This window comes from Mastacembelus armatus, chromosome 13 (assembly GCF_900324485.2).
Source record: "Mastacembelus armatus chromosome 13, fMasArm1.2, whole genome shotgun sequence".
Lineage (NCBI taxonomy): Eukaryota > Metazoa > Chordata > Actinopteri > Synbranchiformes > Mastacembelidae > Mastacembelus > Mastacembelus armatus.
In genome coordinates, this window is record NC_046645.1 from 23,225,812 (window position 1) to 23,369,990 (window position 144,179).

At 41.2% G+C, this 144,179-nt stretch overlaps 4 protein-coding genes and 1 non-coding gene across 6 annotated transcripts; 4 read left to right on the top strand and 1 right to left on the bottom strand.

Annotated features, from left to right (window-relative positions):
* The first annotated feature begins 7,276 nt into the window (after positions 1–7,276).
* Positions 7,277–7,348, top strand: trnaw-cca (transfer RNA tryptophan (anticodon CCA)). Its single transcript has one exon. It is a non-coding gene; the product is annotated as a tRNA-Trp (tRNA).
* A 9,454-nt stretch (positions 7,349–16,802) lies between these two features.
* Positions 16,803–89,179, top strand: nova2 (NOVA alternative splicing regulator 2). 2 transcript variants are annotated; one of them, XM_026333211.1, is made up of 5 exons: positions 16,803–17,673; positions 20,219–20,287; positions 33,346–33,489; positions 62,561–62,727; positions 79,141–89,179. In XM_026333211.1, exons 1-5 carry the CDS (start codon positions 17,517–17,519, stop codon positions 80,161–80,163), a joined length of 1,560 nt encoding a protein of 519 aa, XP_026188996.1. In that variant the 5' UTR covers positions 16,803–17,516; the 3' UTR covers positions 80,164–89,179. The 2 variants fall into 2 exon arrangements, with proteins under 2 accessions (XP_026188996.1, XP_026189005.1); XM_026333220.1 differs by lacking the exon at positions 20,219–20,287.
* A 26,941-nt stretch (positions 89,180–116,120) lies between these two features.
* polr1g (RNA polymerase I subunit G) lies at positions 116,121–119,191 on the bottom strand. Its single transcript, XM_026331635.2, has 3 exons — positions 118,900–119,191; positions 118,266–118,410; positions 116,121–117,541 (listed from the first exon to the last, which is right to left on the bottom strand). Exons 1-3 carry the CDS (start codon positions 118,982–118,984, stop codon positions 116,758–116,760), a joined length of 1,014 nt encoding a protein of 337 aa, XP_026187420.1. The 5' UTR covers positions 118,985–119,191; the 3' UTR covers positions 116,121–116,757.
* Positions 119,192–119,220: 29 nt separating this feature from the next.
* Positions 119,221–124,073, top strand: irf2bp1 (interferon regulatory factor 2 binding protein 1). The gene is made up of 3 exons (XM_026331627.1): positions 119,221–120,509; positions 120,773–121,113; positions 121,456–124,073. The coding sequence occupies exons 1-2, from the start codon at positions 119,494–119,496 to the stop codon at positions 121,071–121,073; spliced, it is 1,317 nt and encodes a 438-aa protein (XP_026187412.1). The 5' UTR covers positions 119,221–119,493; the 3' UTR covers positions 121,074–121,113; positions 121,456–124,073.
* Positions 124,074–126,538: 2,465 nt separating this feature from the next.
* foxa3 (forkhead box A3) lies at positions 126,539–131,720 on the top strand. Its single transcript, XM_026299384.2, has 2 exons — positions 126,539–127,693; positions 128,892–131,720. The coding sequence occupies exons 1-2, from the start codon at positions 127,619–127,621 to the stop codon at positions 130,221–130,223; spliced, it is 1,407 nt and encodes a 468-aa protein (XP_026155169.1). The 5' UTR covers positions 126,539–127,618; the 3' UTR covers positions 130,224–131,720.
* Positions 131,721–144,179: the final 12,459 nt, after the last annotated feature.

Below are 144,179 nucleotides of genomic sequence, written 5' to 3' on the forward strand. Positions count from 1 at the left end.
AGGGGAGCTCAGTGCACCAATGGGCCTCGGGCAGTCTAGGCCTATAGCAGCATAACTAAGGGATGGTTCAGGGTTGCCTGAACTATAACTATAACTATACGCTTTGTCAAAGAGGAAGGTTTTAAGTCTAGCCTTAAATCTGTGCATCTGTGTATCTCTGTGCATAAACTTAACCAAACTGTTATAGTTTCATAGAAGAGTGAAGGTGTGAACAGCACTTTATCCTCTCTTTTAAATTTTTGCTCACAACGACCTTTACTCCAGGATACACCACCTGTGTGAGTGCTTATCCCCATTTAACAGCACACCAATTGCAGCCTTTTTGCGTTGCCTTCAAGTGCGGTAATTCAGACCAGTTATCAACACTTCCGGCTTCAGATGCATAGGAAGACACATTGTGTTCATCCGTTTGAAGCTTAAACATAATCTAACCTTTACCAGCAGGTGAGCAGGTCAGAAAAGGTTTAGTTATTACAGTTAGAAGTCTTGATAAGTAGTTCATGTGCACAGTGAGTGAAGTGAAACGGCTACAAGTGCTCTTCATGTTCCTGCAAGTAACAATAACAGAATCACAGGGAGCATGTCTGGGATGCTGCCAACACAAAGTCACCTTCTTCACTCATCACTGCGTCCCGGTCTAGACTCTCAGAGCGTACAGCTAATGAAAGACATGAAGGACGTACTGTAGAATCTGTGCATGTGGTCCAGTGAGTGTACTATGTGTGCTTGTGAATCTACTTCTGTCAATGTGTGGTCTGTCCTTCCTATTGTTACGCTGTACATTGGAGGGAACCCTAAATTTAGACACATTCACACTGTGTTGTACAAGACAGCTTGGACAGGGTACAGTTTGTGAGAGAAAATGTAGATAGAACAGAGCAAGAAACAAAAAGAATGAATTCATATAACACACAGGTATGAGCATGTCTATAGGTATACTGTGTTTGTGTGTGTGTGCATGTGAAGGAAAAAGCAATGCAAAGATAAGCAAATAAGGGTGAGCACACACACCTTTATGTTCCTGAGAGGAGAGAAAGGAGATCAAGCATGCTCTCACTATGAGAACATTGTCTCTCGCCCTCTACGCTTCACTGGTCACCTCTGCTATAGGTCTATATATAGACGCTCACCAGAGGCCATGCAGTCATTACCCTTGGCTCACCTGATTATCATGGATACAGAAATACCTATGGGACATAACGGATGGTTGTGCTGTTATTTTCATAATATATTCAAATTTATTTCTGACCTAAAACTGGAGCATTCAATTTGACTTTGTAAAGGTAATAGTAACAAAATGGAGTGATGTGCTCTCGATCCTCACAGCTAATTCACTTTAAACGGTGCACTGAGGGTAAATATACTTTTCTTTAACCCGTTTTAACTGAATCTTTGGCCACATGAGCAGCAGAGACAAGTTGTAAGCACATATATTATATATCACAACTATATATCACCTTTTTAACTGATACGGCAAAGATGCCAACAAACATTCGCTTATTTACACCATGATTTATACAACACATACTGAGAGGCATTAGCATTCAACCGGAATCATGTTTGCTAACCTGAATTATCTGGTAAATCTTAGCAGGTATTTTTCACTGTTTTCTGATGTTTTGTAGACAAAACAATTGCACAACCCTCGGAAAGGTTAGGGTTATGGTTTTATCTTCGTTGCATTATTTACAGGAATCTAAGTACAATGCAGAAAACCACACCACGTCACACAAAAGCTTTCTTATTTCTGTGCTTTACTATGTGGCTTGTACTAAATATTTTTTAACCTTAAAGACATCCTTCATTCCTACAAAATACTTATGCTAACTGTGCGTAATATTTGGTGAGCTGTTTATTCTTCCTGTGACTGTAACCAATGTGACCCAGAATCCATTTTTGAGATGGATGTTATAATCTAATTACTGACTCATTGAGCTGCATTTCCATCCTGGCAGAGGAAGCAGGTCACCAGCTCCTGAACAACCCAAACAAACACACAATACGGTAAAAATAGACCTGCTTTTGGATGCAAACCATGTATTGCTAACTGTGTCTTAGGACATATTCTCCCATTTAGAGAGGTGTTCAGGGTCCTCATGGGTTTATCCAAGTCTTTTTACATATAAAGTCCACAGAAACATGACCTTATAACTATGTAAACTATTAGTTTGTTTAGAAACAGTGGTGACACTTACAGTTAAAAGTATTTATAGAACTACACAAACAAGAAGTTGAGGTAATGTCTATACAGACAGATGGATGATATGTTATGGTGAGTTAAACCTGGTCTTGACTGTTCCCCATTTTTTAATTTTAAAAGTTCGTTTTCCCTACCCCGTGCTCTAAATATACAAATTCTGTTACTGACAATATAAACTGTCACTTGGCTGCATGCATAGTTTATCACTCATCCCTCTTCTTTTCCTTAGTTAAACACTGTATTTGATAAATCCGGACTAGAGATGGGTGTGGTTAGATAAAGATTTGGTGTAGTTAAGGTTGATAATGCACTGAACTGGTTTTAGGTGAGGTGGAGCTGCTTGTACACATCAGGTTCTTTCAAATTGTCCACCAGCTTCTTAATAAACCACACTACATTTCTACTTAATTAACCCAGCTATATACAAATAGCCCAAAGCCTTATTATTCATATCAACTGCTCATTTAAAATACAAATTTATGGTGAGTGAATCATACAGAGCCTTTGTGTTTGGGATTTGGAGTCATAGTGAAAGGAAAGAAGTCAAAGATAGATCTGCAAACGAGTGTCCATAATTCATGTGCTCTGTGACCTGGTTGTGCTCTTCAGCTTTTAAGACCAGTACATTTGCATAAATGTGGGAATCTACAGGCGAGTTTACAAAACACATTAACATTTGTGACTTGAGTTCACTATGTGTTTATTTAGCTTTTAGCTGTTATTTAACATTAGATAACACGCTAACCCAGAGCAACCTAAACCAAATACTCTTAGCTATTAGAGTTAAACTCTTAATTGTTGACGTTGTGCAGGCTTTTCCATACTCATGTTCTACTCATACTTTAATGATTTCATATGTTTCCCAGACTCACTCTGAGCAAACTCAGCTGTCAAACACAGTTTCTGACAAAAGAACCAAAACAGAGAGCAGGAAGCAGCTGGCTACTTATGATGGTTCGTTAACTGCCTACCAATGAGGGCAAGACCCCTCAGTCCCCAGTGCACCAGTGACTGGCTGCTTGGACAAATCAGGAGTTTTAGACATACATCATTATTTACTTGTCAGACTTTAGTTTATATGTGATACTTTAGTAATCCAGTGTGTTATCCACAGTATATATGATGCATTTGAGTAGCAACATTACAAACGTGTACAAAGCTAAAGAGCAAGTTTCACTAACTTTTTGAGAACAGCACAATAGAAACAACACAATCACCCTGCATCTGCAGAAAAGGCAGAACTATTTTTAAAGGGTGACTGCTCCAACAGAAAAGTCCAAAGCCGCCATATATTCCTGCTGTTTGCAGCTATAATCAGACCAGTGTTCACATAAGGTTAAAATTGCTTCTGAGATTTACAGTTTTCCCTCTAAGCACTGAGCAGTGAGTCGCCAAGCAGCTACAGTGAAAGAGTTACCGCAGGAGGAAGATTGTCTGTGTGTGTGTTTGAACGTCTACCTTTGTGAGGACCAAGCATTTGACTTTCTTTGTGAGGTCATTTGGTGCAGTCCTCAGTTTTTCAGAGGCCTGTTTGGGGGTTGTGACTAAATTAGATTTAGGTTTAGGTTAAGATTATTTAAGGGTTGTGTTAAATCCCACTGGAGTGTACCTATAGTGTAGTTTTAGATTTATAATTGAATGTCAGATTTAAGAGGCTACATGGCTACAAATAAACATGGTGGATTGCGACCAAGGCTGGCATAGTGTCAATCTCAATTTTTTATGGAAGTGGGGTTACCCCTAACCCTAATCCCAACTGTGAACCCAACCATCAACCTGCCAAAGTTAACAAATTCCAGCTAATACCGCCAACTTTCCACCAACTTCAGCAGTCCACTATCTTGTCGAAATGTCCAGCTGCATAACTATTACACAGACATAATGAAGACAAAGTATGACGTGTTAGGGTTAGGATTAGGGTTAGGGGTGTTTTTTAGGGGTGTGGTTTGCACTGTCTGTAAGGCTGCAGCTGGACCCTTCTCATCTTGTCGCAAGTCCTCATGGATTTGACCCACAGAAATCATCTCTGCGACACTATAGACACATGTTGTATGATGTATCATGCATTATTTTGCCCACATGATTTAGATTCTTTCATGTACTTTGTGATACAGAATGATGAAAGCACTAAAGGTAATTTATTAAACTAGAGTTTACTTCCAGGTAACTTTTTGCTGTGTCTTGATACTGCATAAAGGACTACGTTGTAAGAAGAACGTTTGCAGTGTGATCAAAAAGGCAAAAACTACTGGGCATCTAACTTTTATAATGCTGTGTTAATCTTAGCAAACATATGTGGAAACGTACACCCAGGTTATTGTGTTTGGTTATTTGATAAGAAGTGAAGGAAAATGAAACAATAGCTGTTTCTGCTTTAGCTCATGAAGTCATAATGTTCTGAAGTCTGACTCACATCAGGCATCTCAAAAGCTAGTGAGCCAAAGAGAGGGTGAGAAATCAAGAAATGCACAAATTCTACAGATCTGGATTCCCATCCTGCCATTATCTACTGCTTATCCTAGTATATCCAGGGTCCCGGGGTGGGGTGGGATGGCTGGGGCTGGAGCCAGTCCCAGCTGACACTGGGCAAGAGGTGAGGTACACCCTGGACAGATTACCAGTCTATCACAGGGCGGACACATAGAGACAGACAAAAGTCACATTCACACCTATTTAGAGTCACTAATTAGCCTAACCTCAAACTGTGGCAACACAACAGAAGTACATGGAAACTCTCCACAGAAAAGCGTGTGTATGTGGTGTGTGTGTGTGTGTGTGTGTTATTGTTTATATTGTGGAATTATAGTCTTATGGCCGTGGACACAAAAGACTTCCTGAATCTCTCAGTCTTGGCTTTAGGAGGAATTAGTCTGTGGCTGAATGAACTTCCCATTCACCACAGTTCCTCATGAAGTGAGTGGGCAGGATTGTCCAGTATAGGGCTGATTTTGTCCACCATCCTCCTCTCTGCCACAGCCTCCAGACTGTCCAGTTCCAGTCCAACAACAGATTTTGCCTTCCTGATCAATTAGTTTAGTCTGTTGGCCTCACCAGCCTCGATCCCACCTCCCCAGCACACAACTGCAAAGAACAGTGCACTCGCTACTACAGACTGATAGAACATCTTCAGTAGCTTGTTGCACACACCAAAGGAACAGAGTCTCCTGAGGAAGAACAGTCTGCTCTGTCCTTTCTTGAAGTGTGCATCTGTATTGTTTGACCAGTCCAGTTTGTTGTTAATGTTGGACTCCAAGGTATTTGTAGGAGTCCACAATCTCTACTTCGTCTCCAAGGATGGAGACAGGGACTGAGGTCTTCCTGCTCCTCCTAAAGTCCACCACCAGTTCTCTGGTTTTCTTGATATTGAGCTTTAGACAGTTGTTGTTACATCAATCAACAAAGCTTTTTATCAAGTGTCTGTATTCCTGTAAGCACTTGAAAAATCAAGAACATGACTCTCACAGTGTTACCCTGCCTCTCCAGATGGGAGTGTGCTCTGTGCATTAAGAAGATGATGGCATCTTCCACTCCAATGTGTTCCTGATATGCAAACTGCAAGGGGTCCAGAAATTCAGACACTTGAGACCTCAGGTGTTGCAGGACCAATCTCTGAAACACTTTCATGACATGTGATGTTAGCGCTACTGGTCTGAAGTCACTAAGGGAACTGGGACGGCCTCTTTTTGGTAACGGGACAATACAGGATGTTTTCCATAACTTTGGCACCTTTTTGAGCCTCAGAGAGAGGTTGAAGAGTTGCTGAAAAACCTCTGCAAGCTGTCCAGCACACACCTTAAGTACTCTGGGACTGATCTCATCTGGCAAAGGCTGGGCCTGTGTATTGTGTTGATGAGGAGTCAGATGGTGAGGGCAGGGGAGGAGGTATTGCAGGTGAGGTATACTTCAATGTTGTATGGCTGCTGATAGAGGAGATGGCATCAGTGGGCAATGGAGAGGCGGAATTGGCAGATGTTGGGTGGAGGGATGTGAAGAGACCCCAAGACATCAGCTAAGGTGGTGTAGGGAGGAGGGATGGTGTGTGAGGACACTGGGTCAGAGTAAGGAGCAGAGGTGGTGTCAAATCTATTAAAGAACAGGTTAAGTTCATTAGCAAACTCTGAGTCTCCTTCCACAGCAGTGTGTGCCTTCTTATATCCAGTCATAGTTTTCATCCCGTTCCACACCTCTTTGATATTATTCTGTCTCAACTTGTGCTCTACTCTGTCTCCACAGAGCTGCTTTGCCTGCCTCAGCTTCCTCTTGAGTTCCTTCTGCACCGCCTGGAGTTTTTCCCTGTCTCTAGCCATGAATGCCTTCTTCTTCTTGTTGAGGAGGCCTTTAATGTCCTTATTTATCCATGGCTTATTATTGGAGAAACAAACTTTTTTGGATGGAACAATATTGTCCTCACAGAAGTGGATATAATCTGTGATGCAGTGGGAGATACCTTTGATGTCCTCACCATGAGCGTCCATGAATAGGTCCCAGTTTGTAACCCTGAGGCACTACTTTACCAATTACCTAAATTACCTATCAATTACCTAAATATCAAATAACCTAACTTAAAATGTTGTCAATTCTGGAGTAGTTGTGTTTGTAATTTACTTAAGAGTAAAACAATTCACACTCAAACCTCTTAGTTTTTCAATCTGAATTCTACCTGCTCCACACAGGGAATGTCGAACCACATTGAACAAAAGTTTCATGTGTGACTAATTTAAACTGCAGAGAAAAACCTGGAGAGGTTTTTGGTAAAAGACAGGAAGAAAAAAATCCAACCTGTCTTTGTTTGAGTGAGAATGAATTCATTGTTTCTTAATGTTTGTGCTGCAGTTTCTCGTGACATTGTTAAGTCATTATCTCATGACCCTGTGACCTGGAAAACATATTCAAGGTCACATGATACATCACCACTCATTCTCTGTTCAATGGGAGAACCAGAGAAATTCACTTATGAAATGCAATGAAAGTGGCATTTCTGATGTTGTATAAGTGGAATTCAATGTATGTATGTCACTTTGGGTCGCATAGTAAGTCGTTTGAGCCCATTCTGTACTATTCGTAGGTGAGCGGCAAGACCTCGTGGCGCAACGGTAGCGCGTCTGACTCCAGATCAGAAGGTTGCGTGTTCAAATCACGTCGGGGTCATTTCTTTGGTTAAATGATCAAAAAATTCAAATGTTGAAGGACGTCATGACCGTCCATAGAAGCCTTCAGACAAGTTATTCTTGTGTTTATAGGAGTCAAATTGACCATCCTGAGCTCAGGTATCTCTTCCTTCGTGAAGAGCTGTAGGTGCAGTGAAAAGGTCTAGTTTTCATTGAAAGTTAAGACTTTCACATGGGGGTTAGTCATTGTCGTTGTTTATTTTTCATCTTTTTTTCATTTACCTGCTTAAAGCAGGGATTGAGGTAATAACCACTTTAAGAACACGCCCACCTCACGTCTAATAAACAGCGTACAAATAAAATGGCGCGCGCTGCTCACCTGGGGGTAGTGCTACCTGTTTACCTGAGTTTTCAAATCCCCGCACCGACGGATGCGTCTACATTTGTAGTCGGTTTCGTCGTCATTCATCCTCACTGATGGAGAAACTAACATGAGGTAACACAGACACAGTCAGAGCCGGTTTATTCATGAGATGGTGACTTGGGGGCGTCCTGGTTGAACTGAAGTAAGATGAAAGTTTCTCCTGCACACTCGTGTCCTTCATGTCTGAGTTGTGCATAATGCTGCTTAAAGGTTTTCCAGTCTTCAGCTCAGATGATAATTGGTGCTAGTTTAGCTTTGTTGCAGATTGCTGCATGTGTTACTGACCCTGTTAGTTCATTAATTATTTATTAAAACACTTGTCTTATTTTTATATTTTTCACCCATGTGTCTAACACATCATGCAACACTTTGTAATATGCTCCGTAACTGGTGATTATTTGTTTTTAGAAATGATGGACAAAACCTAAAAACTTCCAGTGAATGTTTTTCTCAAGGCTCTTCTAATTCACTGATGACCCTTTCTTCAATTAACAAATCAGCTTCTCTGCCCTTTGGGCCATGGCTTATCTTAACATCGCACTAAACTGTTTATTTCTCAGATTTATCAAAACTTTCATCCCTTCGTGGACTTTGAACAGTGATCTGTTGCAATGGTGCATAAACACATTAACTAAAGGTTTTTATTGATATGTACAGTACCAGTTAGAGGTTTGGACACACTTTCTCATTCAATTCAGTGGTAAAGTGTGTCCAAACCTTTGACTGGTAGTGTAATGTAACAGACTACTAAAGAAAAACTTTAAAAAAGTGAATTACAAGTCTCCATCCTCTGTCTGTCGGTCATAACAGTAGTAGGCTTGACTCAGTAGCTGTAGTTGTATTGAGTTTTCTTAAAATGTGGCTGACACCCAGTCACATCTGCAGATGTTTCCTGACACTTCATTAAGCCAGTGTGTGAATCCTGCTCTGATTGGCTGGCTTCAAGGGGAAGTAAAAAATGTGCCCTGAAGCATAAAGCCAGACTAATACTTGTAACGGATAGTCCCTGTGGTGGTGACAGAGCGAGTCCAGCTGTGTGAGCGTTGGGTCTATGAACTGAGATCAGAGTCTGGAACAGGGAAAAGCACTGGGGATGAGGTCTGAGGTCTAAGGACTGAGAGGAGACATATGCCCGTGAAGTAAATTGGTAATAAAACGGAAATTCAAAACAGAGGCAGAGGTCCTGGGGTAGAGGAGCAGAAGCTGGGACTAAGCCTGGGACTGCAGCCCTGTCTAATCAATGGGAATGTTATTTGATCTGGAATTGAGAGTGGGGTTTTCTACATCTTATATTGAGTAGAAACTGGCATTTAGAAAAGGGAGAACAGGACTGGGTTAGAGACCAGGACTGAGATAGGAACTGGGTTTTCAAACAACAGGGAGGATGTTTGGTTTTGTTGTGTTTGTAGGTTTAGATAAAACATGCAATAAGCTGGAATAAGTTCATTGATTAATATGAGAATTTTGAGCAGCCTATGAAGCTTCAAATCTGCATGTTCTGACATGTTTGTTAAACACGCTGAGAAATGCAGAAATGTTTTCAGGAGAATGATTCGTCTGTACCATGCAGATGTTAAATGAACATAAACACCTCATACTGCTCATCTGCAAATGACAGTTAACACTTAAATGAAAATGGTAGAAACAGGGAGACAAGCTACAGATGTTAGGGGCCAAAATCAACTGAAATTTTATTTATATTAACTATTTGTCTCAAAGAACTTAATCTGCCTTTGTCCCCGGATGTTCAAATGGGATAAAAAATAGTTGGGGTACAGTGAGTGGAGGGAACCCCCCAGATGTTTTACCTCTGCAGAGTTGCGATTTTTGTTTATGAGCCAAGTTTAGAACAGTGTAAACCAGTAGGCAGAGAGGAGAGCATCCAAAGACAACAGCATCAGCTTTAGAAAACAAACAGTCTCAATTGTCTGCAAAAATTCACTGTTTACTAACAAAAATTCGCTTTTCTCGTGTTTCTTTGCAGACAGGGCTCCAGCTATTTGCTGATCTGTCATTCTGCTTTGGTTTGTTTTCTGTACTGAGTTATCTAATCCTTAAACCAATAACCAGGCTTATTATCTGCAAGAGATGAAGTTATACTGTTTGGCCAGTGATGCTTTACAGTCTTGTGTTTCTGGAAGTGGAGGCGCTGTCAGGAATATTTTGCTCAGTGCAGCAGCACATTTCTATCCTCTCATACTTATTGTGAAGAGCTCAAGCCTGCACTTCCTGTCAGTATTCTTTATTCTTAGCTTCCAGAATGGTTGGAGATGATTAGGTTTGGCTTCTTCCCTTCTTATGATTTACAAAGTTAACATTGTACCAGACCATAATATATTTCTAATTAGGGAGCTTTGTGATCAATCAAATTATTGATTGCTGGTTATTTAATTGATTAACCTGCTTTGCCAAAGATGAAGTGTACTGTACCTGATAAAATACTATTTGCTGTAGTATTTGGTTACACCACTAGATGGTGCCTTCTTCTGTTTAATGAGATGACTGTATGTCACTATACATCACCTGTAGAGGCCACACAAAATATAAATCAAACGCACCTTTGAGCCAAGACAGAAATGGTAGAGTGGTGTTGATGAACAGTGTTTGCTGGTTTGGATACCTGTCTGCTAATGTTGAGGACAAGCAGTGTTCTAGTTAAACATGCTTCAAACAGCACGAAAGTGATGAGCTGTCTCAGGGACGACCCCCTGCTCTGAGTATAGATGTGGTTTAAATGTGGCAGTAAATGTTCAGAAATTTCCTGGACTGATAAAGTTGGAGAGATGGTTTTTGTATTAGTTGTCCCTGTGACATCTGTCCCAGCTGAGCAGGTGTTTCCAGCAGCATCAGCTACATCTTCGATATCGTTAATTTAACAGAGACGGTGCATGTTATCATGACTTTAAATGTGCTAGAATGAACCAAAAACCTTGTTTCCATCTGTGATCCCTTCTTGTACCTCGTAGATAAGGTTGCGTATTGTCTCCTAAAAACAGACAAAGTGGAGTCTGCTGTGGGGAGACACTTTCAGTCTAACTCCAGTGAGAGCTGAAAGTGTTGCAGCACTGTTTGCTTGTTTAAGGCTTTGGAGTTTATGTGGCCAGCTCTCGAATAGCAACAGAAAGAAGCAGAAGCTCCACAAATGTAAACAAATGTATTTATTTAAAATTATTTAGTGTTGTTTATTTTCTGTGGAGAAGCTTTCTAACCGTCCAAGCAAGTGCATCACCAGCACTGTAAACTTTCAGAAATCCATCATTTAATAGCTCTGAAGTCTTTGGAGACATTTTTACATGTTTGAATTTGGAGGTTTGCTCGTGACATGAACTGTAGTATGGTATAATATATAATTTATCAATTTAGATTAACATGCAACAAATTTAGAAAGCTTGCATGTTAGTGCCCTGTGAGTAGAAGCATATCTCGGCACAGGACAAATATGGGTTTTGTCTTTTCTTCATCAAAGAACCAATGAGAAGGAACTTTGAAACGGAACCCAGACTGGACCGATGCTGAACAAACAAACTGGTGTGCTGAAAGAATATCCTCTACCGGGTCTCCATGTTTATTTTCGCTCCCAACATGGCTGACAGGCTGCGTTCCTGCACTGCATGAGCAGCATTTTTGTAAAGACAGTACAAGGCCTAACTTATAACAGACTTGATTGAATGAAATTGTTCCATTTACTCTGCTATTTTTTAGGGGAGAGAGAAAAAGAGTCAGTGAAAAGGGGATTAATCAGACTGTAGAGGCTGATTTAAAAACTCAAACTATTGCAGAAGATCCAGTTTGCTTTTTTAATTTGTCATTTAAAATAAGAATACTCAAAAAATAGCCCTCTAAAAATATGACCCTGAAACAGTGTAATACAAAGTTGTGTGCTGAGGAATAAATCTGCATTTTTAAACAGCTACACACCACATTAACCCAGAAAACACTTCTGTTGTCGTAAAGCAGTGAGTCAGAGCATGTTTGATTAAAAATGAGACTCCAATGAAATGACTCCATAAATTTTCATACTGTTGTTTTTCTTTTACTTCTGCTGCTGATATTTCCGTAGTGCTTTAAATTCCACAATAATAAACAGCTCTGCTGGGACAAGAAGGTGATAGAATTTATGACTGAGGTTGCATGTTCTATTGAAAGTTAGTCTACACTATCTAATGTCAAAAATGAAAGATGTGTATTTGTTGGGATATTTTTTTAGGAAAACCTTTAGGTGGTATGTCTTGATGCTGCATTGTTGTACTCAGTTGTGAAGCTTGAAATGAAACTTGGACAAGAACGCCATCCAGTGTATGCAGAAAAAAAGACACCTCAATATTACGTGACCTTAACTTTGTGTTCAGTCAGATGACACTTTAAGCCCTAGTAGAGGTACAGTGTCCTTTAAAAAATGTAAATATCTTGGATTTATTGTTGTTTTTCTATCTCGACCATGGATTAACTCAAGCTGAAGAATTGCACTTGCACCGAGCTGGGTTAAAGCATCTATGTTTGGGTTTCCTAGTGTAACACACTGCACAGTATCTATTACTCTACCTTTTGTTTCAAGGGTTTTGTTTTCCTCTGCCCAGATTTTTTTCTTCTGGTTCAGACTTCAAACGGTTTCTGTCTTTTCACAGCTAATAGATGCACTGCAGTTTTAAACAATATGTATAATCTTTCAGCATCAAATTAACAAATAACAGGAGGCTCTAATCTTGGCATTAATTCCCGTCATAATGGACTGTCCTGATCTCCTCTCAGTGAACCAAATCTGTTTACTCCATAAAGACACTGATGTTTTGTCCACAGCCAATTCCCTAATGGATTTCTAATATGGTGTGCCTTCTGTGGTTGCTGAGATTTATGATGTAACTATAAAGCTTCTATGAAAATTTGAACTTGAAAGCAGCTCTAACATCCCAGTCTAACACAAAGGCCTAATTTTAGTGTCACTGAACAAAGGGAATAATATGAATCATCTAGGAGACACAGGATCATTCTTGAACAGATGTGCGGCACTCTGTCACATCAGCCTGCTGCAGCACGACAATGAAAGTGATGGCATCTGGGCACCAGCCAGACACATGACCTCCCCCTCTTCATCAGCCCCTCTCAGGAGGGGAGAAGGAAAAGTCATATTTTTATATGGAAACGTGTCCTGTTCTTTCCAGTTGTTAAAGACTGGCTGTTTCACCTGTCTCTCAGCTTCCTACCATAATTAATCAAGTGAAACAACCCAAATACTTTTGTTTTCACATTTCACTGCCCAGTGTGTGTTCATTTCTATTAGGTAGTCACAAGGAGACAGAAATTCATATTGGAGTTGAAAACCCAAAGGATGTAGAAGCAGGGAATGATTTATTCTTCTTTCTCTTTTTCCAGCCCTATTATTGCTCCCTTTTCTCTCTTACCCACTCACATACACTCGAACACTGCAGTTTTCAACAACAACTACAGTGAAGTGTACTGACACTTCACCAAACTGGCTGAAATGTGCTGCAGTTCAGCATACTGGCCATTACAACCTCACATCAATGTTTTAGTAGGGATAAAGTGTAGATCTGTCTATCTGAATCCTAAGAATCATCATGTTAGGCAGAGTAACTCAAAGTGGAGAACCACGTATGTGCAGGCATACTGTTGCACACAGAGCAGCACTTTAAAGACAGCGTGGAGAAATGGTGTGGTGGATTTATGGGAAAGCTCATAAACCTCCTCCAGAGGTGGTGGAATGATGAGTTTTCACCCAGCTGACCTCCCACCATCTGTCCAAAACAACACATGCACTTACACTGACACTTCAACAGTAATGTGTTTTCCCAATTTTCTATGTTATAGAAGATAAGATATACTTGGACCGTTTCTGGAAAATAAAAATGTTGCAGATTAATTTTTCAAATGTTAAGTTTGAGCATCAGAGTCAATTTCAATTTGATGGAGCGAGTGACTATAACACTGAAGAGGAACACATGACATTTGTCTGTTTCCAATCTCACAGAGTGGCCGAGCCTCCTCCTCTGCATCGACTTTACTATTGATTTTTGGGGTAAATGTTAATAAGTGGTGGGTGGGAGGACAATTATGCAGCAGTGAAAGTGGTAGGGGGACAGAGTGGCCTCGAAACAGGTCGTTCACTTACACTGTCAGTGGTGGCTGATGATCATTTTTGAAACTAATTCAGCAGTAAACCCTAATTTTCTTACATAAAGATGTAAAACGTTTTAAAACTGATTCCTAACCAAATTTTTCTAATATTGGCTGATATTAATCATATAACCACCTTTTTTTAGCAGAGATCTTTTCAAATTTGTTGATTATTTGGCAGGGTGTTTTACAGTTGAATGTTAAATTTAATTGTCAAAGTAGTAGGTATGTGGCTTTACTAACTGGAAAAACATATTTGCAATAAAATATATTACATTTTAATTATGGAAAATAAGCATAAAATGGTTTCTGTATTGCAATTACTGTATGTTGTTTTATGCTTTTTATTCCAACATATACACTGATGACAAATACTTGATCGTCGTGATCTAATCTGCTAAAAAACAAAAAATAATAATGAGGAAAACATTTGGCTGCTTCATCCATAAAATCAAGAAGGTTTATTTAAACTGAAATAGTGAAAACAAACAGCAGTGAACTGGTAAACAATAACCTGAGGAATCGGCTCGACTGTGCTGCTCTTCCAGCAGGCTCCCAGCAGGGGGAACCAGAGGCCCAACATCTGTTAGAAACAGAGCTGATGTTGTATCCTGAACATCTGCCTTGACCCAGTGTCAGAGAAATACCTGAACGATACTGCACTAAACTCTGCAGTGAAACAGGTATGAGCGGGTCACGCCTGCAGGTGAGGAGAAAACTCCTTTCACAAGACGTGAATGTACATAGTCTCATTTATATTGTTGGAGGATAGATTAATAGTAAGAAATTATAGGACTGGGAATGATATTACAGTTTGCACACTAGGTCAAATCTAAGAAGCTTGCAGAGGTTTGAGATTTGGCCCCACAGTTGGCTCGTGTCTCAGCTCTTTTTCCATTTTGCTTTTGAGTCACAACCAGACATTTTTGTCACATAACTGGGAAATTCAGAATTAGACTCCAAAATGAAAAAATCCTTCTCTGGAAAATGTCTTCTTCTTTTCTGATTCTATGAGAAGAAAACTCTGAGCAACATGCTTACAAATTTGAAAACAGCTTTAAGTGAACCAAATTTCTGAAAACCATTTCACTAACATCTGCTGAAAAGCCCAGCCTTATAAAACCCTGAGAATGCTGCTAGTTTGTGTGCTTTACTGCTTATAGGGCTACTTCATTTTTTCCATATGCTGCAGCAGCAGTGTGGATGGTCAGGGACCCTCGCAATTTGGATTGCAACAGATTTTGTCACTGCTCCTCCAGCTTGAAACTGCACTACACTCTAGAGACTGTGCAGAGTAGGTGCCGGCATTCAGGCCTTTTGTGCCTCTGAGCAGCTCCTGCTATTTGTGGTGCAGAATCTGTTTCAGTCTGCAGTTTGGGATCCATCTGCCTCAGATTTGCCACGTATTTCTAGAGCAGGAGACTGGCTCGCCGGTGCGTTTCTCATGGCAATGTGAAATTGTGCAAGATAGCTGCTCTGTGCGACTGTGCATGAGTGTGTGCATGTGTGTGTGTATGTGTAGCACAATGTCACCTTGACTACAATCTACAGGAGGCATTGAGGGCGCACCACATCTGCACGACACCGGACAGAAGGAGAGAGGGAGTAGAAGGTATTTGTGTGTCTCACAGTGTGTGTGAGAATATGCCAAATGTGTGAGTGTGTGTGTGTGTGAGAGAGAGAGAGCGAATAGGACCGAGGCGGGTATAGCTCTCTCAGACAGCTCACAGTGCTGGAGGATCCCTCTACAGATCCAGGCAGAGCGACGCAGAGATGTCAGGCGCAGCACACACAGGTGGGTCACACAGCAGTGGAGGAGACAGGTGAGGCAGGCCGGGTTCTCAGGTTTCATTTTCCCTCTCCTACAGGGCTGTTTTCAGAGGGATAATTGCGTTATGGTAATGCCTGTCTACTTGGCATATTAGGAGTTTTCTGGTGCAGGTAGAAGCTGGGCAGGCCTACAGTCTGGCCTCAGGGCCATAACAGTTGGTCAAGTGCTTTAGAAAAAAAAAATGCAATGGTAAAGATCACAAAGAGGGACACAACTACAGTTCTAAACAAAATGACTTTTAAAATTCACACAGATTTCTTCCTTATTTTACTTTTGTGAAAATATCATCATTAAACATTGGCCAGTTTAATTCATTTGTGGTGTCTAATCTTTAAATTTAAGCAGAAAACTCTCTTCCTGCAGATTTGCAAGTGTGTTGGGGCTGCGTTGGCCTGCTGACAGACAAATCTACGGGCCTTCAAACAGCCGCAGCGGGACCTTCAGGCTCCTGTTCAGCCATAATTGCATTTGCCGAGGCTATAACGGAGTAAAAACCCGCCGCCGCATCTTTTCCTCCCCGTCATGTGACACCATCGGGCGAATATATCTGTCGTTTTCGTTTTGCTGGAGAAATGCAGCCTCGGCCAATCGCGTCTCGATAATCGTCTCTCTCCCTTTTTATTTTCTCGCGTTCTCTCTAATGATGACTTCAGGTGTCGTCGGACATAACACAATCGCGAGTAAGCAACCCCAGTATGGTGAAGCCGAGTGCATCTTTTGGTCTTGCGATATATCTATCTAATAGAAAGTCTGCACGCTGCCACATGTTATTTGCTTTACTTTGCACATAAACTTGCGGACTGTTGGAATATGAGATGAAGAGAACCAATTACACAGGGAGATGTAATGCAACAACAGGCGTCCCTGCTTTCTGAACCAGCCATTGGTGTATTAAGCAAAAGGAGAAAACGTATTAAGGATTTTTGACTTTATTTCATAACAAAACTAAATGTAACACAAGATACACTTTACATTACAACTTGGGGAATCCGAGTTTGACTATGGTCAGTGAAGGCGTCGTGAGGCCCTGTGACGTCAGCCGCTCCCCTGCGCTCCCTCCTGCAGCCAGTCAGAGAAGGGATGCTCTGAACACAAGACTGCAGCATCTTCACCGAGAGAACGAGCAGGAAAAAACGTCTCTTTCTCCGTGTGTTCCTCCAGCTCCGCGTCTCCGGACCCTCCTCACCCACCCCGTCACCCCTGGGTGTCTTCATGATCGGAGCCAGGACACGATAAGAAGAAAGAATTTCTAATAGCGTACCAGAAACACATCAGCTTTTTTGTATTCTTCTTCTTGCTTCACTGAGCGTTTTTTTAATTCTTTCCTCGGTTGAGTCCACATCTTGGTCTTTTGGTTGGGGTTTGTGTTTTGTTTTATTTATTGTTCCGTTTCGCTGGCTGTTGCAGAGGAGCGCCACCATACTGCACTGCCTGACATGAGTACGCTCTTTTATCCGGTTGCAGCGGAATGACACACATATCCTAGCCCGCATATCTGAAGGTTGATGGAACATCGACGCTCCACTGGCACATTTTATTAGGCTAGAAGATACTCCATCTGCAGAGGTTTCGGATTTTTCCCTCTCTCAGCCGATCGTCCGCCGCTTTCTGTCCCTGCGCAGCATCTCTCTGCACGCACGGCGCTCCACGGAGAAACGCGCAGCTAACCTCCCCCGTCCGTAAGAAACAGGCGTATTTTCCAATTCCTTAATCACTTTCGCCTTCTCCAAGAACTCATCTGCACGGCTACGCTGCGTAAAATAACGGAAAGGGAGGATTTAAACGCAAACGCAGCCCAAGCATCCAAGAGCAAGCTCGAAAATGATGGCCGGCGGAGCAGTACAGCAAAACGGGATTTTCACAAATCCTCACCATCACAATCAACAACCACACATGGAGTCCGACCCTCCGGACTCTCGTAAAAGACCCCTGGAGACTCCAACTGAGGCCAGCAGCACCAAACGCACAAACACGGGAGGTAAGAGCAGCGATGGGGATGCGGGGAGCTGTTCGGGGTTCGGTGAATGTTGCTTCGTCCTGAGGCAGGCAGAGAAAGGGGAGCAGGTTGATCTGATTCCAGACGTACACAGTGGCATGCTACAGCACCAGATTCAGAGATGTGTGCTTCAACAGCGCAGTGGTATAAATTTAGAGAGCACGGTATTTTTATCCGCTGTCTAATGAGCGACAGTCATTTTCCATCAACGTTCAAATAATCAGGGGCCGCCGCTGTGAAGGAAAGAAAACAATGAGGGGGATTTGGAGGGAAGCCGCCGGTCCCCTCGCACACATCTTGAATGTTTTAGGTCAGCCGAATTGGGTGATTTTATTGCGACTTAAGATTTACGCACAGCCACAGCGGCTATGCCAGAGTCAAAATAAGGATGTAAACAAGTGAAAGCCAGATCGAGCTGGTGCGTGATCGCAGGCTCTCATCCCGTCGACGGATGACCTTGTGATAATCTCACACATCAGCCACCATCGCTGCTTTGTGTACAATTACACAAGCGGATAAACAAGCGGATTCGTATTAACAGCAGGCCTGTGGCGAGCCAGAAACAACAAGGGGCAGCTCAGAATGCGACAGTGGCTGTTATTGCAGTATGTCAGTGCCTGTGTAATGTTCTCATGCTTTGTTTTCCTGATTTTAATAACCTGCAGCTCGGAAGGAGAGTTTTTTTCTCTAAATTGTCCAATCATGTTTCTTCATTATTCTCTGGTTGGATGAAATATGAATATGTCACCATGGCAATCACCATATTTGGTTTTTGTTTACATGCTGTCATGCGCCAAGCATTCCCATCACCCGGCATTACAACCATCAGTAGCCTGTCCTGGCCATGCACCCCATCATGGACATTTGGACATACAATACACCTTTAATTGTGTTACTTACACAGCGACGTGCTGCGTGAAGATTCAGGGTGATATTTTAAATGCAGCTACAGATTTTAAGTGCAAAAGACATCCTTAAAATGTTCTACTTTAATTATTTCAGCTGATCGAAGCTCCTGAGCGCAGACGGACCAGTCTGCCTGTCACTGTGAACGTGTCATACAATGCTATTTTTGGACGCCTGTTCCTTTAGGAGACAAAGAGAAATGTGTCATTAGCTGCACTGAAAAATATCCCATCCTGGCAGAGACATTTAGAGAGCTAACCCACAAAGTCCTGTTTGCCATGGGATGGTGTTCGAGATCATACAAATAAAACCAATGCGTTTTAGGTGACCAATTGAATGAAGTTACAAACAGCTGTCATCTCAAACAGAATTAGTTGAATTTTCTCTATTTTAACTTCAACATGAATTTAATTTTACCCGGATATTTTTCTTGTCAGGCCTGAAAAGCCTTCAAATTGTGTTTTAACCTTAAGTGGACACGAAAACTCTCTATTGACACAGAGACTGATCCAATGTGTTTTTGCGTTGACATATCCTGCTTGGTGAAATTTAAGTGAAATCTCAGATCATTTAAAAAAAAAAAGAATGACTAAAAATGACTAATCATTTTTGAAATGTTATGAGCATCTAAAGTAATTTAGGAGTTTGTCCCTTTTAGCGCACTGTGACAGGTGGCACAGCTTAACAATCTATAGCCACCAGAGTCCTGAGGATCAGTAAGCTGTTAGTCATCTGTGGGTAACTTGGCCCTTTTTAGCACTGACAGAAATGATCAGGACTGACCATTTTCACAGTTTCTTCAACTCCCAACAGGAGACATGACAGGCCGCCGTCCTCAGGAGAAACAATTAAGAGTGTCCAGCAGGAGGGGAGCTGCAGGTTAGCCAGCGTTGTTTAACTGCAAATCGATGCAGCACTAAAGGCTCCTCCTCGCTGTATGTATAAACCCAGGTCTCCCTCCCCAGGGGACCATCCTACTGCCTGTGCAACACTAAGGCAGCTCGTCCATTTAGACAAATGAAAAGGTTGGGGCGATGATGATGATGATGAGCTTGGCCGAGCAGGCTTTTACTCAGCTAGAGGACGACCGCGCTGCTGCCTCCGCCGGCAGCACCGTGCTCATGATCGGATGGCATTTGTTTGAAAATGAACAAGTCGCACCCCCCTCCCCACACACACACACACACACACACACATCAACACGGCCCCTTATCACAAAGTGGAATCAGAGCTTGGTTGCGGGTCTGTGGTGAAAATTTGGCACTGACAGTTTATTCTGTTTTAAAATGTCTGCTCAAATTATATGAATGAATAATTTGGACTTACCTCTATTGTGACTGATATTTACAGCTTGAGGCATCAGTCTAAATGATTCTTTTATTTTACAAATATTAAGAAACGCTTCACTGTGAAGTGGCTCATTTTTACCCAAAATGCTTTTCAACAGAACCTGTATATTTTCACTGAGAATATGTTTTTATATTCTTTTAATCAGCACCAAAGCTGCAATTTGAAGCATACAGAAATTAAAGTACTGCTAAGAGATCATGATAATGGTTGTTTCTCTGTATGATTAGTTTACGCCACACACTCCCCACCCCTGTGCTTCCTCTCTCTGTAGTGGCCTTCCTGCAGCCCCTATTTGAAACTGAAGGCATTGTATTCCCACACCAAGAAACTGAGACTCATGGTAAGAGAGACTTTGATTTTGATCTTCTACCTGTTTTATAATCTTTACTGTAACCTTCTTTAATGCAGGATTGATTCAGCAGTGATAACGCGCACATTCTGTCTTCTTCAAGGGCAAATTCTGCACAACGAAAACTAAATTTCAGGGCTTTTCACTGCGCTGGTCTGACTGCTGCAGGGCCTGACATTTAGATAGGCTTTAAAGTAACATGTAACACCCTCACGTTCTGCTCATGATTCAGGATAATGCATGCTGATATTGTTTATATTGTGTGTTTCAGTTCCATAACATCCATTTTCATGCTTTTTAAACAATTTCAGTGTTTCTTTTGTCATGGTGCTCAACATTTCTGCACAGATGAGTCCTGATGACCTTTGACCTCATGCTAGCCATGTCATCTAAGCATTTGGTTTTATGACTTCTGATGTAGTGCTGAAATATGCATTCACTCTTTACTGTGGGATATATGGTGGCCACCGAATCCACTGTGAAGCTGCTGCTGAGTAAAAGTAACATGACTGTAATGTTTTTACTTCTTCACAGGCAGATTGAAACTCTGTGTAGAGCTCTAAGCGGCTAAATCATCAGAAATATCTGTCTTCAGAGCAGAAACTGTTTGTTCGTGTTTTTTACCCAACACCTGATGCTTAAAAATATATCCAGATGTACAGAGTAATACCTGGCCTTTCCATCCATGTCAATCAAATCTGCTGCGTAAATGAGGAGTGAGGGTAGACATTTAAGTCAAAGAAGACCAGAGAAGATGCTTTGTGTGTATGGGCGTGAGGAAAATGGGCAGCGACACTGGGGAGAGTGAGCTGCTCAGCTGTCAGACAGTAGATACGGGATGACGTGTGATCGCTATAGGTCATAAATCACAGAAACATCTCATAAAAAGCCCAAGGTCTTAAAGTTGAAAAGATCAACCAGTAGCTGCAGTAGCTCCTGTTTACAGCCCCCTCTCCAGCATACCCTCTAATCCTTCAGGCCAGACCCATTCTTATCTCTGCACCCCCTCGGCCCCTCACCCTAGCCCAGCACGGCTCTCCCTGGTATTAAAGGAATTCAGGTTTCCCTCTAATCATGTACCTATATGATCAGAGACATTTAATGAGCTCTTTGTTAATATTTGATTTCAGTAGCAAACCTGGATTATTTTCAAAGCTTGACCCTGATTGACTAAATGAATAAATAACCTAATTATTTAAACATCTGCTGCTGTCGGCCAATCAGTTTGCTCTCTTTACTGTGTGGACTCTAATTTTAATTAGGATCAAATTATTTCTACAAAAAATTAAAATTTCCCAGCAAAAAAAAAAAATCATTTATATTTATGTGTAGTATATGTAAACTGGCACATGCTCATAAGGCATTTACAAGTCTGCTTAACATGACTTGTACATAGCATGTCTTAGACCTGTGCCTCTTCCAGTGTGTTGCAATATTTTGTAATGATACAATATTTAGATTTTTGAGTTTCTGTCTAAATGACAGAAAAAAAAATCTCAATTTCCACAACTTCCAAAAACAGCATCCATGCTACAAGAGGCTAAAAGTCAATACGTGACCTGCCGTTTAGATAGAAAGGACTCAGACTCAAATCAAAAGCAGCCTTCAGAGGAAAGGCTGCTTAAAACAACCATTAAATTGTCGTGTGCAGCCGCAAATTGGATGCTTGTTTTTCTCAGTTTCCATGTCCAGTTTCAGAAAATGAACATGTTGGTTTATGCACCTTCAGCTTTAACAGTGAGGAAAGTTTGCTGACCTGGACGGACAGACCTTTCAGTCCTTTCATCACTTTATAGTACAGTTCTCCTCTCCTGTCTGTAAGATATAATACATTCATTTAGTAAATGGGCTGACTGGCAAGTCTGTTGGGAAGGAGGAGGGGGGCCTTGAAATACCCTTGCCAAGTGACATCAGGGGATAACTGAATGCTGTAAGATTTGTGTTTGTTGCAGACCTATGGTATCTTTTTGTTTTTCTGTCTGACTTCTGTGGCAAAAATCAGAGATGAAATTTGATGACGGAGATGAAGCGGCGTGTGATTGATGCTGTGTTGAGCCTTGGCTGTAGGAGACAGGGCCTTTGATGCTATTGATCTTCTGTTTTCTGTGGCTCCTGGAGCTGAGCGAAGTATGTTTTTTTTTTTTTGGGAGATCCATACAAAGGAGAGCTGCCTTCCTTACATCGATCGTCTGTCCAGCTTAGGAGGAGGAAGCGCCATGTTTAGCCTTGAACACTCAAAAATAGACATAGATGCAGGATTCAGTCCTGAATACAACTCAAATTGCAGAAACGTGAATCCATGGAATGAAGAGATTTCTTTTTTCCCCAATTAAAGCTATTAAAGCTGTTCAGACGTTTTCTTACAAAATATACAGAATAGTAGTTTTCACACACTGAGTTGAATAGGTCGCCTTTTTGTAGCTCACATTCGTCCTTGGTGTCTTGCAGAACATGATGTTCTCTGCGACACGCCTGTTTTCGTTGCTTGTGAGCCTGAGCATTTCTTGGCTGCTCCCACTCCTCTTTACCTCTTTCATTCTCTCCATCTTCCTCTTGTCTTCAGCCTCCTGCTAACGAGCCTCTACTTCAGACCGTCATGACTGCGCCGTCCGCCTGTCCTCCTTCACCCTTGTCCTCCCATCATTTCTTCTTCCATCCACACCCTACATCAATCGCACACTGCCATCGATGACGGTTGCTCGACAACCATTTCCCAGGCTGTTGATCGATTCGCAGCTACTGTCGGCAGGACCCTGCCACTCTCCTTTTCCTCCACCCTCCGCTCTTCCTCCTTTTTTTTTTTAAGCCACTGCGTCAAAGTACAGAAAAAAAAGAGAAAACAGAAGCCATTGTACAGGGTGGGGTGAAGGCGCCAAGAGATGGGAATATTCTCATAAAGGGAGGAGTGCGATTGGTCGAGCGAGATGTCAGTCACAGCTAGCAGATCAGCAATAGGTGAGGAAAGAGAGCCAGCGATGAATATGGATGAGGGAGCGATGAAAGGGCTGATGCAGCGAGGACAGCCCCCTCCTATGAACCAGTCTCGGTCCATGAACAATACACATCGGTTTTCACACAGCACACAGAGGAGGCGGCTGCTTCAGTTATCTTTCTTAGCATAGCCACCATGTCGGCTTGGTTTCTACACAGGCACCGTGATGGCAGGCTTCATTTCAGGACGGAGCCATTTGATTGGTTCTCCCTACACCTCTATTCAAACTGAATGTCTGTCGAAGTTTGTTGTTCTAACAGATTGTTCTGTTTGTGGTTGTCATGAGCACAAGGAAACATTCCCTCATCTCACCTCCACTATGCCTTTTCCGTTTCACTTTTCTGTAGTTGTAGCAGGTCACCCAGTGTGTAAGTTATGTTTTCTTAGCAGGTTTGGGAATTCCATAAGTTATCCAGATCTTTGGCTGCAGAATTTTCAAACATCAGGCGTTAAAAACTGAGTGTCATTTTTACATTGAAATGTCATTGAGTTTATAGAAGGACAGCCAGTGAGAAAGAAAATGAGTGCTGGCACAAAAACAGAACACAGCTTTAGATGCTGTTGCTGTTGTGAATCATTTTGAAACCTCTACGAGAGAAACGTTGCACATTCACTGATGATTTTTCTAATGCTGACTTAAGAGTCTTGGTGGAAAAACACTCATATGTAATAAAATTATAAATTAGGCTTAATTAAACCCCTTTTGTCATTTCTTCTCCAAATATTTGATTATTTATCCAGTCAGAGGAATTTTAGAAGCAGCTGGCAGCTTCTGAATGTAGTGATTGAGACACTGGAGCTGCTTCTGCACACCAGAACACTTTGCCTAAAATGTCAAATCTAAATTAAAGAGATGATGTAAGAAAAGTGAAGCACTGAGGTACTGGACAGACAGAGGAGAAAGATAAAGCTCAAGAGATTTCCTCCTACTCACTTTCCTCTGCAAGCTCACTGTTTGTGATGGCGGCCATCTTTCAGACCCTAGACAGCTGGTCAGAGCCTCACTGTTGGAGAGCTTTGTGTGTGTATGTGTGTGTGTGCGTGTGTGTGTGTGTGTGTGTGTGTGTGTGTGTGTGTGTATGTATGCGTGTGTGTGTGTGTATGTGAAAGCTACCCCCAACAAAAGCGCAGAGGACTGGTAGGGTGTAGACAAAGCCTGCCCCCCTTAACTCTCCCTGCTTAGGGGAGATGAATATTTTCCAAGTCCCCAGAGCTCTGAGCCTCCATACCAGAGCCCCCCTTCATCAGACAAGACGCATTCACACTGCTGCACTTCAGACTTTCCCTCTCTTCTGGGACTCACATTTGATGTTTCTGCACAAAGCTGCACAGGATTCACTGAAATTCAGATGATCCATTATCCTGATGTTTGCGTAAGCTCTGGTCCAATGCTTCATACACAGCACCAGGCTGATTTTGATTAATAAGGATAAAATCTGTGTCGTCCAATTTAAGTTTCATGATTAAAACATGTCAAAGTAAAAGCAGGTAACAGAAAAAGAGTCAGTGGCAGAGTAGTGATGGAGAATAGTCTTCCTGTCAAAACGACAGTGTGATTCTGGAATTAATCATTGTAATAGATACATTGCATACAGTCTTGATCTCTTCACGTTGTGACGCCAAAGGAGTTATTTATGTAACTACGATTCTATGAATTATGGATGGCTGCCACACGGGGTGTGCAATACCTTGATTTCCACCATCTGTGGTCAAGAATAGTAGAGCTCTACACACACACACCGCCAAAAGTTATTTCTGTTTATATGTGTTGTCCAGATTGGCATAAACATGACAGTGCTGAGTGGAGTACAAGACAATGTCACAAATTTTTCAGAGATTTTGGATTCACTTGATTTTCTTTAAAACATTATAGATTGGGCTTAGGTGCTCCAATATGACTTACAAAACTTTTTCAAACTCTTTAAAAACTGCAATGAAAAGGTAACTTTGGTTTTGTTTGTTAGAGCGAAGCATGTAAGAAAAGCAACAGTAGCCTACATGGGAGGATTTGTGATCTTCAGCTCTCCCCCCACCCCTGCAGGCTTGTGGACACCAGATCCCAGGATTTGAGCCTCCAATCCCCCAGTGTGGAGAGCCTATTCTGGGCCTGGCGGGTCCGCAGGGGCCTTAGCAACAGATTGGACTGTTTACTCATTCAGTTATGTTGTGGTGGAGGACGATTTATTATTTATTGTAAATGACCCCTATACTCCTGCTCCCATTGATTCTGTTGCCTTCTTTTTGACATTTGGAGAACGAAACATAACCGTCCGTACAGTTTTTGCACGGTTTGATTAACTTTTAAGATATTGGTTTTTCTAACATACAACCATGCACATGGCAGGGTGGAGCAGCACACCGGGCACATGTAGGCCACTCTCTGACCTTGCTGTTCATGTCGTTTCCGAGTTAGGTTTTCTGTGTGTTGGATCGGCCCCACTTTCATTACATTACACACACACACCCGTCACAAAATGGACACACAGAAAAAGACGGAAGTTCTTTGTTAACTCCTTTTGACTTGGAAAAGAAAATGTGTGTCCTTCCTGTGTGTGTCGTAACTGCAGGGATTTGTCTGCAAGTGTGTTGGAAACAAAGACCCTCATCACAGCAACCAGCAGGGAACCCTGTAGTTACTCAGCTGCATACACCATAGCAGCACACAAACACCATTACGTTCTCTGTACTGTAGTAGCCGGTGGTTTGAAGTTGAAATCCCTGCAGCCTCTAGCCCAGATGTTTAATTTCTTTATTTTTTGTTTCTCTGTCTCAGTGTGTTTGTGGTTAGTGTTGTGGGACTGTTAGGGTTTGATAAAACCACTGGAAGCTTGCCAGTTTACATCAGCTGGGAAAACTAAGACAGTGAAAGTGCTCAGTGTAATGCCTCACCCAAAAGTATAACAAAAAATAAATTGCAATACAACAAACCTGAAATGAAAGCATCTGTTTTAAGGCAGTGTGTCAGTGCGGAGTTGACACAGAGGACAATGTCATAAATTAGGGTCTTTGAAGACATAATGTTGAAAGTCTCCAGTTCTGGGGTAAACTCTGAGCAGCTGATTGTGGGTCTGAAGCTTAACTAACTTTATGCATTATGCTTGTCTGACTTTGTTGAGCACAGTCTTTTTGATCGAGTGAAGCAGAAATTAGAGCCTGCCATGCTATCATTTGTAAACTAGCTAACATTGTCCATGCACCAACAGCTCTCCAATAATTCAGTTTTGACAGTGAATCATATAGATGAGTGTATAAGTGCACTTTTAAACAGTTCCTCCTCCAAGGCATTTACGATTGTGTACTCAGTACACAGTTACAGTAAATGAGACGGTGTGAAGGATAAAAAAAGTTAAACAGAAAAGTTCAGACACTTTTGAAATCCATGCCTCTGCACACTGGACCAATTAGTGCGTAACATGGCTCTCTCTCTTTTCGGAAAGTGACATACACTTTCTGTTGACTTCAGTGTTAGAAAGGGGGCTCTAGGTAGACAATCCCAAAGTCAACCATTTGAAGTGTACTGAGGCCTCTAATTTACACAGCTACATGTGAACTTATGCATGGCTTGTGTAATGGTCTGCAGCGCTCTATATGATATTAAGCTCAGTGTTGTATCCTAAAGTATCTTGCGTCTCCTGGGAACCCCACAAAGTACTCCCTCCATACTTTCTGACAGCTAAAACAGTAAGAACTAATCAGTAACAATCACCACAGCTGTAATTATGGTGTTTTTCTTGTTCTTATTTGGACTGAAAGTTTACATGCTCATTATGCTGTCAGCATGAAAGAGTCGCTGCACACGAGGGGGGGGGCTGTGATGCTGGATCTTTGACGATGCTTCATATCAACAAGTGCAGAAAATAGTAGCAGATAACAATGAGTCTGACATCATGCTGAGACATCAGGTTATCTCAGAGGCTCCACCAACCAGCAGCGCTTTGTTTGTTAAGCGCCTGAGACTTCTACAGATTACATTATGTTTTGACATCCATGTTTCCTGATTGACCTTGGTCACACACCCACTGTGAAGACTCATCACTGAACTAATGAGCATTTGTTTCTGGATACCTGTAAAAACTGAACTGTACTTTTCTGAAAGCATCACCAGAACCTTTTCCCTGGTCTTTAACAGATTTTTTCCCAAGGAAGGTTTTTCACCATCACGTTTTAACATTACCAAGCTGTGATAGGAAATAACGTGCTAAGCATGTCGTGAACTCTGGACTTTGAGGTTAGTGTTGACACTGATGGTTCAGACGTGGCAAGCAGTGCCCCCGGCTGCTGATTATGCATGGTTAGATTGGCATGCAGGAGTGTCACCTGCACCCCTGAGAGGTGGGATGACACGCCGAAAGGAGCACTGGATATAATTTAAATATATATATGTATATATATATATATATACATATATATTTAAATTATATATATGTATATATATATATATACACACACACACACACACACACATATATATATATATATATATATATATATATATATATATATATATATATATATATATATATATATATATATATATATATATATATATATATATATATATATGATTTCACATTATTAGAATAATAATCAGATAACTCTGAAAAGTAGATAAATGAAGCTTTTTTTTCCAAAATATGAACAAACTGTGCTCTTTGCAAGTGAGGTTCACACTCCATCAGGATGACATGAGTGACAATAAAATCATAAAATTGAGATTTATCTCAGATAAGCTGCAATAACATTAATGTCCAAAAAACACTGTAATGTTTGCAAAAGTTATAAAAGCATCTATTCTATTTGATTTTTTAAAACTGTTTAAGCCTGTTTGGTAACTCTTAAGCGTGACCACTAAACAGTAACTAAATATAATATGTTTTAATTCAAGTTATCATGCAATTCTAAACTCGCACTTAATGGGAAAGATTACTTTCGGAAGCATTTTTAGTGAACTGATTTGCACCACAGTGCTCTGTAAAGCACATTCAGGCTTCAGACATTTTATCCTTAAATGCAGAGCTGAGCTTAGGGGAGTTTCTCCTAATGTTTCTTAGACGTTCAAGTGGTTCTGTAATGTTGCATGCTGAGGGCTTTTACTTTGAAACCACAAAGATCTTTACAAAGAACTTAGCATAAAGATGCATCACCTTTAAAGTTTTTGGGGACTGTTATGTGTCAGAAGCTTATAAATAAAAGGCCAGATAGATGTGATAAAGCTTGAGGAATGCTGATAAAAAAGCATCCCTGTAAACAGTTTCATCCAGCGTGATGCAGTGTGGGAGGAAGAGGCAGATAGTGCTGCACACTTTTTCAAACTTTGTTATCTAAAAGTAAGTTTGTATTTATTAAATCTGTAGTTATATAACCTGTGTATCACAGGGTCTTCATCACTTCAGCTCTGGAGTGCTGTTTGATGATACAGATGAGTTGTTGACTGGGTGGGTATAGAACCTCACACTCTTGTTGCACATAAACATCTGCACTAAGTTTAAAATTTAATGCCTTTCCAGTGTACAAAATGGCTGTTTTAGAGCTCATCAGAGTTCCCAAATGATTTCCTGTGTAAGAAAGTAATCAATAATTAGGATATAAACAGTTAAAGATGCAGTCCATTCAAGTATGTGTGCAGGATGTAACTTTTGTTTTGTTTTTTATTTTTTATTTTTTATTTTTTTTGGTTGATGTCATGTTCCAGGACAGGATCAAGATCACATATATATATATAGATAAAATTTTCAATGCTTACCATGGTAACACATTCAAGTGCATGCAACAGAGTGACAACATGAGTCACTCATTACATCCTCTTATATACATGAGTCATGTTGCCAAGGTGTGTAGGCTTGTTTATGAGCTGTCGGAAATGGTCTGTTTGTGGAGGAGGTGTTTTTGAGTGTGTGCAGACATGCTTTTGTATTTGTGTGCTCAGGCGTGTGTGTATGTGTGTTTTGTATTTACCAATTCCCTTGCCTTATTAATACAGGCTGGTTATAATTAGCTAGCCTCTATCTAAAGCAGGTCAGTCCAAGGCTTCAAACTCAAACTGGGTCACTGCAGCACAGCGAGGACAGGAGGAGAGAATGAAGAAAATGGAAGAAACAGTTTTAATTATCAGACGCGACACACTGTGATTCCAAAGATGCTGCAGGTTGTTGAATAAGATGCTAATTACTTTTTGTATTATCATCCTGTTTTTATTTGATATTATGATGCAATACATTATGTCATAACTCCTATTTTTAAAATTGACCATTTTATTTAGTTTTTGTACATTTTTGTCATGAAAGTAGCCTATCAACAAATATTATCCATGATCATTTTTATTCAGATTTGCTCATGTGATGAAAATGTGTGTAAATTTGTCATAACTTCCATGAAATCACACCAAAATGTGACGTTGTCCCACCTGTGTTTAGCTAATAACAAGATGACTGGGCTTCATAATATTAGAAACAGCTCTCCACTGTGCTCTGCTACAGATTTTGACAGAGGCTACTTCTCATACAGTTCTGAAAACAGTTCAGGTAGCTATTCAATCATGAATAATCATAGAAAATGTGCACTGCCACAAGCTGCTCCACTTCTGAAACACTCCCTGTGGGGTATGAAGCTGTGCAGAGGGCAGAACAAAACATCACACATTTGCACTAGATGGACGTAAAGGGATGGTATGCAAACTGAGAGATGCCATCTACTCAGATTTAATAATAATAATTTGTATGTCTCAAGCTCTTTCTAGAATAAAACCTCAGTCTGAACAGACAAGTAGCTACAGGATATAATGATGAATGGAGGATGGTAGGACCTAGAAAGGAAGAGGAGTGAGGATTGTAGAGAAGATGATTATCATGTAGGTGTTTTCATTTTGAGGGAATGTAGTTGGGGCTTCGGTTTGTAAGCGTGGTTTGTGGAAGTACCTTTAATTTGACATTAAATCAGACTTTCTGCAAACACCTTGCCTAATAATGCACATTGCGGAATTCAGGTTAACACAAGCTTTTAAGAGAAACCTTATTGGAAGAATCAAAAAGTAGGCAACGTCTCTACATCCATGTTTGAGCTCCCTGCAGTTTGTATTTCATCACTAGCAGATCAGGGCAGCGAGTGTCAGGTTTCCTCTGTGTGCGCTCATGCTTTGACTCGGCTGAACAGAGAAGAGAACAGGGCCCAGCCAATACATATGGCTCTGAACACCGAATTACCGCTATTGTCTGTGTACAGAAGTGGAGAGTCTGCAGCACAGGGTGAAAAATTGGGTAGAAGTCAAAAGTGAGAGAAGAGGTTTTCCTTTCATCTAGTTTTTTTTTAATTTCTAAATGATGTTCATGTTCAACTGAAAGTCATAGTTAGGAATAATCATCCCATACAGTTTTCAGAAGAGGTAAAACAAAGTAAACAAAATGTTTGACTGCAGTGACAGGGAGCTTTAACATCAAGATGGAGCAAGCCTGAAGAAAATCTGAAGAGTCTGACACATACTTTGGTCAAAAACAGGAATTCACCACAAGTTTTAAGAGAGCTTTGGAAGCCACTGTGTGTCTGAGATATTTAGAGCCTGTACACAGCCAAATTCCACTCATCAGGTGTTTTCACTTGTCAGACATATTCGCCAAACTCAGTTAAAAAAAATATAATACTTCCCTACTCTTCTGGTAGTTCTATTGTACCTTTCAATAGGGACACTGTCTTTATGCGTCTTTTAGGCATAGTGACTCTAACACCTTAGAAAGCTTCCAGCATTTCTTTGCCAAAAAAATGTCCTTATGAACCTGATCCAGCTTGATTAGCCAAAGTAGCTCAAAGCACCTGAGTGGGTTTGCAGGACTTTTCACTAATTAAACATATTTATAGCGAAGTGTCACAGACACCTCTGTTCCACTGTTGTTTTGGCAGTGTAAGTGTTAAAGGGATTAAATCATAAATCTTCTGTCTGGTCGTGGCCACACCTCATAGTCAAAGCAGATTATTCTGTTATTTTAAACGCATGTGGATTTCCACAGCGCAGCATCGCCAGTTGTTCGGCCAAGGAACCAGACAGAGAACAGCGGTTTTACAAGGTGCCTCGCCCTTATGAGAAAGTGTGGCCCTGTAATAATAATCCTATTTTAATCTTCCTCCTGAGGTTTCATGTCCTGGATTATCAAATATGATGAAAGCTGCTGCTGCTGCTCAGGAGGGAAGCTCTGAGACCCAGTGAGTCAGCGGCAGTTTAAAGAGACCTAACTCTGCAAAACCACGTTAGAAACTATAAGTAGAGCAGATGCTGTGAGTTTCACAGATTTTTCTTTAGAGCATTATAAAAAATATTATTTTTCAGTATTATTTCTGACATTAAGACCAAAGAGATTATGGATTTCATTTTGAGTTGTGGGTCCTCTTGAGCTCACTCAAAGCACTGTCAATTTTCATTTGATTTTTATTTATTTTTGATGATTCAAAATGTGATTTTAAGCAATAACTGATTTTTATATAGTGAAAAAATAATAAAAGAAATGATTTTGTTCCAGGCTTAAAAGGCTTTAAATGGTCACTTCAACAGAACAGTAGTGTGGGATCTTACCATGTCGATAGTTTTCCATTTGATTTGTTGAGAGAATGTTTTTTTTCCAACAACAGAGATCTTGTCAGAGCAGATCTTCATTTTGACCTTAAGATTCATCAATATTGTCTGTCTTCAGTAAACTGCAGCTCCAAGAAGCCACTCAGTATTTATGACATAAGATCCACTCACATTATCTTAGAGATTTTTTAAAGACCGTAATGATAAGATGATAAACTTACAAGGTGCCAGAACCTGCAGTTGTCACCAGCATTTATGCTGCCATGTAGCTCATAATAAACCATGATATCAACAAAACTGGGAAAACCATGAATCACTTACCTGTCAGTTTATATGCCTGGATGCTTACACCTTTTGCTTGTAATGCTCTATGACAGTTTCTACAGGTGTGAAAGTTTAATGTCAAATATTTTTTGACTACAAAGCCAAAGCATGACACTTGTGAAACTATTCTGACAGAGGTGAAAACCGTTTTTGACTCCACAAAGTTGTTTTGGCCAAAAGAGATGGAATTTAATGACTTTTTGAAGGGAGAATGACTGGTTTCTTCTTTTGTGTCCTTCTTCTCATTCAGACTCATACAGTAAACGGTTTTTCCATAAAAATCTAACCGCAGCTTTAACTTGTAAAGAGCCATCTTTGGTAACGGCTGAGCTCAGAGCTGGTCAACACAAGACCGCATTAAACAGTTGACATCTTCCTCTCATATGCATAGTTTGCATCTAAAACATCTAAATCTGTATTCGTCTGCTTTCTGTTTGCATATGTCCGTTTAAGTGTGTGTGTGTGTCATGGCGGGCATGTGGTGCTATGCATTCACGAGGTGTCACATCAACAAGCTCTGGCTGAATGTGATTAGCTTTAATAACAAAACCAATGAGCAGCGTATTCCTCAGCTTCCTCCCCTCATGCCAAGGTGGTGATGAGGACCAGATTCCTCTGGCCCCACGCTGAAATTAGATCAGATCAATTTGGAGGGAGTATTTAGAGGCTCGTGCAATGGACTTGCAAAGAAAGGGGTGAGCGAACGCCGGCAGGGAATCATCAGATTATGGAAATAATTAGTTGTCATGGCTATCAGTCATTGTTTGAAGTGATTGGGTAGATTTATGCAGCTCTGTGAAGTCTTAGGTGGTTGGCTGTGAGGGGTTGGAGGGGGGGTTACAGATAGAGAGACAAATTATTCTGCTTTGGTTTAGTGATGCGGCACCAGCTCGCATCTGCTCTGTCAGACTGTGATTACTGACAAACACTTTGTTTCCACTTCACAGTTTACACACAGGCAAACAAAATGATTCCAGTATTGGGTGTGAACTATTTCTTCAGCAGTTTGCTAATTCTCACAAAAAAAGGCAGGCATGAGGACAAAGGTTTAAACTGAGATAATAGTACAAAATGAAGCCTTTTCTAATGTGTTTCTTTTTCAGCTTCATTTGAATTAAAAACAACATAAGCTGCAGTAGCTCTGCTTGACTTCCTGTTTCCTTTTTCCTGCTGCAGAGGAAGGCGAGTACTTCCTGAAGGTTTTGATTCCCAGCTATGCGGCGGGTTCAATCATTGGGAAAGGAGGTCAGACCATCGTCCAGCTGCAGAAAGAGACTGGAGCCACCATCAAACTGTCCAAATCCAAAGACTTCTATCCTGGTAAGATAACACCACAACCACTCCTGCTGAGGCATGCATGAATATAGTATGGATTAAAACACAGGCCGAAATGTTGCTCTGTAAAAAATGTACAAATTGACAGAAAAAAGAAAAACTAACCCTTCGTCTACAGTTTACCAATGCTAGAAGATACACACTAAACCTAGCAATAAGTACTAGAATACCTGAACTACGTGCCTCACCAACACTTCTTTAAATAGTGGTCACGTGTAATTGAAGTTTTGGATTGTTGGATAAGAAATACTGAAAATGAACCATAAACTTTAAAGAACATGGACTGGGTGGGTGCATGCTGTTTTGATGCTGTGGGTTAGATTTATGGATTTGTAAGGGCTCTGTTCTCCATGTGTGTATAGCCCTAATTTTGTGTTGTCCAAATTTGTGAGTCCTTGGGGACAGAGGGGCCTTGACTGGGTTCACGTTGTACCAACACACACAAGCACACAGTCCGCCAGAGATTGGGATTACAGGATCAGAGGTGACACTGTATTTGTCTAATGCTTAATTCTGCCCTGACATGACATGTGAGTGGAACAGCGAGGAGGGGGAGGCTATGATCTGTGTGCATTTGTTTATATATACTGTGCTGCTGTGAGTCTAAGTCTTGGACTGTTTGTTTGAGCTGTGGAAGAGATGAAATAGATATCAGCATGTGTGTTGTCTCTAACTAAACATATGGGAAAGTGCTGCAGTGTGGAAGTGGGTGCAGATGCACCATTTCACAATTCACATTTGCTACCTTTTTTTTCTGCAATCAAGGATGATTGCATGATGGATTTGGGTTAAGATATTAAAACTCATGTTAAGGTTTGAGGAAGTGGCGGTTTGGTTAAATGCTGGAAAGTGTCCCATGTTATGCTTCAAGTCAGTGTTGACTTTTTCAGTATTTAACCGAGGCCACAATCTTTTCCTAACCAGCCACTTACAGTGGTTAACACAGTTTCATGTGAGCAGTCGATAATGTTGTAAGATAAGTTAAACACATTGACCAGGAAGGTTTTGCAGTTTTTTCCATTCAGGAACTTGTTGACAAACTGTATTTCTAAAACCAAGAAGAATGTTATGGGATAAATTTAAAAGAACCTCAAACCAAGGTTGTGTCAACATCCTCTCATGCATCCAGTTCAGCTAGGCGCACTCAGTGGTGGGCTGGCCATTGGCACAATGATTCATGTATTTATATGACCCAAATCTCTTACTATGATGCACGCTCTTCTCTGTGAAAAATTATTCTCAACCTCCAGGGCTCCTGGAAGAAGTAAAATAAAAGATAAAATTACAGTCACATGCTCACACACAAACAAAGCGTCAGGAGTCGTACTGAACAGTCCCACCTCCAGTTAAACTCCCAGAGACTTCCCGGTGTTCTCTGATGCAATCACTGTCCCTGAGCCAATCCCAGCATGAGGTTTCTCCAGCTCTGCTAGGGGCTTATCAGACACACACACGCACACACACACGCACACACACACACACTTTATTGTTTCATAGCTTCAGACTGGAATACATGTTTCATATTCATGTGCACAGAGCATGCAGAGCTATTGCTCTGTGTAACATAACTGTGCTTCAGTCTTGTCCAGGACTCTCTATAGCCTCAACCAGCCTTGTTAAATGAAAATCAAATCACTTTTAATTTTTTGCGACTGTAAAAAAAAAAAAAACAACTTTTTTTCTGCTATAACAGCAAATAAAAGTAAATACAGGCCAAGATTTAGTTCTGGTGCCTCACTTTTATTTAAAATGAAATGAAGCATACTAAGAGTTTGGCTGCCTGAAACATGACTTCCAGTATGAAGCATTTTGGAAATTACATCAACAAAATATGAAATCTGTTAATAATTTCCCAGTAAAGCTTCATTTCACATCCTCCTGTACTCTGTTCTTTTTCCTTCACTACTCCAGAGTCTCCAAGTATTTATTTGATTTGAAAAATCAGCTCTTGCTTTTGTTGTCTTTGTGTGTGTGTGAGAGAGAAAGAGAGACAGACAGAGACCAAGAGAATGTGTGTATAAGTTCCGTGTTGGGGTCTGCAAACAAGCTGCCGTTGTCTGACATCGGCACACGAGACTCATGAAAGCTCTGCCAGCAAGAACAGATGCAAGGTCCACGAGCGTCCAAGATGCAGATACACACACACGAATGGAAAGTCATTTTAGTCAAATGACTAAAACAAAAATGCAAACGTATACAAGTGAAAATCTTACATGAGCACATAAATCCAAAGAAAGTTTGCACACTTGCACAGAGTGTATATAAACCTACAAAAACCTTAATGCACACACACACACACACACACACACACACACACACACCCTCACACACGCACGCACACACACACACACACACGTCTAAATTGGTGCAGAGCTGAGTAGAACTGACTAGAAGACTAAATGGCAACTAAGAGATAAGTGAAGGAAAAAAAAGAAAGAGAGGGTTGTATGGGCCCCAGTCTGGAGGGGGGGACTAAAGGAGCTGTGTGTGTGTGGGTGTGGGTGTGTGTGTGTCCACCCTTCCTCTGTACTCAAGGGGGCATCTGTATGCAAATGAGACACGTTTCTTCCTGGGTGACAAATCAAAAGGCCCACCTGCTGCAAGGGCCCATCTGTGTGTGTTGGGAATAACAGAGCCAGTCTAATGAACAGAGGAGAGAGTTACTGCTGTGTCTTGGCCAAAGCATGTCATTCCTCTCCTCTCACTCCTCAGAAGACATTAGGTTTCCTCTTTTCTTCCCCCCATTTCTCCCACACATGCACACACACTCTCCTCCCAGCTGTCTTGGAAGTCGTGGCAGAGGTTATTGCAGTTTTGGGAATTTTATCTTATTGTCTTGGGAAATGTTAAAAAACGATTCTTCTGCTACTCCTCTTTTCAAAATAAAAGCTGCTTATTGATTGTGTATTTCTAAGAATAATAACAACCTGGTTAAAGTGTCTGAAAAGTAATGTGTGAGCGTGAGCAGAGTAGAAAGCACTTGACCTTGTCTTATACATTTTTCATTTCCCTTGCCCACATTCCTTTACTGCACTGGTCTCTTTCTTTTGGATCTTTCTTTCCTTTTTACTCATGTATTCTTTGATCCAGCTCCGTCTGGATGGATGACATCAGTTGTTTCTCCCTCCCTCTTTCCTTGCATTATTCCTTCACCTCCTCCCTCTCTTTGCTTCCTCTCCCCCTCCTTCCCTCAGCCTCTCCCTGCATCCCATCTATCTGGAGAATAGTGAAGCAGCAGCAGCAGCACTTAAGCTGACGACCAATTAGCAAAGAGCAGCAGTACTGGGGACAAGACAGGCCACCATTCATCCTCTCACACACACACACACACACACACACACACACATGCACGCACAGAGCACTGTACGACCCACCATTCACAAGTATGGCACAACAGAATTATTACATAGCCATACAGTACAAGGCAGTGCTGCTTCCGAATATAGCTTCTGTTAGTCTCACTCTCATATTCTACTTTTTTAAACTAGTTTTGTCTTTTTTACTTGGAAAAATTAAACATGAGCCTTTATCTACTTTGATGTATTTATCCTAAATATTACGTTTGTCCAGGGAGTTTGAAGGTGCCTAAAGAGTTTTACATTTATATTTCTGCAGCCGAGGTCTCCATTGAGCATAACTTTGAATCACTCGAGGTGATCGGTTTCATATGGTGTATGATGTACTTTGTGAGGATTGGCACATGTGCACACTGCTCTGTGGGTTTTGTGGTGACATTCATCTTAAATTTTCTCTAATTTTTACTTCTACTTTTAATATTTCCAAAACAAGTTAGTTTAATCAGTGCAGCACTCACTCAGCAATGCAGTACAAATAAAATTTGTGCAACAAACTAATACAGCTGCAGTGTTCCACATAAAATATTCATTTACAACACCCGTTTTATAATTAGAATCGACCCGTTTCCTCCTCCTCTTCTCCTCTCTGCTGAGATATTGACCTCTGGTCACACAGAGGGAAAGCCATAAAGACAAACTAAAAGCTGGAAATGAATTAGTATTGATGCCATCAAAGTTTCCTCCTTCTGCCCAGTTGTAGTTATGTGCTATAGGTAAGTGTCTCACTGATTTCATGTTCACAGCACTGCAGAGAGGACAGAGCCAGTGTTTTCTCACTATCAGCTGAGAAACACTGTGGTTCCATTGAGTCACGTGTGAAAAAGCTAGAACTTGATAGTCATTATTACATGTGGTGCAAAAGTATTTGGAATTACAACTGTTGAATTAATAGAAATGTACCCACATATTTTTGGTCATATAAGTAAAGAAAACATCAGCTGAGGCTAAACATGGACTCTGGATAATTATGGACTGTCACTTCTGTTTGCATCTTTGTGCCAAAGTCGGCCTTCATCACTCTCTCTCCCCAGCCAACTTCTTTTATGTCTTTTGTTTCTGCACAGTCTGTCTCCTCTGTGTCCTCTGCCACACATCGTCACCCTTTCAGAGCTTTGTCTTTAATCCAACGCTGTGATTGCAGTTTTCAGCATTTAATATCCCGTCTGCAAACACACACAAAACCAGCACACATCTGTCACAAGGTCACATGAACTAACATCATAACACACCTGACTTCCACGCACACATACACAAGCAGCCCTGAGCCTTTATCAACATCAGCATCAACACCACTCTAAGCCTCTTATGCAGCTCTAAGCTCTCAGACTGAGAGATGGAAAACTGCAAAATTACATATCACACACACACACACAAACACACACATGCAACTGTAATGAATTTCCTGTTTGTTAGCCATTTCCCCATTCATTAAGCGACTTATTCATTACAAATGCCTGCTGTTTATCAGTTATAACGAGATGATTTCCATGAAATTAGATTCCTACTTTGGTTTCGTCTGAATTTGTCAAATTATTTCAGCAAATTGATGCCAGTTAAATTGTCTGCAGTGTGTCTCAACTCGCGCATCACAGCTGATTACAGCTCAGGCAAAATTCAAACCCTTTACTTTAATGCCATTTCCTGGAGAGAACACATTCCATAAAAAAATGGAGGGATCTTTTACCTTACTGCTGAGGACATAAAATGCTGAGCCAAAGCTGAAGAAACAGTGATGAAACATGGACAACACCAGTGGTTTTGTATTTGGTTGTGTGTGTGATGTCAGCCAGCAGGCAGACAGGCTGAGCTTTGCCTCAGTACCAGTCAGTGGCACGCAGGCTGACAGACAGGCGATCATATCCCAACACTCAGAGAGACAGACTGCAGCTGCAGCACTTCCATCATCTTCACAGGCCTCTTTATATGAGGCACTAATGCAATAGATTTGTGAAGCAGCAGCAGCTTCTCTAAAGGAATTTAAACTGTTGATCTGCAGTGAGATATGTTTGAAAAGGATGACAGACACTTTCAGAAATTTAAAAAAATGAACATCTTGAGAGAATAACTATTAAGTTGTATTTCAAAAGAAACTAAGCAGTCAGTTGCTGATGTTATCTGTTGCATGAACAGGGTGTATCATCAGTTTTTTTCCCCCTGTGATCTTTAGTTGATATAGCAATGAAATATGAGAACATGCCTCCTGTTCATTAGATTCATTTAAAGGTTGTTTTGAATAAGGAAAGCTTTGTCGAATCAAATCAGATGTGGCGTTGTTTGCTGCAAGTCACACAGACTTTAAATGACTTCAGTTGAAACTAGTGTATTTGCTACATATGAGAAATATCAAATTTCAGACTGATGAATTTGTTTTTCCTCAAATAAACACTTGGGAGTAGATCTCTTGAAGCTGAATCCTGAACCCTGAACACTGGTAAAATTTTTGATGTTACTCAGGAACATCATAAGCTTCAAGATTATTTGTTATGGTGCACTTACACTAGATTGCACTGCATTGTACTGTCTTTCTCTTCGCTCAGTCTGTACATCCTGAAGTTCAAAGATTGATAATTACATTTGCCCATTAGTTTACGGGTTTCACTTCCAGTTTGTTTTAGAGACTGAGTCTAATTTCATGGACAGGATATCCACAACTTTTACCTCTGATTCAGTGACATACGTCAGACCTGATAGGTGTAATGTGACCGTCAGAATGAAAACAGTTCCTCTGAGTGGTCTTACTCCTCCCACAGGGGCTTCCCACCTCTGCAGCTCTCCGGTCACATCAGTCAGTCCCTGCTGCCTGCAGACAAGCATGGCTAATCGATCTGTGCACCACATCTGCCACATAGAGGACTGAGACAGGGAACCCTCATGCTATGGTGGAACCAGAATTTGCCCTTTCTTTTTTCTGTAACTCCCCAGTCTTACATTTCACTTTCTGTCTACCTTTTCTACCTCTGCCTAACATGTATGATTCAAAACAGCAAAAATAACAATTAGAAATGAGTACATTGGATTTCTCTCATCTCTGTGCTCTGTCTCTCTCTTTCTCCATTTGCTGCAGTTGTCTTTAAACTTAATAAGGGAGTGTTGAGGGTCCCAGTGAGGCCAACTGTAAATAAAACAGCATGAATATGGCCGGCCAGCCCACAGATCAATGCTGCTCTTAATGTGTATGTGCAAGGCTCTTAACTCTTGCTTACTTGCTTGTCTGTGAGTGAGTGGCTATTCCTGTTCATTTGATGTTCAGTCGATGTGTGTGTGTGTGTGTGTGTGTGTGTGTGTGCGTGTGTGTGTCTGTGTCCTTGGAAAGTCTTGACGTACTGCAGTCAGGGAATTACTCATCACATGCACTGCTTTCATCACTTTCACAGTGTACACATGCTCATAAATGGAATGTCACCACTGATGATAACTGCAGGTGTGTGTGTGTGTGTGTGTGTGTGTGTGTGTGTGTGTGCGTGTGTGTGCGTGTGTGTGTGTGTGTGTGTTTGTCCATGAGCAAGTATGTACTTAATTGTATCAATATATTGAAGAAATGCTTTTGATCTATTTATTTTTTTCTTCTCACTACATTAATCATTGTACTGGTCCTCCAGGCTGAGAGCTTTTGTGATGAATGGGATTCACTTGGATTCACATCTATAAGCCTTAACCATTCAGTTTAGGCTGCCAGCTCTCTGCAGCTCATCTCCAAACAGGTCATTTGTTTTCTTCATGACAGAACAAACCTGACCAAAATGTGGATTTCATATGTCCATATGTGAGCAAACCCAACAAAACAATGATGGACTGAATGGTGGACTGAAGAGCATCAGGTTTAGTATGTTCCTGCACGGTGCAGCCTGCCTGTGCAGCACTGACTTGAGAATCCACCACTGTGTGTGAGACTGAATTAAAGAGATTCCACCTGCTACTCTCAGCATCATGGCGCCCTGCACCTACTCAAACTGCAGTGTCATCGTAGAGGCTGTTTCTGTCTCTGCCATGACCAGCTGAGGTGTGTGTTTCTCTGGATGAGGGACCTGCTGCTGTGCCCAGGCTCCACTGAGGCCTTGACAGGACACAGCTCAGAGGCAGCTGTCCTCCTGTACGAAGCTGTTAAATACATCCTGCAGCGATGCACGTGATCCACCTCCAGATCTGTTAGGATGTGGAAAAGTCATTTCTAGCAAGAGGGATTCTGATAGCTAATCTGCAGAGTTGGTCATAGTTTGTTTCCATGCATCCACTTTCTGTGTTGTAGGTTGCAGCCAAATCTCTTTGCTGGAGCATATGAATGCATCTGATGTATTATTTTTTTCAAGCTGTGCACTTCAAAGGTCACCAGATGTCTTGATGTCATATTAAAAAGCACAGAGTAAGACAAAGTGTATATGTAGTTATTTCTACATTAAAATCGAACTGGGCTGTCAGAGCTGCATATAAGTACGTTCCTGATGTGTGAGAACTGCACTTTGGTAAGTTTTTTTTTTTTTTTAGCTTAATTGATCTCATTTTCAAACCTCTTGGTCTTGTCTCTCTTTTGTTAAGTCTATAGTCTTACTTCATTCAACCATTATGATGTCCTGTAACAACCCGGTTTTCCCACAAGGTTCATGAATGATCATGTGAGCTGATCTTGTAATCTGACTGAATGACTGCAGCATCAGAAAGAACCATAGGTTCAATTCAAACTCCAAACATAAAGTCTTAAAAGTGACTAAGTGGTCTAGTAAACAAAGTAAAGCACCTCTGATGATGTAGTTGAAGTTTTTTTCTTTCCTGTGTGTGTCTGCCTGGGTCCAGCTATGTCAGTATGTGTGACAGATTGAAGCGCCCAGTCAGCACGTAGAGGGGGGAGGCAGGATGGGTGAAGGAGCAAGCGAAAGGGAGAGTGAAATAAAGAGGAGAAAGGACAGGGTAATAGGAGGAGGGGCAGTTTAATGTGCAGAGGTTTGTATGAGCTCTGAGGGTTTCCAACTGTCACAGACAATAGGTGAAGGCAAGGCGCTCTGTATGACAATAGGCTCTTTGACCCAGGTCAAGCAAGCAGGGGGTGCACAGGGAAGAGCGGGTGTCCCCATCTGCCTCAGAAAAGAGGGAGAGAGCGTCTGCAAATATATATCTGTACATCTGTGTGTCGTTGTTAACGCTATCCACCAGTGTGTATGTGGTGCATGTGTTATATTACACACACACTAAAAACCAGAGTTGCTGCCTCCCCTCTTAAAGGTACACACAACTAAAATATCATTTGATATATTTATGCATATCTATATGCCAGTATTTTATCACAAACCTCACAGTCTGCATCCATGAGTATTTGGGTTTGTGCTTCATCTCAGCCTTGGACTGACTTCAGTTCTTTCTGATATTTTCCAGCAGTTTCTATCCTCCTTCCACATGTCTCTGCACATTCTTACTATTGTCACTACTGTTGTGCAGCAGTGACACAACCTTTACAGATGTTGCGACTGTGATTTTTTAAATTTTACTCTATTAGAACTTGAGAATTACTAAAGAATAAAGACACTTTCTTTGATTAAAAGCAGCACTTACATTTAGAAGCCACACTGGGGATTGTCAGGAAGTCATTTGGCTGGGAGACTGGGACTGTTAATATTATTTTTATTGTGACCCCTTGACGACCCATCAAAATCGTTCACGACCCACTGGTGGCTTTGTGACCCAGACTTTGAAACACAATGCCTCAGGCTGAGTGTAAGTCAGCAGACTTTAACTGATGGACGTCTACCATAACTCCCTCGCTCTCTCTCTCTCTCTCTCTCTCTCTCTCTTGTCACCCAGCTACTTGTATCTGTCAGTTCTTATGACAAAGCTCCTCTCTGTGAGGAGCTTGGCTAAGCAATGTGGCTCAGCCTTCTTCATAAAACATCTTTATCATGCACACACATGCACACACAGTGCAGTTTCAGCTGCTTTGGCTGCAGAATATTGCCTGTTCTCTCTTTTTACCATAAATAGCAGACATAGCTAGATTTGTCTCAGTGTCACCATGGTGATTTTCTGCTTTCACAACCTGCTTCGCTGTGTGTGTGTGTGTGTGTGTGTGTGTGTGTGTGTGTGTGTGTGTGTGCGTGCGTGCGCGTGCGCGTGTGCGTGTGTGTGTGTGTGTGTGCGCGCGCGCGTGTGCGTGTGTGTGTGCGTGCGTGCATGCGTGTGTGTGTGGCAGGTTTGTAGAGGTACAGCCTGGCAGCTACCACACACACTCATTTACCCCCACCCCCATCGGACAAAGCAAAGGATTGTGGGACTGCACACTCGTTGCCTTGGTGATGAGAATCAAAGTGACAGCTCTCCTAAAGAAGGAGTCCCCTCCTCCTCCTCATCCTCCTTCCCCTACTCCCTCTCTCCTCCAGAGCAGGTGTAAGAGAGCGAGAGAGACAGAGAGATGTCTTTCTTCCCGTCTTGGTCGGCTTCCAGATCCTCTCGCCTTCTGTCCTTGAGAGTCGCTGAAATAAGCAGCACTCGTAGGAAGTTGAGGCTGTAATTTGTATTTTAATAACATCATAAATTGAGTGTGCAATGGAATGATGCTTTTCTGGAAGAGATGCTCACAAGGCATCAGGAGACATTATTTAAGCAAACTACAAGACCACATCAGAAGATTAAACAATAAAAACACAATATGCACATTTTTTAATGGGGCATCTGTAGACAAACTGATATAAAGTCACATAAAACTCCATTACTTTTTCACTTGGGTGTTAATCTATTAGTAAACAGTCTGAAGTCTAATCTAATGCTTGTTCATCAAACACACTTTCACACATGTGCACACAGCGACGTATGTGCTTCATTCTGATTGGCTGTTTACACAACAATGACACTTAGCGTTGGTGGTAGTCATGGTAACATTCCTCTCGTTGCACAAAGGGGTCAGATCTAAAAGGTCTAAATCTGCTTGTGCCGCCGAGTACATCACACACACAGTGACTTGTGTGTGTGTGCGTGCACATGCTCTTAAAGGTGCAGTTTGCTTCATTAAAGAGTCCTGTTTTGTGTAGGAGTGGCATTCCCTTTAAGGAGGAGGAAGGTGAGTGTAGCAAACAAAGAGCCTCATTGATGAGAGGGGAAGAAAGAGAGAGAGAGACACTAAAGAGACAGAGAGAGAGAGTCACTTGTGAAATAGCTTTTTTGTCTCTACAGACCCCCCAATCTCTGGCAAGGGGACAAAGGTAGCCCTCTGGGACCCCTTAACTGCTCTCTCTCACACACACACTCTCTCCCTCACAAAAGAGCTGGTTCCACAGCTGCCCCAAGTCCCCTGTCCCTTCCCGCTTCCATTATTTTTAATCCCCCAGTTAAAGCTCCCTTCCCCCGATTTTTCCCCCTTTCCCAACACCCACGCCCCCTATAGGCCTCGCCTTCCACCCCTACAACACGTATGGAGCACCATCACCCCCCTTTCTCCCTGATGATTAATTCCCCCCCCCCCCCCCCCCAAAAAAGCTGAGGTCCCACAAAGCCGTCAGCTGTTCTATCGTCTCTCTGACACACCGGCTGGACTCTCACTTAAATTATGAAGCTTTGAGCCTGATTGCTTTGTGTGTGTGTGTGTGTTTTGAAATGTCCGCATTCAACTGTGTAGACAATCAGGGTTCAATATTGGTCACGTGATTAGTGAAGTCCCCCAAAGGTGGTGCTGATTGGCTGGGGTTGTTGACCTTTGACCCAACAGTGATGGCAGGTTGATGTTTACCGTCTACCGTCTAATGGCCTGTTCCTTCCTCTTTTTGTCTTTCTTTTTTGTTTCTGTCTTTAATTGCATTTTTAACCATTTAGTGTCTTCGTTGTTGTTGAACTTTTGCTTTAGTATTTGCCCCTTTTTTAAGTTTCAGTTCAGTCTTTATCAGCATGAATTTTGTAAAATGAATTTATTCATTTACAGTATTGTCAATCTGCAGTCCTATTTCAATACATAAGCTCACAATAAAAGAGAAGATATATAATTATGCCTAACTATAGACACTTCCAGCTAACAGTAGCTTAGTATTTTAACAGAATGTTGTTATGAAGAGTGTTGCATAAGAATGTTAATCTGATCATGCAACATCTCACTTTGTTCCTGCAGAGTTTTCAAGAATGCCACTCACATTCTTCTTTTGTCTGTTCACAGCCTGGGTATTTTCCAGTAGTCATCAATAATTTCATGTGTCAGCTCATCAATAGACTTGAGCCACATTCTGCAAAACTCTGCTTTCATCTTCCTCCAGCCTGCAGCCGTGCATTGTTTTCCACGGCGTGCAGTAAATCATACAATCATGTTCCATATGGTTGTCATTAATAAAGATGAGATCACACTTCCAGTCAGACCCCACCCTCCACGCTCACATGCACGTGCACACTCGCACGTTACAGTACACACACACACGAGAAAGTGCATGGTGCACACATGCAAACGTGCAGACACAAACTCACACACATTCAGATCCACAATGATACTTAGTAGAGAGCAGGGCTTATAGATAGTAGTAGAGAGGGAGCTAATTAGTGTTTTAGCCGATTGCTAATTGCCACTTTCTTCCACCTACTTACACATAATATTGAGAGGGAGAGAGAAAGTAGAGGCATCGTCTAATACTCTTCTAATACAATCAGAATCTCTGTCACTTACTTACGTACATTGTTTGTGTTTTTATCAAATTTGCACCCTCACAGTCATATACGTTTACGTCTTCGAGTCTGACCTCCCCTTCAAAGCTTTTTTATTGAGCTCTTTTAAAAAGAAACCTTTATTTAAAATGTAGATCTGTGTCCAACCAGCAGCAGAAACAGTCAGCTCTGTAGGTCTCACAGTTGCTGTTGCACTGTAACTGTGTGCAACATGAGAAGAGGCTGTAAAATCCTGAATTTTCATGTTCTTCTCAGCTGTCAGAGGCTGCACACACTGACCTGGCAGTGTTTCCCAAGGTTTTGTGTTGCTGTTAAAAGGAAGGAGGGGGCTTTAAATCAGCAACATCTGACTTTTCCTCTGGAAGAATAAAGTTGAGGTTTGCAGTATTTACTCCAACTGAGGAATTCTGACTAATTAATGTTGAAATGTGTTGTTTTATTGAGCTGCACAACAATTTAAAATGAGTATTTAATGATGTGCATGGGAATCAGATCATGATAGGATGCTGCCCACATAATAAGAAAACAATCAAGCTGTTAGGATACTTGCCATATTACAGGAAGCCCGCAGTTAACTGATGATTAGAGCAGGTGACACTACTTTAGCTTCTCTATTTTTGCAATTTGACCTAAAGAAAATGAAACTGAAACTAGTTTAAATGAACAGTAGCTTTTAAGCCCAGAATCACTTCCATTTTGCTCTTTCTGGTTAAAACAATTATTGGTGACATGAGACACATTAGGAAGAAGTTAAGAAACAGCTTTTCTTGGCTGGCGGTCGCTGATGGACCAAACTTTGGCTGAGATTCTTCTGTTCCGTCAGACTGAAAGGAAACTATCTGACTTCTGCTCTCTCACTGATCAAGTCTCATAGTGTAAAAGTTGGGCTAGAGTTACAGTACAAGTCTTCTCTTTAGCCAGAGAGTTTTATTTGTTTTTCCAGTGTGGATTTATGTCATGCTGGAAGAGAGATGTGTATTCAAGAATGAATTCTCAGGCGGGTTTACTACCAGTGCACGAAGGAACCAGGTGGTAGAGTTCAAGATGAGTTGATGCTTTGGTGTGTGAAACTCTGCACAATTTTCAGTTTCTCAGGCTACATGTCCTCAATGTAGAGCCAAAACCAAGCTCACACACACACACACACACACACACACACACACACACACATGTACATGGGCATACATGATTTCAGATGCACAAAGACATACTCAGAAATATGCACACACACTCTGCAGGGCCAGCTGTAACAAATGGGGACCAGATTGTGTATGATGATGATGATGTAAAAGACCAGGCATGCTGGTCTCCATGGATGACGGGCTTTGTTGAGTAAATGTTGTGTGTGTGTGTGTGTGCGTCTGTGTATGTGTATCCAAAGGAGTGAAACCCTGATCTACGTGCCACGAGCTATTAAACAGATCTCTTTGGTTCGCTGTGTGCTTCCTGTCATATGATGCTGCAGCCAATCACAAACAGGCAACATGAGCTGAGACTGATTCCTTCATTTAAAAAACATCTTTATTTGGCCTGTGGTTGTTTACACATTTGATTAGAAGTCATTTTTACTCAATACTTGGGGAAGGTTTTCAAACAAAGACACAGAGCCAAATCTGCTCAGTCTATCTACATAAGTTATTCATGTTTTAAAAAGCTGTTTGTTTACATGGGTAGTATTTGTAAAAAAAAGAGTAAAACAAGTGTGTATTTTCTTTTACCATTGATTTACAGACACACAACCAATTTTCCATCTATATATCAAACTCATTTATGTCAGGGCTCATATTTATGTGGTCAAATGTCACAGACGGGGCTTTTACTCATCATCACAGAGTTTACCGATGTTTGGAAATTAGAAGCTCTTATCTGTTACATCCATTAGAGGAAACCAGCATGATTTTTGCTCATTGGTAAGCCGTCCAGTAAAACCCAATGGGGACAGCTTTGCATGAACATTAACACAGTTAGGGATATCCATATCCAGGGATATCCACACGTGATTTCATGATATGGTGATATGGGTGGTGAGTGTTAAGGGGAGAGAGGATTGTGTGGAGGGTTGGTTTCAAACAGCTGGTGCACTGCAAAGTTGTGAAAAGGCTGATAAAGTGAGAAAAGTTTTCTCATAAAACAGTTCAGTGTCTGATTTGTGTGTGTGTGTGAGTCAGAAGACAAAGGGTGTGTTCAGCTGAGTGTGGAGGGAAATGAGAGGAAGTAAGAGGAATGTGGAATAATAGGGACACAGACACAGAGATGTACATGGATGGATGATGTTTATTTGCACTTTCTTTCATTTCTAATATACTGTAGTATTGCATTATATGATCATTAATAGAAAGTGCATCTCATGGACACTACATTTCAGGTCCTTTTTTGAAGGCACCATGTCTGATAAAAGTGCACACTCAAATAAAATGGTGGACAGTAACTATAGTTCACAGGAAGTAATTTAGGACACTGTTAAAAGTTTCCTAACTTTATGGAAATACAATACCAAATCACTGCTCTCTTAAGTAAACTTAATTTTGTCACATTCTCATAGCACTGCTGGAATTTGTATAGAGTGTGCAAGTACTGTTGTTAATGAGACAATACCTCCCAGTGAGAAATCTGTGTAAAGCTCAAACTTCAGTCTGAGAGTGAGGGAAAGAAAACTGGCTCAGAGGCATAGAGACATGAAGGCAAGCTAGGTGTGTGTGTGTGGGTGTGTGTGTGTGTGTGTGTGTGTGTGTGTGTGAGAGAGAGAGAGAGAGAGAGCGAGAGAGGCTGACAGCAGTCTTGGGGCAGCTGACAGAGCGAAGGGGCAGTTGTAGTCACATTGGGAGCAGTGATGGATTTGGGGGATTTGAGGTTATAAGAGGGTGGGGACAAGGAGGCTTAGGCCACCTGACACTGTCCACATCTCTCTCTCTCTCTCTCTCTGTCTCCCTCACACACACACACACACACACACACACTCACTCAAACCAAAGATAGAAAGTCATATGTATACTAATAACAGATAAAAATACAGAAATTAATGCACAGCTTGTCTTGAAGCCCTGAAAAATGCACACACAGACATAAAAAAACATATTCCTTATAATATTAATATTAATATGGACACGTATACATGGATACACACCCATACAGTCACACATGCACACACACAAGCACAGAGGTTGGAGGGGAATGTTTAGATAACTTTGAGACTTTGAGTCCTCTGGGCTCAGGGCAGCGTGGGTAGAAGCGTGAAAGGAGGGGTGAGTGTGTGTGTGTGTGTGTGTGTGTGTGTGTGTGTGTGTGTGTGTGTGTGTGTCTGTGTGTTGAGCAGGAAGACAGGTGTGGCTCCATCAAGGCAGTTGTGTGACACCAGATACCAACAGGGGAGATAACGCTCACCGAGTTGAAGACAGAGTATTACGAGTGTGTGTGTGTGTGTGTGTGTGTAACTGTCTATGTGATGCCACAAAAGGCAAAAACACGCACAGTCAGAGCTGTGTGCAGAAGGTCAGTGTGTTATCTGGTGAGCAGCGGTTCGTCCTGCCAGTTCAAACACAGCTCTCCTCTCACAAAGACATAAATCCTCGTCCAGCCTGCATGCCTCCGAGCAAGGCAGCTCTGCTTTATCCTCAGCCTCTACTGACAGATTTCTTTTCTCTCTTCCACAACAATCAAACAGTAAGGCTTGCAACTTTAATGTCAATGAAGTATTTAAGACTAAAAGCAGGTCCACCTGTGTTTATCATTTTGTAAAAGCTCAGTGTCATGACAATCTTCAGGAAGGATCAGATAATCCTTTTTTGAACTCAGCCGTACTTTTACTGCAGAAGCCTGGTTTCAGCATGGGGTCCCTGGCTCCTCAGGCAATTATTTCAGATAATCTTTGAGGAAGACTTTACACTGGCTATCACTGCACTGATTGGTCAAACACAAACCTTGAGACTTTGTGTACAGTGCTTACTCATACTCTGAATTACAATATTAAGACCAGAAAATATACATTTCTCTCAAGTGTTATGTGTGCAGAGCACATCTTTTAAAGCTGTCTAGTCTTAAACAGAATCAGATGCACACAGAGCTGCTGAGTAAGAGGAGGAAACCAATTTATTTGCTAATTCATGACCGTAGTTACAACAGAAAACAGCCAGAAAAAAGACACACAGCACTAAATTATACAGGTCTACACTGTTATTTTCTTGTCGTGTCTAAAATTTCTGTCTCAAACATAATCTATTATTGATCTATTTTGCCTAAACTTCTTGGTTCTTCACTTGCAGTGGAATGAACATGAATGCACTAAAAGAGTTTTGCCTCCTGATTGGGTTTCTGTAGAAGAAACAGAAGTAAACAGAATGATGAAAGTGGACAGCAACAGAACAAAGAGTGGGAAGAGAAACTGAGTAGCAGAAGAGAGGAAAGAAATGCAGAGAGGTGAAGGAGAGAAAGGCCTGTGGTCAGAAAGAGAGAGAGGTTGCTGTCTGTATGTGAGAGAAATATCTGCAATTGTTCGTATGTTTCTTCATTTGTGTGTCAGGGTGAGAGTAAAATCATAGCAGTGTCGAACTCGTTTAGGTTGATGAAGAATTCACACGAGGTCCAGTTACCACGCGGGCCTCCGAGGACACAAGCAAGTGTGTGTGTAGAGGATAGATGAGTATGAGGGTGATTAGGTGTGTATATATAGTTGTCTGTGGTTACATAGTAAAGTGTATGGCTTTCTAAAAAGCTGGATAGCTGAGCTGAGTGTGTGCCTGTGTTCTTTCCATAAGTGTGTCTTCCTGTGTGTAGAGGAGCTCCTGCAGTGACACAAGGCAAGAATGTGTGTGTTTGTGTTCGGACTATGGGGAAGACCCAGTGGACCACGTTTACAGCTGTCTCCTCTCATCTCTTTCTGTGTTTGTGACATTTTTTTCTTACACCTGTTCACCTGCAGACATACATAGAACATGTGAACTTGTATTACACATGTTGCAGGGACAGAAATAGAGACTTACCTCCCAAAGCTGCAGACCAGTGAATTTCAGGGTAGACATGTCGCAGTTACTCCTCGTTCATATTCAAAGCCACAGACTCTTGTGATACGAAGCTTATGGGTGTGCTGGCATTTCCAATGTGTCCCACATACTGTGCTCCCAACAGGCTGTTATTTTCTCACATCATTTCTCATATGAAGGAGGGGACAAAGTCGGGTCAACCATTATTTTAAGTAAATGGATGAAAGCATGTGGTGTGAGTAGACTCTGATCCTGTGCACATGGTTGAAGACCCTTTTGTAGGTTGATCAGCTGCCACCGATTGGTCAGGAGTTGCTCTGTGCTGAAACAGTTAACACAGCCAATAGTTAAACCGATTTTTACAACAATCAGATCCTCCTCTGTTCTGTGTAAAGTATTCACACATAGCTGAGTTTGAGTAGAAGAAAACTGAGGAATCGAATGTCGCTCGATGAACTGTTGCCAGGTTGTTGCATTAGGTGAACTTTTCCTGTGTTTTGTGTGAAAGAGACATTACAGTGAGCATAGGTCTCCAGGGGATGCGATGTCTTACTAACAATAAGAAGATTTTGTGTGTGTGTTAATGGAGGTGTGTCTTTTGTGGGTCTGTGGTTCTTGCCTCCTTATCATCAGAATATACTCAGAAGACATAAACTTAAAACACAGCGTGTCTTGAGATTTGTCTCCTGCATACTGTTTCTTCAGTTAGTAAGAGCTCAAACTCATAGCAAAATGAAATTGTATTATAAGTTTACTTACTATACAGAAGTGATAATAAAATATACACTAAATAAAACATGTTCACATAAACCTACTGTTTTACTGTGGATCAAAAAAAAAAACATCATTTTGGCTTCAGGCTTCAGTTTAGGCTCAATTCATTTATTTTTAGAGTGAGAATTTAGTTTTGTGTGTTTTTTAAAAGTTACTGGCAGTGTTGTTGCATTGGTTTCTTCTTCTGCAGAAGATTTTCTGTCTAAAATGTTCAAAATGTTCCTGAGGCTTCACTGATTTTTATTTTTATTTTCCTCCCTGTCTTCTTCTTTCTCCTGTTGCTGAGGGCAGGCTGGCAGCCTTCAGATGCATGTGACAGCAGGTTCAACTGAGTGATGGAGAGAGACAGACATACAGAAAGAAAGAAGCAAAGAAAGAAAGCAGGCGAATTAGAAAGGAAAAGTTAGTTAGATAGATAGAAGAAGATAGAAGTAAGAGATTTCATAGAAAGTGAAGGTGTGTGAGGAAGAGCAAGGAAAGCAAAGGTTGTCAAAAGGTGGAAAAAGAAATTAAGGGAAAATTACGAGAGGAGACGCAGTCGTGGCATCTTTTCAGCTGTTTTCTCAGTGTGGATCGGGTCACTTGGGCAACACCAGTCCTGCTGCCAAAGAAAGAAAGACAAGAAAAGAGAGGGGGAGGAGGGGAGGGATGATGGGAAACAGGGGAGGAGAGCTGAACAGAAGTGAAAAGCAATGGTGTGAAAAGGCTGTTTCTGTCCTATTTACTTCTTTGATGAAATGCAAATAGAATCAGGCACAGCATGGTATCAGGAATTTTGTTCTTCATATTTCAAGACCTGAAAAGTGACCAGCTGAGAGAAAACCCCGACTGCTGTCCAGACACATCACAGAGGACTGTCTTTTGTCCTTACAGTGACCGTTCTGTCAAGACTAAAGTAAACTTAGTTGTTTTGAGAAGTACCTCCGCACGAATCTGAAGGAGAGTCAGGAAAATGGAAGAAACAGAGGAAGGATGGACGATGTAACCATAAAAACAACTGACACTTTCCAAACACATGCACAGACAAGTCCTGTGTAAGAGCAGCTTCACTCGAGCTTATAAGAAACTTCTCCGTATATACATGTGTTGAAAACAGTACATCAGAAAGCAAAAGGTTCAAATCCCTGCTGTAGCATCTGCTGTCTTTATTCACTCTCTACTGACTTTTACTTTGTTTCTTAAAGTTGCATTAATTTCCAAATAGCCTAAAAAGCTTTTGGATGAAAACGCTGTGGATTGGTGCAGTGTAGGACATGGAGGTGGAGACTGGATGAAGAGCAGCAGCGCTTTCCAAGTGAAAAGCGTTACATCACAGTGGAGGAATTCCTGCCTTTTCTTCCAGCTTCTTTTGTTATTCTTTAAAGAGAGTTGCCTTATTCTTCTCACAGAGTGCTCTGTCACTCCAGACCTCAGGGCAGATAAAGGAGGAGAGGTGGTTTTGGGGGCAGTGATCCAAAACACTGAGGGAGAGACAGGAAGCCATGTTTTTACTGTTTCGGCTTTAAGAGCAGCAGCTCAAAAAATAACGAGGAGAAGAAGAGAGCGACAGGAAGGTGGCTGTAGAAGAAGAGAGGAGAGAGGAAATGAGTGATAACACGCCAACATTAATGTTAAACACGAGTTTAACACATGTTCCACACATGTTAAGGTTGTTTTAATGACAGCTGCTTTAGTGCAATGAAAAACGGGTCAATCTGAATAAAAACAATTGTTGTTTTAAACACCTGTGTATTAAACTAATGACTAACTAATGCGATGATTTACTGTGGTAGTTTGCAGCATATTAAGTCTTTCTTGGAAGTTGTAGATTTATTATGATGGGTTTTTAGGTTGTTTATTAGTTAAGTACCATGCGGTACTCTCTGGTCCTTTGTCGTTTTACTGGTACACTGATTTCTGGCTTTTGGAGACCCTAGAACGCCTTCCAGTGCTTCTTACAGCGGGAGTACCTTTTAAGTACTTTGTTGTATTTTGTGTATCTGGTCACTTGTCTGCACTTAAATAGTGCTGACTAGTGTATTTTCATACTTACAAAAGATAACATTCAGCTACAGTGGAGCAGAGAGGATCTGGAAATACATTATACAGACTCTTTTTATGCTCCACTGCTTGTCGCGACACCTTGGTACCTGAGGAAAACTTTAGTTTTCTCTGTTGTGCTCTTTTTATAGTCAGTAAAAGTCAGTAAAGACTAGTAAAAGTATTGCCCCAGGCCAGCTGACCATAGTAACTGCAGGATGTAATAGTTTTTCCTAATTGACCATGATTTTGTCTGGTGTGAAGGATGTGGAAGGCACTGGGAGAATGTGTCTTACAGCCCTTCAGGGGGAGACGAGCTGAACTCTGCCAGCTTGTTACAAAGCAACCATCACATTTAAATCCACATAAGCTGCAGTGTTGGGACCAAGCTCAGACTTCTTTCCTTCCTTCCTTTTTCCCTGCTTGTTTTCTTTACTCTATGCCACTCCTTGCTGGTGTCCTCATTTCCTTTCTGCAGGTTTCTTTGATTCCCTTCTCATCTTCTGCTTACTTTGATAGTTTCTAGCATTTCTCCTTCCTTTCTTCCTTTACGCCTTCCTTTCTCTCTCTTCCTTACCCTCCTGTCTTTCTGTCCTCCTCTGTAATAAAGACTTGGTTGGCTGCAGCATAGAACAGGTCCAAGTTTCCTTGCTGCTCCTGATTACATCAGCACATGCAGTCATTCTCCCTCTCACATATCTCACAGACTGCCTCTCCTTCTGCAATAACAACTCATGACCTCACCAACAGCTGCCCAGCTGCATGAAAGAGTGTGTGGTGCAAGTTCACTATTGTGTGATTGCATGGTTGAGACTGTCAGTTGCCAAGGTAACCAAGCAGAGGACTGACCATTATCTATCTATCTATCTATCTATCTATCTATCTATCTATCTATCTATCTATCTGTCTATCTGTCTATCTATCTATCTATCTATCTATCTATCTATCTATCTATCTATCTATCTATCTATCTATCTATCTCTCTAAAGTAGAAGTGTATATACCAAAGTGTAGAAATACTTTGCATTGCATTCCAGTAATATTATTGCAGTAAAAGTACCAAAGTACCAGCATCCAAATGTACTTGAAGTAACCAAAGTAAAAGTACCCAGTTGCCCGTTTCACATGAATGTATCTGATATTATTGGATTCTAATTATTGATGGATTATTGTGTTGATCACTTTAATGTTGGAGCTGTTAAAGATGGAGCTGATGTTAACTACCTTATATACTTCTAATTTGAAGTACTTTATATACCTTTATAAAGTTTGCTGATCAGTCTGTATTTTGTTGGATCCATCTGATTCTGAAAAGGATCTAAAATTATCAGATAAATGTAGAGCAGGAAAAAGTCCAAGGTTTGGCTCTGACATGTAGTGAACCATAAAGTAGCAAAAATGGAAAAACTCAAGTAAAGTACAATTACCTCAAAATTGTACTTGGATAAATTTATTTTCCACCACTGCGTGTCAATCTTAATCTAATCTATCTAACCTAAAATTTCAGCTGACATTTTAGTTCTTTTCAGTGTGTTTTGCCAAACTTTAGTTGTAATCAATAAGACCCAACAAAAATAAATGTCAGTGTGGTATTTCGCTCTGTTCTCTCTCTCCATCCGTCCATCTGTCTGGTCAGGCACCCTGCGTCTGTCCCTACAGCTGTGGCAGCTCACTGGGCCATAAATTGGGTACTGAGGTCTCTGCGGCCATTTTCATTGGCTTACTGGGATGTCAGTCAATAAATCCATCCATCTCTCAGTGACAGAGGCCTATTGGCTGTCATCAGCACTTTTTTTCTACATTACGTGGCCTATTGTGCAGAGAAATGGAGGGAATTTTAATGCAAGAACAGACTGAAAAGGGCCTTTCAATATCTGTGAGAAGGTGATATTTGGTCTTTGGCTTCAGAGGTGCTACACTGAGCTGAAACAACAATACATGATTGGCAAAAAGACATTAGTATAATTACACTGAAGACCACAAAAGCCATCAGACCTTTCTGTGCTGTAAATCAACAGCACAAAACAGGAGATAATTTCTTTTACGGTTGGAATTACCAATGGAGTCTCACAGTAATTACTAATCCAGACACACAGCATCTTACTGATAAAGGCGAAGACATGGGGGGCAAAGCTGAAGGAAATGGATCCCAGTTCTGATTGTGGCATTGGTTGCTAGAGCAGTTTAATAATCTTGTGTTTGAAATGATAAATGCATTTTTATGAGACTTGGCGCTTGGGTTGTTGTAAAAAACTGAATCCAGAAGGTCAACAAGAGGTCAGAGATGACCTCCTGTACCTTAGTTAAGTTTAATTTTAGAAAATTTTAATTGCTTTTAAAAGCTTGATTTTTTTTTTTTTTTTCAGTCAGAATCTTTTTTACCTTTTTGACTTCTGCTCCTTCCCCTCTGGCTTTTTGCTCTCTCTGTCTTTTTATTCGCTGTCATCCTATAAGCCATTTTCAACACTCTTTAACTATGTGGTGTTGAGCTGTGTCTCTAACAGCCGACTAATCCAACAGATCTGATCAAAGGTAGCCAGTTAACCTGAGCTTATCCACAGCCTGAAGAAATCTGTTTAATGAGCTTACATGAAACCAGCCGGCACGTCTCCCTGTGCTTCGAGTCAGCTTTGATGGAGCTTTGGAAGTTGTGTTGCACTGAATTTACTTATTTATTTGTTTGTTGTAAGACAGAGAGAGAATAATTATCTCTCTCTTCGTCTCTGTCTGCATTTTATTTTCATCATTCTTTATCAATGTATTCAAATGTTCTTTCTGCTTCTGTTTCCGTCCCTCCACCTGTCACACTCTCAGTTTGGACTTTGAAATGAATATCTGTCTGTGCAGATACAGGAAAACGTGTCACATAAAAAAACAGTAAAAAAAAAAAAAAAATCAAAGAGTATCAAATAAAAGATTACTGACTGCAACAAGTACGTTTTCATTAACTCATGCTTACAGCATCTTATTTATTTTCTTGTATTTCCTTTTTATTCTCACATTTTTCCCAGTCAGCTGAGTTTGACCTTCTGACATATTTTGAAATCTTGAGGAGCAGTTTGAATGAATTATACATTTGATGATTATTTCCTTCTGTTTTACGCTGTGCAATATCAAAAAGACATATAGAAATTTCTCCTATGTCCTTCATTACATAAGTCTATCTAGGTTTCAGGTCTGCAGTTCTGCAGTGTATCTGCCTTTGGCTCTCTTCCTCTGTTTTTCTGACATTACTTTGTTGTGACAGGTTTCACGAGGGTTTTTCTCTCTGCTTTCCCGTCTGTCTGTGTCTGCTCGTCTCTGTTTGTCTCCCTCTTTCTCTGGTGTCACTCCATTTTGACATTACCACTGTGAGTCTGTGCCGATCTGCCTCTTCCTCTCTGAGTTTCTGTCCATTTGGATGTCTTTCCATCTCCCTTTGCTTCACTTGATGTGTTTCTAATGTGACAGAAGTCGTGTGAACCTCTGTATATCAGTTGTCTTTCTCTCTTCTGCTGATATTTTTTTCCATCTGAGTGAAAAAGCTGTACATCTCAGCATAGCAGGGGATGAACATCACGTACCTGTGAACACAAGACCTCTGGCGATGCTGTCACATCATGTCTCCTCTTCTCTTCCATTCTGTTATTCTCTGCTGATATTTCTCAAATATTAAAAAAGTTTGAGAAAGTCACTCCAGACAGGAAACTTCAGGAGCCTTAAAGTCTCAGGGGAAATTTGGTGATTTCATGTTTTTAATAAATGGGTCACTTTACAGAAACTTACCATGATGTATCTTACAACTTGTTGTGCAAAGCTGTTGCACTAGCTGGTGGTTTTCAGCCCAACTATAGTGCAAACCAGACTGTTCATGTCTTTAGTTCTTGTCTGAGCTGAAAAACAACATTAAAAAACCAATAAAGAATAATATTTCAGGTTATTGGTTCTCTCTGACTTTTGATTTTTAAACCGTTATTTGCAAATATGCATTAGAGACCCAACTTGTAGCTGCAGCTCATGAACCCTAAATCAAATCTCTGTCTTAATTTATCTTTTGATTCACAGGATGAGGACATTTTCCAAATATGAGAACTGACTGAGCTTATATTTATATAAAAATGCTGAAATTATTTTTGCTTAATTCGTCACTTGATTCCTTACAGATACAGTTTCAGTCCATTTCTGTATTGATATTAATAAATCTAAAATGTTGTTACAATAAATAAGCCTTACTAAGAAATGTACTTATGACAGCATGTTCTATTTTAAAGAGGCACTGCAGTGTTTGATATTACACTTGAACAAAGTTGAGAGGCTTGAGGAGAAATGAACATGTTGCAGCTGAAGCTAAAATATCCTGACTTGTGTATCTTAAACATGTGCACTGTGGGGTTCATTTCCTTTCACAGTCAAATCTAAATCCTGGTCATTGTTTGACCTTTAATGCACTAAAAACTAGTGAATTTTTAGGGTTGAGTATGTACCATTTTGTTAGCTGTGGTAGCCTAGTGTGACCACCCTCCCCCTCTCCTCCCTCGATTGGACCAAGTGAATCATGGCTGCTGGCTGCAGGTCGACCACTCGCTGCCATTAACAGGCCGAGAGTCGTCTTGACAGTGAGGAGCCACTGTAACTACGTGACTGCTGCGCTCAGTGCGAGGTCACAGTAAGGCAGCACTGTTCACACTGTTAGTGTTTTCGGTATGTAGTCCACCGTTGTTTTTCTGTGGATAAATCACTGTCTTGTATGCAGCAAAAAGGCTGAAAATCAATTTGAAGTAAAACTTTGCTTTGTGTCCATTTTCCATTAGCAGTAAAGCACAAAGCATCTTCTCTCTGAAGAAAATGAAGTATGTGTTCTGTTTTTCTGACAATTCTTATGTTTATAGTAGAAGAGGGTGAATGTGTCCCCTCCCACTGCAGGCTCACTTTGATTTCTGACATGATAACAGTGACTCACTGTAATTGATTTTTAGCACAGAGGGACATGCTACTGTTGCTTATCCTGGATTTATACAGCAGTATCAGTATGCACCATCATACTGAGCATGCATATGTTTCTGTGCATTACTGTGAGTCAGAAATCAGAGGAGAAGCAGCCTGCTGTGTCGGCTGCCTCCGGTGCCTCTCCGGTCATCAGGGGGAGGAGGAGGAGGAGGAGGAGCAGAGGAGGAAGGAGTGAGTCATTCCAGTTAGACTTTAATAAAAACAACTGCCATAGTCCACAGGCTGGATGATGATGATGAGTGTTTTGTTGCTGAATAACGTGGCATTAGGTCACTTGGTCACTGTGGAAATAACGAGCTGAAGTTTACATCTTGCATGAATTTTACAGACTGTTGCTTTCCATTTTCCATCATCATCATTTGATTGAAATAAGAGCTCTACTTATTAAAGCTCTTGTACTTTTTGTACTCAGCAGTGAGACCAGAGCTGTACTGCAAATTGTGTTAGTAGCTGCTGCCTATACGGTAAACGGTTCCCTGAACATTTGCTGGTTGGTTACAGAAACTGGCTGTCTATACCATGACTGAAAAGATTTTTTAATATTTCTGACTCAGTGGAAGTTGAAAACCTGACATTATTAGTCCCGTGCTGGTACTGCTGCAGGTGTCTCATCTCAGGAACTAAGAACCTTCTGACCTGAAACTTTCCATAACCTGTGTGTGTCTCTGGAGGACTTTGTGTTTCTGCTGAATTTCACAATCCATGATTCTTGCTTGTTTGTGGTTAACTCCTACTATTCAGCCTTTTCGTTTGCCGCTCTGATTCTTCAAACCCTGTAATAAACTCAAGCATGGTTGAAATGCATATTCAGTGGGATTGGTCAGCCAGTGGGATTGTTGTGCAAACGCAGTTGGCTCTTGTTCTGTGTTAGTAGTCCTTGTTGCAATTTAACTGTACATGGACTGAAAGCATCATGGGCTTAACCTGAAAATACCTGGAGTTTGAATTGAGGGTTAGCTCCTGTTCAGAGCTGAGATTTTAAATAAAATGAAGATGCATGTTCATAAACTTGTTACATAAACACAGGCGTCTTAACTTCGAACAGATATTGCTTCAGCAGCTGCAGCACGTGAAGTTTGGAAACATCCATTAAAATGTCAAACGATGTGGTTCATTTTACAACGGGAAATGCAAAGTCACATACAAAGATGTGTATACATACACACACACACACACACACACACACACACACACACAAAATGATGTCTTGCACCAGTGGGACCAGTAGAAAAGTGACTGCCAACAGAGCTCGCTCTCCATCACTGGGGAATGTGTAAATTCTGTTGTGTTGGCACTGATTTAGCGTTTGTATGTCTGTGATTGTAAATCTGAGTGTCTGCTGCAGGATAAACAAGATATGATTGACTCTAATTCACAAACTGCCCTTCAAACATGACCATAACCAGCAGGTCATTAATATGATTATTAACTGATCTTCAGGTAAATGTTTTTTAATGAAATGAAGCAGCTGCAGTGGTGTTTCAGTGTGATCTTCACTGACAGAGTGGCATTTTGTGCTGCACTTACACTAGACATACACACAACCACAAGCTGCACATGCAGACAAACACACAGACACAAACACACACACACACATACACTCATGCCAAGACAATGGGCTGCTAATCCTTGCTTCTGATTGGATGGGTCCAGATTACCCAGAGGGCACCAGCTGTCAGGGAGAGGCGAGGCCCAGTTTTCTCAGTATCAGCGCACACACACACACACACACACACACACACACACTACTGGTCATGTCACTCTGCTTAGTAATGCTAAATTGATATAAATGTTAACCCACAAAATGTTAGCATGTGACTATACCCTAAATCCAGTTTGTGTGATTTGTTAGCTCATCGCCTCACTCAGCTGCTGTCGACACATTATAAAAATAGGAATGGAAATTAATATCATTGTAATGATAACAGGCGATACAAAGCTCCTGCATGTCCAGGTAGCCCAATACTGCAAATGCCTGAATGTGCTGTTTGTGGTTTATTTTTAGCTTCTGTTGTTTCAGCCACTCCACCCTGGAACTCGTTTTCTGCAGGGTGCACATTTTAGCCTTAAAGCTATTCTATATACATTTATTATTGTAAAAGAGTTTATATGTTTATTTGGACTCTTCAGTCTGCATTGAGCATTTTTGGTTTGTTTAGTCTTAAATGAAATCATAGAAAGCATTGAAAATGGTTTCAGTTTGGCTTCCTCACCATGATATGCCATCAGGTCTTAACCTCCACGTACACATACATCAGCTTTTATCCCTCATTCCCTCGAGTCTCTTCTCCCTGTACAGCCACAGAGGGCCAAGCTGGGCCAAACCAAGCCAGTCCAACAATGCAGAGAGAGAGAGGAGAAAGGAAGCACTAACTGACACGCTGCTGGGCCGAGATAAGAGCAGAGCCCACTAAATACTGGAGAGGAAGAGGAGGAGGAGGAAGCAAAGAAAGGGAAAGCGAGACAGGGAGGAAGCAAGAAAAATGGAAATGAAAGAAGAGAAAGACAATAAATGCTAAAAGGGTGAGAGAGAGAGAGAGAGAGAGAGCGAGAGAGAGAGAGAGAGGGAGGGAGTGAGCGAGCCAAAAAGAGATTTACTTTCAGTGTGTTATTGAGATACAGCTGGAATCAGGGGCTTTGCATTGGCCTAGATTCTCCACTGTTACACCCTTGGTGTGTCCGTCTCCACTGAGCTTCCTGTCTGCATCAGCAATGATGTTTTTATTTGTTAAGAGCATTAACCACAGTACAATTCAAGACTGCAGTCTTTTTAAATTATTTTTAAGACATAATAAGTGGGTATGCTCATTGGGTTTTCTAATCTACTAAACTGAATTTAAACCAGTTGCTTTCAGAACTACTAGAACAAAAAATATTTGTTATTTATTATAGAAAAAAATATTTCAAGGTGTAAAAACACTGAAGTACTTTATTTTATGAATTTAGGAAAGTACATTTGTTTTTCATTTTATTGATACTGTTACTATCAAAATGGATTCAAAGCCTCGTTCTGTTTATTTGCACAGAGAGAAAAAAGTGTGTCATCGTGCTTCCACAGACCTCACTGTTCAGACGTGTCTGATTCTCCAGTTCTGTCACCTAGGTCTTAATTTTCCAAACACTCTGTGACTCATCTGCCAACAAGTTGTTATATGAGCTATAACATTGTGTGGGTACATGGATATATCACATACAAACATGTAGTTTTCTTGCATGTATATTTTAGATTTCCTGCTTTGTCTGGACTTGCTCATTGAACATAATTCCCACTCCCTGCTGCTGTGGATGGGGAGCTGAGCCTCCACAGCTTTTTAATTTGTCCACTTTATTTGGAGCTGATATAAACCTTAAACACACAGTCTACACACATGTTCATGTCAAACTGAAACAGGCATTTGGACGTCACTGCAGCATGTTTTAATTTTCTTGTGACCGTGGAATTTATTTCCTAATTGGACGACGTCCTGGAAACAGCTGTAAGCTAAGTGTTTCTGATATGTTCAGGAGATGCAGTGGAGATGAACTGTAGAATGGTTCACTGTTCTTGTGAGGTCAGGAAAATTCTTCATTTACGTTTCAGACTTTTAGCTGTGTGACTTTGTCGCCAAAGTTTCTTTAATGTATTTTGTGTGAAACCACTTCTCAGCCAATATCTGTGTTCTGCCTCAATTCGCCCCAAGAAATCTAATTTAATCTGTCACTACAAGTCTCTCCTTATATTTTGTGCTATAACTATCACCCAAATGCTGAACATATGTTTTTCTCCACTTGGAAATTCAACTCAGTTTCCTGATAATTCTTTTTTTTTTTTACTCTGCTGTTACCTTACCAAAATTAATTTCCCAGTGGGTCACATTACAGTTTCTTTCTTTACTTTCTCACAATTGTTGTTTCTTGAAAAGCCAGTACAAGGTTTGGTTTTTATTCCATGAAATGAAATAAAAATGATGAAAAAATAAAAAGTTCAGGTTAGAATTAGTTGCATATTCTGCACAATATCAAACCAACAACTTGTTATATTAACAAGAATATCTGAATGAAATCCACAGTTTGAAAAGTTGGTGATATACAAAGGTATGAAAAAAGGGTCTGAATAAATGAGGCCTCACTTCTTCATGTTTCTGGCATTGCAGCTCAGATTTTGTGAGCTGCTTACATGTGACTTTACATTCCTGCACACAGCAAACACATTCATTCATCAGCACAAACTGGAAAGAATTACATGAAACAATATTTTATTTACATCCTGGTATTATCTTTTGGCTTAAAATGACTTCTTTGTATTCCATCATGCACTGACCTGTCCATCTGTGTGTGTGTGTGCAGGAACGACAGAGCGGGTGTGTCTGATCCAGGGGACCGTGGAGGCGCTGAACGGCGTCCATGACTTCATCGCTGAGAAGGTGAGGGAGATGCCTCAGAGCACCCAGAAGACAGAGCCGGTCAGCATCCTGCAGCCACAGACCACCGTCAACCCAGACCGCGTCAAACAGGTCAGTCCTTCTGTCTGTTCTCTGTTATTCGAGGAAAAACTGAGTTTCGAGTTTCTGAGGCTGTCTGGACAATCAAGTGCGTTTGTTCACTGTATTTTTGTGTTTGCGTCATTACACGGAGACACCGAGGGAATGTTTTTCCTTTGGAACACCTCAATGTGTATGTTTCTGTGGTGTGGAGTGAAGTTGAATGAGGCAATAACATAAAACAGAAAAAAGAAAACTGATTGGAGACCATGGATGAGCACTGGAGAAAGAGAAAAATGAAAGATGAAGGGAAAAGAGCACCAAGTAAAAAAGGAAAGAGAAACCTGAGAGTGTGAGGAGAAAAGAGGAGGGAAAGAAATGAAGAGTGTGTGAGGACAGATGAGATGCACTGAGACAGGATGTAGTGTGTGAGGATGAAAAATAAAAACTCCACATGTGACATGAACCCTGGGCTGCCAAACACACACCCCATGCCTGAAGCCGTCTTGCCAACAGGAAACAGTTTCCTGCTGAGAGAGAAAGTGTGAGGCTGCATCCTGATCACTCTCATTGAGTGAGAAATGTCTTAAGGAAGATCATGGAGCTTTAACTTTCCATCCCCTGACTGACTGTAGGATTCAGCCTTTTTGTCTGCTCTACTTGGAGCAACTGTTATGAAACTGAGTTTGAGGGTGAGTTATTGTTAAGACTAAAGGTAAGAAAATATGATAAAAGCATTACAGTTATATACTGTGCATGTCTGCAGTCACTGTCATTGGTCAGCCAGCCTAAAAAAACTCTTCTAGCCTCCCTGTTTGCAGTAGCATCTTTTGGCCATGAGGTGGCTGTGGGCATTATTTCAACTCACTTTTCAAAACCCTTCGTTTGGCCCCAGATTTCGGCTTTAGGACAACAACCCTCAGACTGTGTTATGGGGAGAAGCAATTATTTAGCTGCTGTTATTTAAAAATAATTCTTCTAAAGGGCCACTAGAACTAGACACTAGATAATAAAAGCATATTTGAAGTGAAATATAGAAATTATTTATTGATTTTAAACATTTATTGTTGTTGCCCAGACAGACCCATAATAATCCTATATCTCTGAAGACTTCATATTTAATTGAAGACAGTATTTCTCAGGTCTAGACTATAGAGGTGAGGGGCCTGTCAGAAAGGAGCTTTGTATTCTTATTGGTGAGTGTAAATTCAGAAAATGTACAATGTGTGAATGAAAGTAAACTAATGAGATTGTGATATTAGAACTAAAACCTTTACAAGGCTTTATCACTGGCTCATGTTGGATTGTAACTGAAACTTATTTAGCTGACAACATGCACAGAAAAGCCAGGTAGAAACTTCTCATAACTGAATTCATAATGTTGGTGTTTGCAAACAAATGTTTTCATGCAGTTTGATCAGTTCAGGTGATGCTCATTCCAGTGCTGATTGTGCAGCTAACACAGCACCAATTACAACTGTGCAATGCAGAACAATTAGTGCAGCCACGGACTATTATCCCTATCTATTAAAGTGATTATCATCATTGTCTGTTCGTGATTGCTCCCTATTGATTTGTCAGGTCTGGCATTGTTTCCATCTATTGACTGTTAATGCCTTCCAGGCAGTGCATTCAGCCAGCACACACACAGTGGATTTAAAAGAATATTATTATGTTGACACTAAAATAAATGAAATAAACTAGTCTTGAAAACACATCACAGGAAAAAAATAAAGATAAGGGATAATCAAAATGAAAAGCTGAAATGATGACATCTGCTGCAGACAAAATTACATTTTCAAAAAAAGGTCCCAGGCGTTTCTTGTTTTCCCCCTTGTCTCTCAGCTCTGGTGTTGCATTCGGGTTGCGTACGCTTTCCCATGCTGCAATTTCTCATTCTCTGTCATAAGCAGGATTCGGGGGCGGGAGAAAGGAAGGGGTGCTACGCTTTTATAGTTTTGAATAATTATAGTTATCAGACTTGTGTACGTACACAAACACACACACAGTCCTCAGAGATAGAGGTTTTGCCGAGCACACGATTCTGAGGTACAATTATGAAGAGCGTTTTATGCATAATTAATCAATACTGGGTACACACACATACACTGACTCACCCACACTCCAGCCTGAAGCCCACACACACACTGCAGAGTTGAACTTTTTAAGGCTGGTACACATTAAAAGTATTGAATTGTGTTTGTACATATGCTGTCATGCTCTCTTGTATTTGCAAAGTTGGAGTACTGTGATAAAACCTGCAAGTCTAAATGTCTAAATGTTATGTCCAGTCTAAATTCCAGAATGTGAGAGTATCATATATAGGTCAAAAGTATGTGGACAGTTGTTTAAAATCTCGGTCACTAATGTTGGGTGATGACTGCTGGTTGGTGCTGCAGTCAGTCCCAGAGGTTCTGGATGTTTTTGACTGAAGTTTTCCACATCAGACTCTGGTTGCAGTTGCCAGGCAACCACTGGCAATACTGCAGCATATAACCCTCTGAAAAATTGTGTATTTTTTACATTTCAGATTTTGTCCAGACTAGACAAACACAATATTTGGTGATAATCTTTGTGCCTTAGTAATGCTGATAGGTAGATTTAGTTAGCTTTGGACAGAGCCTGTGGCTGTTCTACTTTTTTCATCTATGGTGCCACCACGAAGCTGATTAGGTGTGACGCCTTTAGCGTAACTGCAAGTACCAACCTCAGTGTGTTGCTGTCCTATAGTGAGAGTATAGAGGGTTCAAACAGCAGCGTTAACCTTCTTTCTTTGGGTCCAAATCCTGCACCTGCACAGACTTAATATGTGTTATTATTCATTTTTATGCGCTTGGTATTTTATGCATCACGAGAGTTGGAGCCTGAGGATGACTGACACAAGCAATGTTGTTTTGGATGAGGCAAGCAGCCGCGGGGAGACAAGCAGGCTAATAGCTGCTGATATTTAGACCCTTACAATAGAGGGCGAATCCCCCTGTTGCTCTTTAGGCTATTTATACCATGTCGGAGAGAGGAGTCTAAATGGGTTTGTGCTGCATTTGATGACAGACACAAACACACATGTTCACACACGAAGAAATAAGCCCCCACATCAAAGTACCCCCTTCAACCCTCCTGGACATATGGAGGCCTCCAGCAGTTCATCAAACCAAAAGAAACGCCATCTAAATTCTGGCAAAATGTTTTGTTAAGATGTTACATATATTAGAGTGAATTACAGAGAAATGTGCATAAAATTACCTTCCAACCAAACAAGTTGTAATTTTGGAAATAATGAAACCCTAAAAATGATGTTTTTGCAAATTTGAATGCAGTGTAAAATATGAACATTTACCTTGAAGAGTAAGGCAAGTAATTTTGTTCTAATTAAATTATAGTAATGGTAATTAATTTTAGTCCCATACAGAGACTAAAACTTACAACACATATTGTGTACTTACTGTAATGTGTGTGAATCCAGAGCTGCTTTAGCTGTACACCCCCACTGTCATTTTAAAAACATACAAGTATATAAATTTCATTTTTTCGACTCTGCATGAAATTTCTTGCATCAGTTCAGTGCTAATTCATAAATATTCTCAAATATAAAAAATAAGGAGCTCCTGAGGTGACATTGTTGGTCTTTTTTAGACCAGAAACTCAGGAAAACATTTATTTTATTTACCTGTTCAGATGATGGGCAATATGAAATAAAAAATACAGATAAAAATAAAAACAGCCCAGCTGACTTGAGTGACAGGCAGGATACACCCTGCACAGATCAGCAGTCTATCACAGGACTGACACACAGAGACAATTATTCACACTCACATTCACACCTATGGGCAATTTAGCCACCAGTCAACCAAACCTGCATGTCTCTGGACTGTGGGAGGAAGCCAGAGCAAACCCATGCAGGCCAGGGAAAACATGCAAACCTGTTATTATCACAAAATATAATCAGTGCACTGCAATGCAGGGATGACCCTAAATACACACACAGACACTCATACACCCTTAAGGTTAGTGGATTACTGAGAGCTGAGAGGTCTTTGTGGACCCTTGCAGTTTTAAAAGCATAGCTGTGATCTGATGAATGGCCCTGGTGAAAACACATACACGTGTGCCTTAGCAAGATAAATTGGTGTTCAGTGTGGTGCCGTTGATTGTCTCCTATTTCAGGTTGTGGATGAAATGTTGTCTTCTTGTCAGGAGCACGGCTGTTGCCGCATGTTGCGTTAGCATTAATGGCAAACTCCTGGGTCTGAGTGACAGACAAAAAGACGGCAAGAGAAAATGCGTTTGTGTTGTTGTGGGAGTTGGAACAAGAGACCAGGAGGAAGACGGAGAAACAGGAAGATGACATAAAGATAGACAAAGGACAGAGGGAGCCAAGAATGAGAGTCTGGCTGGCTGAGTGGGTGACTGAAAGCTGGAAGCAGATCTGAACTCTTGTTAGCTGACAGCTGCAGAGTGACGGAGCGCTCCACTGGAAGAAGCAGCTGCAGATAGAAAGAAAAACAGAGCTGCAACACCGATAGACGACACACCGCGCTTCAAGGCCACATAACACGACAACAGACAGTGAAGATAATTTAGGAGCTAAATGAATCTTTTACAGCCTCTGAGGCCTGACATGACATATGGATGAAGAGAATTTATTGAGATATTTTATTACTTCTATTATGCAGTGTTTGCTTTTGTTTCCACCCCCAAGAGCACTTGTAAAACACTATCACACCCCTGTTCACACAGCAGCATGCTCTAACGTTACGATGGAGAATTTAGTTCCAAATTTAAATATTCATAGAGTGTAGTGGGTGAGAAGTGCTTTTAAAAAGCCATTGATAAAAACTGACTGATGCACAACATGTAAACAAATTCTGGTCATACTAGATAAACTGATGATAATCACTCTAATACACTTATTTACTTATATTTAGTTTATAGTTTATATATTTAGTTTAACATATACATAATAGATATTGAATGAATAAATATTGAAAGCCCTTTGGAAACATTGTCAGATACAGTTCCTCTAGTGGCCACCAGGTGCAGATTCTGTTTTAAAATGAAGTCAAGCTCATAAATAAAATATAAAATACAAAAATTTCAGCTGGTATTCAGGGTTAAAGAGAGCTATGCTTTAGGCAGGTTACTCTTGCACTGAAAAGTTTCTGTTTCCACTGCTGGTTGCTTCCATCGTGATGTGACATGATGAGGTATGAGGTTGTCTATGAGTATGATGAGGTTATTCTGGCTTCAAACTACTTCCAAGACTGGGGCCACCAATAAACCCAAATTCCTGTGGTGACGTCACCAACACCCATCAAAGTTTTAGGGAACTAGTTTGTGATCATCCCTGCTGTTTTTTCTTATTACCTTGTAAACTCAGTCTCTGAAGAGAATTGCCTGGGCAGCAGCACATAAACATCAACAATCGTTACATAAAACACTCTGGAGACCTCCCATGCTGTGTTTATGTGTAATGTAGTGAAGCATCGCCTACTTACTGCATCATTATTGTATTCATATTGACAGTAAAACATGCCCCCTCGACTGTTATTGTTACATTGTGGTGTTTGGAAGTGAAGTGCAGAGTCGGAGCTGTGTCCCCTGTGAGATCAGCTGTAAAAGGCCTGTGGTTTTGTTGTGGTATTATTCTGGGGCTATTTTTGGACCGCACTGGCCTTTATTCAGACTGAAAACTGCAGCAACACTCTGACATTGTCTTAGCTGCAATGGCAACAGCACTGAAAGGTGAACACACACATCCATGAGCATTTACACACCTCAGCTCTAGCCTGGTTGTTTTCCTGGCCACTCCCTCCAACCCTTTCCTGCGAGAGAGAGGCCATTTCCTGTGACCTTTCACCTCTGGCACAAACACCTGTTTCCTTCTTCCTGTTTTTCTCTCCCTGCATCGGAAATTCGTCATAAAAGGCAGGAAAACATGGAGTCAGGCTCATTTTGTGTCGGATGATCACTCTGATGGCCACTTGTGATTGTGTTGGGTTTTTTGGCGTTTGGGTGTTTTTGCTCTTTGCTAATGAAAACTTTTGAAGATTTTGAAGAAGTGATGCATTAACTAAGAAAATTCTACTATTTCGCTAACCTGGATCAGATCCTTAATGGAATCAGGTATGATTATATATATAATAATATATATATCATGAGATCATTTCTGTGTTACCTGAAATATATGATATTTTTTTGGACACTTGGGGGCAGTGGAAACATGGAGACATATTCAGCCGTTATGGAGAAACATTGTCATTGCTTTTCCATCTGAGAACAGGTGCCTTCTGCTGCTGAAACAACACTATGAGAGCAGTGACCGTGAAGCAACACAGTACATTTACAGCAGACACTAAACAATGAGCTGAAAGTCACTATAAAGTCAAAAACAGCTGCAGATAATCAGGTGATATTTCTCTGTAGGTTCATCACCAGCGTTGTCATTATAAAGATGAAAATTCACATGACAACAGTGACAAACGTAAAACAAACAGCAGATGCATTCACTGACAAAACGTACTTTCTGTTCTCTCTTCTGCTGACTTGTGTGTTGTGTGTTCACCTTCTTATGAAACTTTATCTATTTTTTCCTGTCAGTCTTGTGATCTGCAGTCGCTGCCTTGCTGCTGAGTCAGCAGAACACACACACTCACAAACACACAGTCTTTTGAATGCTCCAAATTGTCTTCTGTAAATTGCGTTTTCCTTTACACACATGACCATAATGTGCAGGAAAATTAAGTTCAGATGTGCCTTGTTGATCTTATTTTCACTTCCTGTCGGGCTTTCCTTCTTTTTTTGTTACTCTCTTTTACCTTTTGTTGTTTTGGTCTGCACAGCAGATGGATATGTGTGTGGATGGGTGCGTGAGAAAAGTGGGGAGAATTATTGTGTTTTTCATCATCCCCCTTATGGGATGAGGACAGGACAGAAGACGGGAGAAGTGAGGGATAAAGAAGCGACAGAATACTTACTGTACTGACTGTTTACTGCAAAACAGATTTGGTGCTTTTGACTCTTTCACAGAGACATTTTAACGTGGTAATAAAAGAGTGCATGCTTTTGACACTGCAGGGAATGTTATTATTTTGCTCTTTCTAAGGACTTTATCTCTGCCAGGAAGCTGCTGTAGTTCAGATAGAACAGCAGCCTGAAACTGTTCCTGTGTGGAGGAGGATAAAAAATTATCAGGTATCATCCGCTAAAGCATCTGAGGAGGATTTATGAACATTACTCCACCCCCTCTTGTCTCCTGTATGTACTCAATACAGTCTCCTACACATTGCGTTAGTATATGTTGTCATTACTGGTTTATGTTCATTGTCATGTGCTTGGGAGGTCGGTGTGTCAGGTTAGTTTCCCAGATCACTTTCCTTGTAGTTAGTAGATGTAGGACTAGTCAGAAATAAATACAGTGAACTTTAGTGTAGTTTGTTGGATGCACCCTATGCACCTAAACTAAAGGCCACTGGTGGAATTTAACTGGGCTCATCTATAAAAGTATTGTCCATAAATATAGTTTTCAGTCACTTAGAATACTGTAATAATGACTTTACATATAAAACTTTAGCACAAACTATAATACATTTTCATAGAATTTAAATTAGTTCAGTTAACTCTAGCTCAAACAGTGAAATGTGTCAGTAACACTCTGACATAATAAAATAAACTCTGTAACAGTATACATTATAATAAAAACACTCGCAGGCTGATTTGTCTGCATACTGAGTACTTTTGTTTATTTTTGATTGTTTTAGTCTTTGTCTGATGATACGTCTGAATTTTTTAATTTAGTACAAATATGAACACAGGATTTTCAGTTATAATTGTTTTAAAATTGTCATTATAGTATTTTTATTTCAATAAAGTATCTAAATATTTCTACTGCCACTGACAAACACTGCACATCAGTGATTATCAACAACTTCAGAAAGTTGAAACATATCACCTTTTAATTCTTTATTGTGACTGGCAATAATCTAGTGCCAAGTTCCACATGTCAAAGAGAAAAGAGCAAGTGATGAAGAAGTGATAGACAAGGTGATCGTTCTAATTAATCATTCTGCTATAAAAACAAACCCTTAAAAACCATTTAAACTTTGAATAAGTTCACACCAGTGTGATCAAATTACTGTTTCAAGACGTCACAACAGAAAATAAGGTCATGTTGAGCTTTGCTGTTAAATTATTTTGATAGTGTTGGCTTGAAGCACTGGTTTTTGTTTGATCTGGATAGACCAAGTAAAAACAGATGCGATGATATAACTGTAATATAAAAATCATCATGGTGTGCAGTATATATACAAGTGTGTATGGATATATTTGTTTGCTGTGTGTGTAGCTCCCTCGGTGTCAGTCATTGTAGTTTGGCTCTTCAGGGCTGTAGTTATTTTTAATCCACAGGGGGTTTCTGTGCTCATGGGTGAGCCAGAGAATGAGAGAAGAAAGACGAGAGAGAGCTGCAAAAAGACGGAAGGAGATAGACGGAGGCAGAGAGGACGAGCGGGGTAGAGGCAGAGTGGGAGAGAGAGGCGACTAAGCCTGTGGATCAGGAGGAGGCAGATTAAGCCGAAGTCCCCCTGCTTAAGATTTCAAAGTTCAAACTCCAGCAGCCTCAACAGTTGTCCGCTGACCTCAACCATGTGTGTGTGTCTGTGTGTGTGTGTGTGTGTATGTGTGTGTGTGTGTACACCTCAGACAACGTGTGTGGTTGTCTTTGCATGTGTGGGTTGGTATACACCTTTTTTCACACAAGAATAAGCAAAAGCATGAGTCCATGTGTGTTTTCTATGTATGTATTGTTGCCCCATGGGCGTGTGTGCATCTTCACGTTGGCCTTCAGTGACAATGCTGTGACCTGGATGGAACGGAAAGACGATTCGTCATTACCACCATGACAGCTCTGACATAGTGAGAAACAGAAGACGAAAGGAGGGAAGGAATGAAAAGAGAGTGGAGGAGTGATGAGAGAGAAAGTCGAAGGACAAAGTGTGCTAACCTTCAGAAAGCAGTAAAGTTATACACTTTACATCTGCAACAGATTTTAGCCAAGTTTTTCACTGGTCCCAAATTATTACTATGGTAAAAGTTAAAGAAATGCAATTAAATCAAGATTGTGTTGCTGTAGATGTTTTCCGACCTGTCACTTTACTAGAATGTTGAACACCTAAACTCTCTCTAAAAGCTACTTAACTAATCTCATCTCACACGATTCAAGTAAATTTCATATATTTACATGCTGTTTCAATATATATGCTCGCAAGATATATTTCAGCTATATCTAAATATAAAGTTTATTTTCTTTTGCTACCCAATCCAATTCCACGTAGTTAATGTTTTTCTGCATTAGCTCATGGCCATGTTTTAAACTGATTTACGCTCTGACATTGAAAGAGATTTTAGAGAAAATATTGTTGAAATGTTCGGTGTGATTTTCGTCACATAGTGCCTCACCAAATGAACAAATTTTCAGCTTTGAGTGGTTGGAAAATATTTTTTGTTTATTTTTGTGTTTCATAAAAGCAGAAGAGACAGAAAAGAAAGATGCCAGAAAGGCAGCAGGCTGAAACTGTGTGTTAATACATTTTCTCATAAAGGTTAAACCCCGACAACCACCATAACATAGTGCGTGTGTGTGTGTGTGTGTGTGTGTGTGTGAGAGAGAGAGAGCCATGGTTATTAAGTGTGCTTGTTTCCTTGTTTGTTAAATGAGACATTGTTCTCTCAGATTTCCATGCTTCACTGACCTCAGCACCCTGTTAGCTTATCACTACTACTACTCTATGCAACACACACTCATTTACAGATACACAAAATAATTTACATGCTCTGGTTGATGAAGCAAAGCAAAATCTTTGTCCCCTTTGTCTGGTTTTCTGCTTAAAGGCATTAAAGACAATGGAGCAGCTTCAGGGCAATCAGACGACTTTAGGGCAACATTTTCGTGCAGCTACAGGTTGTTCACTGAACTTAATTTAGATAGAAAAGCGATTTTGCAGATTTTGTTGTCTATCTGTGGCTTCCCAACATTAATAAAATAGGCAGGTTTGAAATAATTGAGCCTTCATAAATGATATAAAGCTATAATGCAGCTCAAAAAAGAATAGTAATAGTGTAGCGTTAGTATGGAAAATAATGGTCTGGTCTGTTTAACAGTATGAGGTTTACTGGACAAAAGAGAAAACATGATGCTGAGTGTTGTAGTTAAAGAGTGAATAGCAGTAAGGTCACAGACGTAGGTGAAGAGTCCAGCTACATACAAGGAACTTTTTCTAGATGATGAAGAGAATCTGATTTTGAATGATGAATACAGACTACCATCACCTGCTAGTATGGAGAGTTATTTCCACTCATGCAGCCGCAGAACATATGTGCCTGTTGGCCATCTAGTCTGTGTGGTGTGTTCAGGTGCCACTGTTTGATTTGAACAAGGGCGATGCTCAGCAACACCCCAGTCAGCCTTTGATTGCCACTGGTGCAGTCAAACCCTGAACATGTTCCAAGTTATTCCAGAGTCAAATCACCTCACTCTGCTCTTTACACTGATTTGGACTTATCTGCTAAGCCGACATCCCTGCTGAAGTCAACACTTCCCATCCCTGGCCCTTCACACTGTTTGCCTGAGTGTATTCATGAACAGGAGATTGGCTTTGACCTCTGACCTCAGCCCAGCAGCTGCAGCAACAGGACTCTCTACTCAGCACCTGGATGGATGCCAAACTCTCCTGTCCTGTATGGAAAAGTTTCTCCCAGCAGATACAGAGCCTTATAAAAGAAAGCCAACACAAAGGGAGACAGAGGGAAAGAGGTAGAAAAACCCTGAACACTTCACTAAAAAACAACGTAAACCAGAGCAGCTGTGGGGAAAAACACGAAAGCGTCGTCACCGTAGGAGCGATTGCTTGCATGCTGCCAACTGTCACATAATCTCCTTCTTTGTGGCAGTTCTGCAGAAAGATGCTGGGAGCAGAGGATTGTGGGTAAGTAGGATGCGGTCTGGCTGAGTTGACCATTAGAGCAGGTTTAACTACCAGCATCAGCTAAATAAAAGCATGATGAAGATGATGAATTCACATTAAAATGACCTTCACTTGGAAATGGATTATGTGTGTGTGTGTGTGTGTGTGTGTGTGTTTGACCTTATTGGGAGAGGTTTGGTCTATTGAACAGACAAAACAGAAAAGAATGAAAGTGAAACACAGTGGAAGATTGCAGCAGTGAAACATCATCAACATGCATCAGGTGAGGAAAGTACAAAAGACAGAGAGGAGGGAAAACAACAAAATAGAATGAGAGAGATGCAGGAAAGAAAGCAGCACAGGCGGAGGAGAAGCAGAGGTGAACGGAGAACCTCATTAGCTGAGAGTCAGTTGGATAGAAAGATGGGAGATGTGATCATTAGCACCAGGAGGGATCAGACATCGCTGTACGCCACTGTTTATCCTCCCACTTCTACACTAACATTGTGTGTGTGTATATATGCTTTAGTGCAGAGTGCAGAGGATGAAAGGGTGCATGGGTAAAATCTTTTCAGCTCCGTCACTCGCTCTTTTGCTGCTCGTCACTTATTTCATTTATCCCCCCCAATCCCAGCTCACCTCCTACGCAAAAACACTGAAAACACTGGTATTTGTACAAAAATGTACAAAAATTTTCAGATGGAAAATCAGACTTCTGAATGAAATTTAACATAGTGATGAACACTAAGGAGTACTGATCCCGTTGGCAAACATTTTTAATAAACTTTTACAGCTCACAGTGATGTCCTGCAGTAATCACAGGGCAGATGTTTCCATCTGCTGGAGGCTTTTATCCAAATGATGGAATTATTAGTTTCTTTATTTTTTAGTATTTAGCTTTACTGCTCATTAACTATTCAGTCAGGAGAGGTCAAAACAGTCCACATCAGTCAGCTGACATTGGTTGAGAAGCGGGGTCCAGCAGTATATCACAGGGCTGACACGTAGAGACAGACAAACATTCAGACTCACACCAACAGTCATCACATTAACTGCATGTGTTTGGACTGTGGGAGGAGAAAAGCCACACAGACACAGGGACAACATGCAGACTAGACTCATTTGTTTGTTAGTTAGAAAAAAATGGGCAGATTATTAATAAAGTTTGATGAAAAGAGCCAGAGCTCCGAGGGCTTTGATATCATACAGTGATGATATTCAATATTGTATTAATATTTTATTAGTAGTAGCAGTTCGTTTCTGTACAAACAAGATTAGTTACAATAGATTTCGGTTTATAGAGTTCAGTTTGATTATTCTCTTGTGATTTTACATTCATTTTCCATATGAGTTTATAAATGAGCACAAGAAAAAATATAGATCAAAGTTGAGTTGAGGAATAAATCCTCAGAGCTCAATAGAAATTAGAATTTCTCAGCCCCAGCAGTGTTCACACGTTGTTAGCACTGTTAGCTCTTCTCCTTAATCTACATAGGACAACAGATTGTAGCAGAGCCTTTAATAGCAGCAGGACGCAAACAGACGTGTTGAAGGAGCCTCACAGTAACAACCCACTAATCAATAGACTACAAACTTCCACTCATTGTAAGAGAAAAGATGAATGAACAAACAAAAAAAAATCACACCTGTTAATCCTGCAAAGACCCCCACAAACAAACAGAGGGGACAGATCATTCTCTAATATTCAACTCAAAGCAGCAAGCAGTGAGTTTGTGACACTCTGCAGGTTTGAAGTCCCTCATACAGTGGTGTGAAAAAGTGTTGGCCCCCTTCCTGATTTCTTATTTTTTGCATGTTTGTCATACTTTAATGTTTCAGATCCTCAAACAAATTAAATGTTAGTCAAAGATAACACAAGTAAACACATCATGCAGTTTTTAAATGAAGGTTTTTATTATTAAGGGAAAACAAAATCCCAAACTACATGGCCCTGTGTGAAAAAGTTTTTTCCCCCCCTCTGTTAAAACATAACTTAACTGTGGTTTATCACACCTGAGTTCAATTCCTCTAGCCTCACCCAGGCCTGATTACTGCCACACCTGTTAGCAATCAAGAAATCACTTAAATAGGACCTGCCTGACAAAGTGAAGTAGACCAAAAGATTCTCAAAAGCTAGACATCATGCTGAGATCCAAAGAAATTCAAAAATAAATGAGAAAGAAAGTAATTGAGAGAAAAGGTTATAAAACCATTTCTAAAGCTTTGGGACTGCAGAGAACCACAGTGAGAGCCATTATCTACAAATGGAGAAAACATGGAACAGTGGAGAACCTTCACAGGAGGGGCCGACCGACCAAAATTACCCCAAGAGCACAGTGACGACTCACAAAAGACCCCACAACATCCAAAGAACTGCAGGCCTCACTTGCCTCAGTTAAGGTCACTGTTCATGACTCCACCATAAGAAAGAATCTGGGCAAAAATGGTCTGCATGGCAGAGTTCCAAGACGAAAACCACTGCTGAGCAAAAAGAACATAAAGGCTGGTCTCAGTTTTGCCAGAAAACATCTTGATGATCCCCAAGACTTTTGGGAAAATACTCTGTGGACTGAGGAGACAAAAGGTGAACTTTTTGAAGGTGTGTGTCCCATTACGTCTGGTGTAAAAGTAACACTGCATTTCAGAAAAAGGACATCATACCAACAGTAAAATATGGTGGTGGTAGCGTGATGGTCTGGGGCTGTTTTGTTGCTTCAGGACCTGGAAGACTTGCTGTGATAAATGGAACCATGAATTCTGCTGTCTACCAAAAAATCCTGAAGGAGAATGTCTGGTCATCAGTTTGTGACCTCAAGCTGAAGCGAACTTGGGTTCTGCAGCAGGACAATGATCCAAAACACACCAGCAAGTCCACCTCTGAATGGCTGAAGACAAACAAAATGAAGACTTTGTAGTGGCCTAGTCAAAGTCCTGACCTGAATCCGACTGAGATGCTGTGGCATGACCTTAAAAAGGCGGTTCATGCTCAAAAACCCTCCAGTGTGGCTGAATTACAACAATTCTGCAAAGATGAGTGGGCCAAAATTCCTCCACAGCGCTGTGACAGACTCATTGCAATTTATTGCAAGTTGATGCAGTTGTTGCTGCTGAGGGTGGTCCAACCAGTTATTAGGTTTAGGGGGCAAACACTTTTTCACACAGGGCCATGTAGTTTGGGATTTTGTTTTCCCTTAATAAAAACCTTCATTTAAAAACTGTATGATGTGTTTACTTGTGTTATCTTTGACTAACATTTAAATTTGTTTGATGATCTGAAACATTAAAGTATGACTAACATGCAAAAAAATAAGAAATCAGGAAGGGGGCCAACACTTTTTCACACCACTGTATTATCAGCTCCCCCCTGCATCCCTCTTAGCCTACTAATTTTCTATTTCTATGTAAATTCATCTTCTGCCTTGCAGAGAGCTGTGGTGCAGAGATTGAGCATCGAGGCTGTCACCATGCAAATGTTTTTCAGCTTGAAACTGCAGCAAACTGACGGGTGAGGGATAAAGGAGAGGGTGAGACAGGGAACGCAGCTGGAATTTTCTGTTAAATTGACCCTTCTAGTTGGATGTTTCTTTTCCCATTTCTTACTTTCTTGTTTTTATTTCTCTACAAAAACAAATAAAAATTGTACTTTTCTCCTAAATCAATCACACATCACTTTAATTTTATTTTCATCTTTTCCTTATCTCTTTCTCCAGCCCACACTCTCTTTCTGCTCTCAGTAGAAATATTTGCTGTTCAGGCACAGAGCATGTAACTGTGGAGTTACTGTGTAGACTAGGATCAATGCTAGCAGAACGTGTCCGCACCCATATTCATTTGCTTGCTGTCTAATGTGCAGCAGACATTGATAATGTCTCCTGACGGTGCCTTTGTTTGCGTTAAGAAACATAAGTCTTGCACTTTCCATTCACTGAATGATGTCAGTGCTGCAGCAGTGCAGTACGTCACCCACTGCCTACGTCAATGGAGCAGCAGTTCACACATTAGGTTCATTCAGAGCTCAGGCCAGACCTGCACACATCAGACCTGCACACATCAGATTTTCATTTGCACGTGATGCGATGGGGAGACGAAGTATGGCGATTAGGGCATCTTCAGCTGTTAAAGGGCAAAGCCAGTCTGTGGCCAAAGGGTTAAGGTACATCGCCACATCACTTCAACACCCACAGCTGATCTGCCAGCCGTACATCCTTGTTGCATGTCCCCTCTCTCCTTCTTTCCCTGCGCTCACTGTCCAAATAGTCAAAATGTAACTGAAACTTTAGATAAGTATCTAAACAAGCTTTTTTTTTTTTCTTTCCAGTTTTCTGGCATTTTCTATATTAAACCATAAAATCACTGTAAAAATAATCAAATTAACAAATGCATAATAAATTAAAAAAGCATTAGTTAGAATCCCTGGTGCATGCTAGAAAATGCATAGAAAACCAGTGTAATCTGGGTCAATTTTGTGGCATTCATTACAGTACAACAATTTATTACCTTAGTGTCAAATTTAATGAAGAACAGTATACATATATATGTGTGTGTGTGTGTGTGTGTGTGTGTGTGTGTGTGTGTGTGTGTGTGTGTGTGTGTGTGTGTGTGTGTGTCATCGCCTCGCTCCCTTTCACTACCCTGCGATGCTGGAACTGTGTTTCCATGGCAACACTGACCCCTGGGAGTCAATGTTATTTTTTTCACACAAGTAGCCTCTTTAGAATTCCTCCCTCTTTCCATTTCTCTCGCTTTCTCTCTCATCCATCGTTCCCTCCCACTCATGTTGCCTCTCTGCACCTCTTCTTCTCCTGTTCTCTCACCTACTCGCACTTTCTCTTTCTCCTCTTTTCTCTCAGTTAAATAGCAAACAAATAGGGAGAAACATCCCTTTATTCATTCTGTGTTCAGGTGGTGAAGGCACAGTTGTTAATGTTGTACAGTATGTCTATCTATGCTCTTTCTCCTTCAGTGCATGTTTACACTGCTTACATGAACATGCACACACATACACACACACTATTTGTATTCAAACATGGTTTGTTCAAAGCTCTCTGTGTGTGTCTGCGCCTTTTCTTTGGCTCTTTCTGTCACGTGTCCTCCTGGAGGACGCCTCTGAAAAGCAATTCCTGACAGAGTCTCTCTCAGAGCTGACCTTGCCTTTAAAGTCCACTCTGGAACTGAAGTAACTGTGCACAGTTTTACCATATTTTGAATAAAAGATTTTTTATCAACAGTCTCCACTGCATAGTTGTTTTGCATTTTCTCATTGCACTGTGTAATTTGAATTCAAAAGAGATTGTAGCCATGCATGTTCAAGCATAATGTCAAGGTGATTTTTCTGCTCCTATTAAACATATGCAGTGCTGAAAACGTTAAGAACAGCTCCTAGTAGACTCGATGTGATTAAGATAAATCCCTTGTCACAGAGCAATAACCTATAATTGTTTTCTCTTTCTTTCCTCCCTTTCCCTATCCTCCCTGTCCCCCCCACCAGGCCAAGCTGATTGTCCCCAACAGCACAGCAGGGCTGATCATCGGTAAGGGTGGAGCTACAGTTAAGGCGGTGATGGAGCAGTCAGGGGCGTGGGTCCAGTTATCCCAAAAGCCTGAGGGCATCAACCTGCAGGAACGCGTGGTCACCATCAGTGGGGAGCCCGAGCAGAACCGCAAAGCTGTGGAGATCATTGTCCAGAAGATCCAGGAGGACCCACAGAGCTCCTCCTGCCTTAACATCTCCTACTCCAACATCACAGGGCCTGTTGCCAACTCCAACCCCACCGGCTCCCCATACGCCAACTCAACTGAGGTCATGCCTGCTGCAGCAGCTGCTGCAGCTGCCACAGCCTCCTCTCTGCTCGGACAGGCGGGCCTGGCTGGAGTTGGGGCCTTCCCAACCACCATGTCCAGCCTTTCTGGAAATGACCTGCTGGCCATCACCTCTGCTCTCAACACTCTGGCCAGCTACGGCTACAACACCAACTCCCTGGGCCTGGGTCTGAACCCCGCTGCAGCCTCAGGGGTGCTAGCTGCTGTGGCAGCTAATGCTAACCCAGCAGCAGCAGCCGCAGCTAATTTGTTAGCATCATACGCCAGCGATGCATCCACCAGCGCAGCTCACCCAGCAGCCGGTCTTGGAGGCTTCTCCCTGGGATCCCTGGCTGCCGCTACAGGGGCCACCAATGGCTACTTAAGCGCTGCATCACCACTGGTGGCATCATCTCTACTTGCCACAGAGAAGCTAGCAGAAGGAGCAAAGGAAGTGGTCGAGATCGCAGTGCCAGAAAACCTGGTGGGAGCCATATTGGGAAAAGGAGGGAAGACGCTAGTGGAGTACCAGGAGCTGACTGGCGCCAGGATCCAGATCTCCAAGAAAGGCGAGTTCATCCCTGGAACTCGGAACAGGAAGGTGACCATCACGGGTTCCCAGGCTGCCACGCAGGCTGCACAGTACCTGATCAGCCAGCGAATCACCTATGAGCAGGGGGTACGCGCCACCAACCCACAGAAGGTGGGCTAAATGTGACAGCCACTGAGAAACGAGGAGGAAAAGAGGAAAAAAAAAGAGTGGGGGCTTGGGGGAGGAGTACAAAAAAGTGAGAGTGAGAATGGAAAAAGGAGAGGAGAGCAAGAATTTTGGAAGGAATCATCCGCGCCGTTTTCTTCTGCGTGTTTTCAGTATTCTCTATTAAAAAAAATTTTGATGCGAAGCAAAAATGTGCTGAGAAGACAAGGAGGGAGAGGAGCGAGTTATCACGCTGAAAAACCAAGAAAAAATGTGTAAAATGTAAATAAGGTTTTATTACTTAACGTCTTGACCTTTTGGGATTTTTTTATTGTTTTGTTTTCTTGTTCTTTGTTTTGTTTTGTTTAGTAAATTAAGCTGTCTGTTTGTTCGTTTGTGTATTGTGTGGACAAAGCTGAATGCCATGTAGACGGGCCAATTGCCCAGGAGCCTGCGGGGGGTGGGGGGAGAGAGGGAGGTTGTGGGTGGGCATGGGGGGAGGTTGGCATTCATAGGATGCAACCCTCCACCCACCCAACCCAAAATCCCTTATGGAAACGACCCTTACCCCTGTCTCCCCCTGCAGCCCACACCCGCCAGCCTCCCATAGGATTTTTGTTTTTTGATTTGCCCCTCAACCCATTCTCCCCACCTCTTCCCAAAGCCCCACTCACTACTTGCCCCTTGCTGTGCCCCTACCCCTTTTAGAAGGGTTTTGTAATGAGCAAGGCTGCAAACTTCAGCTTGGTGTGAGAGAAGAAACGTCATAGGCTCCCCCAACACCTTTTATTCTCTCCCCTGCTGATGATCTCACCTCCCTCCTCCTCCCCCCATCTGGCAGATGAAGGAAGAGTGAGGTGAAATTGGGGAGTGGTGTGGGGATAAGCTCGGCGTTTCTTCATTTGCACACACCCATGTATACCCTGTGTATCCCACAAGCAGTGCAGCGCCACAGGGGTGTTACGGCACGTAGCGCCCCCCATACATGGCTCTAGCATTTGAGATAGAGAATGCCGAGGCGCACGCTGATGACCTCACGTAGTGCGAAACCTAGAAACAACGAGAGTGATACTGTGTAAGCTGCGGCAAACACACAGGATCTGTGGCATTTTTTGCAGTCTGCTGTGATAATTCTATTAATTATGTTGTCATGATTATTGCGGTAGAAATCATCACCTTCGTCATTATTTATTAATGAGTTCACCCATATAAAGCTCAGTTTCTTTTTTAATCTGTGAATTCAGGTTGACATGAATGTAAATGAGACTATTTTTGATTTGAGTCTTGTTTTAATTTAAGTGGGTTGAAGATGAATAGTAATGTCACATAGTGTAATATATGTCTTATTTAAGTCCAGTAAGAAAGCCACCCCAGGCATTAAGGTCATTATAGTGAAGGATCACCTTATATATCCAGTCAATGAGCAGAACAGGGAACGCACACACACGCACACACACGTACACACTGAAACAAAACACTATGATGCCATATTTGGTGCTAGAAAAGGGAATTCACCATATCTCTGATGCAGACTGCAGTGAGACCTCTAGATTAGAAAGAAAAAATCTCTGAACCATAGACTGCAGCGCAGCGTCTTAGCAGCTATACTTACCTTAAACGCCTGGTTATCAAGCTTCGCTATCCTAGCTCATGCTCCAAACTATCCCTGCTGTTCTATATCTGCAGTAAAATGCCCTGTTACAGTTTGCCTACAAAGTAAAATTGTAACTGAAATGCAAAATTGAGTTGACCTGAGATTAGAAGTTTCTCAGATGAACTGCTGCTCTCAGCCTGTGGTCTTCCAACCCATTTAGATGAACCTGAACCACAGACTAGACCAAGCAAGAGCACTTAAGACTCACAGCGTACTACTGAGACATGCAAACATTGAGTAACAGAAAACACTGAAGCATGAAAAGGGAATGTTGTTCGTCCGGGGTCCACTGCTGAATCTGCAAACCTCGATAGTAGATTTCCTATTTTAAGGCAGCATGCATATCAGTAAAAGAGATAAATAGCCTCACTGATCTTGGCCCTTGTCAAGCAACCGTCCGACTGCCGATCAGGTAAAGGGGCAGACGTGAAAGATTTTACGTCCTGTTCTGAGCTCAGTTCTGCCTCTAGCAAACTGCAGGTCTCCCATGGCAACAGGTTTTCTGCCCACTGTAGACCCAGGAGGCTGCTGAAGATGCTGTTGTTTCTCTTGATGTTCATTTTATTTTTGTTTGTGTTGTGTTATTATTTTTTTTTTTTTTTACAATCGGAGTACACTGAATATTTGTCTTAATGCACTGTGAAGCGAGGGAGTGGTTCTCTCTGCCTATGAGGTCAGGGATGTGTGCTGTAGACAGCATTGTGATTGGATGGTTTTTGTATGGCAGGGAGAAAAAAATTCACATATATGAAATATATGTAGAATGCATATGAAGAACCTCACCAGATATGCATGTCATATCTGAATACTGCAGGAGAAGAAAGAGACTAGGTCGATGAAGAGGATCAATCAATTGAGGCCACGAGCTGAGATCAATTAGATTCTACTTACCTATTGTCTTGGAAAAGTGTTTAGTAAGTAGAGGGCAGGGTATTGGGGGGAGTGTTAGGTATTCAGCAGCAGATTAAAGAGACTGGAACAAATTCTAAATTCACTTTTGAATTGCAGCTGTGTCTTTGTCGTAAACCGCTGAAATCGATAATGTACCGCACATCCAATGGGCAAATCCCTGGACAGATATTTAAGTCCAACAAGAGTTGAAGTGTGAAAATACGGAATGTAAAATGCCAGAAATGAGGAGGGTGCATTTGATTTATTGACTGACCTAAAGAGCCTGGTGATTGGAGGGAACTCCTCTAAGACAAAAAAAGACCAGACTTTTGATTCTGACCAATCTGACCCAAAATCCTCCATTGTGCTATCGAATGTGTCATTCTCTGTTGGAGCACCAGTGAGGGTTTATCTCCACAGCTTGGTAAGGAGGCTTCTTTACTCCCATCTAACACCATCCACACTCTCCTCACCCTCCCTCCCACCCGTCCTCAGTCCTCCAGTGCACTCCCATCCTGACACCCCCTCTCTTCCTACCACATCGCTCCATGGGTGACTATGTCTGGTGTTACGATCAATGCATGTCTGCTGCTTGCCCTGACAAACACCACAGATAGAGTCTCTCTTCTCTCGGGCAGCTGAGGCTTGCAGATGCACCACCATCAGAATACGACCACACCTGCAGAGGAAGTCATAATTGAGCCTGGCAGGGCACAGTGCACAAACACTCTTATGTGTAGGTTGGATCAGTGTATTTCATTGTTAATTCCTGAAGTGATAGGGAATGTTGATTTGGAATACTTAGCTCTGCAAAACAGAAAAATACACATATTGTGAGGGAATAGTTTGTCACTGATGGGGTTTGACTGGATTTATCATTGATATTTTGTGGCAAAAACCTAATGAAGACCATAGGAGCTGGTGTGCTTTTGTTCCACTGTAGCACTGTACTGTGCTGTACTGATTTAGCAGTTGATTTTTTTCTATTTAGGTCAACACCAAGACTATTGCTTATTTTATTATTTATCAATTAAATGGCCAATATGCTGACTACAGTTTCAAATTGTGAGGATTTGATACTTTTATCTGTGTATATTTTTAAAAAATGGAGAATGTTATTAGAATTTGCAGCAAGCAATTTTCACAATTTTCTGACATTGCTTGGATTTATGCTTTATGATAATGCAGTTAATCAAAGTGAAAGAACTGGAATTAATTATTATTTTAGGCCTGGATTCTGTTTTTCTTCCATTAGGAAAAATGATGTTCCTTAGCATAACTCACAGCAGGTTTAGTATGTTGTCATGGTTTGATCATTAACATACTTTGAATGCAACACAGTACATTTACAGTGGAAAAACTGCAGTGAAATTCATGATAAAGATTTTGAATAGATTTTTGAATAATGAGACAGATTTCTCTTTCATCTCATTAATTAAACATTAGAAATATATATATCTATATATATAGATATATATATATATTGGTTTTTCTTTTACACAGCGGCCAAGTGTAGTTTACTTAAGGTTAGGTGATGGAGATAAACTGTAATGAGTACTGGAAGCAATACACGTCGTGGCATGTTGTCTTGTCCTGTCCTTTATCCACTGTCTGCCATGAGAGCGTTTGGGTTTACCTGTAGATGTTGAATAGGTTTACACAAGTAAAACTTTTTAATTTGTGGAAAATGCTGCTATTTAATAATAACTGATGTACTAAAAATACAAGGTTAAAACATATCGAAATCTGTCCTTTAGCTGGAGAGACTAGACTCAAGTGGCAGTGTAATACATGCTCTGTTATAAGCTGATGATAAGTTATTAGTAATGTAATTCTAACCTGAACAAGTTAAACCTGTGCCAAAATAGGTCTTTACAGAGTAAAACTGTAAATGTGTTGATTTAAATTGCATTAGATAAGAGGAGACATACTTTTATATTAAGAAAATGTGAAAAGTGCCAAATGAACCATATTTATAAATACATAGGAAGGGAGTAGTCCCCATGACAGTTTTTAAGAACTAGGTAGACAAGGCGCCTCAGTTTCTGTTTGTTTAAGCCCTCTCTGTTCCTGCCACAAGAGGAAGGAACCGCCATGTTAGCCAAGTGTTAGCCAGTCCTCTGGGAACTACCCTTCCCAGAATGCAACAGCACTATCACTCTGGGGCTAGACAAATCAATATAGTGATAGGTTAGCATAATAATGCTAAAAAATGTGACTAGATAGCGTTCTTAAATACAGCCTTTTATAGTTACAATGAAAATGTATTTTGTGGAAATAGATGTTATCTTTTTTGCACGTCTATATTGCATGATATCAAAGTAAAGCGTGGACAAAAAAAAGAAAAAAAAGTACAGAAACAAAAAGAAGTGACACAAAAAAACTTTGCATGCCGATAAGGGTAGAGCATTTTGATATTGTTTTACACACATTCAAATGTTTGTTGTTTTTCGATGCGATCTCATTGAGTCCTGGTCCACCGGCCACAGGTGAACAAAATGTTTGATTTCAGTGTTACAACACAATGAGTATTTTGCCATTAAATTGTCTAACCATCCTCAGAGGACTACGAACAAAACTCTTAAACAAACCTAAGACTATTTTGCTACTTGCTGAGTGACCTTGTACTAAAAATTTCTCAGTCGCTACTTAACTTAAAAAAAAAAAAAAACATCCAGATAATTTCAAATAAATCAAGACTGAGATTGTCCATGAATGTAGTCACATCTGTTTGCATATCACTCCTCTGACCATTGACGTGCAGTAGAGGCTTATGTGTGTTTTCTTGTGTTTTTGTACTCTTAACATTACTAACCCTTTATTCGCTGTGTCAAGCTCTCGGTATAATTCTGTTGTCTGTCCTTATACCCCCAACCCACCCCCCACCCCCCCACCCTCTGAGCTCTGGCTTGTCTTGTCTTTGATATGCACCTTATTGACCTTGAATATGACATGGAGCATCTCTAGCCTCGCCCAGTGTGTTTCAATGGGTTGGGAGAGATTTGTATAGAGAGACTGTGTGAGAAAGAGAGGTGAAAATTCCCCTCTGTCAATATATACGAATCCCAGAAAAATACACACATACACAAGACTGTTCTGTTGCACTCTGTCTCCCTCGGGTGCCTCTCTGCAGAATTTGGGACAGATTGTGTTTTCAGTCCTTTAATATGCAATCCAAGGCTCTGATCTCGGGCAGAGAAACAACACTGAATGTTGCCAGTGTGATTTCAAAGTGGTAATGTTTTGAATCCTGATCCTGCCCCCTCTCCCTCTCGCTCTCTCTCTGTGTTTTCCAGTTCAGTTCAATTATATGGTTTATTGGCTTCAGTGTAAAAAAAGGAGTAATGTTGCCAAAGTCCACCCACCTCTTTCATTCCTTCTTATGTAACTAAAAACCAGATGATTTTCAGTGTGGTCATGTTTTGTATCCTGACAGATGTTGTCATGGGAAATGGCCCACTTCCTACAAAACTTCCCAAAAAGAAAAAAAAAAAAACAAAACTTAAATTTTCATCATTGCTCCTAGCAACATGTTTGCACTAAACTCTGCTGTTACTGTGCATGGCAGGCCAAGCTGAGGTGGGGGTCAGTGTGCGAGACTACTGTAGAGGTGTAGCCTTACTGTAGGTGTTTATTCAGCAGTGTATTTTGATGTGCATGCTCCTCTCTCTCCCTCTCTCTGAGTTTGTCTGCTTTAGACCAGCTAAGTGCTTGTGGTGTCTGTGTTGCAGCGTAGCCAGCTAGTCATGTTGTTTGCTTTTCGTGTTTTTTTTACTGTGGTGTGTAGAGGAATGCAAACTTAACTCTCACCTGCTCGCCAGGTGACCTCATTGCTTCTCAGTGGGTGTGTGGCTCTTTGACATAGTCCTCAGATCTTGTTTTCTGCCCTCCCTTCCACCGCCACCACCCCAACCACTTCAAACCACAAACTCAAACCCACTCTCACCCGCACCCACCTCTTCAAACACCCTTTAAGACATTATAGGACCCGCTCTTCCCCTTTTCCACCCCTCTTCTACCCCCAGCTCGGGACCCATCAAAGCACCAGCAACTGTAGACTGCATTTGTCATATCACTGTTTTTCTGTTCCTTCTTCTCGTTCTCTGTTGATTTTTTCCTGGTTTTAATTTGTACTGTAAGCTGTCTAACCTAGACCAGTTTTAACAAAATGCCATTTCTGTGTGTAGCCTGTTTACCGTCCCCCCCCCCCCCTCCCCAACACACACACTCTTCCATGCCCTCTTTTTTGCACTTTCACTGCCCACTCCTCCTCCTCGCTCAAACATACACACACTTTCCTCCTCCGCCTCCCACAAGTCTCTCTCTCTCGAGTGCCAAAACAGAACAGAGAGGAAAATACAAACAAAAAAAAGACAACAACAACAACAACTACCATTCCAAGCGTTTCTTTGAGTTGTTCTTGTGTGTCGGACATCCATCCTGGAAGCACCCATGAAGCCAGCATGCTCCGCCCTCATAACATGATGTCGCTCATGACGCCTCAACTGAACAGCACCTTGCCCCCCACCACCACCACCTCCTCCTCCTCACCACCCCCCACAGAGCTAAACCCGACAAGGATTAACCCCTCTGCAGGTTGGCTACCTACTGTCCTGCCTCTCAACCTACCTAAAAAAGCCCTACCGCTCATGCCAGCTGCTTTCCTAATTCTGTCATCTCTTCAGCCTGTGGGACTTCATTGACTGTGTGCCATAGTGTTGGGGGCACCTTTCACTCTCCTCACCTCCCCCTCTTTCTCCCTGCCCCCGTCCCCCTCACCTTTCCTCTCTCTATACCCCCCTCGCTCTCGCTCCATTTGATTTTTCTCGATGGGAAAGATTCAAAAACTCCATTTTCTAATGATGATTTTTTTTTGTTGTCGTTTAACATCCAAACCACGCACGCCGACACACGCACCGCCCCTGCGCGGTGGTGTGGGGAGTGTTTACGCACCGTCAGCTGCGCAGCCATCCTCTGTCTTCTTGAACTTTTTGAACTTTCACCCCTTCATGAACTTTATTGACCTTCTTCCTCCTCCTCCTCCCCCCTTCTGTGTTCATCCAACTGTTTGGACGATAACTCTCCATTCCATCCCCAAAACCTCTCTGAGACTGTGCAATGCTAGCTGATATGATTGGATTTTTTTGTTTGTTTGTTTGTTGCTCATCATTGGGGACAATTCTCTGAGATATCAGTCAAAAAAAAAGAACAAAAAACATATGAAAGGAAGAAAAAAAAACATAAAAAGAAATGCAGACAAACAAAAAAAGAGAAAAAAAACACTAAACAACTGTTTCTCCACAATTTCATTTTTTTCTCTCATTGTAAATATTTTTGTCAGATTTTTGCCGAGCTGTAAAGAGAGAAGTGTTGAGCAGAAAGGGGCTGGCAGCATAAAGAGGAACTAGTGGATGCAGTAGATGATCATTACACTTTTCATGCTCTGTATCCGATAGTTAGGTCTGCCTGTATAATTGGCTATGCTAGTGCTACTGTGTTAATCTGTGCTGTTGTTATTAGTATTGATTTACCTACTGTATTCGCTGTTTAGCTTCATGTTGCCTAGCAAACTCTTTAGATAACTGTGCTCATTGAGTAATAATACTAACCTTGAGAAGTAGTCTGAGCCATTCTCAATGTAGGCTTGTTTTTGTACATTTGTTGATGTTTGCCTAACAGTGAGTTGTGGTGGCGCTAGTATTTTTTATCATCAAGCCATAGTTACTGAAAATGCTTGGTCGTGTTAGAAACATATCATTGTGGAACAGCTCAACTCGGCTCCTCCAGGCTGGAAAAAAGCCCAGGGAGGTGGATAAAATGACATTAAAAAAAAGAATTTAAGCTCCTCCCGAGCTGCAGAACGAGGAAGCTGAGCTGCTAACTTTTGTGCAATACAGTCCTAGTTTACATAACATAGAATGATAGTTTAGAGATGATGAACCTCTGCAGGTCCTGCTCAGCTATTCTGCTGCCTGCAGAACTAAATTTGTGGCATATCTCCATATCTCGCCTATATGTCAGGACATTCTGAAAGTATTAAAGTGACTGCGTGAGATTTGACTCCACCATTTCATCACATTGCTCTGAGCTCCACTCTTGATTTATGCTGCCCGCCCCATTGCCCTGAGAACACCACATGAGCTATTTATTTCTCAGACTATTATTATACTATTAATAAATAACAACACAACAAGAAAAAGGGAACGACTGGAAAAAGGTGAATTAATATTATTGTTTTGTTTTTATTTTTAGTATTTTAGTGGTTGCTTTTAACAACATTGATTAACTGACTTAAAGAGTATTGAATATTTAATGTAATTGTAGCATTGTGTTTGTAAAGAGAAAAAACCTAGTGAGTTGTGTTTCTTGACTTGTGGATTACCAGTGAAGTGGGCAATCTAGTGCTAATATATATGAGGTCTTTTTTTAAGGATTCTTATTTTGCGACAGCAACAGCAGTCATTATAAATGTTCATTTTAGCATCACCTGTCTTCCGTTGTCTTATTCTTCACCTTCCACCACACTCTGCATCATCACAGTAACACATCGCAAGTCTGGGGTTGGGTAAGAGTGTGTGTTTGTGTGAGTGAAGGAGTGTGTATGTGATTTTGTGTGAAACAGTGTTTGTCGTGACTGTATGCAAGTTAACTCTAAGTTTGTGTTTATTTGTGTGTCTATGCAAAATATGGCTAATGTAAATGTGTGTGTGTGTGTGTGTGTGTGTGTATGTATACTCACTATGGTATGAATTCATGTTGGTGTGTGTGTATGTGTGTGTGCTCGCTGGCTCTGTGAGGGCAGGGGTTCAGGGTGGGTGTTCTGTCCAGTGTCCACCAAAAGCTAAAACCTGTCAGGCTTCCATACCTCCTGATGGAACCTCCTGACGTTATAGCTGCAAACCCTCATCATGTGATCTGACTCAACTCGACTGTCCATAACCCCTTCAGTCACCTGACCAACCAAATCAACCAATCACTGTCCACCACTACCGCCTTCCCCTGCGCCATCATTTGCTGCACACCACGTCAGCCCCATGTGATGTTCTCCATCGATAACATACTACTGTCACAATCTACTGTTACATGCAGACAGATCTGGGGATAAATACTCATCAATAATGGATGTTCAAGTGTCCAGGCCTGAGGCCTGCTAGGTTTTGTTTTTAAAATTTGTCATTTGTTTATGTAACCTTTGAAATTATTAAGTGTTACAAATGAGACAAAATTGGTCCTTAAGTTGCTCCAACAACAGTATACCTAAAGTTATTTGATTTTTAAAGGGTCACTTCACCTGAAAATAAAACTTCATTTCTGACTTGAGACAGATCTGGCCCAAAACTATGGAGGTGAATGGACAATTGTTTCATTCCAGAAACAGTCTCACTGAGAAGTGTTTTTATTGGGACTATAGAGTCTGGAGATAACATTTCAAGAAAATGATAAAACAATAATATAGATTGACAATATTTTTGGGTAGATGGTGATATTGGAGAAAAAAACTCTGCAATTTAGATGAACTGGCCCTTTAATCTGTACAAGGGACACTTGTTTTATTTTTTCGGCATCAGTTTCAATTCTGGTATTTTTCCCCAGAGCTGCATATTACATTCTACTGTTCATACTACTGTACGTGATTACCAGGTCAGAATCCACCTTAACCTGTCTCCATGCCAACCACCGAGGAGCCAGTTGCACGGCAACCGGCTTCTGCCACAACAAACCAACCTACCAACCATCATCTTCCTCAACTGCCGAGGCCACGGCCACCCGACTAAGATCGTTCCATAGAAGAAGAGATAGAGGAAGAGAGAGGATAGGAAGAAGGGATGACAGGTGAAAGAGACGCAGTTGTGATTCTCAGGGTGTCTTATATAGATCTACTTTTCAGTCTGTTCTCCAGTCTCACTGGTGTCCTGTTGCCCCTAACTGAGCCCAAAGACGATCATGTCCTTCCATGTTAAATTCCTTGTACGACTGATTGACTACTGACCAATTCCTCTCGATCAGCTGATTGAAAGTATTGATTGACCAATTCTCTTGAGCGACGCTGCACAGCCAGCCAGGTGAATGAAGCTAGGCACTGTAACTAATGTTTACAACCCAAATGAGACCAACAACGCTGTTGAAAGAATGTCTAGGACTTAAAAAAAGAAGAGACAAATCTCTGAAGAGTACTTATTTCTAAATGATGGAACTTTTCGCTTACTTTCTATGTGACATGAGGTAATGTAATTTTTTTCAATCATTGCATGTGACTATTTTGATTTGCAATGAAACTGTTAGAATGGATGGTACATTTGTGACATCAGTGCAACGTTGAGACTCCGATGCTAGAAATCAATGTCGGTGTCTTTTAACAGTGTTTTCATGTCGCCGTGAGGAGTGCTTATGGACCAATGAATGCTAAATGTGTGACCATACAAAGCTGTAAAGGTTTTGTTTATTTGTACATGGTTATGGGTAAAATAAACCATTGAAGCAAATTAACATCGTTAGTCTTAAGGAGTAAGGCCTCACATTGGTTTGTAAAGTCAGTACCGAGAAAAGGTACTTTCAAAGCTTTGGATCGTGCAATAGATACACTGTTAAGAGGTAAGTTTCAACAGCAAAAGTTGATCCGACATAGCACCTGGTAATGTGGTTCCATTCAGATATTCTGCGATTGCCTAGGAGGGATTGATGTAGTCAACATGATAGAGAAGGTCAAGAATTAAAGACAATCAGGGTTTGATCCACTTTCACACATCACTGTCCTCCCTACGACAGGCATCACAATCAAGAAGGGGTGGGGTTCAACTCTCTGACATATCCATCTACCCACAATCCTCCTGTGCACCAGAGTCATCCGATCAACAAACACCTGCACCCCTGCATCCGCCATGATTCCACAAACCAGCCAATCAGCTCCTGTGACCTCTGGCCAAATCGTCTCAGCACTCTCCATGCCATCAGCTAAGCAGCTAGTGGCTTTTTGAGCTGTTGTTGCAAAGCTCCCTGGGAAATGGAGTCACAATTCACAGCATGGTCCGACCAACCTTTTGTCACTCTCCTCCCACACACCTTTCTCCATATGCCCCTAAAGAAGTTCCTCCGGCTTCCAGCAAGAAGGTTACAGAGTTCTGTGTTGTTATAGGCTGTGTAACAGAGTGCACATTGTTCCACACTCCTGATGAGATAGGTCACTGCAAACATAAACACATGGGTAGCTAACCAAAATAAATATGGGTGAAAACTTTTTTAAAACTACATTTTTACAGTGAATCAGAAACACATTTACTAGACTGACAAAACATAATGTAAAGGTCAAAATGTTTCTCTCCTCTCTGTATTTAAACTGTAACAATATTATGGAACATGGAGATTTTAGAGCAGACTGGACTGGGAGCAAAAATAATCTCACTGGTTGATGTAAACTTCACATACAGTTTTCTTCAGTATTATTTATAAAAATGTTTGTATTGGACACAGGCTTCCTTACAGAATTCCTTACCTTTAACAACATAAATCCAAAACTAAGAGTCAAAGCACCAAACTCCTTTTCATAAACCAAAATTCAATTCAATTCAATTCAATTCAATTTTATTTGTATAGCGCCAAATCACAATACAATCATCCCAAGGCACTTTACAAAAAACCCAACAAATCCCTTATGAGCAGCACTTGGTGACAGTGGAGAGGAAAAACTCCCTTTAACAGAAGAAAAAACCTCCTGCAGAACCAGGCTCAGTTTGGGCGGCCATCTGCCTCGACCGGTTGGGGTGAGTGGATAGAGCAGAGAGAAAAGAACAGCAACAATAAACAACAAATAGACACTGCAGGTTGGTGGGACCAGTAACTGCACATCAGTGATATACAGCTCCAGGACCAGGGACACCTGCAGAAGGTACAGAGAGAGAGAGAGAACAGAGAGAGAGAGGGAGCACAAAGTTAGTGACATTCAATGGTGGAATATACATGTGAGGAAGGAGGAGTGGAGGAGAGGGGAAAGGAAGGGAGGGGAGGGTTAGGGTAAGGGAGCTTAGTGCACCAATGGTCCTCGAGCAGTCTACGCCTATAGCAAACTAAAACCAAATAACATAGTAACATTTGACATCTAGAAATATGTTCAAATGTTTAGCATATTTTACCAAAAAAAACCTGAACGATGACATGAAAGATGGCTAATTGGACATATTAATGTCTTGTTGCTAAGTCCTGTTCAATGAGCTGCTGGATCTTTGGAAACACAAACTGTAGCTCCTGATCAGTAAATGTTTCCTCCTCTGGCCAAAATCCATCTAGTTTAGCTGACAGATTGTGTGTTTCTGTAGCCTGGCCAGCCAGACTAACTCTTTTCCTATTCTATACAAAGAACAGTGACTGTAGAAGGGGTGGACATAGCAAGCCCCCTTCCAGGTTTGAAGCCATATAACTAGCAGGGGTGCCCAACCCTATAGTCCTCGAGAGCCACTGCCCTGCTTGTTTTCCAACTATCCTTACCCTGCACTCTGCTGATTACCTGGACCAGGTGTGTTCAGCCAATCAGAAGCTGGAAAGGGAGTGTTGGTTGGAAAACAAGCAGGGCAGTAGCTCTCAAAGACCAGCCCTGCCATAGAGGAAGTAGCCACTGACTCCAACAAGCCTTGGCTCCCATTGACTTCTATTCGAAAATCATTGCCAATTACTTAGTCACTAACGTTGCCACCGTTATCACTGTGGCTTTGTCACCTTTGTTTTAACACACTTTTAATATCCCTAATTGTTTTATGTCGATACTCCGTAACACAAGATATTATGATAAATAACTGACCAGTCAGGTGCCTCTTTTAATCCATGTTGACTTGTTCCACTCCTATGTGGGGATTCTTGACAGGTTGCATTACCCATGCACAAATTGCTGACGCTAGCCATTTTATACGTAGAATTGCGTAACAGATATTAATATTTAGCCTCTGGCTAAGGCCAGATCAGATTGTAACGGTAGTAGCTCCTCTCTCCAGGGGGCGTGTACATTCCACAAGCTCGCTGCTGATTGGCTCAGTGGTCGCCATGGGAACGTCTCTGACGCTGTCTTATTGTCCAAATATGGTACTTCTGGCTCCAAAAATGCAACATGGCGACGGTGAAAAATGGCGACTGAATTGGCTTCATTCTCGCGGCGTGTAACACTATGGGAAACGTCACACTGTATAGATCCACCCCCTAAACACTGTCAATGACAAAACCAGGGGCTCCATCCTTCGAAGGCTGCATTTGAAGGCTGATTGCGTCACAGTGCTGCGACAAGGCTGTCCCATTTAGAGGGCTCTTTCAAATGCGGCTGACAAATCTGATGTAGCCTTCGCAGCCCAACATATCCCAAAATTCTTTGAGAGGTGACAAAAACAAACATAGTGGATACGAGCGGCGAGGCGGTCACTGTGAGAATACAATTACCCACATTAAAAACGCTAATAAACTAACAGCTAAAATTTACACTGTTGACGAAAAGTAACGTCACAAAAATGATACATCGCTCGCCAACGCTGGTGGCGGAGCATCTCATTTACTACCAAAATAATATAAGTCAATAAAAATAACATTTCTGGCTCCATCTTTGGCGGTTAATTTAACACAGCTATGAAGGTTGCTAGGCGACACAAGCGGAGCTTCACAACTCATCAGTGGGGGTGGGAACAGTTGGTGATGCAACCAGGAAGTCTTCCGTAGACTACACCGTTTCATTTTGGCTCGGCCCAACGTTCAGCCTATGCGTTTTATGAAGGCTACGATGGCTGCGTCTTTGTAGACCATGTCTTTCAAAGGATGCAGCCCCTGAATTAGAGCCAGAAAAGAAAAGACTTATGCTGCGTCCGAAAATAAATTGCCATAATCAAAATGAACGGCTGACTTATTGAAAGTTTAAACAATGTAAATTGTTTAAAATTGTAAATGATTTTGTGAATCCGCTGTAAGAAGATGCACAAAATGTAAAAAGATTTTTGAGCAGATCAAGCTAACATCAATGCTATACACCAGCTTGCTAACAGCTTTTTTAACGGAGACCTTCGTTGTTAAACAGTTTAATGCGATTAGATAAAATATAAATATTTCAATATTTAAGCGTTGTAACGACGTATGACACGTGACAACACCAACATGGCCGATGTAGTACGTCCGAATTTCATTCCTACTACATAGAGCGTACTTTAAACGTAGTACCTATTAGAAAGGGGCCGCTGTCTTCAGGTGAGATCAATTTCCAGGGGGCGGGCCAATGGACGCAGGATAAACCAATCAGAGAAACAAACGATGACGCAAGCAACGCGACAATGAGAGAGAGAGAGAGAGAGACAGCACAAAATTAGTGACATTCAATGGCGGAATATACATGTGAGGGAGGAGGAGAGAGGAAGGGAAGGGACGCAAGCAATGCGACAATGAGACCAGCGAAAGGTGTGCGCTAGTGTAGAGATGCTACCACAAGCTATTTGTCGATTTTGTTGTAAAAACATGAGAATACACAGTTGTATCACCAGTTCTGTGCATATTTTTTTAAAGGAGTAAACAGCAAAAGCCAAATGTAGAAGGATTTGCGGACTTGGGACTTACGAACAAGTCCGTGCATATGTACGAGGCTTTTCTAAATCTGATTGGACGACCCGAGCGTAAAGCCCACCAGATAAACGGCTGTGGCCCGGCTCTTTTGAGGACGGAGGAAAATACTGTGAGGAGGGATCCAGACTCACATTCCTTTGATAAGAGAGGAGTGGGTCTGGCTGGCCAGGCTAGTGTTTCTGTCCTCTGACGTTAAACCTTCTTGGAAAAAACAGGTAAATTATTTAGAATTAAACTTATGGTTTAGGTTTAGACAAAAAAAAAAGACAAAAAGTAGTTGCAACTATTATCTAACTACGTCAGTTATGAAAACGCAGAAGCAGGGCAGCATTTATGAAAAGGCGAGATAATACCTGAGTGGTTCGTGTGGGTGCTGCATGTCCATGGGGCACAGTGCGTAGTGTTGGTGGAGTGGGTGTGGTTGCAGTGCTGCAGATCTCCCCTAGACAGGAAACCAGGGGAGACAATGTTCTCTGTGATTGACTGTTAAATAAAGGCAAAAAGGTCAAATAATTCATCTTTAAATGTCGTGGATATAGCTTTAGTGTGAAAGTCACTCTAAGTTGGATAACATTCGTGCTGCTGTCAACAAGAATGAGTAAGTTCCACAATAAATGTTGTGAACCATCAAAATCTTCCTGTAGATGTTTGCTAAAGAAACTTCACTGTATGAATGTTCTCGCTCACTTTGGTTTCTCCTGTCAAACAGTCTTTTCCACAAACCAAGGCAAGGTACTTAACAAAGATGGCGGCAGCTGTAGCCTCAAAATGCTTAGTAGATGTAAACATTCAAAATTCAGGATGAAAGCATTTTTAAAAAATACCCTAAAGTGGAATCAAATAAACACTCTGCATAAACATAATCTACTATAATCTCTCTGTTTAGAGACACACCAGGCCTTGTCTGCAGAAACTCTTACCAATATCATTAGTGGTAAGCACAGTGTAGAATGTAAATAAATAAAGGTCCACTGGATAAGTCTGTCCCCTGTTACAAATTAGTAAGTCTGTCTTTCAGCCTGTTTACTACTAAATCTACACTAGACTGTAGCTAAATCCTAATTCAGGTAATTAGCAAGTGTAATAACCAGCCACTATAATTAGTTCTTTGGCCATGAATCATAACAAAAAAATAAAACTTCACCAAGAGTGCAATATACCAGATCACTATCATGCTCACAAAATAACATTGGCTTTACCTGTTTATTATTTATGGTGCCAATAAGATTATTTCTGCCTCCAAAGCAGCTCTGTCTCCAAGAAAGATTTTTTGTTAAATTTCTTTTCTTGTGTATTACTGTCTGAAACTTTCTAAAGCTTAAAATGCAGGAGAAATTTCTACCTCCAGTGTTGTGATAATAATGTGCCTTAGATCAGCTCCCAAAGGTATTGTAGGGTGTGTGAGAACCACAGAGCCCTTTGAGGATACAAGAGGTAAGTGGCTCACAGTGGTTTCATAGCTTAAGAGAAGTTAAATGGAACCTTTGAGCAAGGACATGACTGCAAATCTGCCCATATACAGCTAGAAGCACATGACAGAAGATGCTGCTGATTGTTATTTCTGATGTCCTGTGTGCTGTGCAGGAAGTGATAACTTAGCAGTGCCTCTGCGAAGACAGTAAACCTCAGATGATCAAAAGCAGCCACTCATATAGGCCCTGTGTGATATAACCACTTCCAATACTTTTATTTAGAACTATAAAGCGTATATTTCTTTTGAGAGTAGGTGTTACATGTCTTACAATAATCATTAAGTCTCTGTTTTTCAGCCCCTTTCAGTTCACTCTTGTCCTACTTTTGATCAGAGGGCTCCTGCCTGTACAGATTCAGCAGCTGTGTGAGCCACAGAGGAGTCTGTGTGACAGCTACCATGATAAACTCGCTGTGCTTCTCTACGCTCATACCAACATGCAGAGCACAAACTTCCTTGAAACTAGGGCGCTCAGGTGTCGCTCATCCTACAGCTCTTGCCCTGCCCCTGCAACCATTAAAAACTTCCACAACAGCAAAATCCTGAGCTTAAGTGCAAACACTGAAAATCACTTCATTAATCATAAAATTAAACATTTTCCCAGGAAATGTCTGTAGTTCTTCTCATGCTAGTTTGTTTGAGCTACTTATCTGTCTTTGTCAGTGTTACCAAAGCACCTGCTACAGCTAATAGCACACCTCTGCTCTCAGAGGCTGCATGTCATCTGAACTCTAAAAATAGAGACCAGTAAACCCTTAAGGAGATGTTCATAGGAATTCCCAGGTTGTTCCTGGTGGAAGAAGAAATGAAGATGAATTGGTCAGGCTCTCTTCTTAAAGAGAAACAGTGCATCAAATGCCCATGTAGCCTCTATTTCTGTAACCATAGAGAGCCTTTATGGGCTTTGTACCATATCCTCCCATTGGGATATAAAGCTGTGGCCTTGTTTCTGAGGATTAATGTGGACATTCATGGTGGCGCATTTCGTAAGTAGGCCAGTACCAAATGTTTCAACTGTCCACCTTCATGTGATCTAAACCAAAGGCTGAAACAAGCTGACAATATCGCACTAACCAACCTGTGTTCAAAAATACTGACGCATTATAATCCCATGTTGCAGACAGGCATAAAGAGACACACTTAACCTATTAATTATGTTGTGAGAGCGTGCACATGGCACGTCTCTCTGCCCTGCCTGCATGAACACCCTCACTGTCCCCAGGGAAGACCCTGTTTACAAGAACTATATGAGGTTTCAGAGGACACTAACAAGTGAAATGTCAGCATTCCCTCTACACCATTAACATTTAAGAGTAATTATTATAAATGAGTGATGTAATGAATTCCACAGAGCTTTTATGGTTTCCAATAGAGAAGGAAGAATACTCAATTTGCGTTTTTAACGTTAGGGTTGAGGGTTATGAAGGTTTATGGTAAAACTACTGTGGCTGGCTTCACTCAGAGGAGAGGAGGGATGGCTGCACCGAATCCTCTACTGCAACCACTTTCCCAGTGAATCCAGCTACTTGTTTGATATCCAGTTCATGCTTTATATCACATGAGATTTTATCATGAATGAAGAAGTGTAACCACCTCAACAGCACTCCAACAAATGAGCTGAAGTCACGTGATCGTCAATCAATAGAATGTGGCAATCACTCCAAGCACTGGAAGATCACTGTCAGCAATAGTAATATCATATATGTCATCTATCTTTAAAGGTCATACAGCACCTTTATAAAGAACTGATGTTGTTTGCTAAGTTATTTAGGTAATTTAGGGATAAATCCTTCAAATGTACAGTATGTATCACCCCTAGCTCTGGGGATTTGGCAGCAAAAACACTGACATCACAAGAAAACTAACCAGTATTAATAAATGACTGGTGTTCACGCACATAAAAGCAGTTTACATGAACATGTTACAGAACATCGATAAAGTTAAGAGTCTGTTTCACTGTGGCCAAACAGTGTCAACAAAACATCCACCATGTCTCAAAAACAAGCAGTATCAGCACTGATTCTGTAGATTTGTGTAGCAACATTCCACCTTATGACAAATCTCCATCACTGTTGACAACAATCAGCCAAATAATGCCCACCACGCCCCACTACATTCATCTCACTACCGTCTCTCGCTCTCTCAGCCGTGCCTCTCTCCGACAGCCTGCCTTACATCCCAGTGTGATGGTGGAGGTTTGTGCCAGCAAAACAGCAGATTTTTTAAATCTAAAAAACACACAAACACTTAATCCTTTGTAATTCTCATGCTGAGCAATACGGAATCCACAGAGAGGACAAAGGTCAACCTGAAGGGTTTCATTCCAAAAGGCTTTTCTTAAATTTCAGAGGGGGAAACAAATTAAAACATACCTGAGCACAGTACTCTAGATGGCATTAGCTTTCATCGTTTTACTTTACCTGTAATGTCTTGCTTTTATGCAGTATATTTGCTTTAATTTGTAAATCAGATGCTTTCCATCTATCTGCCCTGCAGGTCTTTCTAATGATGAGTCACAATCGGTCACTGCTCTTGAAATGTATTTTCAAAAATGTTTTTCTAAAAATGAAGCTTTGTTTTGTTAGACTGTGATTCACAGTATCAGAAAGGTTTCACCTGAAATCAGCCACGAGAAAAATTCATTAGCATGAAAGGAAAGACATGGAACACCAGCAAAGATTCATGGAGGATGACTTTCATGTATTTAATTAGCATTTTGGAATAAAATCCTTCAAGTGATATAAAAAATATTAATCATCTTTTACCAACAAAGAGATTTGTGTGCCAAACTCCCTTTGCTTAAAAAGGAAGTCGTTTTTTAAAGCAGTATATTTTATATGAAATTTAATCCTGCTTCTCTGATTGTTCAATAAGATATTGGCTTATATAGGTATGTCATTTGTAACTCTAATGAAATTTTACTAAAACTATTTGTAGTGGCATAAAAGACTTTTAAAAAAAATTACTGTGATTGCATGTGTCTATGTACAGTCTATGGATTTTAACAACAAAAAAGGGAATTTCACTGAAATCTACACAGAAACCCATTCACCCCAATGTGATCTCAAGGTTGTCTGTTAAAAAACAGCGTGAAATTCTCGGGTCTTTAATCAGACATTTCTGATCTTACAGCAGCTTACTCAACATCAGAAACACACTGAAGCCTCAGTGTTTTAAGTGACCTCAAACATGAAAAACACATTTCAGAGCTGCTTGCACTGAGAATAGCGTCACTACTGTATACATGTCAATTATGATATTAGAGACACAAGAAGCCCTTAGTTCCACAGTATGTTTAGATCCTAATTAACATTTATTTTAAACTGCTCATCATTGTCCTTCATCCATGATTTTTCTCGCATTAACAAACAGCTGAGCCACTGAACAATGATTGTACTTTTGTATCCTGTTTAATCTGCTGTGATTATATTTCTAACTCAAATTTACAGACACAAATTTATTTGACATTATCCTAATTCATAAATGTCCCTTAAAGAAGAATGTGAATGTTTATTATGTGTAAAAACAATACACAATTCTATACGCTGCATTGCAAAAGCTACGCTTTTTTAAAAAGCACTGTAGCAATGATTTCTTTATCAATTTTATGGTATATAATATGTTCTGCAATCTTGCAGCTGTTGGTGGTTTTCTTTGGTTTTTGTTCTGGAGCCTATGCTTTAATAAATACATTTTCTATGGGAAAAATGGGAAGCCTACGCAGTGACTGATGTGTCTAACCGGTGTTGCTGTGGGTGTCAGCAAAACCAGAAGGCAAAGACAATGTTCTCCCTTCTTCTCTGTTGTCTTTTCCATTCAGAAACAACACAAAGATATAGTTTATTCACATATCTTCTCTGCCTTTCATTTCAATACATAAAAGTCTTTTTTCTCTGTTTCTCTCCTTGATATTGCATTTCAACTTTCTGTAATTCTTTCAGGAAAGAAAATGAAGTTTGCTGCACTGAAGGTAAGATCTGGATGAAAAGCTAATGCTAAAGTCTAAATCAATATTTTAAATTAAAATTGGATTAAATGCCTACATGAGGAGGTTGCTTGTAGTGATAAACCGACTCAGAATAATTACTGTCTTTGCAGTTCCTCTCAGCCGAGAATTTTAGCCTTTTTCAGCTCATTGTTTTGGTTTTACAATCTGTAACTTCGCTGTTTGAACAGAATATAGTAGCCAAAGATCCAGGATTCCCTCGGGATTTGGAAGAGACCAAAATGGAGATAGAAAGAGAAATCCTACTGGACTCATGTTTGTCAGGTCACTGGAAACAGGACTTTGAATAAATGCTAATGTTGTTTCATATCAAATTAATAAGTGATAATCAGTCACTGATGGCACAGATGGTTTCTGCTGCCCCCAAGTGGTCATCAAAAACAATTCTGCTAAAACATTAATGCATGTTTAAGGAGAGGCGTTAACTACAACTGCAAGGCAAGTGCAACGCTAGAGGCCAGACTTTGTAGGAGCATAATAAAAACACTGAGCAGTTCAATTCTGCAATTTGGAGAAATGTGGCAATTATGGTGCTTTTATTCCCAATAACAGCAGCATATTTTGATCTTAGTACAAGGAGTTTTTCCAATGACTGGCTTCTCCGTAACAATAGCAGATAAGGTTCATGGGTATCGTAGTGTCATCTATCATGCCAAACCTCCAAAAATAAAGTTGAAATAATGAAAATTAATGGCCACTACATAAACCTGAAGAATCATTACTTTCCCCATTAGACATCCTCCTATTTCACAACTCAGAAATAAAGAATATGTTTTTTAATGTTCCAGCACAGCGAGATATATTTTGCATTTCAGTACCTCGGTGTAACAGAGGGTTGGGCACTCTTTTCAAACCAGCAGTTGTTTTGTTCTGCTTGATTGTGACGCCAACCAAATCCCCCAGAGCTGCAGTGCAGAATGAACTCTGATTGAGAAGAGAATAAGAAATGATGTGCTGCATCTGAAGAACAGCATTCAGAGCTGCTGTGTGGGCCGACAAGCACAGATTAGCATAATGAGGATATAGGCTGCTTCTATAGGTAATCTTCTAAACATAAATCTATTAACTTTGAGCAGTGAGGAGATGGGAAAGAGAAATTAGCAATGCACTCTAAATTTGCATGTGTGTGTTATATGAGACAAAGAGAGAATAGCCACAGTGTGTTCCTGAATTTTCACTGTGATTACCTGTTATAGGTCATGTTATAGGCCTTTATTATCCAACCTCAATGCTGCCGCATTGTCCCAGTCATATAAATCAATTCATTACAAAGGACTGGAGCTCTAACAAGATTATTTGGGATTATTTGTTTGATGGGGAAATAATCTCCTTGTAAAAATAAAGCTCATTATTAATGCAGCTCTCGGTGTAAATGTAGTTAGACTGACTGAGTTTGCTGTATAGGAATTTTTTTTTTCACTTAAATGCTATTCATGAGGTGGGAAAGACTGGGGCTCAACCTAATCTGTAAATTGTAAACATTACATGACCAGATTCATCTCCACCAATTTAACTTAATGCTAATGATGCAGGCATGTCCTCACAGAAACCGATCCTCCGCATGTTTTACATTTACATATTGCTCATTTAGGAGACAGACTTTTCCACAGCAGCCTCTATCAGTCTCATTTAAAGCAGATTTCCAGAGTGTGGGGGCTGAGATATGTACCACAATAAAAACAAAAGGTATTTACAGAAAATTTGTGAATTATTAATAGCAACAGAGAATGCAGGCAGGTACAGTAAAGGTAATGAAACATCCCCTGTTGGCTACAAGTTTATATTTGATATTCACAGCATGATTTAATATTATTAAATCATCATATCACTGTCTAGAAAGGATATACTTTACATTTCATATACCTTAAGGGGTGCAATAGTATTTTTCATTTTGAGGCAAGACAGATGAAATCTGTTTTAACTGTGATTATTGACACAACTAAGTGGTTTAAAATAAAGTCCACATCATGGTAGATTTTAGACTGTATACAGTTCTCTCAGTTCTACACCAGTCACTACACCAGTGCAAAAATAATGAATAATGTTCTACATAAACTATATATGTTCTATATAACTGAGAAAAGAGAAAAGACTGAATGCAAGCCTGCTCTGTACATTTACCGTAAAATAACAAGGTAAATCAAGGTATTTTAATATGTTCAAATTACACTGCTATATACTCCACTGAATTTCACATTAAATGTCTATTAAGCCCATTTTTAATCCATATCTGACATGAAGTGGATGCTTATCCTAGTCTGGAAGTATGCAAAGAAGCACAGTTTATTATTGCAGTTGTTCTATTTTTATAGGCACAACCTTTCTTTACCTCGAGGCCCTGCAGATCACACAAACCCAGCAGGTCACATTAGTCTTTCCAGTTTATGAGCACTGCATTCTGCTCTGCACTCACACCCTGCGCTCCAAAACAACGCAGCTCTTCAGAGGTCCAAGCCGGTGCTTTGGTCTTTACTAGTGTTTGGAAAACTGTTAATAGTTTAATGTACTGCTAGGATGAGCTGATGGAACCTGCTGTTACTGTAAGTCATGAATTAAACGTCTCCAAATAAAATTTATGACAAACAAAATCAATTTTTCCAGCATGCATGTGGTGGAAATAACCACGAGGAGACCAAACAGGAAAAGCCACTTTTAGGAAAGTGTAGAAACAAAATGTTGAGATGACTGTATTTATATTTGCATCATGTCTGTCATGTCATGTTTTGTTTTTTGTAAAATCAAACAGGGCATGACAAATCAAAATTTTATTAGGTGGAAAATTTGGCCACAGCTTAAAGGCAATAAGTATAAATCCAAAAATTTCTTAAGATTATAAATCAGGCTGTTTTGAACCTGTTTGCTATTTTGTCATCAAGCAACAACACTATCGACTAGTTTTCCAGTATATTTGAAGGTACACAGCTTGGATTTAAGATGCAGTTGAGGAGAATTTAAAACACGAAATTATCCCTGTGATTGCCATAAAAATACTAATGAATATTTTTTTATTATGATAATCTGGACAATCCTGGATAAAAGCTAAGAAGCGATCGCTCCTTTTATAACCAAAGGCCTCCTCTGTTGAAACCATGAACTGCCTGCAAGAAGCTTGAAGAGCCATGTTTAATCACAGCGTAGCAGCCTCTCGACACGTTCGGCTCTGCTCAGCGGGGTGGACTCTCCACCTGTCTTTGAAACCCCAAAACATCACGCCAACCCTGTCGGGGGGCATTAGACTTTCTGTGATGGACACCAGAGAAATCATAGCAAACCGTGCTGACTGCCTCAGGCTGCATCACAATCAGAGCAGAACTGAAAAACATACAAGGTCTTTCTCTCACTTCACTTTCTGTTTCATTTGATAGTAGGCAGGTAAAACATCTGGTCATCTGCCCATCAATCACAGCAAGAAAAGAAACACTCACTTACACTGTCACACAGTAGCTCAGGCCTCTAATTGGATCTTGAAAGAACATTTTTTCTGCAGTACAATGAAAGGTCAAAACAAGGTGACAAATTTGTGGGCTCAGAGGGAGATGTCATCAATCACTAAGGGTGACTTGTCTGATCCTCAGAAGGACAATGGGACTAGTGCACTGGGGGTCTAGATAAATAGCAAAAAAAAAAAAGAGAGAGATGAAGTGAAAAGCAAAAATCTGCTTTTTTGATTATTCTAAAGTTAATTTACATACATGCAATCCCTCATTTAATAGACAGAACTCAGTCCATCCTTTCTTATGTCCTCCCTCTCTTCTACCTTTCCTTGTTTCATTCTGAGCCTCCTCTTCCTCAACCTCTCATTTATTCCTTCATCCACTCCCTTTCTTCTTTCTGTGTTTCCATCCTTAATTTCGTCTTTCTCTTTTTTCTTTCCATTCATTTTTCCTCACCCTCTTATCTTGCTTTCTTCTACCTACTGCCTCAGTTTCCTCCTTCCTTCTTTCATCGTTGTGTATTTCTCCTGACATCTCCCCTCCCTTCACTGTAACAACAGAAGACGACAGCAGGACGAGAATAAACGTCAGGACTAGAGTGGATTCATAACAGATTTAGTGGTTTGGTGAACTTGAACTACCCTTCAAACTCTGCATTTGTCCACTCTGCTTTTAAGTTATTATGGTCCCGAGTCATTTAATAACTGAATGATAATCTGATCAGACTAAAAGCTCGGAAATGAAGAGGATGAAATGAAGCTTTTTTTATTCCTCCAGGCCAGACAGACAAGATTTTAGTGTTTCAATCCAAAATGCAACAAAACAAATTTCCCTGGGAAAATTCATCGCTCAGTCGACTGACAAATAAAATCAATCCTAAGAAGCATCAGGAATAGTAAGCAAGGTCTTAAAATAGCATAGATAAATAGCCCATACCAACAGAGTGGAGTGGAGATGGAAGCCAGCTTGTGAGTGTCCTCACTTTTCAACAACATGAAATGACTGGGAGTCTGCACCAGTCACTTACTAATTTCTTTTGCTTCAGCCATTTAACACTCCAAAACAGATTCAAGTGAAAACAACATTCTTAAACTACGTCATCGTTAATTTATGCTTTAGGTTTTTTATTAATATGATCTTCTCCTCAGAGTGAAGTTGCTGTGACACTTTCAACCTGTTGCAGTTTTAAGGCCACAGTGAAATAACCACGGAGTCCAGACTGAGGAATGGAACAATAGTTTGACATCAGATGCAAAAACAAAGTAATAAAATAGTACGAGGTCACAGGTTATATGGAGTGTGCATAGTGAGCCAACTCAGTTTCATGCATCACACACTGATTTGCAGCAAATGTTTAGCCAGTTTCAACATTTTTTGCCAGGCATTCCTGCAGTCTGTTGCCAGAGTCCTCTGTGTCTGGGCCCCCACTGTGACCACGCAATGGTCTCATTAAAAATACATCATCAACTGGGGCAACTAAAGCCAACACAACATGTTTTTTTGGTAGTAAACTCTCATGCAAACTTGGCAGCATCTTTTCTACTGTGTCCAGTGATTCTGTTCAAAATGCCTGTGGAGATTCCTGGAACAGGGACAGCTGCCCAGGCGGCGCTCAAGGAAAATCAAATCATGTCAAATCAGAAGGAGCAACTTCTTGTCGAGGTCAGAGATCGAGTGAAGGTATTGCTCTGTGAAATCGCAGGCCTAGAGGCAGTGATAGCTTTCAGGACGGACAGTTAGACTACAAAGGGACTATTTATGCAACACACTCAGCATCAACTAATCCCCCTTTACATAAGTCAGCTTACGGAGCAGCAGACTTTTCCAAACTAGGAGGTTCAGTCGATAAATATCAGTGGAATATAGTGTCATTACTGCAGAGAGAGAGGAGAAAAGCACTCTGCCTCTCTGGCAACAGATTCTGCTGCTAAATAACATTAAATCCATTTCATTTCAGCACCATATTACATTTACAGGGAAAAACTGTATTAAATTGTTTCACATTATTTGGGTGGAATACAAACAATTGTACAACTTTATTTGAAGCCTTTTGAAATGAAAAGAAGGGAAGATAACACCTTCACTGTGTAAAAGGGAGCAACACTATTACTGTTATGCTGACCCATTTCTGTGAGTTACATAACCCATGGACCACAGTCCCTTTTTGGATTACTATGAGCAACAGGATCTTTTATATGTGTAAAGGAAGATGGAGGTCGGGGATGTAGAATACAGTACTGGAAATCTGCTTTATACAAAGTTTCTGCCTTTAAAAAGTCTTTACATGAAAAGACTGAGCCCCTGATTTTAGTTACACAATATAAAAATTAAAATTGTATTGTATTGTATTGTATTAATTTCATCTCCATGATTATAGTCCTGAATTTAGACTGTGGTAATAGTTTCAATCACTTATTTGAATCGATTTTCAATGCAGCAAAAATATTTGTCATTTTGGAGATTGGAGCATTTACTATCGACATTTACTTTGCGCTGTACTTTCACTTTCTTTCTACCTCTCTGCTGCTACTTTTTGCTGATTGGCACATAATGAACTAAAGTCTTCCTTAAAGCTGACGTATATTTTATCTGCTTGAGGGAAGCGAAGCAAACTGAAAAAAAAAAGAAACAGTTCTGCTAGAGCTTAAAGACAAGTACATAAAGGGAACTATACATTTTAAAGGATGCTGTATCATTTTAATCTTCTAATAATCTCACATTGCTCCAAACAGAAAAGTGAAGATATGTCATAAATATGGTCACTTTTTTTGTTTGGAGCAATGTGAGATTATTAGAATATGCAGAATGCTATTAATCCACTTTGCACAATCACTTATCAGACAGGCTCACAGAGGCTTCTGAGCCCAGAGATGGGAAAATATGTTGACTAGCTATAGTCAATTACATTTTCTGTCTGCAGTTTGGACCCTGGCAGGTGGTGTGCAGTCCGTTCATCAGCTTACAGTTAAAAACAGATGCTTGCTGCAGGTGAAGCGGATTGTTGAGTGCAAAGTTTGTGGGCCAGAAAACCAAAACAACAAACTTACAAGGAGGCTGCACACAGCTGAGGGAAACTGCAGTGTCAAGAGATCATTCTCTGTTGGTTCCTGACTACAGGCATCATGTTCCACATTACACACAGTCCTTAATATAAAAAAAATTGATTGTGTAGCTTCAATAAAGGTAAACAAGTGCAGGCATTTAACTGTAATGGACTAATAAACGATTTCATCATGAATTTTTAATCATAACACAAGGGTGGCCACTAACTAATGCAGGATGAATGGTTTAGAGCCACTGACAAACAGGAATTAAAGTCTTTGTGCTTCATTAACGTTAAAAAAAGTTTTTTTGAGAAATATAAATATATATTTTAATCTAGACTTTTATCTGATAAAAGGCTATGTGGGTTCAAATGAAGCTAACTGAGGGGAGCGTGGTATTACTCCACTTTGCAGGCTCTGACAGTTTTCATTCAACATTCCTACTTTGCCAAACCACCAGTTTCGAAGACTCTGGACAGAAGGGCTCATCTGCTTCAACCCGCAGGCAGATGGCTGCCCAGCAGGACTTCAGGGAAAACGACAACCCTCCGTCAATGGCCAATTCGTCCCTCATCCAGCATCCTGAACTCTGACCCCAGCCTAAATGAGGGCTCAGCCACACAAGGCACTCTGGGAAGTCAGCCCTGTGAGTCATCAGGAGACAAGAAGGAGACGTGCAGAAATGGAAACACAATGGATTTACTGTCCAGTGATATCGTGGGGATGTATTCAGGATTTCATTTCACATTGGCAGTATATCAGTTTTGCTAGTTTATCAACTTTTATGGGGAAGACAGAGTGAAAGACATATGTCACGGTAGAATATATACAAAATGCAAAAACAGAAAATGTTTTTGAACCTGTATGTATGTGATTTTTCCTGCCTGACTACACTAAGGGCACACTACCAACAGCTGGGGTGCTGAACATTGGCATTTAACATAAATTGTGATGTGCAGAATTGTCCAACATGGTTCTGAGTCTTATGGAAACTGGGCTGCAATTTCTGATAGAGACAAAAATTAATATAATTCATTTAAAATTATATTAATGTGATAAAATAAAAACCTATAAAAACCCACAAAAGCTATTTGTTTAAAAAAGTTAGCAACATGTCTGAAATTTCCCCAAAAATTCCTGAAAAGTTTCCTAGAAATATCGAATTATTTTATTAAGAAATTATCGGCGTGACCAAAGATAGTGTTTGATTGCAGGTCAGTAAAATATAGAGGTAATTCATTTTTGTCTATGGGCAGAGTATATTTCAACACAAGAAAAGTAATGATTCTGATATTCTCATTCTGACAAACATGAAATTTTTAATGTAATATTTATTTTCAAGAAAATTTTCCTCAACTGTCAAATCCAATAGCTGTAACAGGTAAGAATTAGTAAATAATTTGGGCATTACCAAAAAGGCTCCCGCCTCACTATACGTCTGTGCCACTGTCCTCACATGTGCAGCTTAAAACACATCAGCAGTTCAAACACAAAATGTGGTGATGCTGAAATTAAAATATATCAAACCACAGGGGAAAATTGTCTTTAAGGGCAGATTCATCAATCCCCCAAAAAACTAAAAGATGAATCTGTTTTTATCTCTGTCATTTTTTAAATTTCATCTTTTGTTTTCCACAGATCTCACACTGGTTACACCTCAGCTCTGGTAACAGAACAGCACAGTTCATGTCTGCGTCTGCTGTGAAGGTCAAGTGAAGGATGTCTTCCTTTGTCACTGCCTCCAACTGAGACTGACCCTGCTCAAGTCTCTCTCACACACACACACACACACACACACACACACACACATCCTTGAGTACATGCGCACATGCCACTCACATGTGCACTTACACACACAGAATATACTGAGAATATGCACATATTCCTATAGAAATGCTGCTGAATTCATGCACACTGCACACAAAACCAGCTCTCACTGCCGGTCTTCCAGGCTTTAATAAACCAGGACTCTGAAAAAGCTTTCGGGATATCGAGCGGTCCAAACAATGGAGGGAAATGGCAATGGGGTTTCCATGGCAACTGCCGCAAGCTGCTAAGAGGGCTGCTTTGAAAACATATGTCAGACTTGACTGGTCTGTTCACAGTGAGCCTAGCAACAGATTCTCTGTGCAGCCTATCACACTGTCTCGCACAGCGTTCGCTGTTCTAACATTTGACTTGCTGTCTGTCACTGGTCTAAAGTGACTCAGGCAACGAAAACTACTCTCATTGAAAAAAGGGGGACAATAACTTTAGGTTCTCTGAGTGTGAAAGGCGACCATGTTTGTGTGTCTAAATAACTCACTGAAGACACAAGAACACATTTTTCCTTTTCTTGTTTGTCCTTGTAAAGACTATACTGCAGCAAAACAGGAAAGAGCAATTAAGCCTCAAACCAACTAAAACCAACAGCAGCTACTCTCTGCCACAGAAAAGCAAACGTTCAACACTCACTCCGAATTCCCTACACTGAGTATCCAGCGTCTTACTTCCCTTGTGGCTGAACAATTCATCTCTCACAGGTCTCGTCCCCTGGTTCTTTCATACAGATGATTTAACAGCTGAGAGCCAGAGAGCGTTCACCTGGATCCAAATGCACATCACACACTGATTAATTTTCATCTGAAGCCTCCAAACATTCACCTGCTTCCACTTTTCATATGTGAGGGTTTGCTGCCTTTCTCCTTTGTGAGCATGATACGCAGCCTCTTGTGACCATGCAAACAGTGACTGTTGTGTTTCAACCCAAAGGTGAAAGGAGCATAATGTTCATATGGAGCTGTAAAAATCAGTGGGACATCAGAATGGCTGGCTGTACACAGCCTCCCACAAACAGTCAGTGTTGGCTTCGTAAATCAGCTCTAATCAATATTTTGTCAACAATGGGTCTGATGACTCTGTGTATGTGATTTTTCACTAAGGTAAAAGGAGAGTGAATTTTGAGTTTAAATCATCAGGAGCCAAGGAACACGACTCCAAACTGATGCTAATGTTGAACATCTATTTTCTGGGTGTTTAGAAACACAGATTTTACATCAACCTAACAGGCTTAAACATGTTTTTAACAGCTTTAACCAAGGACATGCACATAAATGCTTGTTCTGTTGCCTACACCTGATCTGACCTTAACCAAAAATGTGGCATATCAGAAAACCCTCATACGAATAATTATAATAACAATAATTGCCTGGTGCATATGGATTTTTTGTTAGTGTTATTTTCTGACATTTTCTACATGCAATAATAAATATAATAACCTGAACAATAATCAGTAAAGAAAAGAACCTGCAGCCCTAGTTTTTAACAATATGGATGTTGGGTGAGATTTGCCTGTAAAATGCCTCAGCTGTGTTTGCCACCTGATTTTCCTTCTTTTCTGTCCCATGTGATTGAATTCCTGTTTGTCATTGCAGAGGTGGTGGGTGGGTTGTACCAGCAGCAGCTCGGTGCCATATCACTGCCACACAATGTGAAGAGCAAGGTGGGAGGGAGGGCAGGAAGAAAGAAAGAGAAAGACAGATATGAAAATATATGAGAGGGGGGAGGGAAGAAGGATAGACATGGCGAGAGAGAGAAGGCAGGAATTGGAAATCAGGGAGGGTGGTTGATTGGCGGGAGGAAGAGGAGGGAGAGATGCGTCATACAAAAACATTAGTATGCAATCAAGTTGCTGGTGCGGTAAGGACTGTCGTTGTCTGTCGATGGCTGCCGCAGCCTTTCAGATCTACACTGAAATGTCACACACACACATACACACTTGTTCTGTGACACCACACAAACAAAAGACTTCTACTCCCACCATTGTCTGAGAGAAAATAGAGGAAAAGAAAAGAATTACCATTTCCATGTCAGTTTGTGCAGAAGAGCTTCATATATCCAGTTATTGATCCATGTCACACTCTCAGCTCCAGCAGAGGGGCTTATTAGAGGGCTGGAGCTGGAAATGAGTCAGGGCTGCACACACACACACACCTCTGTAGAGCAGCCTTTGTGGGGACACTCCCTGGCATAATGCATCCCTAACCCCTAACCCGTAACCTCAGCCAGCACAACTAAATGTCTAACCCCAACACTTACCCGAACAGAAACCGATTTTCTAACCCTAAAACCAAGTCCTAACTGGCATTAAGTGTAAAAGTGCGGTATAAAACTGGTCCTCACACGCACACACACACACACACAGTCTCCGTCATGTGTCTGTATTCTCTTATAACAATGATTTAATTAAGAAAGAGGAAAGACAAAGAGACCATGATGTAAAGGAATGAAGAAGACATGGAGTGACAGTGGGATAAATGGATGTTGAACTGAAATGGTTTTTCAAAATAAAAGCTAATTTATGCAAAACTATAATCATCAGCAGGAGAAAAAACAAACAAACAAACAAACAAAGTACACACTTCTCCCTCTAACGTGGCCTCTGGCTTAGTAGAGTGTATGAGGGAGCATATGAGAGATTGGAGGGAACTTATTTATTTTATTTAGTTTTCCCATTAGCACTGGCAAAAACAGATACCTCTGAAATGTTTGTTGTTAAAAAGGAGTACAGTAAAAATAGCAGGGGAGGAAATGGAGGAGCTACAGCTGAAACTCTGCAGCAGATTTCAGACGTGAGCCCATTGTGATGTTTGTTCTTTCAGCAGCATACCTGAAGACAGCATGTGTGTGTTTAGTTTGGGGGGCGGAGGGGGGGCTAAGACATTGATGAGCTGCACCCCTCCTCTCTCGCTCTCTCTCCATCGCCATGGTCTTTGGCAGGTCCACGTTGCCATGGTAACACTCGCATTGCCGCAGGCTGGCTGGAGCGAGGCTCGGTGGTTGAAAGAGAAAGCAAGAGAGGGAAGAGAGAGCGAGATCACTGCAGAGGGGGGGGGTTGGCAAGCGAGAACTGGTTCTCCAATTCATTACCTCTGCAACACCCTCTCCCACAGATCCCCCCAACACCCACCCTCTCACCCCATCCCCCAAACCTTATCAGTGGCATCGGTTCAGCTGGGCTGTGGAAAGGCCTCTGTTCTGCTCAGTAGTCTGAACACGTTGAATCCAAACTTCAGACTGCATTTATTATTCATCCTCCTCCTCCTCGGCAGACAGCACCACAGCCTAACGCTCAGTCACACACAGACACACACGCACACACACACAGAACCTGCACTGAGCCCAGACAGTGAGAAGCTCACACACTGGATTACACAGAGCAACACACTGCATCATTCTATTACCTTTGGGTGGTATAAAGCATTACACAGACACAGGCAGGTGTAAGACTACTGTCCATAGAGGCTCCAGTGAAGATGGCCCACTGCCTCAGTTCACATTTGACCTCTATGACCTTCCACCAGGGTATCCACGGCGATGTCTGCTTCCTGTTCCCGAGTTTACAGAATTTACCTGTTAACACCCTCCACTTAAGGTCTGAGCATCATCTACAGCTGCAGGTGTGACTCCATGTGAAGTGACACTGCAGTGAAGCAGTGGAGGAGAGGGGACACATTTGGGAAAGAGCCACAGTGATTCACCTTATCAGGCTGATATGATTAGATGTCTCCCTCCGCCCCTACTGCTGCACTCAGCATTTAATTTATTTTCAGACTGGTCAGCAGGCACACAGGGACTACAGCTGGAGTAACAATCTCCTCTACATTTCTGTTCGTGTAGGAAAATGAACAGACTTGTTTCTTACTTAAAAAGGTGAACACAGTCACACCTGGAGGACACATGAAGCAACTGCATTATTCTGGAGAACTTAGGCTAAAGGTTCATGCTTTGTCCAACTGCACTTCAGGAGACGTTAAAAGAAGTAGAGACCATTACTCATTCACTTCCCCCCACACCCACTCACAATTTTCAACAACGTGAGTTCTTTCGAACCGACTGCTCAGCAACTTGCTTCTCTAAAAAGAACCCAATTAATTTTCTGTTCCTTGGAAACAATGTGGAGAACGAGCGGTCAGAGCTGCTGTGTGTGCAGCAAAGAGAGACGAACACACCGTGAAGCTGGGCACTAATGGCTGTCAGAGATTTAAATTCCGTCTTCATCCTCATGTGTGTTTCAGATTAATTTTGGCTCATACCAAACTCTAAATGTGATGGAAATGAGATGAGATTCAGATGCATCTTCTTGACCACACGGCTGCACACGGCTGCACACACACACACACACACACACACTCACTCACTCACACTCACTCACACTCACTCACTCACTCACTCACTCACTCACTCACTCACTCACTCACTCACTCACTCACTCACTCACTCACTCACTCTCTCTACTGGTGCACCCTCAATAAAAAAGTCAGAAAATGGTGGAAAGTGCATAACAATATGCAAAAATGTTACAGACTTGGCCAAGTACTCCATGGTTTATTCAGCTCACATAATCTTTAACATAAGCAATAAGTGGTTCCACTGCCCTGCCGACTGCATGATGCTCATCCTGTAGTCCATAGGGGATTGCTGGGTTGTTAGTGAACATGACTTCTTACACAGGTGTAGATTTTATGGTCTATACTTCATAGACAGCTACACTGAAATTATATTTATTCTCAAAGTATTTATTTTAATTAGATTTATTTCCTAATGAAACAGGGCAATGGTGTAGGACCAAGCTGCAAACTGCAGCTTGCAGAAAGGTGAAGCCAAATGGCTTAAGTGTCAGTGAAACATGATGCAAAATCTCAGGTCAATTCACCCCGAACAGTACAAAACCACACAAAGATATGTCTGTTGAAAATGCATCAGTATGAGCCAAAATTATCCAACGGCTTAATGACATTGATTTATTAAAGGTACAGAGACAACAAAAAAGGGAAGGGGACTGGTGGAAAATAATGTTTCATCCACACAACATGTGTAACAGGAGTATAGGTGAAATTGAATGATTTTTAAGTTTAAACACTAAACAGAGCAGATTTGGGTTTTTGTGTATGATTATGGGTCAGAATCTGCTTTAGAGGTACAGAACTTTGGTTAAAAGACTAGAACTGAAACAGGCCTTGGTTTACAAAATGGGACAATGTAAAAACTCCAAATAAACCTCACTGCACTGAAATCTGCACACAAAACTTCCCATTCCAGGCTTTCTGACAAATATAGAAATCACTGTTCCACAAAGGAGATAAATCTTAAGTTCACATATTTCAAGAACTTCACCAATGTCTCCACCTATTGGAGTCAGCCGAGGTCACTGGCACTCACCTCAGATCTGGGATTTTGCCCAAATTAAAATAATCTTATTTTAAAATCGTACTGTGGTGGTTTTCAATACACTACAGGGCGAAGGTGTAGACCGGGGAGGGTTTTGTTTAATTAATCTACTGGTTTAACATTAAAGTGGCAAAGATAAAAGGAAGGTCATGTTTATGTTCATGTTTTTGTGTTGAAAAGATGAACAGAATATGAAAGGGATTTAGTCAACACAGTAAAAAGTATTCTTCATCTCACTGAAGCTACACACACACACACACACACACACACATATTCAGTTACACAGGTACAAGCACTCAAGCCTGCAGACTCTCACGCTCACACAGACATTCAACATACCTGTGAGGATACACAAAAATCTGACATTAGATGTGACTCACAGCAAAACGCTTGATCCAGCATCTGACATCTTTGGCTCAATGTTTTACTGGCTGCCTGCTATACACCAGTACGAGACACCAGGACGGTAAGCCAGTCCAATTTAGTGAACAGGAAACAATTGGAAAATTTTTCTTTGGTGTGTTAAGGTTTAATTTTTCAGCTCTGACATGGTTTGGATCATTCTGTGTTTGGCTGACCCCTCGGAAGGAGTGAAGCTTGTAAAAAATGTGAATCCACATGTGAGGGTGGATCCATACAGCATTACGGCATGTGCAGAGGGTTACCACAGATGGTAAGAGTGTGATAGCACCAGAGGTGCCTGAGCTCATTAAGAAACAGGACCATACTCCAGTGCAGAGCAGGGAGAGGGGGGCAGTGAAGGGAAGGAGAAGGGGAGGATGCAGAGCCTGGACTGAAATGTTTCACCTGAGTGTGACTGAGAACTCATGCTTCGCTGCCGTTGGAAAATCAAAAAAATATATATATAAATCCCTCCATTGTGCCTTTGGAAAGCAGAAGAAGATCTACATTACTGTAGTGAAAAGAAATGATATGAAAATAAAAAGCTCAGAGGGTGTTCAGAGGCTGCACAGAGAAAACAGGCTGGACTGTGGCGCCATCTCCCTGTCAGAACCCAAATTTTCTCTGTTGCATTTAGAAGAATTCCACTGCCAGTGAACATGCAGCGATTTACAGACTTAGGATCCATCAATGTAGGATTTTACTGGCAAAGAAGGCATGCAGACATACAATATACTTTAAAATGTATATATATATTATATTCTCGAACGGTTTGCAGCATAGTTTGACTCACGGCAGAGTTGAAATGCCACTAAAACAACTCTGCTCTAAAATATTTTCATGTCTCTGTAACTGTTCAAATGTTCAACATGGCAAAGTTTTCACTCACAAAAAACATTTGAAGCTACCAAGTCTGACTGCATGTTACTTTAAGACAATCTCACAAAACCACAACGTAATCTTAGTAAATTGCAAAGTATACTTCCATCACTGCTCAGTCAAAAAATGATGTTCAAACATCAAGCTTTTCACATAAAAGCCTATTTTTTCTTCCATCCCTGAAAATGTAACTTCCTCAAAACTGTTTTTAATTATGAGAAAACTACTGGACATTGGGCTCTTTCTTGTGCTTGCACATTTTAAAAAACTGCAGCGTGGGTACAAAGTGAGTTCAAGTTTCATTCTTTTTGGATGAAATCACTGCACTAACAAAGCAAGAGAGGAACATGCTGCATTGGATCACTTGCTGAGGGAAAACTGCATGACAAAAACCACTATGTCTTCATTTTCAATTCATTTTGTTTATTAACTTATGGAGTTTATTTTCCAACATGTGTTTTACTGCACAACAAATTCCAAAATGTGATTCACATCATAATGGAAAAAACACTAACAAGATTACGTGACACTGAACCGCTATTCTGCATTTGTATCAGCTCAGGCTTTCTGAGCCTGGTGCCAAACTACTAACATTACCAGCCCAGTTGTGTAAATATTTACACAAACACAGAAACACACTATGCACATAATCTCGTAAAATCTGCCACAATTTCACAGACACTGGAGAAAAAAGCAGAAATCCCTCCTATATACACCCTTATTACCCATGCACTCAGATATGCCTGTGGCTACAAACCTTTTTGTGTGTAAAACTTACTTTCTGAACTCAAACAACAGGAATTTTAACCTTGAATATGATCGGATGAATCCACTAAAAAATCTGAGCCATTATTCAGATGTCACAGGATGTTTACTTTTTTCTGGAATACAATGTCCTGCCAAAATAAGTCTTGCATTATGTAATCTGTCAATAAGCTGGGGTCAATTAGTAGTCCACAGTCTCCTAAAAAGCTCCATAAGAAACTGAATGGAAAAAATATATATATTTAAAAAAAAAAAAAAAAAAACAACGTGATGATACATTAGTTGTCAGTTTTGATCTTCTTTTTCTTTTTCTTTCCTGAGCCCTCCACTACATCACCATATGAAAAGTCTACTGGTTCACATTTCACTGTCACTTCTTCCACCTTCATCCTCACACTGGGCTCCACTCCCTCCTCCACTTCCTCTCGCTCCCTGTCCTTCTTTTTCTTCTTTTTCTTCCTCTTCTCCTCTGAAACATCACCCTTCTGGAAGGGGAGCTCCATCATCACTTCCTCCTGAATTTCAGCTACAGGTTCCTGTTTCACTTTCACCTCCTCCTCTTGCTCTGTCTTTATCCGCTTTTCTTTCTTTTTCTTCTTCTTTTTCCTCACTTCATCCTCTTCCTCCTGCCCTGCTTCTTCCATGAATCGTTTAACTACCCGAGGGTGAAGGGTTGTAGACGAGGGCCCAAATGTGGCTCCATCCACCTCACTCTCTGCAATGCAGGTCAGCGTAGGGGTTTTACTGCCGAAGGGGTGGAATCGCTGTTTCAGCCCTGGTGGTATAGAGGGCGCTGGGGCAGCAGGAATGACCTGAGGGACCTGGTTGGTGTTGGTGTCTCCGTAGCTCTCACACAGGTTAAGCAGGCCTGAGAAAGCAGGTCCAACAACCATGCTCCCCGACAACTGCTTGTTGCTGGTGAGCAGGTGGAGCTCTGAGTTACCGTGTGTGGACGCCAGGACACTGTAGATCTGTTGGCCATTCCCAGTACTGGCTCCACCTGCAGTAGCAGGAACTTTTAAGGTCTGAAGACCTGAGAGGGGCAGCTTAATGCCACTGAAACTGAATAGAGGGAGAAGAGCAAAGATTAGGCATGATGCACATACAACATGTTGGAAAACTTTTCATTGACTTATGAAGTTTATACCAAAGTAGAGACAGTTTTTTCACCATTTTCTAAAGCTTCAGCATGAAGCGCAACTCTAGCTCCATTGCAACATTCACAAATCTTAAGTACTACATGTTGAGTCAGTCTTACCTCTTACGCTGCCACATGCTACTGAGATCATGTAACTTTAGAAACTACAAATGACGCATTGTCCCACAAATGTTACACTGATATCATAAGCTCTGCACCACTAGTGCTCATTGAAAATACTCAGGATTTTTACCAATACAGTCTTGATGTTAGCCACAGTTAGTACCATTAAGTATAGAGTAGGTCAGTTCTTTGACTTGTCAACTCCTCTTAGGCTTCCTTTTAGTGTTTACCGCTATTCTGTAATTGTAATTTGCGAACACAGTAATTCAGTTCAGTAATTCAGTAAATGTTTGATAGCTTCACTGTAATTTATTGGTAAAACTGATGCAGCCTGTGCTATGACTTTAACAAGTTCTAATATTCAGCTGGAGATAGTGTTTAGTTGATTGATATCTGCAAAGTTCAAGAACAAATGTCCAATAAATGTCTACAGACACACCCTGCCTGTCAGAAACGTCTTTCTGATTGACTTCTTGTTAAAATCTATATAAGAAAGAGTCAGACACAGGGAAATGCTGTACCCACCATCCTGGGTTAAAGCTGGCAGGAGCTTTAATAAGCCATAATTCATTCTTCTTGGTCTTCAGACTCTTTGTCAGAGTGTGGCTGCAGGGCTTATGGCAGAAAGACACATAGTCAGGGGGACACTGGTACCGAGTACTCTTCTTTTCTGTGGATCCAAACGGCACCCATTAATCATTCATGAATGAAACAATGTGCATCGGAAACACAGAGATAAACAACAGCTGAATAAAATAAGTAGATTAACCTTTAGTATAAGTAACCACATTGATTGTGAGAGCTTCCTTTTCAATGGTGCCAAATGATTATTGTATTAAAACCAACTTTTTGATACCTACAAAGATCTGCCATTAATTCACCCTGGGTTAAATATTGGATGTCTGATGTAACTGGGTGAGCCAGAACTAGACTGGTTACAAACTGTTCCTTAAAAATATCTGGAGAAAGACAGATGAATTTTTTTAAGGCAGAGTAAAAAACAGAAAAACGTGGGACTCGTCCAGTCACAGTCTACTGTACTTTACAGTTCTGTCCTGTATACTTGGCTGAAACTGCATTTATGAAAGCGGGCTAATTGAACTATTAGCATATGAGTCAACCAGCACCAACTTTACATAAACAATACATGTAAACTTACCGGCTCCCTTTTGCTTTGCTGGAGATTTTGTAGCCGAAGTGTCTGCTTCATCTTCGCTTGATGAGGATGATATGTCTTTTGGCATGATTACGTATTAAAAATAACCGTAAAATATTGAAATTGCGACTTTTATAGCACAAAACACATGGCTATAAGGACAGCACATGTGTTGACACCATATGAACTGTGACCTCTAGTTTATCCACTTCCGTGCCATCCATGTGGCTGTAGTTCTACAGCGGGTCTTTATGAGAAGGTTTACTTTGACCCAACCAGGTAAGGGAACTCAAACATCCATAATGCCCTTCGCAAGGTTACGTAACATTCTAGCGTCCGCTGTGGAAGCAGTTGACGGCAGTGAGGAGCAGGCCGAAACGGGTAAACAAAACAAACATATGAGAAAAAGAACAAACACAAGCCAAACATTTGACCAGATTTGATGTCGGTAGGATGTGTAGCGCTGTTATAAAGCTGTGTGAAGCCAGATAAAGGAAAAGGCCGCTAGCAAACAGCCAAAGCTAAATAGGTTAACGCAGCTAACCACATTAGCAAGCTAGCCGACTCGTTGAGCCCGCTGGGGTTAGCTGGCCGGCCATGTCGTCCCCGTCCTCCTCCAGGCGCCAGTGGTGCTACCTGTGCGACCTGCCAAAGATGCCCTGGACTGTGGTGTGGGACTTCAGTGAAGTGGTTTGCCGTGGCTGCGTGAACTACGAGGGAGCTAATCAGATTGAATTCCTCATAGCGAGCGCCCGACAGTTGAAACGGACTCACGGGTTGCAGGACGGTAACGTAAGGTCACCTGGTCCCTCGCCGAATAAACACGGCGCGTCTGGCAGAGGAGAGGCGGCTGCAGACGGGGGCAGGCCTCACACCGATCGCTTCGAAAGGGGGGGAAGAGGAGAAACGACCAGCTCCGCCGTTCGCGTGCCGCCAAACGGGCTGCACCGTGACGGGCAGCCGCCTCCAGAAGTGAACCGCCAGAGCCCCAGCGGCAGTCGGAGACCCATGCTAAGCGCCGCTATACCTCCCAGCCTAGTCACTCAAAGTATTGCTGGGATTCCTCACGGGCTACTTGCGGGCATGCCTGCGGGTCTGACCGCTAGGACAGCACCCATGAATAACCCCATGATCTTCCCTGCTCCGGTGCTGGCCGAGATGAGTCGCAGACAGCTGGGAATAGGGATGGGGATAGCCCCTTTTATCACTCCGGAGCTGGAGCGAGAACTCAGTTCAGCCCAGAATCAACCCAAGACACAGACGCAGATCCACACTGCTGTGGCTGGCAGCAGCACCAGCAAGAGTACAGGGCTCCCATCTTCTTCTTCTTCCATAGCTGGAGGTGTGAGCCAGACCAGCCCCAAGCCTGCCTCTTCTCCAGCCAGGCAACCACGCCCCCTTACCGCAAGGTCTGGAGGAGAGCCTCTGGGATCCAGCAACTCAGCAGAGGCGGCCACCACAGCTGCAGCGTTACCCCACAGCGGTGCCTCCGAGCTGGCATCAGCTTCTGCCGGCAACGCCATTTCCACCGGAAACACTCTGTCCTGTACCTTGTGTCATGAGAGGCTGGAAGACACGCACTTTGTCCAGTGTCCATCGGTGCCAGGCCATAGGTTTGTGTGTTTGAGATTTTTTTTGTATTGTTAAAGTGGCATTGAAACAGTGGAACTTTTTGTGTGTTCATGTTTCCATTATTAACAGGTTTATTTTTTAAGTCAGTCATTTGTTATGAGTTTTACCAGTTTATAAACTAAGTCATAATCACACACTTGAACAGACAAGTGATTATATTAGTGAAATAACCAATTGTTGTTAGCAAACGTCATATCTCACTAAAAGTTTTAATCCCTCTCCTCTTTACCTTCATCAAATGCAGGTTCTGTTTTCCCTGCACCAGAGTGTACATCCAGAGCCGGCGAGGCGATGGGGAGGTGTACTGCCCCAGTGGAGAGCGCTGTCCATTGGATAACTCTCCCAACAGTCCCCCATGGGCCTTTATGCAGGGAGAGGTTTCTACCATACTCGGCACTGCTGGAGCAGGAGCTGCATCAGCTGCCGCATCTGGAGCTGGGACAGGGCCTGGAGCTGCGGCTGCGTCCGGGGCTGGGGGTGGAGCTGCGAGTGGATCCGCAGCTGCGAGCGGAGATGTTACCGTCAAGAAAGAGAGAGAGACGTGATGATGATTTCCATGGAAACCAGGACCCAACACAGCAACAGGCAGGTCCACAGACATACGCCCCCCACTAGCCTGACATTTTTATCATACTACAGGGCCATTTTACAAAAAAGCACCTGAGATATTGGTTCATGAAATTTTTATCAATCTGGCTTTTCAGGATATTGGCATAATAGAAGTAAAGAATTGCATCAATAAAGGCATGAAATTTAAACAGGCAGACTGCAGAGATGTCTCATGACAACATCCCTTAATAAGAGTAATCAGGAGACTGTACAAGTGTCATAACTGTATTTGCTTAGGTCCCTCTAGATTTGCCTTGATACAGCTTTGATGTGGTGGGCTGTTACTCTGTGTAATTTAATTATTTTAATTTAACCCAGGAGTCGTATCACATACCAGGAGGAGACATCTGCACTGGACCGCTGATAGATCCAGAAGAGAACCAACACAGCGACTCTCAGTTAAAAAAAAACCTCCACTACACAGGTCATAACTCCAACTACTCACACCACCATTTTTAATCACCACTGTCAGTCCTCATCAGATATCTGATTGAAGATGCAAATATTGCCTTCATACATTATTCTCTCATTTGTTTTTCTTTTCCAAATAACGGTTGACTCTATGAACTGTTGACCTAAATCCTATTGTTCTGATACAGCGAGAATGTGAAATTTCATTAATCACTTTAAACCTTCCACTGTATCCTGTGCATTGTATGCTTATCCTCATCCGCCATGGAAGAGAGTAAAAAATGCTCAATGCAGTAAACAGCAGAGATGTGGGTGAAATGAAACAATTTCCCAAGACAATGACTGATGTCACTGAGCAGATAAATGTACTGTTGGAATCAGATATTTAGGGCCAATCAACTGCTGAACAATGGCCACTATTTAGCTGTACTAGAGGAAACAACTGGTCATGCCCACAGTAGTTCTGGCAGTGAGCATCAGCTAAATGCAACAAGATTGTCTGACTTTTCTTCATTAAGTAACTTCCACCAAGAAAAATGTGGAAGATGCTGTAATCACATAAATCTAAATTATTAAGGTACACCTTAAGAAACAGCCATTGTGATCAGGCGTGTTAGCAGACCCAATATAACAGTTAACCTTTTTCAGACTCACAAAAAGCCACGGTCCAGTGTTTATTCTAACTCTACACTCAACATTGTGTTTGCACAGGAAAGCACAAATGCTCGCTTCGACAGTCTCAACACAAGCACTGAGACGCTACAACAGTAGGCCACAGCTGTTATGTGTCTTTTCCTTGTTGATGAACAAACTGTTGACCAGCAGCATTCAGCAGCAGGTCAGGTGTCCGACTGCTCACAGTAAAATACAGGCTGTTCTGAGTCCAAACAAGTTGGAGCTTCCCTGTCTCAGTACAAATGATATTTTCTCCCAACACGTGTTCTAAATAAAATACTTCTGCTTCTACAAATACAATTTACTGACATGAAATTGACCTTTATGATCAAGTGTACCCTTGATTTTGAAATACATATTTATTGTTTAGTGACAGATTCTGTGTCCTGGTGCACAGTTAGAAATTTTCTGAATTAACAGCAACCAATTCCACCAGTTAAACATGAAACCAGGCGCAGGGTGCAGACAGAATGCCAGCAGCAACGGTTCTGTGTATTTGTTTTTCATCAGCTTTAAATTAAGCTGACTTTGACTCAGAGAAAGGTGAATGATTGCTGTATAGAAGCAACCAGTTAATCTGTCAAATCATCAGCCAGCCACTGAGACTGTGTTTAAACGTTGCTTTCATAAAAGATCCAGCCCAGCCTCTGCTTTACCCCGAATGTATATTAAACGATATCTATAGATAGGCCCAAGACTATATTTTCTACTGGAATGTTAAATGTTCTATACTGTATAGCTCTATAATAGTATGTATGTGCAATCCTTAGTCATAGTATATGCAACAGTTTGGAATATGTAATTAAAAACAATTGCCTATTATTTCTTAAACCCTTTGTTTTTTAAAGTGAGAATCCACCTAAAAGTTGAACTGTTTTCTGTAAACCTGAAAGTTTAAATATCATTTAGGAATGAGTTTCTCCCACGACTAGAGATAAGACGTCCACTCACCCTGTAACACTCCTGTGGTAAGTTATCACAGTATTCCCATCTTGGATTTAGAAGTCAACATTGCAGTGTAATTAATTTTATCTTGATTTAAATGAACCACCACAAGTCTGAGAGGACCACATGGACTTCTCACGTCTTTGATAGCAACGTACACATTCAGGAATTTAATGTCTGCAACCTGAACAGTCCAACGCTATGGTAATTACACATTTAAATGAATTAGTTTAGGTGGATTCTCGCTTTATGTGCAGTATGTACTCACTAGTACAGAAGCACAGACAAACCAAAGGTAATATTATGCCCAAACTGATGTTTCTGGATGTAAGTGTTTTATGGAAAAAAGTATATATAAATATATATATATATTGCTATATTTCTTAGCCAGGTCTTAACCGGTTTTCTTCATCAAGCCGTTACAGTTTACAGGCCCATGTGGTCTACTGTACTTATGGGATTTTACACATAAAGTTTATGTATTCAGCAGATACATATGTAGGGCTTCTGTAGTGAGAGGATATCCCATAGATCAGGTCTGTTCAAGAGAAATGTCTTTGAAGAAGCAGAATTTAAGTTTAATATGCACTGATACGTCATGCAATCCCTTGTTAAGTGCCTTTTTAAAATGTTTACCGTCTGTGTATGTGGGAACCTCAGGGGAAGTTGGAGTGCAATGGCTTTTTTTTATTGTCTAATCAATGATTAACCTGAATCTGTTTCCCTTCAATCACCATCCGACGGCTTTTGCTTTTATCTGAAACCTTTGTAAAGTCGGCCAGCCATTCATCCTTTGATACAGTCTTTCCTCGCATTTCTTTGTCGAGTTCATTTATAGATCTGTCAGTTTTATTGCAGCTTCACGTACAAAATAGAAACAGGAATAAATGGGATGGAAACTTCTACTTGTTTGACTATTTCTTGTATTTTAAAATGTTTATGAGGAGAACTTAATAAAACGTAATTAGCTAATCAAGACCCTTCTGTTAGAACTGATTGTTGCCTAATTAATCCTATCTTAGTTCTCATACAGCTAAACTGATTCTTTGGATATAAGTTGTTTTGTAATCTTTTAGAAGACATTGGTTGGTATCGTTACTACTTAGATAACAGCTTTTCTCAGGGCCACAACTACAAACAATGATACTTTAGATCATATAATTATTTAAACCACAGGCTAAAGTATATTTAAAATATTTGATTCCTTACATCAAAATATGTAATTAATAAGGACATTTTCCACTTTGTTGCCAATTTATGAGTCAGATTTGTATCTATTGTGTAGGTATATAACCTTTCATTGTAGTAATTATTCAATTATTCAAATCTTTATTTTTTTAGCAGTAATTTGTAAATGCTCTTGTGTTAAAGTGACATGGATCAACACTAGTGTTTACGGGGGTGACTTTCCAGTCCTGCTCCACTGCAGTTTGGCAAGTCTGAGTTTAATGTCCATCCAGAATGACCAGTTAGCAGTTATGCTGTAACACAAGAAATGTCAAAAATGTGAAGTTGTGAAGACACTTCCATAAGAAACAGATGGTGCAGATGCGACTCTGTGTCTTCTGGCCACATGGTGGCGCTGCTGCCCTCTGGACCTCGGGCTGCTGGCGGTGTTAAAAAAGATGGGGCCTGGTGGGACGTGAACGTCTCCCACTTGTTGCCTGTGAACTTCACATTTTCAGCCACGCATGCTCACAAACAGCCGGAGCCGGTGTCGAGCTCCTGTTAGGCCGATCTGTCGTTTCCTCCATTAGTGTCAGCTCATTACAGCTATTGTTAAACCAATTACAGAGGTGTTAATGGACGGTAGATGGCCTGTTGGCATGAAAAACGGCCCGCGGTGAGAGGATATGGCTGAATGTGTGTTGGTGGGGGAGGAGGGGATCTGAAAGGAGTATTACACCAATTAAAGATGCGTATTAGGCAGCGTCTTTAGCGTGAAGCCTCATGGCCAAAATAGCAGAGCTCAACCCTCAGAGATGAAATCAGATGAATAAACCAGGGCGTGTTTGCTTGTTTTACGTCTCTACGATTCAAAGCGCCTGAGGGCAGTTTTGTCCTCAGTGTAATAATTATTATTAGACTGAGAAACAAGTGGACAGCGAGACCAGATCAGCAGGAAGCTCAAGTCTCCGTTTTATGAATCTGTATTTTCTTCTTTCTGAGCAGCATGGACGTCGTGCCCTGGTATTTAACCTGTCCTCGTTTATTTTGCTGCAGGTCTGAAGGAGTTTGAGTTTCCTGCAAGTTGCGGATGCGGCGATAAGATAATGAAGTTCAGAATAAAATGTATTGGATGAGAGGCAGCTCTTAGTCCCTTTTTATCCACATATTGATGGATACTTGAAGAAAAATCCCTCTCAAAACAGGTTATCCGCCTCCTTCAGGCCTTAAACCCGGACATACGCCCACACAGCAAACCGCCGTGGAGTTGTTTTCGAGCATGATCAGAAGCTGCAGCTCGGAGTTTACATCTTTTTCTGATGAAAACAGCTCATCTGTTCCAGGCTTAATTGCATCATTACAGACACTGAGGTGTCAGCTTATTCCACGTGTTGATCGACTTCACAGCCTTTGGCAAACAGGCGATAATCGCAGAGCCTTTACAGGTGATGTCCTGCAGAGAGTCTGACTGGCAACAGGCCTGTACGATCACACGGAGATGCAGCTAAATTATCGCGATGGAAAAGGATCCGATAATTCTCAGGATTTGGTGGAAGGCGGCCCTTGGCTGATTATTAAAGGATAAATTAGTAAAGTCAATTTGCCTATCGCCGCAGTCTTCGTGAACGCAACACACCCATCAGGTGGCAGACTGTTTATTACAAATATTGTGAAAACTGTCTCTGTAACAGCTGGTTTCTGCATATTTTGGTGATATTCCTTCCTGTTATTTCTTATTTCCTCGAGATCTTTTCTCACAGTCTAATCCCGTCGGCCTCCCGCCTGCGCATCAATTACATCTCCATTGACTGGCCATTAGGCAGAGGTATTGACATTCACAGGCCTCCGTCTGCACCCAGACTTGATGTGTATTCCGCAACACTCGAGTCCGGCCCTATGCATTATTCCCCAGGATCACATTATTTATTGCAGGCTACTTTGCTGTGGTGTCGGGCCGTGTCTCCAAGGAAAGAGGCTTCTTACATTCAAACGAGCCAAATTTACGCAAAGGTTGCGCACAGGTGGCCAAATGGGACTGAGCACATTTTAAAGCATTTCTGGCTCGAATGCAAGTGATAATAATTAATGGTACTACACGAACTTAAGAGAGCAGTAATTCTCGCATGTAGAAAGGTTTTATATGAATCTTATTTAACTCGTGGTGCTGCAGCAGCACTGTGACAGAAGTTTTAATTACTGGGGAGGGGGTGGGGACTCGAGGCTGTTCTGTGTTTATGATAAAGATCTCTGATGGTCTGATCCTTCTTTTGATATTCAAATATTTTCAACATCGTCGTGATTTTTTTTATGACAATCAGGGAAATATTTGACTATCAAAACCCAGAATCTAAAATAAGTTTGGCAGTTACAACAATTAATTCCCGGTAAAGCGACAGTCGATTCAAAACTGCATTTCCATGGCCAGTAAAGCTGTTCAACATCTAGTGTTTGTGTGTGTGTAAAATCGATATAAATACTGTGTTTACGAAACAGCAGACTTTCACCGTTTTGAAAACTTCAGAACAGACAATGCAAGAAAAAAAAATAACTGAACGAGTTGTTTTGAGGTGAAAAGCACATTTCGGGACAAATTCTTTCAAACTATAGAAAAACACAATGTCTTATAGTTGCACATTAAAAACCTGGTCTTAACCTCTGGCCACCTTAGAATCTAACCCATATAAACTCCATTACTTTATAAAGAAAAAAAAACCCACTTAGCTCTGTCACTGAAGGATTATGGGACAGTGTTTCGTCCGGGTGGCCCCGGCGCAGCCGACGGGCCAATATACAGCACGCCAGGGGGCCACATCGGTCTTTAGCGGGGCCCTTCCTGGATCCTAACACATTCAAATGTCAGGAGCGGGGCGGGACCCAGCGGCACCTTATAAGACGAGGACGTCCAGGTTTGTACTGTATTAGCGCGCTACTCCTCCGCCTGTCAGACGCTGCGCCCCGAGGCCCCGTGGACAGAAAGAGACAGGCCAGATGAAGAAAACAGGACAAGATTGAGGTTATGAAAGAATGGATGAGTGACAAACAAGAAATATTGACTTTACTATTCCCAGGAGCAGAGCGTCACACTACTATTTGATTTTTTCCCCTCACACATTTTTGGTCCTAGATATTTTCTCCCTCTTTCTTGGAAAAAGGAGACAACTTTCTGTTTGGATTATCCCCGAAAACCTCCAACTTTATAAAGGATTTTCTATTTATTTTTGATTTTTTTCTCAAGTATTCCGGTCACACATAAGTTTTCCTCCTCCAGAGATTTGTGTTGGGGATGTTGAGCTCTGTGAAGATGGAAACGCATGATCTACCAGAGTGGAATACTAGTTTCTACAGCGAAGCCAGTGAGGTAAATACGGGTTTCCACATTAACACAACAATAATAACAATAAACACATCGGACTGATTTTATTTTCCTGTGTTTTCAGCGAAATTCCTAGAATTTTAGTAAAAAGTGATGACATTGTTTTATTTCAGCAGGACTGGACGAAAAACAACTGCAATTCTGCGCTAAATTATAACATAATATTAATAAATGTTAATAAATATTAAGAGGCATTCAAATACTTTAAAGTAACATCATAAAGTAACATCGAGTCAAGGTTCTCATTCACAGGATCATAGAATCACAAGCGCAAAACACCAAAGCATAAAATATAAAATCCTAAATTCTTAAAAATGAAAATGTACAAATATGTTTCTTAAAATCAGATAATTGCAAAATGTATTTTAACAAAATCCTGTTTAAATTGTAACTAAATTGTTGGTACACGCAGTCTTATAGAAATAAAATGAAAAACTCGGCTCTAACTTGCGCACTAAGCCATGTTTTAAAGGTATTTGCTCATTAGTGGGCCTTTTTCCTTTGGGGGCCCTGCAGTCGCTGAAGTGCTACAACGATTCAGGTGTAAATGCCACAAACGACTTTTATTCCTCGCTAATTCAATTAGAGTTAATTCCATCAGCAGCGTCAGTTCTCACCTCACTGATGAAATTACCAAGACGAAAGAGTCTGATAATATTTAACCTGGAGTCAGGCCGGGACACGTCCTACCCCAGTGAATATTTTTAATATTTTTATCGCATATTAAAATACTTCACGTGAGTTTTTTTTTTTTTCAGATGTCACCACAAGTATGCGGCTTTATGTCTTAACACGAAATTATTCTTCCCACGCAATAAAGACTTCAGGACAAAAAAAGTTCCTCCACTTTAGGTCGAATTCTTTCGTTTTCAGCTTGTTTTTTTTCCGTGGAGGCACTGAAGGAGTCCGTCTGAGCAGAGAGGCACCGTGACGCGCTTTTTACGCATTTTCAGGTTAACATGGTTGTGTGAAATCTATGTCCTCTCCCCGCGCACTGAGAGCTTCATTGTGCATTGATTCACTTTTACATAGAGTCAGACCGCTTCCCTTTTACCTTTCACTTTACAGAAAAAATAACTGAGTAAATTAGAAAAGAGATCAACACATCGCTATCAATTTGATATTTAATTACTGATTGTAAGGCCTGTTGCATGACATTTAATGTGTTCCTCTTTGTCTACAGATGTACTCCTCTCCCAGCAGCATGAACTCTGGTCTGGGCTCCATGGGCTCCATGGGCGCCATCAACAGCTACATCAACCTGAACCCAGCCACGGCCTCCCCTGCAGGTATGAACATGGCGTACCCCAGCTCCAGCCTCAGCAGTTCCCCACTGGCCTCCATGGGCTCTGGGCACGGCCACATGTCCCTCTCCCCAGTGGCCTCATCCCTCAGCTCAGGTTCTTTGACCCAGCTGGGCCCCGCTGCTCCCGGCACCCTGGGCTCCTTGCCTCACTACCAAAACATGAGCCAGTCCATGAGCCAGCTGGGATATCCCTCCACTGCAACCCTGAGCCGGGCTGGGCCCAAGGAGATTCCCCAAAAGCCCTACCGCCGCTCTCTGACCCACGCCAAACCACCATACTCCTACATTTCCCTCATCACCATGGCGATCCAGCAGAGCGGCAACAAGATGCTCACCCTGAACGAGATCTACCAGTGGATCATGGACCTGTTCCCGTACTATCGTGAAAACCAGCAGCGCTGGCAGAACTCCATCCGCCACTCACTCTCCTTCAACGACTGCTTTGTGAAGGTGGCTCGCTCACCGGACAAGCCGGGCAAAGGTTCTTACTGGACTCTGCACCCGCAGTCCGGCAACATGTTCGAGAACGGCTGCTACCTGAGGCGCCAGAAACGCTTCAAGATCGAGGACAAGGCAATGAAGAAAGGAAGCAAGAGCCAGGAGGTGGGCTCGGGGAAAGGAGGCCCCAGTGGAGATCCTCTGGTGGAGGACTGCAGCCCTGCAGAAGGATCAGAGGGAGCTGACTCTGCCCACTCAGACAACTCCCACCCGGGGTCTTCAGATGACCAGCCACATCCACGAAACTCCATGGTTCCTCTAGACTGCCAACCGCTATCCTCCTCACACCTCCACAGCCCACCTGTCTCCCTGCCCCCCTCCTCGTCCACCTCATCCTCCCTCCCTCCGTCCTCCATGTCCCTCTCTGCAACTTCCTCCTCCAACCCGCTCCTCCACTCCCAGTCCTTAGCAGCGAGCGCCCACCTCCTGCCTAGCACCATGCAGCAGCACATGGACCTACAAAGTGATGCCCTCAAGTCTCTGGACCCCCACTACAACTTCAATCACCCCTTTTCCATTACCAACCTTATGTCCAACGAGCAGAAGATGGACCTCAAGTCCTACCAGGACCAGGTGATGGCCTACAACAGCTACGCCGGTGGTTCTCCTGTGGGAGCCAAGCAGATCTACGATAGCCCCGGGCCAGCCGCCATGGACTCAGGTGCTTACTACCAAACTCTGTACAGCCGCTCCGTGCTCAACGCATCCTAATATAGACACAAACATACACCCCTGACACACACACACACACCTGTCTGTATAGTGAGCCAAGATGGAGACTCTTCTTTCTCTCTTCTTTTTCTAACATGGCCACCCAAGCCCACTTTATCTTCCTCTTCCCCCCTCTCTCCCTCTCTGGCTCACCATCATGGCCTGGAAAGAGACTCACATCTAAAATGGCTGCTGTGTTCAAGGGACGAAAGAACAGTTTGTTTTTTCACTTACCAGCTTTGACAAACATGGAGACTGGTTGGTTACATGGAGGACAGAAAAGTGAAGCTGGATGATAAGTCTTATTTGATGAAGACATCTGACGCGTCTGTGTAAGTCAATACAGACGTCAGTGCCCGTCTTTGCCTGTTGCAGGAGCACAGTGTCTGGCAAAATTGGCTTTGTACAAAATGTAAATAGAGGTAATGTGGGGGGAAAGGATATTTGCATTTATTTATGAAGGGAATAAATTTTAATATATCTTGTATAGTGCTCTGTCGACCAGTTACAGCCCAAATGTGAGTTTTTTTTTTTAAATCCAAAAGACAGAGATATGGAGGTGAGTTTAAGGTTACTGCTTCAGGCAGGTGTTACTGCATTAGGAGATTAAATAAAATTTTGTGTTACAGCATTTTAGACAATATTCCCGCATTACTCTCAGTTTAGGCATCCGTCAATGTAAATGTAGCTAATGAAGTTTGTACAAAAAATGGTTTGTAGTTTTGGTTGATATGAAGAAAAAAGCCATTGTGTCCTTGCTGGAACGCTGAGGAAAAAAAAAAAACAAAAAAACAACTTCTGCAGCCAGAAGGAAAGAGGCAAAGTAACTGTGGTAGAAACTTTAAAAAAAAGCATGGCATCTTTCTGTTTTTTATGGCTAAAAATCATTTCCTGTTGTTACCTGAATGCTTTTCCAGAGGCAAATATCTTGACAAAGCAGGTATATGGTGAGGTGCAGGGGGAGTTCACTCAGTTACTAAAACAATGGAGGGGAGGAGAGATGCACTATTGGAGGATTTACATACAGTACTTTGCACTATGGAGCTCCCACTAACCAGGTGGGCTGATAGTGTGTGTTTGTGTGTGTTACAACAATACCTAAGAACTCCCCCTCCCTTTACACTGTCAATGGATCAGTTCAATGGGATCAGTTTAACAATGTCACAGGGGGTCAAATAATCCCCACAGTCCAAAAAGTGCCTTTTCTACAAACAAACTGCTGATCTGATCTATGTATCGACAATCTATTGAAGGATTATTCTGATAACCAGCAGAGGACACAGAGGTTCGAGGTCACATGTTGTCCCTGTTGTTGGAGCATATTTTAGTTTCAAAGAGAAATGTCTTATTTATGCTATGTTTGCTTTTCAAACTTTGAAAGTGTGCTGACATAATATATTGTTTTCTTGTCATTGTTTCTTTTGGTTTAAATGTGATTAAGATGATTCATGTTTCATTTTTTCATATTAAAAAGGTAAAAAATGTGGGGAGAAAAGACATTTTGTTTTGTTTTTTTGTTATTATGCAGGAAGTGTTTGTGGCCAGTGTGGAAACATGGAAAATCAAAAGTAAACCAAACATTCAACATTTTTTAGAGCTTAGTTTGATTCAAAATTTTTCCTAAATTCACAAGAGACCACCTCCTTCTGGAATTCACATAGAAAAATACATCAGGCTTATACAAACATTAAAATCAAAATGATGTCATTCAACTGGCCTTCGTTTAGTTTTAGTTATTTTATTCTTCTCCTGGGCACAACCCTGTTTAAGAGTGCGTCTATGAAACAAATGCTACAACGCTAAATTGCTCAAGATAAACCAAAAAACAGAAGTGTCTAGATCATGCAGCATTATTGGCAGCAGCTCAACCACTCGTCCCGGTCAATCGATCAATCACAACCCTTTTTTTCACCTGGCTGGCGGGGCCGAGCTGCAGGAATAGCAGTGCCTTGTTGAAACAGCTCCTGACCAAATGACTGTGGTGTGTGACATGTAGGACTAGTAGACTAAACACGGCTGCATCACACTGAGAACCTCAAAGGAGAATTCTGCACAGGCCATTGTCCTGGGCTGCATCTCACTCACACACACACAGACCCGGACCACTCCAAAGACTACTGACCTGCCTCTGAACCAGCACTACAAAAACTATCAGCAAGTCAGAAAAACGGGGAAAGTAGAAGCAGAGTATTTTGGTGTTTAATCCTCACCATGTGCTCAGCCGGGGTGCTTCCCCTCACCAATCAGTTCCTTCATTGTTTATCAGACTGTAACTGTAAATATCAAAACTCATCACTTCCTTCATGTGTTAGTTTTCCCAGGAAAAAGCACCTAAATAGCAGCATAGGTATGCAAACCTGTGTCTCACTATAACATCAGGGGGAGAGGGTGTCTTGATACAAGTAAAAACTCTGGTGGTTTGTTATTGTTAAATGTGCAGGAAAATTAAAAAGTTCATTTATTGATCTGTACTGCAGCTCTCTTCCCTGGCCTCCAGCTGTTGCCAGGACTCCTGTCAGCATGTCAGGGTGTCTGTCTACCTGTCAACCAATCTACCAGTCTACCTGTCTATCTGTCTACCTGTCTACCAGTCTACCAGTCTATCTGTCTATCTGTCTACCTGTCTACCTGTCTACCAGTCTACCTGTCTATCTGTCTACCTGTCTATCTGTCTACCTGTCTACCAGTCTACCAGTCTACCAGTCTATCTGTCTACCTGTCTATCTGTCTACCTGTCTACCAGTCTACCAGTCTACCAGTCTATCTGTCTACCTGTCTACCTGTCTACCAGTCTACCTGTCTATCTGTCTACCTGTCTATCTGTCTACCTGTCTACCAGTCTACCAGTCTATCTGTCTATCTGTCTACCTGTCTACCTGTCCTCCCACAGTTGCTCAACACAGCCCTGTGCTGTCGAAGCTGTAACATATTTGTTGCTCCCTTTTTCTTCTCCACCCAGAAACACTGACAAACTCACACATTTCTACTTCTGTCTTTATGAGGACACTCACTGACATCATGCATTTTCTAGCCACTTACCCTAACTTTAGCTACCTCAAATAAATGCCTGGACCCAGCCATTAATCTAACCTTAACCTAAACCTAACCTTTGCCCTAAAACTAACCCTAACCTTGAAACAGCCTTGCACCTGCTAAAAATGTCCTCACTACACTGATGTAGAACTCAAACTTGCACCCACAATGTATGTACAATGTACAAGTACACACATCCATAGACTAACAATATTAGCCTCACCCATTAACTTCAGCTTGATCAGTGAGTCAGTGAGTCACAGTGCTAATGAACACATAATGGGATCTGCTCCTGGAGAAACATCAGCATATTTCTGATCATTTCGGCCTTTTTATGCTACATCACTATATGGGCTTTTATATTATAGCACAACACACACATCTTAAATAAAATGGTGTCACCTTGTATGCACAATAGTCCCTTCACAGTAGTTGCTTTGATAAGATAGACAAGCTCTCGTTTGATACGGTCTCCACGGCTACAAAGACACAGCGTGACACATACACACTCTCTCACACACACACACCGGGTCGCTGCAGGTATGACTAACCTGTCTGACTCTAAAATGTCACTCCGATATGTCCCTTCCCAGTAATCAGGTGGCCATGCTGATAGTGGTCACATTCAGTCCAGGTTTCTTGTGGAGGAAAACAGATTAGAGTCTTTCCACAGATAACACAGTGTGGGGTTGAGGTTTTGAAGGAGCAACAATGCAGCAGGTAACAGTGGAACAATGTCAGCAACAAAGGGAGGAGAAAAAACTAAAGTTTGACCCTTACATTTGTAAGTTTTCGGTTGTAATCTGTAACCCCCAGCTGACCTCGTTACCAAACGCAAGACTTTTTGAAAATAGATACCGGTTGCTGATAACAGTCTGCATGTCACAATAAAATCTCTCTCCACAAATGGCCATAATAGCCTCAGCTAAAGATACGATTTAGGTTTCTGGGATTAACTTCTTTTCCACACATTTTTGTGATGCTTGTGTGCAGGAATCACTCGTGTTTTCATCAATGTAAGGACTTAAACCATAAAATCAGTATGTTGAGTAAAATACATATATTTTTCAGACATTTTAGGTAAAACACAGAATGCTGTTATTGACATGATGACATAACTGACATAACCAAGTAGAAAAGTGTTTTGTGATGTTAAAACACTCTGGTTACATTTATGTTAGGTAGAGAACAGGCCTGTGTACAAATAGGGAAAACTCAGGTCGGGTTAAAATACAACCAACAAGAGACTAGTGTTGGTCCCACTGTTACCTCAAGAGGAGCAGCATGTGTCAGTTCTCATCAAGAACATCAAGGATAGATGATTTATAAAACCCTGGACAGCCAATGACATTTTTTAATGTCTAATGAAAGTATTTTAGAAAGTTCCTCTTTCTACAGTATGTGAGCATGGCAGCTATGATCCAGATTGGTTGGCGTCTAATAAGAGAAGTTTAGAGACTCTGTAATAAAGACTGAATTTAATAAAGTTAACTGGCCTTTCTGCATCATAGAGGACACGTTACATCCTGCAGTGACGCTGAACTTTGGATCTAAATTCATTTCAAACTGACACAGCTGGTGGGGAGACCGGGCTACAGAACTGGCATTGGTTCTGTTAGCTGTAATAACAATAATAATGATGATAATAAGTAAGAAGAAAAAGTAAAAGAAAGCTTTGTTTAGCTTTTTTAAACAATCATAATTTATACACAGATGCTTTGTCCCGTCAGCTCAGATAAAGGTGTAAAACAGTGTGAAAAAAATAGTTTTGCTGGCCAAAGTTTTTTTTAAGATAAGATCTTATCATCAACTGAACCAGTTCATGGCTTGCTTTAAAAGTCTGAAAAAAGCTTTAAAAAGTCCATTAGTTCTGTACAGCTGTGTGGGGCTATTGTCATTTTCATTAAAATAGATATTTGTCTCCCGAGGTGCAACAGTCTCTCAGTTTGTTGAACCCTCTTAAACTCCTGATGACAGCTGCCCTCAGGCTCCACTGCTGGTGACAGCAAATCCAGTGTGCAACCCATGAGCATGCACACCTGCACAAAGGGTTTGAAATGAAAGACTTTCATGCAAAAATAAGTGTCATTTATGTCTACCCTTGATTTTAGATCTACTGGTATCTGTGCAGTGCTTTAAAATCCTGCACACACTGTGGGACAACAGCAAACACAGACAGGATGCACTGCCTGACTGAAAACTAAAAAAAAAAAACGAGAAAGAAAAGGGTGGTGCATGTTTTCAAGATGTGCAATGCAAATGAGGCAGTGCATCCTGGATCCTGTTAGGTGGATGTACTGTTTACACTTGTTATTGCCTGAGGAGAAGGAGGGAAGAGAGAGCGAGCGACAGAGAGCGAAGGAAGGGAGCACAGACAGTTCAGGCCTCAGGCTATACTCTCCTTTTTTTGAAAAATAAATGGGTTAGATGACAAGCAGTCATCAGTAAGGTAGTTAGTTAGAGGCGAAGAGTATTGTATCATTTCTGTGAGATCTGAGACAGTTATCGCTGCAAATCTGCACTTTTTAAAAGAAAAATGTCTACAGGACCTTTTAAATAATAATCAAGATGATAAGTTATTTCTGTAGCACCATTAATATTTAGCTGCAAATGTCTTAAAACAGAATCATAAGAACTTAAGAGAATGTTTTAAAAGTGACAAAGAGAAATGGAAAAAAAAGTAATGATTTTAATTAACAGTCAGTATGAGAGTCTATAAACAGTCATCTGGAGCTGAAGCTAATAAATGGAGGCTGAGAGACAGTTGGGCAGTTAACAAGGCAGATCAACAGTCTGATGGACAAAAAGCCATAAAGAGACTGTCAGAGAGGCAATCTGACTTTCAGTAAAAACAGAAACAAAACAGTCAGCAAACCAAAGGTATCTAAATACCTGAAACTTAAATGTGGACATTGGAGACTCAATAGTTTTTGTAATTTTAAAGGATTTGTTAATTAATCCTAATGTAATGTAATTGTTTCAGTGATTTTTTCTGATTTTGTATCCAGTTTGTTAAATGTTAGGATTTGCTGCTTTTCTGTTGTACATGACTATAAATTTGAATAGTTTTAAAAATAAGTAAAATAGGACGTTTCAAACCATCAACCTGGGCTCTTACAGGATTTGATTAACCTTTTTTCCCCATTTCATTGAAAATGTGCAGAATAATCAGTAATGTACTGCCAAACATTGCCATAATCATCATACTGAAGCAACTGTAATAAGTAAAATGTTTAATTATGGAATTATATTTTACTTTATGATTACTTTAAAGTTACCAATGGAAACAAACTTAACAAAATACAGTATGGTTCTACAAAACAAAAATGTAAAATGCTGCAATCCAGCAAGTGAGACGACGAAGAGATTCGGTCTGACTAATAAACAGTGAGGCTGAGACACAGTTCAGCAGCTGAACAGGCAGGCAGAAAGTCAAATGGACAAAAAGCTGTAAAAACGCAGGACAGAGAGACATTCAGAGCAGTGGAGCTGCAGCAAGTAAAGACGGCGGAGAGACTGTCAGCGAGTACGTCATTCAGACAGACAGACAGAGTGCCACTGGCCGGCAGAGGCAAAGATAAGCGGTTGGACTTTGCTCTGTCAGCCATGGGTGTTGCAAAGAGGCCCGAGATAAAACCTGTGGCCTGAGAGACGAACACAGAGGAGGCGGCTGATTGCATTTAACCTGATGTGTGTATGTGTCTGTGTGTGTGCGTGGGAGGGACAGACAGCAAGGACAGTATCGATCAAAACACCACTATCGACTCAGGGATGCAAGCCAGAAAAAAAAAAAAAAAAAAAAAAAAAAATAGAGTGCACGGGGCCTCTCCACTGTGGAGGAAAGCAGCAGCAACAGCAGGTTAAAGGTCAGAGCAGCAGGCCTGTAAAGAGGTTGCTGGTTCCAATTCAGTGGCTCAATGGTCTTAGTTCAGCTGTGTGCAAACATGACCGTTTTCCTGAGAATGAATAAAGTTTAAAAGTTTATCACACAAATTAAGAAAATAATTCATTTTTCATGAAGAAATTCCAGATTCAACTTGAAAAATAATGCTTATATAAACCTTATATAAACCTCCAACTGCTTAGATCTTGATGTATTTTCTGTTGTTGTATTTCCTAATTAATTTGTACTCCTGAAAACAGACACTGGATGCAAATACAAAAAATCCAACAGGAGTGCAGTTCCAGGTAAATATTTATGTATTCCTAATTTCAGAGTAACATTATCTGCCATTACTGCACAGAGAGCAAATCCTGACTTTGTCAAGTCCACTCTGTAACTCAATACCCTGTGTATTTCAAAATAAAAGTCTGTGTATGACATTGCATGGAAGCCTCCTATGAGTGATAAGAATCTTGTTGGTTGTGTTACAGGCCAGACTCCTGCCTCTCCTCTAAAGTTTCAGGATGTTTGTACATGCAAGGGAGGATGTGTGGTACAATATCCTCGGGACTTTGTACTGTTCTCTCTTTCTTGAGTTCACCGACAGCCTCAGGTTCAGCTCTATGCTGTCAGGTGCTCAGCTGGAAGAGCAGGGATGCAGGGGAAACCCTCTTAAAATCTGCTTCACTTCCTAAACTCGTGGAATATCACACAGCCAAAAATGAGCCATGATAAATCCACTCCAATATGCCAACTAACCTAATCACTGTGTTATTCCACTACAAACAAAGCCAAACAAAGCTAAGCTGATGTAAGGGTCCTGGCACACTACCTTTGAGCAAACAGCTTAACCTAAGTTGCTCTGAAAAGATGATGATGTGAAGCTGGATCCCCCCATAACCCAGCAGCCAATTATTTCAGTAGACATGTAACTCTTAATTTTAACTTAAGGATTTTTCAAATAAGAAGTGGGAGCTTACAGCTGATCCATTAGTCGTAATTAATAAACACTGACTGTCCAGCGGTAAAAATTGCACAAATCAGACAAAGCAAAACTTTCTATCTAAACAAACCTATTTTTGACAGGGTTTAGGTGCTGGCAGAGATACTGTAAAGTTACAGCAGCTTTTCTGTTTTAGCCACTACAAGCCACAAGAAATGTCGTCATTAGTCTGCCAGTTTACTGTGCTGTTGGTGCACATGGGGTTTTGTTTACTTGCTAACAACAGAAGTGGCATGTGTCAAATTTGACCTACTCTAGAAAACCATGTGCAGTGAGCACTTTGCCAGCTGGGCTTACATCGTACTCAGTAACTATACTGACCACAACTCCTCTCATCTGCAGTTGAACAGGGCCATTCTTTTACCCAATAGTCTTTCCTCTCAACAATGACCAAATACTAAAACAATCTTCATCCCTGAAAAATATTACCAAAATGACATAATATGCCACTAAATTACAACATTACAAAAATATTTTTAGAATAATATTTCAACTATCTCAGAGTGGTACAAAAACTGTTGCTCATGCTTGCACACAGAGGTCAGACACACACAGAACACCTGTAAACCCACAGGTCACTGATTCTAACATGAAGTAAATCACAAAACACTGTAACATCTGCAATAGTCTTACCTCTCAAATGATCACATCCTAGATGCATGAGCTCAGCTCTATCAACAAACTGCATCTTTCAGAATCAGTTTCATATCTAATGTAGTCATTTCCTGTGCCTTCGAGATAGTTTTGCATGCTTCATTTGGTAAAAATCCAACCAGGATCATGTCTGCGTAAATAAATATAAATAAAAAATTAAATATTTGTAGTTGTGGCACTTGTCTTTTCACAACATATATTTGATAGGCTGATGGTCAAAGATTGGTTTACATTCAGCCATAATTTTCCTGCTTCCAGGCAAGGGAACAGAGTTGTAGGAGAGTGTTTTGGTCCTGAAGCAGTGGATTTCCAATTTCCTCATAGCTGCTGAACTAGCCACAAAGTGGACTGTGACAGTTTCAGGACCATGTGAGGAGACATAAAAATAAAAAGTGTGATGAGACGTTCAGGAATGTTCACCAACATCTGGAGAGCATGTGTCGGGTCAAGCACACAGAGAAAGTGTGTGTGTGTATGTATGTGTGTTAATGTGTGTGCATTCTACTGGCTAGACTTTAAGACAACACTACTTCAATTAACATGACAACCACCACTGTCCGCTGCCCTGTAAATCACAGACATTTAGACATACGCACCCACGTCTGTACACACACACATAAAGACACACAGAGCATGTCTCCAGCTCACAGATAGGGTGTCCATCCTTAGCCAAATGGCAGAATGTGATCTGATGGAGCGACACATCAGGCTGCTCTGTTGAACCTGGCCCTGCTCCAACATCCAAACCTGAGTTAACACTGGATGTTTGGGGCCGACTGGGTGAGAACCACAGCTTTGATTCTCAGCTTGAAACCAATTTGGTCGAGTCAAGGTTCTAATTTCTCCCTGGAGATCCATGTTTTTTTTTTTTTCAGTTTCGTGTTTGTGGTATCAGAGCACATCAAACGCTAAGTTGTATGAAGAAACTGCCCTTTTCCCGTCCAAGTCCTGCCATCTTTTTCTGTGACATTCGGAAAGTTGCCAGTTTGGTTTTGAAACATGGACTTAGAAGAAGGCAAGAAGAAATAAGCTTCAGGAGGGCAAGTCTGAGGTTGGCAGCAGCTTTTTTTTGCCAAAATACTCATTTTTGAAAATGTTTCTTTGGGATAGATGAAAAACCGCACAAATGACAGAGTCTAACTGTAACAACTGATTACTTCATGACTGATTAGTCTGCATTTTATTAGGTTGATAAACAGATGAAGTTGTTGAAAGTTTGAAAAAGGATGCCATCAAATTGCTTGTTTTTGGTTGACCAACAGTCCAAAACTCCAAAGTACTATATTTTCAAAAAAACGAACAAACAAACAAAAAACAGCAAATTCTAGCTGGAGTTAGAGGATGTTTACCCTTTTTGCTGACATACAATTCACTACCAAATAGCTGTGGACAAATTTCCTGTCAAACAATGTCAAAGAACAGATGGACAGCTATATAAACACACATATTTATTTCACAAACATAAAGGTGAAAGACAGACTTTAATCACCAAGTCACCAAAAACAATGTTAACCTGTTAACTCACACATTCCAACGCAGAACTGAGTTAATAGCAGCTGAATAATCGAATGATAAATGTTGTGTTATTGCATTCACCCTGCTGCTGCTGCAGAGATGAAACCGCAGCAGGTAGAAAAAGTGTTGCAAGTCCGCGTTGATTAGATTTCACGGTTTACTTCAGATCCCATTTCAAGTCAGTAAAATGAAGTCATCTCAGGATCAGCAAGAATCTCTTCTCTCCATTTTCTTTACACACAGTACCGTACAAAACATTCAGATGATCACTTCTAACTTTTGTTACTGGCATTAATTAAAAATAAAACTGCTCCTCTGAGGGAAAACTGTAACCCATATTTATTCCCAAAAGTGACACAAAGCAACCACAGTAACAAGCAACTACTTATGTTGATTAAATATAAATAAAACTTAGACTATATATAAATAAAGCCTAGACTTGATCTGTGTGTGAGGAGGCAGCAGGATGGCAAGTAAAACAGCCATGACTTGGCAAATATCCTCATGACACTGATTATTTGCAGCAAATATTTGCTGCAAATCAGAGAATTAATCTTTGTGTACAGCACAGACAATCTCTGATTGTTTAATATTCTACCAGTTGAAAATCAAACTTGCGTCGACTATATTTTTATATATGTATCATTCATTGTAAGAGCAATAAAACTGTTCCTGTGATTGGCCTGGCCCCAGGGCCACAGCTCCAAAAAACCGGACTTTTCAGCTACAGACACAACAGGTGAAACTGCACATATCTTCTACAGTATATAGGTGTATGACAGTGTACACACGCATAGGACCACACACAATGCCCTGCAGCTATCTTATCAGTCATCACAGGTGTGCATGTTAAAAGGACCCACCCTTTACTGGTTTCTTTCTAAGAGTGAGAGAGCTTACATGTGTGATATATCTGTGTTTGAAGGATGTGTTTCTGCATATGTGACTGCTTGTCACTACCTACCTGTATTTAATATAATCTATGTAATTGTACTGAGCCACTCCTTTTGTTTGTCTGTTGCAGATGTGTAGAAACATCTGCTCATGTTTGCAGGAGACAATGCTAAGAGAGCTTGTTCAGTCTAATGTCTTGATATGATAAATGTACAGACTGCTAAATTAATAAATATCCAAACAGACTAATTTGTATTTCACCACCAGTCACAGCACGGCAAATTTTAACCACGTAGTTTCCAAAAAAAAAAACCAAAAAAAACAACATACATATTATTTCTTCATGTCATCAAAGTAAGTTATTATGCCACTTGGAGAATATCAGGGTTAAATCTGCAGGTGGTAATGACTGTTGTTACATTTACAGCTTTTTCTTCCTGGCCTCCCATTTACCTAGAAACACTGGAAGGTCCTTATTTAAAAGATTAGCTTACACTGTTCAAGCCAGAAAAAACCCAACATGGCAATCATCATTGTTTAGCTGCGGTTATTAATTCATCTCTTTCGTAGATCTGAAGCTTCAGTGGATGTTGAAGTGTCTCAGTCCTACTTTTATGGACAAATGGAAAACTGACATTGAAAAGCAAGGTTGGATCCACGTGTCAATTCAATCAAGCCTCCTTGGGGAAGGTTTTGTCTATTGTTCTTTGCTAATGTAGATCAGTGTTTTTGAAACCCAAAACTGGATCCAAGCTGAACTTTCTAATTTTAAGCTTCTGTTCTTTGTTGAATCTGTCCTTTCATGATAGCTGCCTCAGACCAGACTGAATTGAAATCAATCTGTTCTGTGGCCTTTGACCGAAGGCACTGAGACAGTCGCGCCACTGTGGCAACTGCAGCCAGGCACTTAGAGTTCATTAGCTGTGTGTGTGTACAGCTGGACACACAAACACACACATGCAACTAAGGACAATATATGGCAACAGCTGGGGCTGAAGCCTGTGGTGCTGCAGAGGCAAAGTGGCCAAGAGGTTAGAGAAGCAGGTTTCAGTCCACAGACCAGCTGGGGGAGTGTGGGAGGGGAACATTGATATCAGAGCTAAGACAAAGTGGTGAATTAAATGACTTAATATAAAGGCGTTGTGCTGCCTTTGCACCTGTCCACAGGTGGGAACAGGTGTCCAGGTAACGTGGGCTAAGACCTGCTCTGAGGACTGTCTGGGCTTGTACAGACAATGTTTGATTGACAGCTGTTATGCTCCTTTCAGCTGTAAGGGTGGGGCATCTCACACCTTTCTGTCTCTTTGGAGCCTGTGATGCCGCCAGAAACTGCCACACAGCTTTGCCATGAACAAGCAGAGAATGGAGCCAAAACAAATGGATGAATCAGAAAGCGGACAGGATCTTTAAAAACTTACTTACTGTTTATTAAGCACTTCATTTAATAGTAGCCGTTTAGAAATATTCCTTTTGATACACTTTCTAAAGGTTTTCTGTTGGAGCCTGACTGATTTAACTCCTAAGAAACAATAATTTTTTGAGAACAATTTTTAAGGATTTTTCTATAAATCAACAAAACAGGTACGCAATCATCGCTTCCTACGGCAAACTGGTTTTCAACCCTCACAGCCCCATTGGGAGTCAATAACAATGCAGTAATAGGGGTCTCCATTACCCACTGCATTGGATTAGCACCCCTAGCCACAGTTTACGGTCAACCCAAGTCCAGAGTTCCTAAAAGAGATGCTGTCCTGACGGAGCAAGCATCATGCAGAGAGAAACAGGGAACCCACAAACATGCCACCACTCGTTTTAGCCACATCATAATTCATGTCGGCTTGTTGTTGTTGTAGTGATTAGTTTTGTTGATAATCTGCTTTCTGTTTGGGGTTGGCCCACTCTGCTGAGTGCAGGCTGCTATCATCCTGTTTTATTTTGGAATATGGTCATGGTCAATACCTCCAGATGACAGATGACAGACAGCCTTAGACAGACACCCCCTCCACTGACATGTTACAGAGCAATCTGAAGCTCCCTCTCACTACAGCTGATTTGTTTTTACACTGCCTCCAATCACAGCCCCCCTGGCTAGGACCAATTAACAGCAACACACACATATATTCACTGAGATGCTACTACAGCACCCACCTGGGACAGATTAGTGGCCCTCCACCCACCTATTGTGCTGCCACGATGATCAGGGGGTTAAAGTTAACAACCAGACATGAAGACAGAGAGAAGAATACCCCCCATTTCTGATCTGATTGCAATCCATCTTTGTTGTCCTGGCTACATGCAAATCGGGGACGACCCTCCTCCTGTCCAAGTGGGGGTGAGGAACCTGAAGCTGTTATAACAGAACTAACGGAAGAAATGCAAGTGGGAAACGTCTGCACTTTTACAGTTCAGATAGAAAAACCAATAAATTAGCTATAATTAGCTAAATATCAAACTCTATATAAGCACAAACACATGAATAAATTCATGGGCTGTTGTCCTGCTTCCAGCACTGTTGTGTGTGGTGCAACAGTGCATCCTTTCCACCGTAATCAGACAAAAACATGCAGGAGTCAACTCGCCAGAGGACACAGTCTCATATGGTTTGGCGTGCTGGCGTTTTTAATGGGCCAGGTTGTGTTATGGATGTATCCATCCTGTCAGCTTAACCATCAGACTGTTTTTCTACCTTCCCAAGCCCAAAATGGACGCGGTCTGAGAAGGGAGATGATGAAGAGGAGGGGGTGGTTGGATGGACGAAAAAAGCAGGGGGAAGGACTGAAAGCCAGTGGTGGGGGAGGAAGGGGGGAGTCGGCTGCTGCCAGAGGATGAATGAGTGCTACTATGTCTGCTGGCTCCGGACTCAGTGCGCGTGTGCTGCTGAACAGGGCTCCTTGAGGAGAGCCCGACAGCCTCTCACGCTCAGGTAGACAAGCTCCACTTATTTTCAGAGCAAAGGCTAAAAACACATCGCTGC

What these genes read in the sequence shown, in the direction of transcription:
- irf2bp1 (XM_026331627.1), top strand. Translation starts at nt 119,494, where the DNA reads ATGTCGTCCCCGTCCTCCTCCAGGCGCCAGTGGTGCTACCTGTGCGAC. An exon ending in CCATCGGTGCCAGGCCATAG is followed by an intron (nt 120,510 to 120,772) that starts GTTTGTGTGTTT and finishes CATCAAATGCAG; the next exon opens with GTTCTGTTTTCCCTGCACCA.
- foxa3 (XM_026299384.2), top strand. Translation starts at nt 127,619, where the DNA reads ATGTTGAGCTCTGTGAAGATGGAAACGCATGATCTACCAGAGTGGAAT. An exon ending in TCTACAGCGAAGCCAGTGAG is followed by an intron (nt 127,694 to 128,891) that starts GTAAATACGGGT and finishes CTTTGTCTACAG; the next exon opens with ATGTACTCCTCTCCCAGCAG.
- polr1g (XM_026331635.2), bottom strand. Translation starts at nt 118,984, where the DNA reads ATGCCAAAAGACATATCATCCTCATCAAGCGAAGATGAAGCAGACACT. An exon ending in AGCAAAGCAAAAGGGAGCCG is followed by an intron (nt 118,411 to 118,899) that starts GTAAGTTTACAT and finishes TTGGATCCACAG; the next exon opens with AAAAGAAGAGTACTCGGTAC. An exon ending in GCCAGCTTTAACCCAGGATG is followed by an intron (nt 117,542 to 118,265) that starts GTGGGTACAGCA and finishes CCCTCTATTCAG; the next exon opens with TTTCAGTGGCATTAAGCTGC.
- nova2 (XM_026333211.1), top strand. Translation starts at nt 17,517, where the DNA reads ATGATGGCCGGCGGAGCAGTACAGCAAAACGGGATTTTCACAAATCCT. An exon ending in CCAAGAAACTGAGACTCATG is followed by an intron (nt 20,288 to 33,345) that starts GTAAGAGAGACT and finishes TTCCTGCTGCAG; the next exon opens with AGGAAGGCGAGTACTTCCTG. An exon ending in ATCCAAAGACTTCTATCCTG is followed by an intron (nt 33,490 to 62,560) that starts GTAAGATAACAC and finishes GTGTGTGTGCAG; the next exon opens with GAACGACAGAGCGGGTGTGT.